General features: G+C 39.6%; 3 protein-coding genes across 6 annotated transcripts; 1 reads left to right on the top strand and 2 right to left on the bottom strand.

Moving 5' to 3' along the window:
- Positions 1-31748: 31748 nt before the first annotated feature.
- TENT4A (terminal nucleotidyltransferase 4A) lies at positions 31749-88805 on the bottom strand. Of its 4 annotated transcripts, none has more exons than XM_056485141.1 (12): positions 87667-88805; positions 74105-74228; positions 72646-72692; positions 71626-71746; positions 69990-70097; positions 69152-69280; positions 67886-68099; positions 61398-61524; positions 54013-54113; positions 53590-53762; positions 43196-43354; positions 31749-33976 (listed from the first exon to the last, which is right to left on the bottom strand). In XM_056485141.1, the coding sequence occupies exons 1-12, from the start codon at positions 88482-88484 to the stop codon at positions 33800-33802; spliced, it is 2298 nt and encodes a 765-aa protein (XP_056341116.1). In that variant the 5' UTR covers positions 88485-88805; the 3' UTR covers positions 31749-33799. The 4 variants fall into 4 exon arrangements, with proteins under 4 accessions (XP_056341116.1, XP_056341114.1, XP_056341118.1 ...); XM_056485139.1 differs by having other exon boundaries at positions 31749-33979; positions 87667-88803; XM_056485143.1 differs by lacking the exon at positions 43196-43354 and having other exon boundaries at positions 87667-88798.
- A 17783-nt stretch (positions 88806-106588) lies between these two features.
- On the bottom strand, positions 106589-118814 carry SRD5A1 (steroid 5 alpha-reductase 1). Its single transcript, XM_056484758.1, has 5 exons — positions 118449-118814; positions 116375-116541; positions 112429-112530; positions 110196-110346; positions 106589-108067 (listed from the first exon to the last, which is right to left on the bottom strand). Exons 1-5 carry the CDS (start codon positions 118772-118774, stop codon positions 108001-108003), a joined length of 813 nt encoding a protein of 270 aa, XP_056340733.1. The 5' UTR covers positions 118775-118814; the 3' UTR covers positions 106589-108000.
- Positions 118815-118950: 136 nt separating this feature from the next.
- Positions 118951-138904, top strand: NSUN2 (NOP2/Sun RNA methyltransferase 2). The gene is made up of 19 exons (XM_056484757.1): positions 118951-119228; positions 119310-119467; positions 119601-119705; positions 119814-119919; positions 120504-120575; positions 123154-123238; positions 124026-124218; positions 124595-124669; positions 125667-125797; positions 128798-128871; positions 131841-131971; positions 132562-132658; positions 133767-133942; positions 134462-134554; positions 134931-135066; positions 136285-136365; positions 136595-136733; positions 137648-137687; positions 138347-138904. The coding sequence occupies exons 1-19, from the start codon at positions 119139-119141 to the stop codon at positions 138750-138752; spliced, it is 2388 nt and encodes a 795-aa protein (XP_056340732.1). The 5' UTR covers positions 118951-119138; the 3' UTR covers positions 138753-138904.
- Positions 138905-144179: the final 5275 nt, after the last annotated feature.

Raw genomic sequence — 144179 nt, 5'->3', positions numbered from 1 at the left:
GATTTGCTAAAGTAAATGCAAATTTGAGACAAAAATGTAGAAGAAAATTTACTGGAAATCAGATATTAGCTTTCATTTGATTTTCTACATGCATAACTCGTGTAAATTCTCAAGATCCCAATGCTTCTCCTAGTAGACCCTCATCTTCACCAAATGAAGTTCCATGATCAAATAAAAAATCTTTCTAAAGATGCCAGTTAACTCACCCCTGCAGCAGTACTGGGCATAATAAAATGAATGTCAATTTTAAATGAATTTCAAAGAAACTAAACATTGTACCTGTAGTTTTTCTAGTGGTGTGACTGCATTGTGGAACCCATGTCAATTGAATGCTCTTGAAAGATCATGAAATTATCACAGACTGGCCCTTTGTATTTATTCACAGAACGGACAAAGTGTGTTGCTGAGAATCAATGCACATTTTCATTCTTTCACTACATAGTGAAATGGCTTAGACAAGCCATTCAAGGCACGAAAGTGAAGGTAACTAATATTCCATTTTTATATATTTATTGAGCCTTTGCTTGTGCAGTACACTGAAGTGTGGTCACTAAAAAGCAGATACAGAACTGTAGCAATGTTCTCTCACTCTTGACATTAACCAAGGTTAATATGGCAGCAGAGAGGTGAAAAAATATGAATCTCAGCTTTCATTTGAACAATCTGATTTGAAAGGCTGTTTTCACCATTCTTTAGTGAATGAGATTGTGTGAGATGGAAAACCTAAGAAAAAGGAATTAAACACTTTCCAATGTCACAGTAATGGGACATTAGACAAGTAGTATGTGATAGAAATTATTTCGCCTTGCTGATTGTGAAGTTTTAAAATTATTTGTAAAAATTGTCTTGATAAAAATAAGCATGGTCTAGATATCTGTTAGGGATCTAAATTAAAACCACATTCATTCATTACTAATCTGCTAAATGATCACTTTTAAAAGAAAAAAAATCCATATTAAAAATTAGCATGAAATTGATATTGAAATTAATACATCAAAACACAGAATTCAAACTTTTGTTTGGTTCCATCTCTTTGTGTTTTTCTGCTTTAAAACATTTGCTGAGCCAAATATAGGATTTACATATTTCATTATCCAAATCATTAGGATGCTAGCTTGGGAGAACAAATGGGATAACATAAGTATGATTACAGCTTATCAAATAACACAGCATCAAAAGAGAACAGAAAAAATCTATGCAGCATAATATGCACTCTTCTGCAAAACCAGTTGTGAAGCCTTCAGGTTGTTTGCATTGAAATCTGAAAACAAACAAGCTATTGGACTTCCAGGCATGTGTTCAACTTCCCTCCTGAGCACATCATTTTGGGACCATATTATCTGCTGTTGTTTGTAAGCTGGGAACACTTTACTGTTTGCTTCCCCCAAACAGAACAACTAATTTTTGTGTGAATCAAGTGTAGCTACCGAAATGCTGAATACAGACTCCACTGACTCTGTTGAAGGTAGCTAGATACAGAAGAAAAATATTCATCCCAATCAACAAAAGGAGAGAAGAAAAGCCCATCTTACTGCAGCTGCTTCTTTGCAATTCATCTTCAGGTAATGGGAAGACACTGGTGTCTTCTAGTCATACCCATTATAAACTGTGATGTAAACTATTTCAGGAAATGATGATGAGGAACACACAAGAAAGACTTCATCAGTGCTGGAGCTGCATTACTCCTCATATAAATAAAATTCCTCTGCATATGAGATTGCCCAAGAGTTTAATCTCTAAACATGTGTAGTAATGGTGTGTTGAGAGAAATGTCTATGCCACAGCTCTTGTTGGAAGACATTGCAGTCCTGGTAACATGGGAATCTCAGCAGGGATAAATCACTTGATTGGAGCAGCTAAAGTACTACGTGGCTTGCAAACCAAGAAGCTTAAAGCTTTAAGCTTTAAAGGTAAGGCAGCAAGTAAGAACTTTAAAATAAACAAGGTAAGTGTGGCAGATGTGGAGGTACAATGGCTGCCCTTGTGAAGGGTGCAACAATTTTCCAAATACAAGGCTGGTATTAAGTGCATCTTCAAGGTGACAGGTACATTGTGCAGGCCACTGCATAATAGCCAGGGACAACAATTTAGAACCATTTTTACAGCAGGCACACCACCTCAGAAGCTACAGACTGACTGGGAAAAGAGGTTTTAAGTTGTTCTTCAAAAAAGGCTTTTATAGCTGTATAACCTTTAACACTTGCTACTATTAGTGAAGTAAAAGCCTCCATCATAAAGCACTTTAACTGAGCACTCTAAAACAAATAGTGCACAACTCTTTTTGCTACAAAATACATTCTCAGGCTATATAAACACCTATGACCATAGCTCCACTGTCTGCCAGCTGCCTGCTGCTGTGTGTTGACACAGTCATGGTTAAAATAAAGAGAGTAACCACAACAAACACACTTTGTTTTAGGCAGTCGATTGTAAAGCAGAATCTGCAGCCCTGTAAGTCTCTGATATTTTAATAAACCACACCAACCAGATAGAAGCACATTGTCACAGGGATCCAGCCTTGTAAATGAGCTGTATTGGCCAGGCTGGTGTACCTGGTATTCCAAGCATTCCTGTTATGTATGCCACAAGCATGGGTGGTATGCTCTGCAGCCTGCCATGTGCTCTGTGTATGAAGGAGGTATATTCCATATACCATGTGGAATTCCACATACTTCAGCTGGAGAGAGGCCAGGCATTTTAAAAGGCTTCAGGAATTATAAAGTCAAATATCAAAAGTCTCACTAAAGGTACTGCAGTAAATGCATTTGAATGAATTTCCAAGCCTGTGTTGGGGAAGTTGGAAACAGCAGAAAACCAGGGAGGGCTTGTGGCTTATTTACATTCACAGGAAAACCTTAAAAGAAAGAAAGACTTGTTATGCCTTCTGCCATGGGGCAGCCTGTGTCTGTCCTTTAGAAAGATGAGGACAGGAGGCACCAGACAGCAGTCTGGCTGGGAAGAGAAAAAGAACAACCCAGGCCAAATGGTACAAAAGAAATTGAAAACATAAGGGAAACAAAAAAAAAAAAAAAAAAACTGTTCTAAGACTAGGGGATAGATTATTTTAAAAAGGATGAGTTACATTTAAGGCTCCTCAGGAACAGTAGTACAGCAAATCAAAGCTGGATTTCTTTGAAACATTGAGAAGACCTTCCACCATGGCACCTCTGGGCTTCTCCACAGCCAGGACTAAGGAAGCTTGGAGAGATCTGAACACATGTGACAATTCAGCTCATGCAGCAAGGACAACATTCATTTGATGTGCTCCTTGGCAACAGGGACCTGCAATCCAGTTATTATCCATGGCCTGCTGTGTGTGAAGGGAGTGTGGGAGGCACACAGGCTGTGTTTGGGACACACTGAGTCATTACACAGAGCCAGCACTAAATACCTGGTTGACCAGGTGGACAGGAAAGGATTCAGCAAAACAGACAGCCACCAGGAAACCAGGAAAATTTGTTTCTGAGACAGCTGCTTGAGTTTCATGTTATCATGATGACACATAACAAGGCTTTTGGCAATAATTATGCTTAGAACCCTTTCAGCTTCAAGTGGTAAGATATAAATTTTGTGGTTCTATATGTGGGTGATGCAGTGAAACCACTGCAGCTTGACTTTAGAAATGGCTGTGGTGTGAGAAAATACCTGCAGCTCACACAGAGGATTGGCAGCCATAGGAAAGACCACATATGTTCTCAGCCAATAGGGAATAGTTCACCCTGCCTGTAACCTGTTTACCTTCAGCCTATCTTCCCATATTCCTTGAATAAAAAAGAAAAAAATAGAGCTGAAATATGTTTTGCAAAGGCTTTGACCATCTCTGTTAATATGATCATGCACAGCAATATTTGGCAATGTGACAGAGACAAACCAGAGGAGATGCAAGCCTTTTGACTAAATGTGAAGACAGACACCAAAGAGCCCTCATTGTTATTTTTATTTTATTTTATTGTTTGTTTTCCAACAAACCCCTCTGCCAGAGAATCCTTTCTAGGCATGCACCCAAGATGGCACATCCCTGAGTGCACTAACAGGTCACTGCTCCAGAAGGTACAGGTCACTTGTCAGATGGTGGGTTATGCTTCTAAGCCTGCCCTTACAGAAAGGAAGGATGTTGGCCTTGGTCCTTCCTTCTTAGCACCAAATGCAAGTAGCTTTTTGCAGTATGCAAATATGTAGATTTACTGACAGAAAAAAATTTAGTTCTTATACTAAAACCCTTTTATTTCTGTATGTGACTATTGTCTCTTGTTCATCCATGATGTAACACCAAGAAAAATATGGCCCCATCATTCTTTACATTCTCTAAATTGGAGAATACTATTCCTAGAGCATAATAACTCATCTGGCTCTTTCCCCACTGGTAGCAATAGTGTTTGCTTCCACTGTCCCAAAAGGCCATCAGCATTAGAACTCTCAGAAATAACTTTGGGATGTGCAAAACAATATTGTTCTGTTAATGAAGTGATGATGATTAGTAAAATCTAAATAATGTATCTTCTCACCAGTCTGCTCCACCATGCAGAGAAAAGGTACAGGTCCCTCTGCCCAGCAGCACACCCCAGGGATCAGCAGCAGTGGCAACTCAGCTCTTTTTGAAGGCCAAAGATCCCCTCCTTTTATCTGTGTGACATGCCAAGAATTTTTCATAAAAAATATTAAGTCAAATTACCAACCAAAACCCATCTCTGTTTATTTCAGTGTCTACATATGGTGGTGGTTGTTTGGAGGTGGAGTTGTTTGGAGACAGTAGGCACCAAGTGCAGGGGAGTGCACCAGTATTTTTATCTGCTCTGAAATGAAACAGTTTGAGGTGCAAATGCAGTTTATGGATGTTGGAACATTGTGCTTGCAGAGGATTCCATTAAAATCAAAACAAGATGCTTCATACTGGCCAGCTGCAGAGAGATGGCTGATGCCCTGTAAAGAAACAGCCTTAGAGGCAAGTGTAGAAACTGTCATAATTTGCATTAAATGCATTTGGTATAGTAATTTAGGATAAGACTGGGAATATGGGAACCTATTAACTGATAAGATATAATTCATTTTGGGGGCAAACAGAGCCAATATGGTGCTCAAGGACTGTGTGAGACAAAGTTCATTCAGAGTTTTTGGTAAATATGTACACAAGCCACTTGAAATGAGGAATGCCACTGTAATCTCAGTGAACACCTTTCTACTCAAATTTTATTTTGAAATGTGCCTTTATACTTTTGCCTATTAGCACTACAGTCTTAGGCATGAGAAATACAAATAGGAACATTCACATACAACATTGCTTTCCATCCAGCATTCTGCTCACACCATCACCATCTCTCTCATAACATGGGAGATGATCCTCACCACTTTCTCACCCCTGTAGCCTCGCAAAAGTTTCATCTTTTGTAGAAGACAAGGCAGTGCTTGCACATCAAAAATTTTCTCCTTCATTGCTATGGACTGCTCCAAGAACTGTTTCATCCTGATTAGCCTCACAAAACCTGACCCTGACCTGCAGATTGGCTTCTTGTCTCCACCTGGACCTGACTCCTTTGACTTAACCCCTGGACCTGATTTACTGTATGATCTGGACTCACAGTTCTACCAGTTTTTCCCTCTGGGGCTGCCTTGCTCATCTTGCTGTGATGTGCAGGGCTGTGATCTGGACAGTGAGGCACCAGCCCTTCTGACTCCACTGTCTTGCTCAGCTCATCCTCCCTGAGAAAGAGCCTGTCATCACTGTTCCCTGACACACATAATATTATTCATGTTGAGGAATTGACTGTATAATTTTGGTTTTGAGCAGTGTTAAAAAAAGGGGAGGAGGAGGAGTGATGCTCACAGGTCAGTGCTTGGGAATGGCTGTTTAGTTTCATGAATTAAAAATATCTAAAGATTCTAGGAAATGGGTGCTGGGGCTGGGGGCTTCCATGCAAGTGGGTCAGGACACCTTGTTCTTGTGCCCATCTTATCCTTACGGCACTTGGCAGTAAGGATATTAATGATATTGACACTTAGACATGTTTGTACAATGAATGACAAGCCTCACAAAAATGTCTTGGCCCAAAATCCTTCCTGATGCCTTAGCCCTAATGATCACTGTGCAAAAGGAGGAAATCAGTCCAGGGACATTAGACATGAGGACAGCCATCACACAAGGTGATGACACACATTAACACACAGCAGATGCTCCAACAAGGGAATGCTACTCTGGGTGCCTTTCCAGTTCAGGGATCACCCCACCACTCATGTAGAACCTCTGCTGTGAGACTAGCAGCAAAACTGATTTTAGTGTTCCTGTTGCTTGTCAATAATCTTAGAACTGAGGACAGACTGCATACAGTATCTTGAATGCTTTTACAACAGCAGAAGTCAAACACAAAGTGGATAAAAAAACACCCTATCAATACACAGATTAGTGACCCTTTTAAAAAATGTCTCCACACACATAGTGCCTAGATTTATTAGGGGACACAATAAAAAATTGTGTGTGCTGACAACTTCAGAACTGATAGGAGAGTCCATGCTCAAAGGTTTGATGTATTCCCCCTACCCCAATCAATTTAGAAGCAGTGAAACCAAAATCCCAAAATCTATTCTCTTTTACCTGTTCTCATTGTTCCCTATCCTTAAAATTCTGAACTTCTAATTCCCACTGACACATATATTCCATGCCACCATGAGTTGTACTCCCTCCTTCTTCTCTCCTGCATTTTATGTGAGCAGTGAAGCTGGAGTTTATTTGATGGATCCTTAAGTAACCACTAGACAGGATCATAAGAAAAATTAGATCCAAAAGAGAAGTGTGGTGGGATATGGGAATCCATTAACCCTCTGGGCTCAAACTTCCACCCTGTTCTTTACCTTTGAGGACTGTGGGAGAGAGTGTTGAGAGCTTTCCTGAAGTTGAGAGAAATGATATTTGTTGGTTCCCCCACCCAATTCCACATATGCAGTCGTTCAATCACAGCAGGCAAGCTGTGGGTAAAGTGTAGCCTACCCTTGGAAACTAATTCCATCCTCACTGTTTCCACTGTCTCCATGTTTGGAGAAGTGCCAAGGTGACTCATTCCACGACTTTTACAGAACCAAAGTGAGGTTATGTTTCTCTGTGTTGACTTTTTGGGAATTTTTGGAGTTGGGTGCAACTTTTCTTCAGTTATATCAGGAATCTCCCCTGATCTCCCAAGCCTTCCAAACTATGGAGCATGTTCATGCAAAGACATTGGCCAGTTGTCTTGGTATCCTCAGACAGAGCCCTTTAGGGTCCCTTGGACTTGTGGCAGCTGAGTTCTCACATACAACCCCTGACTCAATCCTCACCTATTACTGGAAGTTCCTCTCCTCCTTGAACTCTTTCACAAAGAGCACAGAGGACTGGCAGACATTGCTGGTGAAGTGAGGCTTTGAATAGCTCAGCCTGGGTCTATTTTATTAAAACCATTGACCCATGTTTTGTTACTAAAGTAGGATTAGAAGTTCATGGTAGCCTTGATGTTCTTCACTAGTTTCAACTGCAACTGAGCTATGATTTTTCTAAACCATCCCTGCATTCCTGGGCACTATTTCAAAAGCCATCCTTTGCACCCTGTAGCTGCTTCTTCTTCTGTCTATAGGTATCTTTTTGCACTGAAGCCTCCAAGTAAGCCTGGTCCTTCTACTGGTGTCTAATGATTGTCAGATAGATGGGAAGGAAGAATTAAATGAAGAATTTTTAAATCCAGTGTAACCATTATTGTGATTGTAAGCAATATTATAGCCGGATTAATAATCACCAGTCTGTGGTATTTTCATTATATTTTTAATTAGTAACAAAAAAAAGTGAGCTTGTGTTTGTCTCTAACAACACCTTGAGTGGAACAACAGCTGGGAAGGAGCTGTGCTGATAAAGTGTCAGCATCAGAAGATGCTTCTCTGCCTCATCTATGGAAGTAGATCAAATCAAGCATCTGATTCGGGTCCTGCACCTCCCTTTGCCCTACCCTGCCTGAGGAACTGGGAGTGCCCATCTCACACTCTGACACAAACCTCCTCACAAAAAGGAGAGGCTGGCTGAAAGAAAGAGCAAGGGTCCTGGAGGGTAGCAGGGATTTGAAGGACCTGCATGAGGAAAGAGCAGACAAAACCAGCTGAGGATGCTGCCCAAGGCTGCCTTGGGACTGTGCCAAATGTGCAAGCTGGGTCCTCTCCAGGATGAGAAGAGGGACAGGGAGGGTGTTTGCCCTGGTAGCTCCTCCTCGGGGTGGAAACACCTCTTCAGATTAACCACAAAAGTTGCTTCCAGGAGTGCAAAGGTGAACTTTTGCTGTGGGGCCAAGACACAAAACACCAGTTTTGGTGGTTTAGCAGTGTCCTGTGTGCTCCAGCAGTGAAGGAGTTGGCTGGAGGGACAGCTATGTCAGTCTGGTTAGGAAAACGAGCATCCAAACATCTTTGCAGATGCTGCATTATCATTTCTCAGGAGGCAGTGCTCAGTTTATCCATAATCCCCAGCAGCTGCTGCTATGACTGCTGTGGTTGCCATGGGAGACTGTCATTTGAGGAGATGGGAGCTCTCCATCACCCACAAAAGTAGGAGCCAAATTTCTGCATGTGCTGTCCACTGTGACCAAGCATCTGATATTAGAAAGGCTCCATGTTCTACCCCAAAACCAAGTGTCAGAACCCCATTTAAGGCTCCCTGGAGCTCTCTTCTGGCCTGTAACCCAGTGAAGGTTGGGGATGCAATAGCAGGTGCAAAATCACTGACACTCTGTCTCTAGACTTCATACTGGCACTCCATATATACTTGGGAAGATTCATTTGATGCTACACACACCTTCACCCCCCATATACACACACTCCTGGTCCACCTTCCCACACAGGCTCCTCAAAATGAGGATCTTCACTTCTTCAGGATCCCACATAGCTCTAAGCTGTTTCTCTTGTCAAAGGCTTTAAAAACAGCCTCTGAGAACAGGGTTTTCACAGCACAATGCAGAGTGTTTTTTCATGACATGCAGATCTACATGGGAGCACAGGATCTAATGGGAAGGAGATGGATGACTGAAGCAGAGGGATTTTTGCCAAGATGGCATGATGTCATTAATCCTGGGAGCTAGGCACATTTCCTGGCCCAAACCGTGTCTGAGTATATTTTTAGTCACAGTTTAGTTCACTAGTATAGCTACAGTCTGAGTGCCTGTCATCCCAAAATTTTATTTATATTCCCCGCAGGAATCAGCAGAGTGAATTATCCTATTCAATATGTTTATAACCAATATAGAGAAAGAAATCCACAATGAAATCTCTGAGTTTTTGAATAATACTAAACTCTCCAGACGTTCAGAGACTGATCTAGGTCTTTGGGATCCTTGTGATTATCCCAAAATAGCCACCAGTGGTCATATCTTGAAGGGGGTTAACTTCACATCCCAAAGCCCTGCACTCACTGCTGTTCATCCCAAACTCACTGTCTTGTGCAGCTGTAGGGACTGGCTCACTTGGCACCAAGATTCATCCTCTGCAGATTCAGTGTCACCAGGGATAACCACAGACTGGTGCTCTTCATGGAATTTCTCATCACCTAGAGAGGTTTATCCATGTCCTCTTCACATTTCCCAGTTAAAATGGCATGGATATTCACTTACTCTGTTTTATGAAGTTGCCTTGGAGGTCCTTGCAATTTAAACAGTCTTTGAATACCAAAATACATCCCTTACAAACTTTCACTGTCACCTCCATTTCTAATTAAAGTGATGAAGATGATGGATAAACCTCAGATCTTGGTCTAGTAACAACCCCTGGGATGCCACTGCTAATACTTTTTTATCCTGGAAAATGACCATCAACCCTGTTTTTATCTTTCTTACTCTTTAGAAGAGGTTTCAAACCATAAGAGAACCTTCTTGGCAAACCTGTAGCATCATCACCTCTGTCTGTGTGGGGTATCTCTTACTCCATTTATCCCCTACAGAGTCACAAAGAAATAATCCTATAGCAAACCATCAGAGCAGTGTCAGGTTTTAGGCAGCATTCAGAGACAGTGAGGATGGAGTGCTGCATCCCTTTGCCCTCCAGAGCAGTCACTATCAATGGCAGAGCACCCAGTCCAAGGGCTTGCTTTGCCAAAGGTGCAAAGCAAAATGTGGTGTGTCACAGAGTGCCCTGCTAGTTCTGGCTCAGTGAAGAAGGCAGTGAGCAGGTCTCTGATATCTCATGGATATAGTGCATGTAAGGAGCAGTGCCCTGCTCTGTTCCAAATGGCATTTAAATGTAATAGCTTGCCCTCAGTGAGGGACAGAGAACAGAGTTCCATATAAATTAGCAATTAAATAAATACTTAATGAGGTACAGCAGGATTGACTGCTCTTTACACCTGTTACCACATTAGAGTCAGCACAATTAAATGTCTTTTAGAGAAAAAGCTCAAAACACTGCATCCCAGAGCATCCTATACCATCCATCATGCCATGAGTCAGTGAGACAGGAGCTTGTCCTGGAAAGCAAAAGGGCTTTCTGCAGGTCCATGTCTGAGACAGGCAAAGAATGATTGGTACTTTGGTAATCCCAAAGCAGTGTCAGGGAGCAGCAGCAGTGGGACTGCTCTGAGAGAGCAAAAAACCCAAAAGTGAGGGTGACCACAGCCCAGGCAGAGTCCTCAGCAGCAGGGCACAGTCCCACAGGAGCTGCACACAGAGGTCAGGGCAGGAGGCTGGGAATGGGCTCTGACAGCAGCCCAGGAAAAGGAGAACTGTCAGTCAGGTTTGGGGCAGGGCACAGGCAGGAGTGGAGATAATGTCACCTGATATGGCCAAGGTCTGTTCTGAGGGGAGCTGGAGATCATTATGGCCCTGACACAGCTCAGCAAGAACAGAGGACCCAAGCTCCAGCCCAATGAGGACCTGGGTGCCCTGGTCACAGAGGGGTGTGGAGTCCCTTGGGTGAGGCTGGCAGGGGCCATTAAACCTTCTGGTGCTCTCAGGGTCTTGAACATCCAAAATACCAGATCTTCCTGTAGCAAGGAGAGCAGTTTCCTCTTCAGGCTTAGGTAACATTTTCAGACAAAACTATTCTACACAAATTTTTGGCTATGTCGAGGTCTCTAACACATGCATATTTTAGCAAGTGAGCTATTTAAAATCATCTTCAAAACTACTCAGTTCTGCCCTAAATACAGACAGACAGCTTGGATGATGATAGGGTTACCATAAAATTAGCTTGTTTAAATTCAATGAATTTTGACCATGGCTCTTTAGACACTGAGAGCTGTTAGTGAGTGGCTCTGCTTCCCTCATACTTCAAGCCTGTTTCTTTTTAGAAAAGATCTTATCTACTAGTTTGTGAAATCTTTTCAATGAGATTCCAGATTGGAAGTTGGAGGTGGCTTTTGCAGCTCAGTCCCAAATATTTGAAAACTGAAGCATTAATTTTCCATTCTCTTGGGCTGTACAGACAGCAACTAGGTAATGAAAAAACAAGTATTGCTTCTGACTTAAATTTCCAGGCATACATATCATCCACAAGGAAGCCTGGGGCTAAGTGCAGTAAGGCAAAGTTATTTGTCTTACTTCAGGGACACAGAAACAAACCCACTGTGATTTATTACTACTGACAAATTAAATGAAATAGATAGGGAATATCCATTCAAGAGGTACTAACAAGTGCAGGAGCAATACACCAATGGGTGAATAATACAAATGGTCTATCAAAATTGACTGCATGATGTAAAGGTAATTTATTATTCAGTATGCTTTAAAAATCCAAGCATATTTTCCTTTTTTTCACAGAAAGTTTTTCAGAGTCAACTGTACAAAAATCAGCAAAGAAATAAGTTTTTGTCCTAATTATTACAATCTACATTTTCAATTAATTCTGTTCTGTTGGGCAGTTCCAATTTTAGCCAAAAAATGTTTACTTTTTCAAAACCAGAACACTGAACTCCATTGAGTTATTTCTCTACTAGTTCTTACTGGCAATACACTGCGAGTACTTCCTTTAGGTATTTCATGTCTGTTCACATTTTTCATCTTTATGATTCTAATTTCTTTCTTGTATAGATGTGTAATTTTAAAAATTCTGAAGGCCCAGGTGATGCTTGCACAACATATTTTTTATGGCTTATTTGGTTGTTCAACTTTCCATCTCCCTATGTCCAAAATCATCACAACATGATTGCCTTTAGAACACACTCTCTTTGGCCAGTAAATTTGGTGATTTTTATCCTTTTGAAATTCTATTTTTCCTTTTCTAGCACACTCTAGCTGACATGTTGATCAAATAAACTCTCTTCCCAATGTTTTTCCATGAGAAGGTGGTGACAGAGAAGCAAAGGCACCTAAGAATTTGGGCCTACAAAGTTAATTCTTGCCCCAAAGGCTGCTCCCAGTCAACCTAGCCATGCACAGATCCTCTAAGTGGCATCAAAGGCCACAAGCAGTAAGACTTTATGAAATGCTTTCACTACAGAAACTGGATGCAAAGAGCAACCTGAGCTTGGACAAGCCACTGATTTGTTGTGTTTGATCCCTTTTATTTCTTTTTCCACCTATATTACCTCTGCTCTCTAATACCAGACTCCACAATCCCAAATTCTATGGGCCTGCCTTGATGCTTAAGCCTTAGACCTGCTGCACTCTTTTTACACACAAGGGAAGATTTCCAAGTGATACCACTCAGACATCCAGAGGAGGAACAAGGAACTGCAGTATGAAGCTTGAAAACCAATACATTAATGCAAAATCTATGCATCAAATTACAAATATCTTAATAAATTTTTCTTCAATTTTAAGCCTACCTGTACCTAATGATGAGTTTTTTCCATGCAAAGCTCTGAATGCTACTTAGGCAACTAGAGAATTGAGATTCAAATTTACAGGTGTTTGGCTGGATTTTGGGAACCATTATGGCTCTCAGTCAACAGAGAAGAGATTTCTCCCTGCTTTCTGAGTTACTTCTCCCCAGTCATTGTTTACAATACCAGTGAATCCATTTTAATGGCTATCCACTGTAACCCACAGCAGACACAATCCTGATCCAAGCACTGGTTCTGCACAGCACCTGTGAAACTGTACAAGAGATGTCAGTCACAATGGGATTGTCGCCATGGGATTCAATTCCTCTGGTTTGCAGGTTTTATTGCTGGTTTTCTTAAGAAGAATAAGTCCTCAATAATTGAACTCAGCTTTTCTTGCTGCTACTTGTACCAGCTGGAAAGACCACTAGATATTCACCCCTTGTAAGCTCATTAGAGTTCATTTGCAGGTTTTCTTTCCCCCTCCTCAAAAACCTTCATAGGAGATGACTGCAATGTTAAAAATTTGTCACTTAGATTTGGACAACCCTTGACTTTTCTTATGTGCAATAAATCTGGAATTCAGCAGTGGAACACAATGAAACTCTCAAAAATGCCTCATTACTGAGTTCTGGTTTCTTGGAATAGATGTACTTCAGGATGTGCAACTAGAGAGGTTTTACAGGATGCTGTTTCAGTATATTCTCAATGTTTACAAAGCTTTATGTCAGAATATATACAGGGGAAAATACAGCAAGAAAGTAGACAAACTTTACTCTGGTTATTATTAACCTGCAGCTTATCATGACAAATGACCCCTGCAGCCATGGAAGCTGGAAAATTATTTGTGGATACACAGGTACCTGCAATGTATCCTGGTGAGTGACTGAAGAAAATCAGCAGCTAATTTCTGTTTCTCCCATCTTTTCTCACAGCAGAGCAAAACCAAAAGGTTGTTGTGGTCCTTAACAAGAAGCAGAACATTTCATTTTAAGATTGAATAGTACAGTTTTTCATTTCCTCACTATTTAGAATGTTTATTACTTTACAGTTTTTCATCTCCATCTGAATTTAAATGTACAATCTCTCAGCTGTCCATTAAAATCTTACTTTACTGCCAGCTTATTATATATAATCTCTGCCATTTATGTCATCTTCATAACTAATAGCACACATTTGGAATCCCTCAGGAAATTTACAGAGAGTGTCAGAGTAGACACTGTTAAACATTGTCCTCAAAATGAACCACAGCTCTTTCATGAGACCTAAGGAATAATTTGTCCCTTGTGGACAAATAATAAAGAAAGATGGGCAAAGTCTGGGCAAAGTCAACTGCTGTGCATTTTCTGTTTGTGAGCTGAACAGTTGGACCACACCAACTTAATAAAGTCACGGTTTAATAAAATCACACCACCTGTATCCTAAATTATTTGGGTGATACACAAAACAGAAAATTGAATAGTAAATGGAAACATCCTAAATTCAGACTCCTCAGGTGTGGTTTCTACTGAACTGTGATAAATGCACAAGCAGTTCATGTCTACTTTACATTCATATAAAACTTCAGGCTTAGTCTGAGGTCTGGTTCCAATTCAGTAAAGGTATTTTTACCATTTGCAGTCATTTGACATAAAATCCATAGAGATATATTCATGATATGGTAATTTCCTTTCTTATTTTCCTAAATATAACTGCAAATTCTCCATTTGCATTGAATTTCGAAAGAAAAAAATGTTGATTTCTATTTTGTTTTTTGATGGATAACCTTCATGATGGCAAATATGATTTGTGTCTATTTTAAGATACCTTCAGTCTTCATAGTTTCTAAAGCTACCTCCTCCTCGGGCTTCCTAAGGTCAGCAATTTGAGAGCCTTCATTTTATAACCACCATTTGTCAAACTGATCATTCCTAAATAGACAAACAGTTGGTAAAAGCTTGTTCCAGAAGCAGTTTGCCAAAAACCAAGGATGCACACAGAACCCATAGCTGGAGCCTCTCTGCTGCTGGAGTTTGCATTTCTGCATGTGGGTTTGTCACCCACAGCACATGGAGAGACCCCGTGTGACACCAGGGGTGGGGTAAGCAGGGATGTGGGAAGGAAATCCTCTGCTTCAGTCACAGAAACACTGAATCATTATGGATGGAAAAGACCTCTAACATAATAAAATCCAACCATTTACCCAGCATTGCCAAGCCCACCTGTAAAACATGTCCCTTAGTGCCGCACTGCTCGTCCTTTAATGCTTTCAGTGGTGGTGATTCCACCACATCCCTGGGCAGCCAGTTCCAGTGCCAGGCCACACTTTCAGTGGAGAAAAGGTCCAACCCAATGGTCTGCTCTGCCCAGGCATGGTCCAGGAATGGTCCCTCCCAAAACCCTTTCAACAGGCTTTTGTTGCTCTTGAACTGGTTTTCTGATAGATTTGGAAGTTTAAGCCTCTAGGTTTTGTATTGTAAAGCAGTGAACAGATTGCAGCTCCCTATTATATCCCCCATCTTTGCTAGGCTGTAAAGTTACATGGTAAGTGAATAGAATTATACAATGGAAGAATTGTTTCCCTAAAAATTCCCATTTGGTTTCTATTTGGACCATTACTGGGTTCTGAACCAAAGTCTTCATGGGATCATTCAGCACAACTCCACCATCTTGCCCCTGAGCTGTGCAGATCAGCTCTGAGCCTGCCACTTTACAACTGACACAACACCTATCCTTCCCCAAAGCCCATTGCTTCACACTTGCCTCTGTTGAATTACTTCTGGGTAAGCTCATTACAAGGCTGAGTGGTTTGGAAACGTCCTTCAACTCTTCACAGCCTGCTTTGAACCTTACTGCTAGGAGTAACTGCACACTACTTGCAATTTTCTTAACTAGTGGTGCATCTCCTCTCGTGGTGCACAGCCCTTGCAGGCAGGCTGGTGATCTCCCTCTCTTTAGCCAGACCTGTCAAGCACTCTGTTACCTCTGTTACCAGCCATGGACTGCTGAATGGACCTGCTGTCCTATGCCACAGCTACCTGGTGTCCTCTAAAGCTCTAGCAAGGGACTTTGTCCATGGATGCTGATCTGTTCTGATGGACTAGGCGCCCTGGGATGGATGATCCTGCTTGTGTCATGTAGGGATGCAGGGAGAAGCCTGCTCCAGCACAGGAGCAAACCCAGCAGTTAAGGAACAGCAGCAGCAGCAGCAAACAAACACAGATATCAGTGTTGAGCTGCCAGTGTTGAGCTGCCAGCTGCTGCAAAGTGAGGCACAGGAATGCTGAGCACAACAAGCACTGCAGACCAGTGGAAAATTTGTGTGCAAATTCCCCAGGGCACTCTGTGACTGCCACAAGGGCAGTCATTCACAGGGGAGATTCATTTGTGATAGATCCAAATAATTTTGACAAAAGCCAGCCTCTGACAAAGGATCACTGCAATGTGGTATGACAATAACTATGCATACAATGATGTAATGATGCAATTGTAACAGTGTGTTGATAAACATGATGTGCATTTTAAGAATCTTTTAATATTCTAGTATTGAATAATATGAAATTGTTTCTTAGTAATTAAATCAGTATTTATTGATTAACAAGAAATTGCTGTTAAGTATTTATGTATTTCTTTTAAATTATTAATTTTTAAAAGTAACTTCAAAGATTCTGTCTGGAGCTTCCATACTCTTTCATACCTAACTTTCACCCTTCACAGGCACTGTCAGGAATCCAAATATCACATGAATTTTACAGGTGACAATGCAGAATGAAAATCTACAACCAGACACCTGCTTTTCAGATATGATCGAAGAGATTAATTTCTGTTGTTACCCTTTGAAATCCATGTGCTTCCAAAGGTCATGGATTTTTGAATTCTGGGCAGCCACAGGTACTACTGTGGTGGATAATAATACACCCAGCAAAGAGACATTTGGTCAGGAACATCACCCAGATCCTTAAATATTTTATAATAATATCATATTTGTTGGAAAAAAAGCAGTGACTAGAAAAAAACTGATTTAACAGTGCAGCTCAAGTCAGATGATTATTTTCTCCTACATAAGAATTTCAAGGCAAATTTTATCCCAACTAGAATTTTGCAAACTCCATTTCAGATGTGCTATCCTAGAGTATAGCAATGCATATTGGCACAAGTAAATGCATAAAACTGAAAAACTGTACAGAATTTTTTCCACAAGGTTTAAAATAGAACTCTGAATATATGAACAAGGAAATATCATTATCATAAAGCATCCTCTGAGATGCAGAATCTCCTCTCTTGCAACATATTGTTGCAAAAGAGAAGAGCTTTTGCTAGCAAGATGCTTTATGTAAGACTTTTCATTTCACTTCCTCTCGCTTCTATGAAAGACAGGAGATGACTTTGGAAGAACTTTGTTGTCAGCACCATCACTGTGTAGAAGCAGTAGGTAAAGCCTGGCTTTGAAGATGATCAGTGCAAAGCTTTGCTTTGAGCATGGTCAGTGCATGTCAGGGAGGAGGCAGAGCTGCTCTGGTTTTATGAGCAGAGCTCCAGCCTCAAACTCACTTTTCCTTCTAGACACAGCACTGGGACACGTGGCTCAGCTGTGCCCATATAAATGGCTGCTGTAATACAGCTCTTAAAAAAGCTCAAAACAACCAAGAATAAAACCTTAAGGTCTGTCATCAGATGTATTCCCAGTAGATGGGAAATTGCTCTCTGTTGTGGAGCCAGGACTGATGACCTATGCTCAGCAAAGACAAATCTTAAAAGGCATGTGGAGAAGGCCTGCCTGAGAGATGAAAGGGGTGTGGGTTGTTTGAAGAGAAACTGGGAGAAAGCATTTGCTGTTGGGTTCCAAGCAATCTTCCTCTAAAAGGCAAGAAGGTATTCTGACATTTATACCTACACACACAATGGCAGATATTTCAGTTAACCTGGGGAAGGAAATGAACTGTTATGCATGAGAACAAATGAATCTTAATGAGCTGTGAATAAAAACCCATTCATAAGAAGAGTAGGATATCTACACCAAGGATGCAATCATGTTCTGAAAACAGATTCTTATAAGAGCAGGATAAAAACCTCAAACAGTTTAAAAACTGGCCTTAGTAAGTTCATGCTTGCAATATATCTGGATTGATCTGGCCACCCAGGGGCTGCTCACAAAGTTCCATTGAACAGGGGCAATCTCATTTTGGGTATGACCATAAGCACATTTCATGGATGTTTCCCTGTCTGTAAATTACTTTGAAGCTGAAAATGAAATAATTTAAGCTCATGAGAATGGACTTTGTGAAGCGGGAAATGAAAGAGCCAAGCTAAAGGAAACTCTCAGAAAATGGAGTCTTCTATTTGCATTTTAAAATGTGTTTAACTACCTTTATATTTAAAGTTTTATTCTATTTATAGACATCTGCATCTAAATTCATATTAAAACTGCATCTTAAACAATATCTAGAGATAATTTTCTATTCCTATCCAGCCTCATCCTTGCTCTTAAGTGACAGATTTCTATTCAAGTCCACAACCAGATGAAGCAGGCAGTACCAGACCTTTCCCAGCAGACTCTCCCAAGGGCTATGTCTTTAATGAATGTTAATTGACTGACAAGGTACTGAAACACTCAAAGCCTATCGGAGAACACCCGTGGGAATGGTCCTTCCACAAGAAAAGCCAAAGAGTAAATATGCAGTGACTAGAATGTACAGATAATCTGGAAATGCAAACACTAAGTAGCTCACCTGCACTCCTCTTAACCTGGTGTGCAACAAGGACAAAAAGACAAAAGGGAGAAAACACAGACAATTTTAATTCTGACACTAAGAGCACTATGAAACCTTGACCTCAAAACTAGTAATGCAACAAGCTTCTCTTGATATATAGAGGTGAGATGTTCTCCAGCCTATAGTAAAGAAGAGGCTCAATGAGAAGCACTCCAGGGTGTTTGTGCAGTCCAAGTACAGAAAGTACTGCTACAGCTCAAGAACTGTTATGCATGAGAACAAATGACTGACATAATTTGCATCTTAAATATCTAATGCTATATAACAGGCTTTTCCTGGGGGCTGACACAGTCATTAAACCAAACAGGCCAGTTCATTATGGCAGAAGTAGTGCAGCATCCAAATGTGATGATGTTAGAAGCCAGTGAGTTACTATACTTAGAAACTCTTGTTTCTTATGCATAATTCATGTGGGAGGAGCAACAGATCTGAAAACACTGAACCAAATCTCAACTTACTGATGCAAAGCTAGAAAATCTGGAATAAAATTATTAATAGTTTGACAATGTAACCTCTTATACAGTTTTGTCATGGTCACTGACAGGCCACAGGCTTTGTAATGAATTTAAAAGGCATTAGACCTTAAGTTTTTCAGATGTGTTCTGGCTCAGTTTTCCTGATTTGCCTGTAAATTTGCTTTACTTATTTGTTCTAAATTAGTTTACTTTGTTACCACATGTCCATGTCTAATCTGTTTTACTTTTATTTATCTTTGTATTGTACAGCAGCTTTAACCACATTATTGTACCAAGCTGTAACCACATGTTTATGTAGCTAGCAGTAGTAAGTTATTCTAAGCAGAATGTGATATTTATGCCTGTATTATAACAATGAAGTATAGAGAAATATGCACCTCATAAGACAGTAGAAAAATAATACATTTATTAAGAGCAATACATAGAAGACACAAGATATAGCAAAGTTGATGTAACACTTGAGCTGGGGAAAAACTAAGAAAGAGCAAAGGTGTAAAAGTGTGTTAGAGAGCAAACAGAAACTGCCCCAAGTAGTTCCTAGAAGGAGGAAGACAAAATTATCAATGTGAACGTCATATTACTCCTGGCAAAGGACATCAGGTGCTGACAACTCATCATAGCACCCAGCATATCCACCAGGATAAAAGCACAGACAGCAGGATCCAGAGTAGGGAGTGGGGATATGAAAAATGATATGAAAAAGAACAGCACTCTCCACACCTCAGGAATGCTCAAAACAGGTGTAGCAGGTTCATACAAAAAAAAAGATTACCTCAAAGAGAAAGCCATGGTCAGCCACTGAGGCTTGTTCCATGTTTAAATGAAGCAAATAGACAAGAAATATGGGGAATACTCCTAATTAGCTAAGCTGGCTCCTTTGTTTTATGATTTGGGACACACTTGCAAGAGTGGCTGTGGAAGTAAAAAGGCTCTGTTAAGGTGCCAGTCTAGAAAGCAGTAAATACTCCCACTAAGAGAAAGAATCATTATAAGAGGATTAAACTTTAGTTTCTTATTCCTGCTGTGGATAAAATAGTTATTGGTTTAAAGACAAATCATATAAATAAACATTTGAACTGTTAAGTATGTGGGAACAGAGATACTTACATCCATTGAAATTCCTTGGCAGAGAAACTGAAATACCAAAGCATAGAAAACAGCTTTCTTCAGTTCACCCTGCACGATCCTGTTTTAACAGGAAAGTTTTCCTTGCTTCCCTTGACCTGCTGAGGGTGTGGGTTGTGGTGAAGGAAGGCTTCCCCTCCAAATATTATGAGCTTGATGTGATGAAGAAAAACAAAATTTACATCTATTTTTATCACAAGAAAAATGAAGAGGTTCTTTTAAGAGGAAAAACCACTGTCCTATTTATGACATTCCCTATATATTCCATGCAGCTATCTCACAAAATCAAACAAATTGGACAGAAAAATAGGGTCATAGAATAACACAGACTGGGAGGGACCTCAGCCTCTGAAGGTCATCTTATACAACCTCTGATCAACACAGGATCAGCAAAACTATCCCCAAATATTCTCCAACCTGGTCTTGAGAACAGAAACAATACAGGCAGATTGGAATGGATTCATTCTGCTGCTCAGAAAACAACTTGTTTCTATCAGGCTTTGTTTTCTTCAGACACAAAATTAATTCAAACTCATTATGTAAGATTTGTATTCGCTGTTACCCTTTGAGCATGTTGCCCCTGCATAAATGTTCTATTTAATCACTGTTCACCTCTCTACAGTTAAAATAGAGCATGGAGCAGAGATCAGCTTGAACTTGAATTTTACTCTCCATTGTTCAACTCAATCAATATGTGACTTTCCCAGAATTATGATTGTTTTCCAGCTTTTGAGAATAAAAGTAACTTCTGCAAACTGAAAAGAATTTATAAGAAAATGAAAATAGCTCCAATTGTTTCCAGTGAAAGAATACACAGTAGTTATTCCTGGTAAATTGCAATCCTGTGTATGGACATTTTATTTTCTGAGACTCCCTGAGGTGAGCTATATTTTTTTAAAGAATATCATATCAAATAGAGAACAACTTAATTAGCAGCAGGATTTATATTCTAAGAATACACAGAATGTACCTGAGGCAACAAAGGAGACAAATTTAATCAAATTCTTCTCTGCATCCAAATCTGGGTATCTGCCACAAAAGAAAAACTGCAGTTCAGTGGGATGAAAGACACATGAACAGGTCTAAAAGGGCATATTTTTAGGGGAGATTCCTAAGAGAACAAAGCTTATTCAATTCCACTTTGTAGTTGTCCCATCTACATATCTTCTATTAGAAGCTTTGACTCTGTTGGCCAACTTCAGACAGGCTCAAAAGGGGTGAATATTAAGATGATTGTGTTACTCAAATTCACAGGAGTGTGAGCAGCCACACCTGATCACAGTAGGGAAGGGAAAGTGCAGAACCCAGCTGCCACACACACTCCATCTATCAAACACTGGTAAGATGCTGATTTAAATCCTACTATCACCTTTTCAGATTTTTATAAGGACTTCCTTATTATTTCAGTATTTTACACTTCTCAAGACATTTTACAAACATTATATTCTGCATTCAAATTTTTGAGAGCCCTTTCTTAGCTGCTGTAAATCAACTAATTCGTATGCACCAACAGAGGAAGAATTCCCACAAAAAATAAATGCTGCAGCTAGAAAAGAATTACCCAATGCATTAAACAATCTACCTGATATAAATCCTTCTATACAGGGGTATATTAAATGTTTTCATAATGAAGTAAGAAGTCATCTAGATTTCATCCCTGAAAGCCCATGTATAGACAGAGTATTTATAGAGTAAACTGGAGTAATTCCCTGCATGTGAAATCACTGGAAGGAAACTGGTTTAGTGTCAGACATTGTTAAGCACAAGGATTAAGATTATTGCTGCATATTTCTGGTAAACACTGTGTAGCATTCACTAAATGTATAGAAAGAGGGGACATATTTAGTCTTAAAATCAAAAAGCTCTTTAAAAGCATGACCAAGGGATTACTACAGAGATTGCAGTAGCTCTCAGGCTGCCCAAACCTGTACCAATCAAAACAGACAACAGCCCAAGCCAGAGAGCAGACCCAGTAAACAACACTTCAAAATTTGGTGCTATTAAAATAATTAGTGGTACATTGAAAGGATAAGCTACAGACTCATAACAAAGAGGCTTCCAGACACTAGAGAGAGCTTGTTTTCCTCTACATAAGTGCATTGGCCTCACTAATATTCACCCCAGACTGCTGGCATGAATCCCACAGGTGGCCAGGAGCAGAGCTGAAAATGCCTTGGCCACCCACAGAGTGGTGGCAGCAGAGACAAACCAGAGAGGAGATGGATGGCAGAAACAGCAGCTGTAGAACCACGTGGCATTTTGTGCTAGGTGGGCAATTGGGGCACAGTGGACAAACAAAGCATTTAAGCCCCATAAACAGCTGCCAATTTTCTCTCTTTTTATTCTGACACTTTTTCCTCACAAGGTCCACTCATCTCCCCCCACCCTCCACTTCCCCTCTCCAGCACCGCTGTGCAATCAGCTTATTCTTCATTTTTCTCTTCTCCCTAAAGCCCTGTACTGCTCTCCACTCTCCTACACAGTTGAAGAAGTCAGACTCCTTTAATGCTTTTTTCTTTAATTTAATCTTATTATGCTTTTTCCTGGATCCTTTTCATTGTAGAAACTCCTCTTCTGTCCCTTTCCTTCTCCACAGAAACTACTTTCAGTTTATCTGGAGACAGTTTACCTCAACCTGAAGCCAGCTACAGCTCTGAAACGGTTGCCTGCCTCTGAAGGGGGTGAAGAGAGATGCTTCCATCTGCACCACACAGCTCCTTTTCCAAACCAACTCCTCTGCAGCTCTGGTTGCTGCATCCAGAGGCGTTATCTCACATTTAATTGCCGTGAAGGGTTTCTTTTCCAGGGATTTGTCCAACTGATCTTCAAATTCAAGACATCACATACAAAAATCTTTCAGGAAAAACTTCTGCAATTAAACCAGGAGTTACAAATATTGTTCCCTTTGCTCTCTTTCAACCTGCAACAACATGATTTATTAGATGATGTTCAACTGATGTCAGAACAGAGTGGCAACTCTCACCTGATAGTTTAGACCTTTGTCAAATCCATCATTTATCTTTTGTCACAGGTGAGAAGTCCTGTGTATCCTATGTAGCCTTATGTGGAAACTATACAGTTTACACAGAAACTACACAAGGTATTAGTTTTGGTGTCTCCAAACCAGACCATATTTGAATAGACAGCTTAGATTCTTAAATTCATCTGAATTGAGGCATGCATGTAATGACTAAGAACTATGTAAAATTATGTGGGGGGGGGAAGACATCTGCTCTAGGCTGCACTGCTGAAAGCTTTTTTAAAATGTATGTTGGATTCAAATTAAGAAATACAGTAACCAAACCAGAAATCTAAAATATTTTATGAACATTGAGCATACAAAAGTTTGGTTAAACACAGAAGGTTTGATACATGGGACTGGCAAACCATGATTTTTTCCAAAGGACTACTCATTATACAACATATGAAGTAGCTGGAGAGTGAAACAGCCTCTAGGAAAGATCAAGTCCTTCTGGTATGGCAAAACAAATACTCCTGACAGTGAAAGCCAAGCTCTGTAATCCCCTCTCTCCCATTCCTGACAGTGTTAATATAAACACAAGGAAAGGAAAGTCTTAGATGCTCATTCTGAATGTGAGTTTAAATGGAAGCAACGTCCCAGCAAATGGTACAGGAGATAAACAGGCATCAGTACCCTTATCTCTAGTAACTTCCAGGGAGAAGTGGGGTGGAAGCTTTTGAGGTGGAGAGCCCCAAACATAAAACCAATACCCAAACCTTGATTAAAGTAATTCTGACTCTAATCTGCAAGAATGGACAACCTTGTGAACAAACACAGTTATGTTTAGAAGTCCTTCAACTGAACATAAGAGTTCTGTTTAAATGCAATGCCTACGGATGCAGCCTGTTTCACTTGCAATTCCAATTCTTCTGGAAAAGCACAAATTTCACTCTTAAACTGATGGTAACAGACTCCCTGCATTCAGCCTGAATGCACAGAAGAACCAAATAAAGTTCTGGGTCATGTCTTTGTTCTGTGTTAGGAGTCTTATACCTATTCATTCCTTCCCATGCAGTTAGTGAACACACACTTGTTTGCCAGGGTGATTGCTGATTCTATGTTACTGAATAAAGATTTTGCTCTACCAACTCTAGGGTTTAGAAAACATTATTAATTGTAAATTGACAGCTGAATCAAAGCTGGATAACACAAGGAATGGTGTTACCTGAACTCAAGTACTGGTTTGCACAAATCAAGGAACTCTCAAACTGGATGATGCCTGGAGCTATTTTCAAGTGTTTTTTATATCCATGCTGAGTATATTCTATTTTCAGCTGACATCTTAAAGTTGAAGGGAGGGGGGGAAAAAAGCCCAACCTGAAACAGCCATTTCAGGCTAGCTGGAGAAAACCTGTCAGTGTCCCAGTTCCATTTCCAAGAGCACTTAGGAAAAAAGAACCTCTTCTGCATGCTAAAACAATTAGGAGCTCATGCACCTGAGCTGGATATGCATAGAGTGAGAGAACTCTAAGAAGGAAACAACAATTTAACCTCTGGAAGGATTTAACATTTTTCTATTGGTACAGCACAAATCAAACGTGGGCTTCCCAAGCACAGTTTTGATAGTCAGAAAAACAACTACCTTGCTCAGACATCTAATACTGATTATAAGTAAAGTGTTCTGAGTCTTATCTGTATGAAACAAAACAAAATTACCTTTAAAGCTACTCTGTACCTCAGGAAAGGTTTTCCCCATCATGGTAGCACCACATCCAAACCAGAGACTGTCGAGCTGTTGCTGTTGCATTGGGAAATAAGAGTGATGCAAGAGCGCACCCTCCCTGTCACTGAAGCAAATTGAATTTACCAAATCGCATTTTCCTGATTAACAGCAGCAAAAACTTGTAATGCTCGTTAAGGAGATAAATTAAAAAACAAAAATAAATCCTATGCTTGAGTCAATTTAAATTCTCATTGCTAGATGAGCAACATTCAGTTCCAGGACTCCACAGGGACTTTTACTTAAACATAAAGTAATAATACTAAAAAAATCCAAACTCTCTGCAAAATGATCAGGAAAAAAAGCTTTTTTCCCTCCAGATTCAATACTCACCTAGAAAGACACAAGAACAAACTAATTGTGAAGTAACTACCGACAGCAATCTGCTCAAACAATGCTGGAAAATTAATTCATGTTCACCACAATCCTTTTCATAAAACATCTTTAGAAAGATCCTGCTGAGCCTCTTTTTACCTCCTGCATCAAAAGGGCCTCTGAAATTTAAATGCATAATGAATGAATAGTGCATTTTTGCCTTGGTAATTTAAATAGGATTCATGCTCAGAGTATTACAGTCCCCACAATCAGATGCCTCCCTGCCTCTCCTCCCCCACGGTCCTGTCTCCTCTCAGGAGTTCACCAGAGCCAGAAAGCACAGAAAGGTTTTTATCCCTACAGAACATAAAGGCTGTAGGGAAAAGAAAGAAGCTGTGAAGTAGATGAAGTCATTTTGAGAAGTCTTTATAAACCTTTTCTATCTTTAGTTTGACTGCCATGACTGTTTCCAGCCTCAGACAGTCCAGGCACCATCCTGAATCTTGGGGTCTGCCCAGGCATTTCCAAGTCTTCCAATTAAATAGCTATCTTAGCACTGTCCTGAAGAATGATGCCGTGCTCTTGCATGTCTCAGCATTTCCATCATAATTGATGAAGACACACTCTGATAATCCATCTGAGCCCACTGCTCTGAGCCCACTGGAGGTACAGACATTGGTGGTAAGAACCACCAAAAATTCTGCTTCATAAGGCTATAAGACCATGCTATAATCTAAGGGCACATTGATGACAGATTTTTCTTTAATATTCTTTCTTTTTAAAGCATCAAATTCAGAACTGCAGGGAATGTACAGAGGGGAAAAAAAACCCCTCAACCATATCCTACATAAATCTGAGAATGCTGAAGACTAAATAACAAGTAAAGTCAGCCCAGAGTTATTGTCCCCTTTGGGACAGTATAAACTATGTTAGGACTATAGATTCCAAGTGAAAGCAAATAGACTAAAACAGTGGAGATGAAAATTCTTTCACATCACTAAGACCAGACTGTACAAGTAGATGGGAGTGACAGCAACATTTATTCCATTTAGACACAGCAGTCCTGGGGTAGATTTCTTCCTCCCCATGGGAGGGCTTTTCTCACTGATGAAGAATTAGCCATATTCAAGCCATTGTAGACAGCCAGGTGCCACACTGAGAATTTAGTTTTCATGCCTACAGGATTACGCTCCTCAAAATGCCAGATGTCTCCCCCCTCCCCCCCACCTCTGCTCTCCCTTACTTTTGAGTTTGGGCTACCTGTGCCAGTAGGCCAATGATCAGGATGGGAAGCAAGAGCTGTAAGGGACCAAGCTAGGATGCCAAGCTAGGTAAAATTGTATCATGAAATTCACATCCAATTTTATCCACTAAAGTGGTCAGGGAGAGGTCTAAAATGTTGCATTCCTTTTTATTCCAGATACCACAAAAGCATCTAACAGGAAACCCAGAATAAAACCACACACGTTTCTCCACCAAAACTGAGAAAGGAAGGCTGACAACCTCAGTCATACCACAATCCCTAGACAGATTACATCCAGTCTGATCTCCTACTTGCCACCCAGAGATCTGAAGTGACAGCCAGCTAGCACATTCAGCTTCCCCAGGAGGTAAGTCACTCCTACACCAAAGCCAAAGATCAAAAGTTTGTCAATACAAGAACAGTGCAAACGGGTGCAAAAAGCTGGGTGATGGTATCTGTCATCCCTAGTACTTCACAGCATTTTAACATGGTATCATAAAAGCTAGCTTGTGCTTTGATGAATCTCCAGCTGAAGTAGATCCTCAGGTGCCAGAAAATTCTTTAAATCTGTGTCTGTAGCTGCTGCCATGACTGAACAAAGAAACAAGAGGATTATGCTTATTTTCTTTTTTGTCTTTTTTTCTCCCTGAAATGAGGAAAGCCACAGGCAATTTGACCAGTAAAACTCTGGACTTGCAATAAAAGGAAATCACTAATGCTAATGGAAACATTTCATCTGTTTGGTTCACTTATAAACTCCGTGAGACAAGCTGGTGAATTTAATCATACTGTTAACAAATATGCCCAGGTGTCTCTCCTCTTTGTAATTTCTAACCCATCAGCTTTCACTGTTTGAAAGTAGCTATAAATCCTCATTTTCCAGCCCTGTGCTTTATATTCCATCCCATGTCTATTTACTCAGTACTACAAAACTCCAACACTGTGTAGAGGCCACGTTTCCCATATTTGTCACATTAGGACACTCAGCCCACGCGTGGCAGCTCTTGTGCCACAATCATTAGCAAACACAGATAAAACAAATCTGTTTCCAAAGTTAATCTTCAACTAACTGCACCACCTTGGCCCAAAAATGTGCATTTAGCGCCATCTATTGATGCTATTTGGTTTCAGAGCATCCTGGCTCAGTCACCACACCACAGGCATTACCAAACAATTTAAATACATAGATACTAATAGCAGCAATACTGGGTTAGGCATTAAAAATATTTGATAAATCAATGTTCAAATTTTCCTCTGTTTCTAATTAGCCCTATTCTGTCATGTGACAGAAATAGAAATTGAATACTGGTATGGGTTTTCTAGATTAGACTTTTGGCATGTCTTGGCCTTATTAGTATCTTAGGCATCCTGGAGCTGTGCTCAATACATCATACTACTAGTAGTAGCAGTAACAATAGTAGGGAGTGATTAAGTCCTTTTAATAGATCTGCAGCTTGGCATGTCACAATTCTCATTCTGCTGGGATGGCTCCTTTATATTTCAAGTTAAGATCATTACAGTCTTGGATTCTGCTTCCTTATTCTTGGTGGAAATTTTCTACATATCCACTCTTGATAAACTTTGGTCACTGTCAGACTTCTGGTATGCATTGTAAGGAACAACTCTGATCTAGACAGACACAACCTATAGTTATTTAGGTAAAACTTAGGCTAATAGCAGCTTCCAAATCTTACCTCTAAAAAAGCCTTTTCATGATGCTTTCAGCTCCATCAGTACTGTTTTACAATTTTTCAGGGAGTGTAAGTGTAAGTAATCTACCTACTCCTGAATTGCAGAATAAAGACAAACAAATTTTAATTATCAAAAGTTTCCATGATGAAGCTATACAACTCTATACAACTGGAAAAAAAAGGTGAAGGACTTGGCAATTTGGAGTATTTTGCTTGTGTCCTACATGAACCACTACTCCCACACACCCTCATTGTGTTAACATTGCAAATGCAAGCTGATGGAACTCAGAAAAAATTGTTACCAACAGTAATCACCATCATACAGAGAAGATAAAAAAATTGAATTTCTTGATCAGTAATTTATGATTGGAGACTACTCATTTCAAGGGATTATCAACTTCACAAATCACTAGGTTTTTACCTGTTTCAGTCTATTGGTCTGATATATTTTCTCAAATGAAGGACAAAGCAAAAAACCAAACAATACCTACCTGACTTATGTCCCCATTAAAAACTTCATAAGCCCAGCAGAGATAAAGTAAAATTTAAAAAAAATAAAATAAAAATAAAAAAGGTGGTATCATAGAAAAACTTTAATAAGGAAAAGCCCTACAGAGGTGAAGTGGTCCAGCAGGATTGACTAAAATTAGAATGGGTTACCTGGGGCCTTGTCCAGCCATGGTTTTTTATACCTTCAAAAGGACAGAAATCTTACTACCAGATTAGAGCACTTGTATCCCAGTGGTTAACCACTCATAATTCCTAATGCTCACACCCACACAACACATTTTCCATAACTTTCCATTCCCTGATTCCTTTGTTTAAAGGAATGGAAGGAAAACAGCAAATCATTTTGTTCAACCACTGTATCAGGAACAGGTCAGAAAACTCTTGCACAAACCTGGTCTGCTTCCCCTTGATCTGAGGGGCAAACACATCTGCTGGGCTGCCTTGCCTCACTCCAGGGCCCTTGTGAGGACAGAACAAATCCTGCACTTGCAGCTGGGAACCTCAACACTGCTCTGCTCATCTACAGAAGACAGCACACACATGTATGAATGACTGATAGAATTATCTTATTTTCTGTTCCTAAGTCTGCTAAGAAATTTCCTCAAGAGAACAGAGATTGTTTATCTCACCCAGAATTACACAGTAAGTGATACCCAAGTAACTCTTATAACCTGGACATGCAAGCCTTAACAAGGGCTCCTGAAATTAGCCAGAAGTGCCTAGTGGCAATCCTGAAAGATGTAGCCCATCTGAAGATTCAGCTTTACTTCTCTGGAAAGGAGGAGCATGAAGCAAGGAATTTTCTTACAAAGATTTTCTCAACTGAACATCCATTGATGATCAGTGCCAAAGTTTTCACTAATAAAAAGTGGCAACTTTAGCAGAGGTTATGGACTTCCAGTTTAAACATTGCTTTCATTCTCTCACAGAGAAAACACTGTAATAGGAGCTCTTAAATCCTGTTTGGTTTAGGTCTGAATATGAGTCAGTGAAGCATTTATCTGGAAGTCATGTTTCAGCAAATCCATAAATCCACCTACTATTCAACTCTAAGTTACTGAAGCAGGAAGCAGCTTGCTGCTTCCTACGAATTCACATCAGAAGAACATCTCACAGTTTGGTGGATAAGGGGAAAAGTAGCTGGTGTTGGATGACATGCCCTTGGTCTTTCCTGACCTCACACACAGGCATGCATATCATCAGTATGCACTGCACACAGACCACTCATAATTTCTTTTTATACTCAGGCAACAATCTGTCAAATAGAAAAGGATTCTAAAAAAGGCAAATGCTTGGAGAATCTTTAACTGATTTGAAACCTAAAGGCTACTGTGCCATAGGCAGCTCTAAGACAAACTTTTGCAGTAACACAACACAGAACTGTGAGTAGAGCTTTAGACAGGCACTATCAATTAAGGTTTTCCAATATCCAAGATGTTTCTTTTCAGGCTTCTCTTCTAAGGCTACTTCCAAAATCCTTTTTTTGGAACATCTGCTTTCCACAACGCTTCAAGCCCCAGTTGAAACAGTGTAAGTGCACTAGTGCAGCCACCTAATCAATGGCTCTGTCACATCTTACAGTTGAAAAATTCAGGTCATAACTTTGGTTAAGTCTAGGTATTATTAAATTTATAACCAGACTATACTGGCAGTAGTCAGCAAGCAGGCAGCTTCTGGTCCTTGAGAGCACAGAAGCTGACACATCTACCTCCCTACACATATACACTGGGTGATCAGTTGCCTGTTAGCTCACAACTTAGGCTTTTCCTTTTACCCACAAATGATGAAGAGCTCACGTTGCTTGAAGGTGTGCTGTATTCTAATGCTACCCTATTGCTCTGCTCACTCTCAAGGGGCTATTCCCATGGAAAGAAACAATGCTGAACCAGGAGCACGGTACCAGCAGTCACATTTCTCTTCTTACCCTGCCTCAGTGCACAGGGATGGAGTTAGAGGGCAAGTCCAATGCAACACCAGCATTGATATCTCTTGTAAACAGAAATAGATCACAACTGAGTTCTTTCTGTGATGGACTCTCTGGGTCACATCCCTCCATTCAATTCCTCTTCATGCTTCTTCCTTCCACTCCTTAAGTCCATGACTAATTGTGCCTATGACCAGTGTACAAAACAGTCATTAGGGCTGGGATCAAGGGGATATCTCAGACTTTTTTCAGAGAACAAGGGTTCAAGGGAGAATCCTCATGCATTAAATGCAGACTACTAATAAGGATAGATAGTTGAGCAGAATCTGTGGGAAGAATAAAGCAAAACCATCATCTGGAACAGAAAGAGGGAAAAGGTGGAGTCTAGGACAACAGAAGTTACAAAACCAATGCTGCTGCACTTCATCTTTGTGCCTGCAGAGATTATAAATCCCTCTGTCAGCCATGTCCCACTGGCTAACTGACTTGACAGAAAAAATAATTATTATCCCTGCTACTACTCAGTGGTTATTATTTTCTCTTCCCATTACTTCTCTGCTTTTCTCCAGCAGATAGTCATTAAGATTGACCAAGTATCACAGACCTCTGATTGTCAATCCTTAGCCCTGCATGGCTGTCAATTAAAAACACTTCAGTTCCCTTTCTTGGCATTTACATATATATGTATGCATATACATATATACACTAGTTCCTTCTAAAGATAATAATTTTTAAAAATTTTTAATTAGAGTCAGCTGCTGACAACTTCAGAGTCCTTTCAGAGGGTCAACAGAACTCAACAAGAAGGACAATATACATCCCATCTCCGAGGAGGCTGAAACCTAGATGAAGATTTTGAAAGGAATTTAAAAACTACAGGGAGAGACTAGGAAAAAAAAAAAAAAAAGTTGATTAAAAGTTAAGACAACCCAAGGAATCAGTCATTTGATTTGCTCTTGAGAATACTGTGGGCGCTACCTCCAGCTCCTCTGAATTCTCATTGAGAGATCAAATCCACAACAGGAAAAGCAACACCCATGCTCATTACTCCCTTTAAAAAACATCACCACCATTTGAGAGCACCCATCCACCTTCCAAACTTATTCTGAAGGTGCTCACCTTGAACAATTTAAAGCAGATGTTCAAAGTGTACATCAAAGAATGGGACAAGGTCGAGTGTCACATCATCCTTTAAGTTTCCCATAAAAAAGTACAGAAGAGTGACTGGTCTCCAAAGTTTATTAAAAATCAAAGAATAGAAAACTTTACATAAAAATATGTCAATTTTAGCTTCCACATAGTTGTCCACACAAAAAAATTTAGACATTTTTTTAAACCTGTAGCACATAACCACAGTGATAGCCAGGCCAATTAATTTGGTTCACCATGACTGAAGTGTTACATGATACCACTTTTCAAATGAGTTTTGCTTTAAAATGGACACTAGTATCAGACACCAATTAAAGCCTCTGAAGGCTCTTTAATGTAGTTATGCTCAATATTGCTAGTGTGTGAAGACTAAGCAGTACAGGCTCATGTAACAGCCCTTAGATATTATTTATGAATCAGCTCACAATTTTTAGAACTTTTTTATTGTGATGAGTCTGGAGCATTAAGACAAACTTTCTGCAAACAGATATGCACTACTCTAGTTTGGAATGTTGCCCTCTCTCCCCTCAAGGACCTGTTTGTGTTTGACAGATTCAGTAATAACATGAACTACTTCTGCTTCAAAGGCATACAGCATATTAAAAAGCTTCATGCTTGATACCTCATTTCAATTTTCAGATACCAGTTTTAAAACCTTCTCTATCTGTACACAGTATAGATGTCCTGTTAACAGGATTCTTCAGCTTTCTCTGCTAGTGGACTTACATAACTCACCTGTAGTTTTCTGTATAGCTTAAGAACTCTCACTTAAAAAAGGGAAGTCAGAGGGCATGAGATGTGACCTACTCCCAGGACAACTGTGGTGCTTTAAAAACTCAGGGTTAGGCAGGATGTACATTTTTCAAAAAGTTAAAGACAGTGTTTGTCATGGCAATACACACTTGCATAGTATACCTGTATGCATCTGTAAATTAAGTGCCAGCCACTCATACTGTGTACAACACTGGGCTGTGCTCTCCTGCAACACATTAAAAGATACTTCTTGTAATGCTTAGAGCAGCTGAAGTACTTTTTATATATTTGCTCTTAACAGAACTAATGCATACTACTATACAGATTCCTCAATGGAATCAACATATTTCCTTTCTCCACATTCCTTAAGCCGGGTACCTCTGTTTAATAGTGTTGTTTCAACCCAAACATTAACAGGTTACGTTACTAAAATGCATCAAAGCATGTAGTTCACAGCTTTTTAATTTCACATCAGGACTTGAAGCAACCTTTTTCCCATTCCTCTCAAAAGTTTTACTTCTGGTACTACAAATGTTCGATTTGTTGTCTAGTTGAAGAAAATTAAAACTCATTGGTCAGAGCAAGACGACTGATAGAGGCCAGACAATGAGCTAAAAAACACAGGGTCAAAATGCTTTGGAGCTTAGTAAATTCTTAAAACTGTAAGCCAAATCGCTCTTTCATTGTGAATCAAGAAGCCTCAAATATTACCAAATGTCATGTTTATAACACTGCTCAGACAACCTGCCAAAACTATGACCCCAACTTAGATAATGCAACCTGGGAAAGGATCTGTAAATTAAAAAACCTCTTCCCCTTAAATATAACTTACGTGATAATATGAAATTAAATTAAAAATTCCAAGTTATTGCACAAATCATACTTCCAATATTTACAGAGAAAAAAAAATTGAGCTTTGAAAAAAAAAAAAAGTAACCAGGAGAGCAGCAAATTTACTATTATGAATTCCCAACTTGATTTGCTGCAAAGAAGAAAAAAAAATAATTCCAAGGGGCTGAAGTTTCCTTCACTTCTGAAATAAAAGAAAAGGAACAGATATAGCCACAGCAAAAAAGCTACAGCATTTGTAAATGTCCTTGCAGTTCTATTGTCAGAGCTGCTTCGGCACTGAATGAACCATTGTGGGAAGGCAGAAAACAAACTTCCACATTTAATAAGGCTTCACAGATAAGCACAACTACTTCTTGAAGATGGATTGAACCACCACACAAAGAAACATGCAAAGAAGTCAGCTGCAGATATTTGGCAACACCAATAAAACGATGTGCTGGACGCTGGTCTCCATCCCTCAAGTCGAGTGGCACTCGCTCAGTTTGTCTGAACAGGGAAGGTCATTTTGGCATCTGCCATTATCTGCTCAGACTAATAGGCAAGCTGTCTCTGTGTTTTTTCCTCCTCCATATATTACGATTGTACTGGTGGTGTCCCCGGTTACCAACTGGTTGCCTCATGCCTCCACTGTTGACAGGGCTGTAGCTGTTGCCTTGGTTATGAGTTCCTTTCATAGAAAACTTCATTCCATTGTGCTGCTAAAAAGAAATAAAATAAGATAAGTATTCATTTAGGCATAAAACCAGCAAACAAAACATGTATTACCAGTTGTATTTCCTCCACATGTAAGTCACTTGCACAAAATACTGCTTGAAGCAACTGGCCTTTTCATGCTTTTTTTATTTTTAACTGTGCAAGTTCCCAGGCACTAAGAGCTTACTAAATGTTTTCTGAAGAAAACGTCCTGCCAATGAAATGGTGTAGATTTCAAATTATCCTTAAAACCTGTGAATCTCAGTATGAAACTGTATAACTCCCTTATAAAACAAGAGAACTTCCACATTAAATACTAATTGTGACAGATGTGTCTATTTTGGAATATCTCAGCAAGAACATGACCAAGCAAAACACTTAAATCTTTCAGAAACATAATGGAGAAATGTAAGGGCATGATCACATGGGCTGATGCATGGGGAGTACAAGTCTGCTTTTCCCCATAATCTCAAGTCAGTGACAGGCAAACTAAGTATGGCTTGTGAGGAGTTTGTAAATCCTACTGGTCTAATCATCAGGTTACACAGCTCATAGACTGTACCTCATATGCAGTCCAAAGCAAAACAATTAAGTGATCAGAAATATAGCATAACACTTTCTTTTGGGGATCTCCAATAACTTGAGGCAAAAACTGGTTTAGCAGCAGCCTGAGCAAACCTACCCCACCATAAGGTACTACAGGCATCTCTATCACTTGACAGCATACAATAAATTGGCTTAATGCATACGTACTTAAATGAGGTACAAGAGTGTCAGAAGATGAAACAGAAAGACTTCCTAAATACTGGCAACATCAATGCAAGCAACCTTTCCTGAAGTCCAACAGCAATAACTCAACAGACAACTGACTGCCTGTAACAAGAGCTAATTCTAACCTTAAGTGGTTGAACAGGAACACAGAGCTAACATTTGGAACAATTGCTTAGAACACTGAATGAGCTGCAGATATTTCATATTCTGTATTTCCAAACAAGTGTGAAGTAGAAGGAAATAAATACACCAAGCCACCATTACAATTGTGTGCACAAAGCAAAAACAGTTATTTAAAACATAATTCCATAAGCAACATTTTACTGTCAAATTGTAACTAGAAAGGACACTGAGCATCCAGAAAGACAAACTGGTAAAGACCAGTGTTGAGGAACAACCACAGTTGACTGCAGGGTGGCAAAAAAACCTTAAAATTATTTTTGATTTGTACAATGTCCTACAGCATACAACTTGTGAACTCTCAAGACAGACATATCAAGTGTTATTCTCAGACTACCAGTGGCAAAATAATTCAAGAGCAAACAGAAAAAGGAAATGCAAACTGAGAATTTTTCATTCTTCAGAGATCCTATTTCCCAAACATAATTTATTGATGTATGCTTCATAAATAGCTTCTAGTAGATGTTTTAGCAAGTAAACAACATGAAACTAAAAAAAGCAGAATGTTTTATATTTTTAGTAAGAGGGCCTTCAAGCAAATACACCATGTCACATTCTCGTGCAAAGTTTTCTAGTTCAGTAAGTACATCTCTGACTCAATTGTATATAAACATTTACTTGAAATTACATCAAAATACTAAAAATTACCCTATAATAGTAAAACACTAAAAGTAGCCAGTCATCACAGTGACTCTCAACCATGTGCTAAAGAAAGACAGAGGAAAACTTCAGTATTGCTACTGAACAACCAGAACAAAACTGATCAAGGAGCATACAAACTTACAGGAAGCCAGTCCTGAAAATGTGAAAAATCTGGGAATTGCTTCCTCAATATGAATGAGTATTCACAAAAAAAAAAACACCCTAGTAGGAGCAGGGTGGCAGCTGATGCCAAGATCAGACAAGCAGAATGGAAAGTGTGACAAGTGCATCTACCTGTATCCTAAAAGATGTCATACTCCTTGTTTGCTCAAAAGGTAAACAAGCTTTCCAAGAACGATTAATAACCTAACCAGAATGTGAACTCAAGCTTGTGATGAAGCATTCTGCATTGTTTTTAGGCCATCAAGATGAGCATTGTCAATCTACTGGAGCAGGAACTGCTCCATCAGTCTTATGACTCATCAGCTGAGAGAGGTTCTTAAGGAAGTTGACTCAGGGAGCACTTCAGTCAGATTATACCCTTTATATTTACCAGTTCTCAAACACATTTTGTTCGCTCGTTTGTTCGTTTTTTTGAAACCATCAGCTTTTAGCATCCTGCATCCTGTGCTTTGGCATTTCACAGATTAAATGAGCATCACATTTAATTTGAGCCTACTATGGGATGATCTATCCGTTCTTGGAGTAAATAATTTCTTGTCATTATGTTCTCTTTTTGATATACTGCTGAAGGCAACACAGACCTAGATCATGTAGCTCATCTTGTTGAAGTTAAACAATCATTCTTTCTTCACAAAGAAGCAATCCCATGTGTTTGATCACTATTAACATCTTTCCCTATTCTGCTTCCATCTGTGTTTTGACTTTCCTCTGATGAGGAAAAAAATGGAAAAATTATGCTCTGTGTTCTACAAGAACACCATAATGTCATCTTTACAAGAAACTGTCTGCTCAGGGCCTACCACTCCCTACAAAGTTTAAATTATTTCTCTCCCTCCCTCCTGGCACATCACCTTGAAAGGTCTTCTGCATCTTCTCTCAGGTATTCTTTAAGGTGCTTCACATCACCAAACTTCACCAGGCTTCATCCACTGCCTTTCAAACATTAGGAAGCACAAATTCCTGCAGGGCTTTCCTGGTGAACTCCACCTTTTACAAAACCTGAATTTTTTGTTCCTCTTTTCCCAGTTAGTTAATTGTTTAAAAGGGGACATATCATTCACTTAGCTTCTTTCAGAACTTTTGATAAACGATATTTACTTCATGCTTTAGGAAATCTCAAGAGGCTGGATCAAACATCTTTCTCCTGTGCACAAACTTATGGACATTCCCATGCTCAGGACTCACACTATCACTGAGAGATGACATCTGTAAGCAGATGATGATCAGGTAAGCCTGTGATACGACATAGAAATCTTTGATATAGAAGTTTAACTTCTTTGCATCTATTTCTCTAGATAGAACAATCTCTCACATCTTAAGGTTATGGATTGAACAAATAAATGATAGAACTGCTTTGATTTTTAGCTGTGTTGAATAATCTGCTAGATGTGGAGGATAAACTAAAAAAATTCACATTTAAGACAAGGCTGGAGTTGGGGATAAGGTGAAATTCTGCATCACATACAGATGGTTAAAAAGGTTTCTAGAAAAAAAAAACAACAGAAAAAGAAAAACAAATAAACCAAACCCCCAGAACTTTAATTAGGAAGGAAGAAAAAAAAATTAAAAAAAAAAAAAAAAAAAAAAAAAAAAAAAAAAAAAAAAAAAAGAGGAAAAAAGCCTCAGAAAAAAACCAAATCTGGTTGCAATAGAAATACCAAGTAATTATTTGCTAAGGCAACCAAATTTCTATTCTTAAATAAGGGGAAATTTACTGTACAAAACTGCTGACATTTAAAGAGTGCCATTATTCAAAAAGCAAATTTATAGCCAAAAATCAATCCCCTACAATTTGAAATAACACAAGTAACACAACAGAGCTGAAGTCTAAACATAAACAGGCTTATGAATTATTTTAGTCTTTTGTTAGTTTGTTTTTTGTTTTTTATCTGAGAGCATTTCTAAAGTAAGAAAAAAAAAAAGGCAGACAAATGTTGGTAATAAAGTATCTGTGCTCAATTTAAAAAGAGATTATACATAGTGTGCTCCAAAATGATTGCTAAGTACTTACAGAGGTAAAGGAAACTTAGAAAAGGCATAAGGCAGTTTTGAAAGATCACATATTTAGTATTTTGTTGTTAAGAGTACAGGATCAAAGGCTGTGACTGCATCTAGTCTGCAGTTGATAGGACTTGGAACAAACTCACACCCCTCAAAACAGTTTCACGTGAAATACCAGAGTAGTATGCAGTGTACTATTTACTTTTAAATTTTAAATTTTAAAAGTACATTAGTACTTAATGTACTATTGACATTTTAAGCATCCCTTAAATAAACTACCATGCATTCCCAAAATATTTCACAAAGTTTACAATATTTCCAAATTGTCTCTTTTAAGCTTATAGCACTCAATTTCTGACTTTCTGAGCGTAACAACATCTGGAAATACACTAAAAAATTTAACTACTACTACTCCTTTATGAAATAGATTCATTGTTTTGCAGAGAAATAATGGACAATGACCTAACCAAAATTTTAGCCACAACTGCATAAGCAATAAGCCCATTATTAGACAACCTAGCCTCATTAGATTAGTAACAGGATTATGCAATTATTTGCACGTGGCACCTAGGTGCTCTTAACCTGGAAAGATTTCTATGTAGTTTAGAATTCTAAGATGAAGCAAAGACAAACCAAAATAAGTTCTTCCAAAAGTTGTTTAGCACTGACAATCTAGGGAAATAATGCTCAAAGCACAGCAGACTTCTCTTTTTGGGACCTACAGGCCACTTTCAGCTATAACACAAAAATCTTGAGTCCTGAATAGATTTTATAAATTGAGCCCCAACTCTTTTCTGCTGTTATTAAATGGGGAAATATATGGAGCCAGCCACCAGAACAGCAAAGAAAAGAAAAACTAACGTGGGGGCTAAAAAGAGCTCAAAAGTAAGAAAAATTTTAGATGTTTCTTACCTTCTAGCAGAAGAGAACATGGAAAAATAAAAGCTGCAATGGAGCAGATTATTTCAATATTTCATATCTTATTTCACTTCATTACAGACTACTGGCAGAGTTACCACACAAAGGTCAAGGTTCTCTTCACCTCACATCAGGTTGGGGTTGCTCATATTAGTTTGCCTAAGATAAATTAGTATTTTTTTATAAAGAACAGAGGGCTTAGCCCCCAAAATCAGGAACTGGCAGTAGACAGTACTGTCAGTATGGCAGCAAATACTGAACTACATTATGGTAAAGAAAGTAGAATGACACACAAAATAAATACCCTTTTTGATCTTGTCAGTACCTAAGTTTCAAAACTGAGGGGCAAGAGTCAAAACAATGCTACCAGAAGACAGAACTCATACTGCAACTTTGCTGCTATTGTGACATGGGCCATGAAATGTATCTGCATACTTGTCACTACACAGAACAAGACATAATAGCTTCTTTAGCACAAAGCTGACAGTTACAGACCTTAAAGAGAAATCTTACCTCACTGAGAATTCTCACTTTTGGTTTGGAACAGAAAAACTATTACTACAGTAAGAAAAACCTTTTCCAAATGACAAGGTGATATCAATATAGTACATGTGAAAAAGTCTGCAGAAAAAAGGCATATGTGATAATTCAAATCAATCTCAGTTTGTGAGCAAAGATCTGATTACAATGACACTGGAAGATAAAGGGCTACTATGCTAACAAAGGAAAGTATGATTTCTACATTTCTCTAAGTCTTTTATTTACAATGGGTTTACGTTTTCAAGAAACTATTATTTAGACTTTGGCTTTCAAAAAGCACTCAGGAAGCAACCATCAATGTGGCCACAGAATCTCATACAGTCCTATAAACATCTAGACTGGATGCTTATATAGAGACCTCTGGAGATCCCTCAATCCAACATTCTGTTCTAAGCAGTCAGATTAGGTTATCTAGAGTCTGGTCAGGCAAAGTCAGTTTCCACACACAGAAGGACAGCACCACACAAGTGTAAGTATAGGGCAACCTAGATGAAAAATCTCTAGTACTGTTTTCAGCTGAACAACCCCTGAAACTCAGATCCAGTTTTTCCTTCTCTTAGTTCCTTAGCAAAGGAAATAAAACATCATCTTCTTCTAAATTCTGCATGTGTTAAAAACCAAACAATGTTGTATCTCACACAGAAGATGGATTCTGACAAAGTAGATAACCCCAGCCTACTTCCTATGAAAATGTATGGACACTGAAAAATTAGTCCACCCTAAATGAGAGCATTCTAAAAAAAATAAAAAAAAAAAATAAAAAAAAAAAGTCATTTGGTTGAGTGAAAAAGCCTTCAGTACCTAAGCAGCTTAAAAATGCCATTGAACAAATCAGGTCATTTCTAAATTGAAGTTGACATATTGAAAACACTGAAGTATCTCAACATACAAAGGTAATTCAGCATACTTCTGCACTGACATGAATTAAAATGTGTCTTTACAAAGTCATCCTTCATCCAAATGAGCTACACTTAACTGTTTGCATTCATCTAAAAGAAATTTTGACTTAAGTCCCTGACCAATTATATTTGCAATGCTGCTAATCTTCCAGCAACCATCTCAGAGATACTAGCAGTATCAGCAGTACCAGTGAGACAAAGTGACACCATTAACAATTGCTCTGGATAAAAGCAAACTCTGAAACAAAGTATGCTAACGACAGAAGTGCCTGTAATGCAATATAAAAAAGCAGTTTAAGTTAAAATGCTCTGCCTTATTTGGCCAAACACAAAAGAATCTGACAAAAAAAGGTATCTACTCCTGGAAGTCCTTTTATAAGTTTTGGCTGTAGTATTTCAGCACTGACATTAAGGTTTCATTTCCTAGTTGTCTCCACAGCAACGAACATATTCCCAATCAGACACCACTAATCTCTCTCACCACACTAGAAGCCAGCCAGTGCAGCAGAGGAACTGGTGCTTACTGGCTTTGGATATTTTGGAATCCAAACATAACCCGTTGAGAGGAACAAGAAAGCATCTTAACATTTAAATAAAAGAGTTCTTCTGACCTAAGAAAACGGAAGTTTGTTCTATCTTCACTTTGGGTAACCTAGCAAACAGCAATCCAGAATTAAACTTATCACAAAGTAGCAACAGCAAATGTAGTCCCCTCCTCTCTTCGGGAAGTTACCAAGCAAATTTTCCCCCTCTACTCATCTGGACATGCATGACTACATCTGTTTTCCTGCTTATTTCCAATGGCCAGCACTGCTTCATAAACTGTTCTGCTCCCCCAAGAAAAATTTCAAACTGCTGTCAGCAGAGTAAAAGAATGATTACCTTGGAAAAATGATGGATGATAATGATCCTGAAAAGCACACGGACCCATGCCAGGAGCTTAATCAGTCCCTGAACTATTTGGAAATTCTCCAATTAATTATGCAGTACATAAATAGAATTGGTAATCAAATATGTTTCAAAAATGAAAATATCAGGAAGCTTTAACAGCAGCAAACTTGCCTAGAAGGCAGTCATTTGTTCAAAATACAGTTAAGTGCTCTTGGCACCTCCTGCTTTTGAGAGTTGTACTCAACACCTAGGTACAGGCTTCCAAGCTGAACTGAGGTGGAAAATGTTGCCAGGGAGAAAGCTGAAGACACCATGCAGACAAATTAGTCCCTTTCAAAAAAATTTTAATATGAAAGAAGATTTGCTTTTAAGAAAGTCTTACACATGCTCAAATCTATCATGGCAGGAGTCCTTTAGGATGATAGAAGAGTCATAAGCTAGATGAGTCTCATCAACTCAAAAGAAAAGCTGTAATCTACACAGCCATGTAAGTTGCAAGTAGAAAGGAGATATTTACAGTATTCTGGGTAAAATTATTTCATTTCCCACTTCTGACTCAATCATAAACTTTATCAAAAAAGCCCACTTCTGCTTCACAAAACATTAGCTTTTGTTAAATTCAATGCAAATAGCCTATTATCCCATTTCTAAACTATAGGTAGCAAGAAATTCTTCTGACTTAATGTGATTCTCGAAGGCACATCTTTGTTAAGCAAAGCCACAGAAAAATTGCTTTTAAACATATAAGTACTATAAAACTACTAACAGAACAGTTAACAATCACTTGAAAGGACAGCCAAGGAACAGAAAGCCACAAAAAGTGCTACAGAGCAGTTGTTTTCCAAGATTCAGGATTCTAGCAGAGATTCAAAATTCACACAACACATTGCCTCTTTACAACTGTGGCAAGCACTCTGAATGCCAACTTGTTTTGTACTAACTGCATGCCTCCTAACTAGCTCCAGGGTACTTCTTCAGAAAAGCAGAGCTGTAGGGGAAAGAAAAATCTACACTAAGTTTGTATATTAGATTAACTTAAAATAAGATTCCAGTTTTATTCTAAAAAACCTTCTAAAGTTTGAGACTGGACTGTATTCACTAGCCAGTGAATACTCAGTTGCAGACACTGTAATAGAAATATATTATTCTATTAGCTTCTCACTAATACATTTTCTGTGCAGGTAAGGTGGTATTACCTAGGTGGGACTGAGCAGTAGGGAAAGAAATGAGGGGAAGAATCTGTGTAATCAGTGAGAAGCTTAAAACCAAAGGCAAGTCAAGGGCAGTGATCATTTCCTCTCTGCTCAGCACAGGTGAGGTCATGTATGGAGTGCTGGGCTCAGATCTGGGCTTCCCAGGAACAGAGATATGGGCAAGTAAAAAAAAAGTGCTGAATCAAATAAAAAAAAGGCAAAGTCATTAATCTGAAAATCTCCCAGCCCTTGATTCCCATGAACTCTGATAGAAAGACTTGGAGAAGAAGGAAGAGAACCTGACCAAAACTAAATTTCAAAGAAACCAGCTCACTCTTTTGTTGCTACAATCCACAATTTGCAGTAAGCCTTGTGTGAGGCATGTTTGACTAATAGCTTTAATTATCAAGACTGAGGGAGTGTTTTCCTGCAGAAAGATGCACTGAGGTCGTACCAGAATGGATACATTAGTCAAAATACATTGAGATCCCTGCACATTTATGCACACATTTAATTTTTCGGTAAAAAATCTTGTGTGCATATTCATAACTAATTTTCTGTTCTCTACCTTTAAAATGTACTACAGAATATTACAAGTGTAACCAAATCTGTTGTAATAATTCAAAATCAAGACAACTAAATAAGCCTAGAAAGGTCAGTACTATTCCTGAAAATTAAAAAGTTATCTTACAGTTCCACTACCTATAAGGTGGTGGAAATTAAATAGCCTAGAGATCTACAAATATCCCACTAGTTGGGCACCAGGACTCTCAAATACAAGTCCAGGAGTCAGATACCTGACACTCCTTCTTTAACTTAGGTGTCTGTGCTGCAAAGGGGCTCTTCTAGTCCAAACCCCTTCCCACCCTTTGCTCTCCCCACACCTCTGACACAGCAGGAAAGTGCTTCTATGACCACAGGAAGCACACACTCTATGGAGGCTCTCCTCAGACTGGCACTTGCCATGTGCTGGCTTGCTCGTGACAGAGTTACTGGCTCATACCTGATTACTGGTGGCCATTATCAGGGCTCCCGGAGGCGCAGATTGGGGTTTACCACTTGGCAGGGGCAATGCGGGCGCTAAACTGGCCATAAGCTGAGTCGCTGCTTGAAGACTGAACTGGTAAACATTAGGAGCTGGGCAAGGTGGTGTATCTGATTCCTTTTGGCAGAGAAAAAGGGGAGAAGAAAAGCAACTTTACAGAAAGTACAGTATATACAGACTATGCACGTGAAAATGCACCCAAATATCAACTCAAGTGAATATATGTAAAATATGATTTTTTTCAATAGTAAAAGAAATAATAAAATAAAAGCCAGCACTATGGTTTTTTATACATCTAGAAAAGTTTAACCGAACCTCCATTAAGAAGACAATGTCAACAGGTCTATGGCAATCACAGGTCAGTTCCAGTCCACATAAACCTAAAGCCAAAGTTGTCTCTAGCAAATTCAAACTGGAAGATAAGAACTAAAGCTGGGAAAAAAACATAACAAGAACAGCAATACTTTGGGTGATAGAAGGGCAAGAATTTTAGTTGTCGTGATGAATTCAGTCCTCAGAACAGTGTTCTGAGTGTACTGATTTATACAGCAAAGTTACTCACTCTAATTAAAATCTTCTCCCACTCTACCTAACAGCAAAGTTAGGGCTCCACCCACCAAGGAACAAGTTGATGTTCTGCCAGTCAGGACCAGTACACACACACCAGTCACATACACCACTGCTCTCAGGGAGATCTGCTCCCCTCACTTTCCATCTGAAATCTGAGGGTAGCTCTTCAGGGAAAGCAAGAAGGATGCAGGATAACAGAAAAGATACTGCAATGGAACTGATATCACTGATTACTATTCTTCCTCCTTCCAGCCTGAATCTCAGATGCATCCTAAGCAGACACACTGGTGATGCTGAAGTACTGTGTGTCTGGAGCACCTAACAGCTATGAGGCAAGCACAGATCCAGGGGCTTACAGGAATTACTGCACTCTGAAAACACCTGACTACCTCAGTTCTTAAATGATCCATTATTTTCTAAGTTGAGAAAGGTGGAAAGAAAGCTACAGCCTTTTAAAACAACTTTGAAAACTCTTGTAAAACTTTTTTCAGCCATAACTTAATGGCAGAAGTAGCTTCCCCTATGTTTCACTGCTGGTTTTTTACCACATTCTTAACTCCAAAGCATTCTGAGCTTAAAAACAATGGAAAAACCTATTCTTTATCCCAAACCACTAGTGTTTTTTCCACTGCCAGCTCTTAGGCTCAAAATATAGCAAGAGATGGGGGTTGGCTAATTAGTAGTTTAGAAGTTACCACATTAAAAGGCATTATTGGCTCAGGTCATCACAGATCCTTACTGTTGAAGTAATTACTGAAGTATTCTATTGCTCTGTCTCTAAAGATTAATTGCCTGGAAGCAAAGACTCTTCACTTAAATCACGTAAACTTTAAATAGATCTCCAGCACTACTACTTGCCCTCAAATGGCCCTGTTTTCTAAATTAGATTCTTCAGTTAGAGAATAGGCTGCTCAAGAACAGAAACAAGAAAATGTTTAAAAGCTTTTCTTGGGGAAGAAGATTATATAAAGTGAGACTGACAACTGTGAATACTGAGCAGCCTAAGCAATGAGCTACTACAAAGCAAAACTTGCATCCCAGCTGAATTGAATACTCACAGCAGAAAGAGTCCTCAATAAAACCAATTTGTTAGAACAACCAGTCCTTTATTTGCCTGTATAAAGTTGTGCTTACCAAAAAATAAGCTCTAGAAAGAAAGAAACTGCTCTCCCATTAGTTCAACTAGTGATAAAAGTTACAGTATGCCTCTGAAGCAGATAACTGCATCATGAATTCACTAGACATACATCATATTCATAAAAAGAATGCAGAAAGTTCTTATTAATGAGATCAGGTATTCATTCTTTAATAAACATGTTCATCATAGAGGGAAGCTACATGCTGCAGCACTGACCAAATATTAAGCTTAGTTGATGCCTGGATAAGATGGCATTTTTCTCCTTTGCCCAATTCTACAGCATCAACACAAGAACAAGATAAGGTCTCCACAGAAATGAGTTTCCTTGGACACTTTTGGTCATGGAATTATGCAAGAGCTAATGAGAAGAGAGGGAAATGAACAGACAAGTTCTAAGCATGATCACAAGTACCCATGAGCTAGCAAATGGGATGTAAAAAGGTATCCTATTGTCTAGCCAAACAGATGTGCAGATATACTGCAATGCAGCCTTCACAAACCTGACCAAAGAACAGTTTTAGTGTCTCTATTCAAAGGATCTCCCCTTTCTCTTCCACTTAGATACAACTGGATCCCTAAAGGTTCACATACCTAACCCAGATGGGACACTTCTCATTAATGAGACTTCTAAGGGGCTTTAGAGCAACAAAAAGTTGCTTGAAAGACAAAGAATAGCAGATGGAAAAGAGCACCACATCATTTAACTGAGATTAGATTTCACCACAAATGAAGCTTGTGTTGCTTTATTTTAATTTTGTAACAGGTATGTTCTTCTGCCTCAAGTATTATTTACTGAAACACATCTCATATAGGCAGATTGTATCTTTTTCCTAAGGCCATCCTGGATTGCCAATGGCATTACTGTATGGAGTTGATATTGTGACTTCTCAAGAGCATCAAAACCCTGCCTAAAGAATAGCATTACCCCTCTTAAACTGAAAGATTAAACTCAGACCAGAAAATTGAGCCCAATGTGAACAAATTTTCCTTAAGCACGGCCTACACTGAAGGATTAATTCTTTCTTGGCCTTCTGGACCAGATTCTTAAGTGTAACATGCAAACTTGAACACTACAGAAGTTCAGATGATCTACAAGTAAATACATGGACAATATTTTTGACACATTAGGTACACATCTGGAAGACAAAAGCTCTGACCACTGCTAGGGTAAGGGCTACAGAAGACACATTAAAAAAAAAAATATTCACTAAAGTGGTAAGATCCTTCAACTGATTTTAGCAGATAATGTAGGGATAAAGCTACAAGACTGCACCTTGTGGCAGTACCTCATCCTGCAAAGAAAATATCTTCTAAAGATACGCTTCTGGAAACCAAGAAAGGCTAACAGATGCAGGTTTATCCTCCTGAGACATTTTTGTTTTAAAACATGCTCTTTAACGAGTTTCAATTTCCTGATTAAGAACTTAGTATGCAGAAGGAAGATTTCTACTACTCACAACTCTGATTACTGAGGACTTTAGGTTACTTTAATGCTAGAAAAAATAAGATACATAGAAACACAAGTGTTACTGGTGAACTTCTGCCTAGACAGAAACAGTGAAACACTGCAGTCATGTGAAAGATGAAGAACTGAAATCCAGACTTCTCTTCCTGACATAGAATGAAAACAAAGTAATTTACTCTTCTGCAAAATGCATCACCCATTATAAAAGACCCAGGACCCTATCACCAAGAGAATATTTACTTGCCAAAACTTCATTGCTAATTAGGTCTGGCCGTAAGAGTTTATTTCAATTCCATTAATAACTCAAGGCTTAAGATACCTAGTAACTTCTCAGTTAACAACACCTACCATTTCAGAGCTTTCCATTTCCAAGACGGTGTGCTTTCTTAAGAGCTGAAGTCGCCTACAATTAATTCACGACCCCAGTGTGTTTAAGTTTGGCTCAATGCTAAAGGAGTCTAACCATCCTAAAGTCAGTATTCAGAAATAAAAACTTAAAACAATACAATGCAAGTTACCTAATAATGTGATGGATTCGGGTTTTCACTCCCCTCTCCAGGAATGAACTACAAAAGTCTTGGCAAAAAGATCCTTATTGTTTCCACCCTCAAAATTTCTTCCACTAATTAAACTATTTTTTTCCTCTTTCCCACAACATTCAGGAGCTGGAAGCTATAAGAGAACAATGATCATTTCAGTAGAAACTCTGTTCCATCTTTGAAAGCAAAGAACTGAAAATTGTTGTTTATAGTTTACACTTTACGCTGTACATTTTCAAGTATTTCTCTCCTTTCTTACAATTACAGTGATTTTACAGATGATTGCTGCCAGTCTTACTCCTGCCTCTTTTCCCATTCCAGCCTTCTCCATTACACCTGCCTTAGCATCTAACACTATTATGTGCTAATTCACAGGGGTGAACTACAGAAACAGTAATACCCCTTCTTACTAGTTGCACTTTCTGAATCAGCTCACCACAGGATTAGGTGAACACCAGTGTAGAAAAGCAGGAGCAGCTAATGAAAGGAAATTTGGCTAGCAAATACATCCTGTTACTGAACTGGCATAATAGTAAAGTGCAAAACCACACTCTTTTGAACATAAAGCAACACCAGAGGACTTCAGACATTTCACAGTCTGGGGCCATGCACAGAAGATCTTCAATGCATGCTCTCACTTGAATGGCTTTAGCCCCAGTGTACTTAACTGTGCCTGACAAACCACCACACCTCCAAAGCATATGACCACCCCTGCCCTTATCCCATTTCTTCCACATTGTGGGCCATTTGCTTTCTTGGTAGGTGGAGCCATAACTTCAACTACACTGTAAATAAAGCAGAATTGAGATAAACAAAATTTCTACTTCTACAGAAGGTCACAAGAAAATTTGCATCAATATAGTTGCCCCATTTCTGCTAGTTAGCCTATAAACAATACAAGTCTTGTTTGAAATTGGTTGATTTTTCTGCCTTTCATTGCAGAGAGAAAATATCTTGGTCATTGTGATTACAGGAGAGAAATGAAAGAATATAGGATATAAACAAACTGAAAAATATGCATCCTCCAAAAGCATTAATGTTTGTTTTACAGAAAGACAACTGAAAATATTATTTAGCTAGTATCTACCAGATTAAATATAAACCCAGTAGCTCTTCAACCACAGCTCATTATACCCTGAGAGGCCTGACTGCGAGCTCATTCCATGTTTTATCAATACTTATTGTATTTCAGACAAGCCATCTTAAATAAAAAAGGTCCCAAAAGTACGTAATTTAAAACTTCCTTTGTTGCCCCAATGCTTTTATTCACAGGTTTGCAAAAATGGTCAGTATTGTTAACAATATAGAAATATTTCCACTTTGATTTTCAAGTTATGCATTAAATTACAAGACTCATTATGAAAGCTGAACATGCATACTAGAGTATAATACTGAATTTAGGTTTTCTTCCATCCTAATATGGCTTAGGTACCTCTGTGGAGATTTTTTTTCATGGGAGGAAATGTTAAGATATGGCAAAATTACAACTTAGACTTTGGCATCAGAAACTAGTCTGAAGTCGACTCTTAAAAAAATTATGTGCTTCTCTCCTTACTTCACTGACCTAACAGCAATAAAATTCCACTTTACTTGCTGAATTACAGATTTCCTCTGTATCCTCTGCTGCTTAGAATAACTTATTAAATAAAAATTACGTTAGAATTTTTTGTATTCTAAATTGTGCCTCCTGCAACTTTGCAGGAATTTACTCTTACTTTAAGTGGATATGGAGAAGAGACTGCTCAAGGAACTGATACAGAAGAGCATGAGACAGTATAAAACTCTACACTGTCAGACAAACAGTTAAAAAATCTCAAAAACAAACATACAGGGGCCATACAGTGAATGAGGAAAATAGGCAAAAGCAGCACTGGAAAAATTTGTTCCCCTCTAATCCACTGGAAGTGTTCATAATCTTCATAGCAAGAATAAGAAAAAAGATTTTAAAGTATTTGGGGGCTTAAACTCTTAAATGCCCCAAATCAATTGTCAATTAAATGCTTTTCCCCAGTAACAACCAGGTCGTCTGTGTCTCTGCAGCCAGCACTGCCCATTGCTTTATTTGGAGACAATCTGTCTGCAAGTCAGCACTTGCATCTCTCTGAAGGCTAAACACCAAGAGGCTTTTTAAAAGATCTTGCCTCTATTTGTTAAGGAAGGGGTGAAGCTTAAGACAAAACCTGCATTATTCTACACTAAGATGATCAACTATTCCTACATATTTGAACAGTTACTCTGGTTAGGACATGAGAATACTCAGGCACATAGAAAGAAGAGAAAAAATTTTATAGCTCCTGCTCTCAGGCAGAGAATTTTATTAGGCAACCTCCTTTTTCCCCCACTCCTTATACAGACAATTTCAACTGCAACTCTATAAATTAATCAGCCATTAAGATGGATTTAACAAGACTATAAGAAGAGCTGTTACGTATGCTGAAGTGTTTGTCCCTCTGCTGCAGATAAGCATGCTGCCAATTTCATGACTTTAAAAAAGCACAACATTTATCCAGACAAGATATGTCATACAGTCTATCATCTCTGTCTGGGAATATGGAAGCACAGTAGCTTGTTCTAATAAGCTGAAATTTAGTCTGGCTAATAGGAAGGAAGGTGAGCTGGTTGATAACTTCATTAAGCATGTTGAGTTCAAGTACTAAACCACCATTACTACAAAGCAAGTAACAGCTTCAAAAATCAGTGTGAATCTTATATGCATTCAGCAGAACTGAAAGAACAACGAGTCTTATTCTTATCAGTCATATTTACATATTAGTCTCAGAATGTAAGCATCCAATCAAGGTACTGAATACAAAATACTTCAAAGACAGATATACAAAAAACACTGAAGGTTTTGCTCAGCAGCATATTCTTTAGCTGAACTGTGGGCAGATCACACACTAACATACTGATGAAAGGGTTACAGTTAAAATTTCAAGAACCATCTGAAAGAAGATATTGTAAATGTTAAAAACTTAAAAAGAGGCAAGGATTGTGTCATCTATAAAGCTAGACTACAGGGGTACCTTGTTCACTGAAACCTTAACTAACTTGGCATGACTGCAGAACTCAGAGGTCTTCAAGAAATAATCACAGAAGCCCACACAACACTGATTGACAGAAACACTGAGATAAGGTATATGAAATTTGTTAGAAACAAACTTCTAACAGACAACTTGGAATTTCTGTGACGGACTGGATATGACATTGTATATCCATAAAGTAACAGAAAAGAGCTTTAAGAATTTCCTATGAGCCATTTATCTGCTACTCATATGCAGGCATCACTGTCACATAAAATGTTAAGCTTTATTTGGCATAACATCATCAGAACTGCAGAACATACTTAGAACCAGGAATGAAACCAGACCAAAATGAACTGCAAAAACATACCTAGGATTATTTCTTACTTGGCAGAGATTGCTGATCAGGCAGTAGATATTCTCTACCATTACTCTAGGACTTCCTGAGCTAATGAAAAGCATTTTTCCACAACGCTCAAGCAACAAGAAACCAGCTCTAGACTGCAGGTCCAGAAGGAAAGAAAAAAAAAAAGCACCCAGAAAAAAAAGCCCAACCAACCAACACAGCATTTTTCAAGAGGAATTTGGTCAGCTGCTTAGACTGTGAGACTGAAATCTGCAACTACCCAAAACAAGTAGAGAGCTGGGGGTGACCATAGCTCATTCCATCTGGTTTCAGATTCTCATAGCAATCACTTAACTCAGTATGAAGGTGAGATTTTTAATGCCAGAGGATTGCTTTCTGTTGTTGAACAGTTTGGCTTTCATAGAGTAAAAATTCACACACTTTGCAGTGTCCTTGACAGCAAAGACATTCATAAAGCATCTTCCATTATTCACTTCAACAGTTTTTGGATCATGTAGGAATGCATCGTATTGTACAACTTACCTGTTTGCAGGAGTGAGGAATATACCTGCTTTTTTCAGGACAGCATAAGGTATTTGAAATTAGCAGAAAGCTTCATTGAGAGAAGACTTACTACATAGATCAGTTTGATAATTAACATAACTGAGAAAAATATATGAACAGCCTAATGTGTTCTGATAACCAGATTCCTTGTAGCGTAAGGTTTTTTCAGTATGTGCTCTTTAGTTTGCTGCTGATCACTAACATTTACATTCTTCACAGAGCTGAGGTAACAGGACAGGAACTTTAATACTCAATATTTTGCACAGAACTATACTAGAAGTACTGCTGAGTGAGCCAGAGCTCTGTATCGACACGTACAGTAGGACAATCCCATAAACTGAGCAGCTCTCCCAGTAATAGTTACAGTGATACCCGAAGACAGGCTTCTCTTGCACAAGGTCTCTGATCCAAAATTTACTGGCCCTTTGAAATGCTGTCCTTTGTGATTAAGATCTTGCAGTTGGCTAGAACACCTACTAAAGACAGCATGGCTAGAGCTGCATTGGCCAGAGAGTGCTAGACTAAGGCATTTTGTAAATAGCTCTGCTACTTTGGGAAATCCATATAAGGATACGTTTAGCTCAAATTATGATCTGGTCTCATTAGATCCCATTCTTAATTTTGGGCTGTGTAGACACACAGTGGCCCAGAAGCATGTTCTCCTGCAAGCTAGTCCTAGATGTGCAAAGATGAAAGCAAACATTCTAGTAAGTTTCAGATGGTATGCTAAGAAAAAGCACATAAATCTAAAATATATGGGGTAAAAGAAACTGTCCTTTAGGAATTCAGTTCTCTTGTTCCTCAGTAGTACTTGAATTCCCCCATTTAAAAGGTGACATAGGGAATAATATCTTGCTATTAAAATAAAACCTTAATGATTGGGAAGAGATCAACAAGCTGTACCTCTAGGGTCACCTTGTCTCCTGCATTTTCTTTATAATTTATACCTTGCTTTCAGTCTTCCAGTACCAAAAAATTTCAGCTTATTTAACTTGAAATAAATACAGAATCCTTCCTGACGAACAAGCCTTCCACAAGATCAGAGGTAACATTTCACTTAAGTCTAAAGCAACAAGATGCATCGTACTCGTAATTACCTTCTTCTGAAGCTGACAGAAAAGCTCACCACATCATGCTTATTAATAATGCACCAGAAGTTCTGGCACAAGTTGTCACACATGCCAGGTGTTCCTCTGCTGCAACCTGGGCACAGCACTATGCCAGATCATGGCATGGATCACCTGACTATGGCAGAAGAGGCTTCTCTTCCAACATGAAGCAGCTCAGGACTGCTCAGTCAGAACTTCCTCCCTCTCACAAGCCCAAGTAAGAGTAGCATGAACCCATTAGTCATTGTCAAAAACCTGCCACTACATTCCAAATTAAGACAACATGCTATTAGTCTGCAACGGACATAATGCCAATATATGACCTGGCCTTTCTCACAAGGACATAGACATGGTTTTTTATTTTCTTAGAAAATGTAGCATTTCCTTTTACTTTGTGAATGCCAAGTTGATTCCAGTTCTATCTTGTTGAGAGCTTCCTTTTCACTTTTCATTAATTTCTCTGACATCAGGCAATGAAGTTTCACCTTCAACATCAGGTGTAACAGGACTAAGGGGAGTTCATAAAAACTCATCACCCAATACTGCGCACTCCCAGTGTAATAAGCAAATATTTGCATTTTTCATAAAATTTATTACAGCAAAATCTTTCCCAATTATATACTTAAACCAGGAGCATGGCTAATAGTATCACTGGCAAGTATCATGCTGTTCTTTGTTCATTAGCCAGACAGTACAACTTAAACATTTGTCCTGTTTACTGAAGGTGGCATAAAAAGGCAATTCAACACCAAAAAAACCAGTAGCTTTAAGTAATTACAGAAAAGTAACCAGAACATATATAGGCAGTGCTTGTGTGTCAAAAGTTACTAGATTTTTATTGAATACAATTCCCAAATTTTAATTCTGCATTTCACCAGTTTTTGAAAGCAGTCAAGAAACAGGTATTTGGCATCATCCAGTTATTCACTGCCATAACTGATTGCATATTAATCTTGTTCCATCAATGTCTCTACCTATGACAAAATGCTTCAGAAGAGCCACTCATGCCTTGCAGAGCTCTGCTTTATAATCTGCACTGATTTAACTTTATAACAAAACCACCTGGGAGAACCTTAAAGAGTCTGGGAACATACCCCAAGAGACTGCAGCCTCCTCTTCCAGGAAGTTATAAAGCCCAGCAATTACTTTGAAAAAAGGAAACTGACAAGACTTCAAGCAAGTGCCCTGTTACCATTAAAACTGACTGCTTGGCTGAAAATAATGAGTATTATTCACCTTCACAGCACAATATAATGTTCATGTTCAATTTCAGGAAACATGGATGAGAATTTGATAATGGAAGATTTTGCTTAATGGAAGGATATATGAAGGCATTTCTCCTCTTCTACTTAATTAGCTCCTGTTAGATTGGGTTGTTATATCTCATTACATCTAACTACAGCCACAAAGGGTACCAAAGATTTAGAATGGAATTTAATTTAAAAAAAAAATTTTATTTTACACATTTTTCTGAGCAGGGGACATTACTGATTTGCTGTAGCAGTTTAGGGATAGTATCACATTAACTGCTACTGTATCAATTGAGGTGTGAAGATAATCTCTGCTACTTACTAGTTTAACCATTAAAAGAAAAAGCTTACAATGTCACTGCTGGAGAGCGATGACACAGAAGAGGCAGATGAACCAGAGGATAACTGTTGTGTATTGGCCAATGACAATGCCAAGTGTTGATTGTAAGATGGTTCAGAGTCTCTGTTCTGTTGCTGTTCTCCATTGCAGAGAGCTATCGGGTCTCTTATTTTCAACCTATTATCTGTTAACAGAAAACATAAGTATCATTTAAGAGCACAGAATATAAAGACATGGGCCTTGAAGTCTAAGAAGAGCTGCAGTTTAACAAGCTAATTGAAAAACAGGCTCAGAGAAAACTAAACTTGGGTTAGAAAGTTACGAGTTCCCTTTTTTTTTTTCCTGTATAACTAAATGATTAATTTCAAGGCACAAGTAGTTTGAATTACATCAAATTCAAAAAAAATTTTAAGTTGGTTTCCTGCTATACCTACCAAGTTCAGGTGATAAATTAATTTTGCTCCCCCACTTCTTTTTAATCCAGGCCCTGTAGTCAATCACTTCTTGGGTCACTTTGATGATTCTACCTAATGTGCTAAAAAAATTTTTCAATTAAGTATTAAACAAAGACTGTTGGTTACATATTTGCAAGCATTATAACAAGCTACCAAATTACACTAAAAGTCAGTTTAAGATATCCCTAACCAAAGAATCTTTTTGAACCTTTTTTTTTCAGCACACCATTTAATCCACTGAAGCACCACTTATATTCATACTAACATGCAAGCAGTGACACATAGGTATGATTTTTACTCTCTATTTCCATATGGAGTGCATATTAACTACAAAGAATGCATATGCTGATAAAAGTATATTTGATAAGAGCAACTTATGGTTCTTGCATTTCTCCAAACAAAGTTTTTCCACAGAATCTGGATGATAAACAGGTATGGGATGCACAGAAGAAGAAAAACATCCCAGCACCACAACTGACTGTGTGGAGACAACGACCTTCACTATCCTTGCCTGTGGATTTACAAAGCAACTTAAAAGGTGTTAAAGCCCCCACAATTATAAAGGAAGTACCATGGATCATGAGGTAGTGAACAAGAAACAGACTGGCTTCAACACAAGGTAGAATCTCAATAAATTCATAATAATAAGAGGCTCAGAGAAAAAGCTTACCTGGTCCTGCTGAACAGTGACCAGTTATCAACAAAGTAGTGTTTTTCCAACACACTTTTCCAACATTCAGCTATTTGAATCATACTTCTTGAGTCTTCTTGTTTTGAGAGATAAATTTTCAAGCTTTCTTTCCAGACACTAGTCACTGAAACACTAACTATAAACTCCATGCTCAAGATACATGAAGAAATTACTACTGTACAAAAATGGGCTGTGCAAAGTTACCACTGTGGAGCAGGTAATGTTCCATTTTTAATCTTCAATGGTTACATTAAAATTTATTTTGTATTTCACATCATAAAGGTACCTGGAATTTTGTTTTGGTTTAGGTGTACAATGGGAAGGCAGGACATACAAAACCCTAATATATTTAGACTACTAGGTTTCATAGTAACACTTTAGGTAGCAATAATAGTGATTACTATCTCATGCAAGGCCAAATACCACATGTTCCATGTTAGTCTTCCAACTTTAAAGACATGTTACTGTTAGTACTGAAAAAGTCAGTCCAGCAAACATTGAACCAAATAATATGATCTAAATTACAAGCCAATAGCTGCAGATGGGCCACTAGGACAGAATGCATGTCATCCACCATTCTATTTATGTAACATGGATAAAATGATGCATCCTGGAAAATGGGAAAATGGAAAAATCTGGAATTTTACACACAGAATTAAAAGTGTGGTTGTCACCAATCAGAAATTAAAGATTTGGGTTATAACAGACCATACTTTGGGAACCACAGTTCAATAGCTAAGCAGATCACACTAAGAACAGAACAAATAAATCAGAGGATCACACTTTGTTAATGTATACTCCCATGATGTAACAGCATTTTAAATACTCAACGCAGTTCTGGTTTCTCAGTCTCAAAGAGTAAGTTGAGCAAGAGGAGACAGAATGAAAACAGGGATGATTAAAACTTCAGAGATTTAGCTGTGGCCCTAAAGCTGCTGTTTCCAAGACAGCAACACCAGGATGGGACTCCAAGCAGCTGGGTCTTGTCAGCAGCAGGACAGGGAAGGAAATCTTGCAGTTAAAAAGTTTCATCTGAGAATGTCTTCAGAAAGAGTTGAGCTTTTACTCTAGGACTATACATAAATTTCACAACTACCACCAGCTGTGGTCTTACAACAAAGTGAACATGGGCTGGCTAACACAAGCTTATTACATATAAGGAGTTTGTCAAGCCTGGTTTTTCCTAGAGCACCTTCCTGGAAGTAAAGCAAGAGTCACGATTTCATATAGTAGAGGTAAAATGAACAGAGGTTGGTATTTTTATGAGACTGGGTGACTGATATACAAAATGCCTGCTATCGAATAGGCAAAATGGGTGAAGCAATTGCTACACCAACAATAGTGGCAGAATTGCAGGCACAGAATGGGGCAATATGTTCTCTCACCACTTCCTTTCAAAGAGCATGAAGATCAAAGCACTAAGCTCTATTTTTTGGTATAAAGGTAGAAAAAAGGAAATTCACTAAGTTATAAGGTCAGGAATCCAAAGGCAGATCCATGCTACATTGCTTGTATAGCAAAATTAAAAACATTCATTATGAGACATCAGAAACTGATGGTGATTAAGGTTATACTGACATATACTCAATAAAGCAGCAAAGTAAAAGGAAGCAAGTGTGATCAAACCAGGTATTGATCTCAAAAGAACACCATTTACTATGTATGGGTTTCAAACATATCCATAGGTTGAAAGAACAATTTTTTTAAATAAGCATTTGAAAATTGTGCTTAAAATCTGTTTTCAACACTGAAAATGCATAGGAACAAAAAACCTATTAATCTACCCTGCCTTTATTGTGAGAAAATGTCATGCTTTTGGGGCTTTTATTTTGTCTGAGGCCAGAATTTCTACAGATGTCTGAGACAAACAATTCTTCAAAGATGCTTGTTGGGAAGACATGAAAAAATACTGTGAACTGGTTAGTAAAATCCGACAGGTCTCCTGAGAAAGATGCCTCTTTAAGTTTTTTCCTTTAATATTATTATATAGTAAGGGCAGGAGTAAGCTATTTACAGATCTAGTTTATTTTATTTATTTTATAGTAAGAACTCAGAAGCTTCTTCTTTTACATGCTGCAAGACTTTGATTAACAGGACACTTTCTGACTCTCATTACAGCACAACTACTAGGCAAATCAATCTTAAGATCACTTAAAAGGATCAGAGCGATGACACCACATTCAGCAAAATCAAATATGGAAAGCTCCAGCCTAACTCCACATGAACAAGTGAAAGAATGGTCAAAATAACTGAAATATCCCCCAGGTATTAAAAGTGCAATATCATCTAAGAGCACGCTAAGGTGTACCTGAGAATGATCTTCTTGAGCATGAGGATTAAAGAAAACCCCAAACCTAAAACCTTTACCCTTAAGAATACACTGTGTAGGAAAAGCTGGTATAACTGACACCTTTTAAGGGACAGAAGGCATTATAGTAACAGTTCCCAGAGCTCCCAGAACTATTTTGGCCAAACAGTGGCAACTCAAAGCTAACATGTGGACCTGTCAGCAGTTAGATCAGTTGAGACAAACATTAGAAAGAGACCAACAACTTTCCAAGCATAGAGATGGAAAAAATAATTTTCTATCTAGCTATGGTTGAAGACTATCACCTGGAAATGACAACTCCAGACATGCAGTAGGAAACTGCCTAGCCTTTCTCAAACTCTGTCATGCCAGCAGGTCAGTCTCTTTCCCTAATCCAGCTGCATCACATCTAGCACAATACAGAAGATTTCCAAAGTCTAATTTATACTGAAGAGCATGTGACAGCAAAACAGAGTCTTCCATTCCTCATTCCATACGACCTCCTCAGCTTCCCAGATGTGGCTACAGAGCTGTTTAGAGATGCAATCTGAGCACACATTCACAGCTGAACTGTGACAGACCAGCATGTAAGCCAACATCCCAATTTGCAAAACATAAATATTAACCTAAGGATGGATTTTTGTCACATCCAGAACAGCACAACTTAGTGCTGTAAAATGTTACAACACCACTCTCTCCCTCTTGCCCCAGATGTGAACTCCTGCTGCTTCTCTTGCTTCTGATCTGCCCATCATCAGCCACAAGCTGGATGTGACAGAAGAGTTGGGATATTTGTTTTCAGTCAGACCAGAAAGACCCCCTGACTCACCTTCTGACTAGCAGGATTGCTAGATCTCATACAAGGCAAGATTCAGACTGAGAAGGAACAGCACAGATGAAAGAAGACAGTACACAGGTACTTAGCCTGGGCAAGGTATAATATGAAATTGCACCTTAATATAAAGGCCATGGACAAGGTGGTAACAGATAATCCACTCTTTAAATCGTGAATCAATAAGTAAGAGCTTTTTGCCAAATATCTGCTAAGGTTTCTTGTGGTTCATCAAGAAACAAAACTGGAATAATGGTCACTGATTCAAAACCAAGTCCAAAGAAGGGCAATGAAGCTGGGGAAGGGTCTGGAGCACAAGTCCTGTGAGGATCCAGGTTGTTTAGCCTGAGAAAAAAAAGAAGCTCAGGGTGGACCTCCTCATTCTCTACAACTACCTGAAAGGAGGTTGTACCAGGTGGATATTGTTCTCTTTCCCCAGATAAGCAAAAGCATAAGAGGAAATCACCTGGTTGCACCACAGAAGGTTCAGACTAGATATTAGGAGGAATTTCATCAACAAACAGGTTGTCAAGCACTGGAACAGGGTGTCCAGGGAAGCAATGAAGTTACTGCCCCTGGGTGTACTTCAAAGCCATGTAAACGTGGCACTGAGGGACATGGTTTAGTGGTGAACACAGTAGTGGCTGGGTTAACAGCTGAACCAAATGATCTTAGGGGTCTTCTCCAACCTAGATGATTCTATAAAAGTATCATTCCTCACAGATTAAAGAAGCGACCTCACTTGAGATGGCACACACTTTCCCAGAGACAAGCTAGGAGCAAAGATCATATGAAAGCTGTTCAAAGCACACACTGAGACCAATCCTTAAGCAGGAGATACCCTGTCCATAACTGTATTTCACAGTTAGACTCATGTCTCTGTGGCCCTAAATATTAAGAAATCAATCACTATTTTCAGTCAGCTTGGCTGAAGACACAACACCAAACTTTACCTTGCATACAAGCTGTACAAGTTCAAAATGGATCACTCTTTTATTTTCCTAAGAGAAAACTCCTTTTTCCAAGATGACAGGAAGCTGTTTGCCATAATAAAATCAACCAAACTGCCAGTCAAGCTCTCCTAAGCTGTTCTTGGAAGTGGATAGGTGACATTGACTGGGAAGAATTACCTTCAGGATTCATCTGATTACTGTTTCCACAGAGAAGAAAGCTTTTCCACGACAGGAGATAGAACACCTGAGGTGCAGTGGGAATTAAAAGCTATTTGGAAGCCTGAATGTCAATAGTGGTAAGAATGATGTGAATCTATCCTTTATTATTCTGTGGGACTTGCTACTACAGAATATGAAGAACAAAAAGGCCTATGCTGCTGAAGGACTACAATCTTTTTTTTTTTTTCTCCCATTGGGACTATCAGAAGCAGCAGCTCTCTAGAAAGCCTTAAATTAATATAGGCATATTCTTTTGTTGGACTGACTCTGAAAAAGAACAACAAGAATCACCAAAAAATATGTGAAATCTACTAACTACCATTCTACAAAACAGAACTCTGTAGACAGAAACCTTCCCTGGCAAGAGGAAATATGAATTCAAACACATCAGACAGTTCAAGAACCATCCACTTAGGAAAAAGCCAGTACCTGGTCTTCAAGGGAGCTCACTGTTTCTAGTTACAGTTATGCTGTAGTTTAACCTACCTAATAACAAGTCTAGAAAAGGGAAAAAATGGATCAGGACAAAGGGCTCCCAGATGGCTAGGGTTTAGGTCAGGCCACCAGAAAGGTCTTTATACAGAGCATGGACCACTCTGCCTTTTAGCAGGAAGAGGGGGATCCACAAACATACCTGGATTATCCAAGCATATCAGGTTTAACTGAGACCAAACATGGACTGTTGATTTCTGTAACAAACTTGTTAGCAAACAGCTCATTATCCATTTACAAGTCCTTTGGCACTGACAAGACTGGTGCTAGGGGAAATATTTGCACACAGAACTTTGTTGAATGCTGTTCCTCTTGCAAGCCAGTGGCATGATGGATTCTCAGATTCAGGTGTCACTGGCACAGACAGCCAAGAACCCATAGACAGGTCAAACATGACACCTGAACACTGCTGTTGAGACTGCTCCATGATTTGCAGTTGTGAACAAAATTCAAACATTTCCCAGACCCAGTAACAAATACAAATTCATGCAAAGTGCACACACTGATGACACCTGAGGCTCCCATTAGATGCTGTACAAATATACTTTTTAATGCCTGTAGTATATACAGACACCTCATAAGAGAATGACTATACCCTTCAGAGAAAAACTGAGAAGTTAATGGAGGCTAGGACCCAAGACAAGCAAAACTTCAGGAATCCCTAGGTTACTCTACCTGTACTTAGGTAAGAACAAAATTTCATTCAGTACCAAGAATTGTCAGCCAATACACATTTAACAGTGACCTTTAATATCATAAAACAGCAGTCTCAAATGTCAGTGGGCAACACTCTGTACCACTCCTTCTGTACCTCCATCACAGTGCAGTCTCAACCTTTGTGAATTTAACACCACTGAAAACCTAAAGGATTTACAGACACTTAAAGTACTGTCAATTTTAAATTCACAAGTGAAAGACTGCATCCACTTTGATGTAAACTTACTAGAGGAAACTAGTTCACCTTCTAGTGACATTAATGCCAGAAGCTTATATCATGACTAGAGTTTGCAGTTGTATTGAGATGTTTATGTGACATCTTTCAGCCATCCTTCCCTGTGATTAGTTGGGGAGCTCAAAGCCATTGGGATTTTAGGGAAGTCTCAGGGAAAAGATATCCTCTGATCTAGCCCAAATTCACCCTGAGGGTTAGAACAAAAGGTGCTAGAGCACATACATGAATGGAAATACCACATGGCTACCATGCCTTCATTGTCTTTCTCCTCTCTCTTTCAAAAAGCAGAAATTGCAAAGGTGAGAGCTCAAAGAAAGACACTAAGAACTGCATTAAAAATGGCATGTCTAGAAGCATGCTGCTTTTAATGGCAGTTCTGGCATTATGATCAAACAGGACTGATTCTATTAATTTTTTTTATATAGTATTTTAAATTCTTTTTTTAATTCTTAAATTCAGATCAAGTCTTCTAAAATAGCTTATGGGGGCATGTATTAAAGAACAAGGAAAATTCTTGGCCTTGTTGTCTAGCTTTCTAATTGTCTAAACAAGTAATTTGACCACACATTTCTTTCTGCCACAATACAGATAGGCATCATACTAAACATTAAACCAGCAAACCCTCCCTTGGAATACTCAAGCAGAATGTTTGAGGAGACACCAATTATGTTCTGGCTCCCTTCCACACTATCAGAATCTCACATTGGACTCATCCTGGGTTTTATCATACTCTCCATTTCAAAGCTGCACATTGAGGCATTGCACTTTCATATCCCTGGGCAGCTCAAATTTCTGTGCAGATTTCAATACAATCACAGTTAAACACCAAAATAACAACATTCCTTCTATGAATCTAGACCCAAACATTCCTAACTGATTACACAGAGAAACAGATATTGAAAAAGTGAACTAATTACCTCTCAGAATCTCTATTTGGATATGATCTTGCAAGTGGTGATACTGCATGGCTAAGAACAATGTAGGCATAATCAAAAACTTGTTTCACTTGCATGGCACCATAAGAACTTCTGCCAACGTCGTTTCCTGAAATAATGTGACAGTCATCAGATCATCTTTTTTTAATATCAGTTACCAAAACATTATTCATTCTTAAAGCTCAGAAGCCTTAACAACACAGCTTACTCTGTTTAAACTGGTTATCCCATCCTAGCCACATCAGGAACACCCAAGTGTGCCTATTTCAACAAAAGAAGTTGACCTTGGGAATGACACTTAACATTATGCATTCAATTTACCACTTTTAAAACACTCACATATAGTGTTTGAATGAAACAGAGCATAGAGATCAGCTTAAATCTCTTAGGGCTGTCTTCAAGAACAAACCTACCAAGCTTAAAGCATCATATCTCACTTACCAGTAGAGTTCCTGCAGGCCAAATTCAGTTTAAAATTACATTTGTGTAACCACATTACCTTCATTAGATCAGACAGATTCAAATCAAACCCCATTTAACCTTATCAAAACTACAGATTAATAAACCAGCACATACAGATAATCATCTCCACAGAATAAGCCAGTTTTTCAAAACTCTGTCATAGAAAATTCCATAACCTTTTATAGTACTGTTTTTTGATCAAGTTTGTGGCACTCTCAACTGCCCTACTTTTGGCATGAGTGATATTTTAACTGGAACTCTTTCCAAATCTGTTGCCATGTGAGGAACTGCAGAAGTTCAGAACATTGTACACCTTCTGCATCAGTGACAATGCACAAGAACAGATCTATCTGATACCTAGAACAATCTTGCTGCTGTTAGCAGAAAGCATTTGGGGGATTTTTGCGGATGTATTTAGCATCAGACATCAAAATTCACTGTCATAACTGAATTTAAGAAACATAAATAAAACTGCTTTCAAATTGCATAAAATACAGACTAGGTCTTGAGTGGGTAGAAAACTGCTTACAGTGAAAGGTTCCCTCCTTCAGAATGATGTGTGAAATGCTGTGAGAACACTAGAAAGGGATGAACCACCAAATATGAAAATCAGGTCAGGGCCCAAGAATAAAACAAACCAATGAAAAATCTACTTTGAAAAATTGATGGCTAAAGGACAGAATCCATCCTTTGGAGGACTGAATCCAGCAAGGCTGAATTGGACTTTAGAGGAATGCTTCACTCCCCTGAGTGTTTTGTCCAGCAAGCCCTACAGATAAACATGTTGAGATCTGCCATCCAGGGGAAAAAAGCAGATTCCTTCCAAAATCTTCCAACCATAATGCAACTCTAACAGAAAAGCATAATCAATAAAAATTAATTTAAAACATAAAAAGCAGTTTGGGAAAATAGAGTTTTTCCAGTAATTCACATGGCCACATAAAAACTGATCAAGAAATACTTCCTGTTTACTGTTATAAGTGAGTATCTTGCTCTGAATGCACCACTATCCAGCAGCCACTAGACTCAGAGTTATAGAAGCTTCTCCAAATAGTTTATTTACTATTGGACTCTACCCTGAAGTAAAAGCAGAAATCAGTGTGGGCCTAGAACAGTGAACCTAGGAGGAAACACATGGTAATGTTCTTCACAGAGGACTTCATAAAAGACTTAGTCCAAAGGTAGCTGAAAAGCGACCAAAATATTTTAGTGGTCATGAAATCACAACACAATGTTAATTCTTCTAGAAAACTTATGATTAATTCAGTATGGGTGTTTCACAGGCAGGACACTTGTGTCCAGCCACATAATGGTATTCTAAACATAGATATTTAAGAGAATTAAATTGAGAAGCAATGCACAAATGGAATACATACAAGTGCCTAAACACACGTAATCTTTCCTACCACTAAATTCAAGTCCATCTATGGTTGGACTTGATGTTAGGGCTCTTTTCCAACCTAAATGATTCTATAAATTCACATAACATGAATTAAGAATACACACTCAATGCTCACTCAAAGAATCTGTATTAGTTTAGTCTAACCTAATGCTAGGCAGGTATATTTGACATGTATCCTGCATAAAGTTATACCAAAATGAAGACAGGGTTGCTACAAAATATTGGCTATTCCTTTAATCAGTTGTCACTATGTCCTCTGTTGTGTCAGCAAAAGAAATCATAAGCCTTCCCTGAACTACTTACATACAGTAAATTTGGGCAGTTTAGTTTAAATCAATGAAGTTGTGTTTGAGTCTTCATTGAAGCAGATTTGAGAGCAGAGGCAGAATAGCTTATGCCATATCATGCTTAGGTTCCTGGATTGCCTCATTCTGCGTCTGTAACTGGTTCATAAAAATGTCCAAACTAACAGATCATAATCAATTATACAGTCTGTAGAGCTTTTTACTTGGGCTGCAGCTGGAGCTAGTGTGAAGACCTGTCAAGTCTGTGTAAAGATGACCCTAGCCAATCCAGAAAGCAACATATAGAAGAAGCCAGAAGATCACACATTTGCATGTGCTGCTCTGAATAGATTTTCTTCTGAGAGATCCCTCTCATTAGACAGCCATGTCTCACATAACCAAGCATCCTTCTCTTGTTGCAATCTAGACTGATCAGTTCAAGCACGCCACCCAAATGCTGTCACTCTTTAAAAAAGTCATACATACTTCAATCCTCAGATGTACATTAGCAGATAACAATGGTGTGTGATTTCATGTATAATTCAATCCTTATTCTTTCTTACAAAGCCTTCATCCCTAAAGGAGCATGTCCAAAACTTCCATCACTTGCTATGAGTATTATAACTCCATCAGGTAGCCTTCCTTTACCTGAAGCAGTTTTAAGAACACGGCCTGAAAAGGTAAAGGTAAGACCATGAGCTAGGACTGAAGCAGACCCATTTATGTTAAGCTATAAGCTAGTAAACAGCTTTTTGCAACATTCAGCATTAAAGAGGTTCTTGCAAATGCTAACTGCAATGAACCCGTGTATTTTTATAAGCATTTATGTTTTACACACACAAACATATATATTTGCAGGTTCTAATGACAAAGAGCTGATATTGAAAAGCTGCAATGAATAATTTTGGGCAGCCACTAAGGCTAGAAGAGAATCTCATAGATGTTGCCAATCTCTAATCTATTTACTTCCTGTGCTCGTGACCTATCAAGGTGTGAAAGCAAGCAATATGAAGCATAATAAACCCTGAAAGTTAAAGATATCCTTTTCAAAGAAAAAACATTGAATTTAAGGTTTAGAACTTGCTTTGCTGCCCACAGCAGTTAAAAACAAAGAACAAACTTTCTTATGAATGCAGTGGAATGGGTGGTACTCCAAGTTTTAAACTTGGTGTTAAGGAGTAGCAATTTATCTACTCCAGCCACTGCCAGTCTGAAACTAGATCAAAATTAATCCAGTTCTGAGCATCAGAAATGACTGGAGGACTTGATAATCACCTGATTCACAAAGGTATACAATAACAAGACCCCTAATAGTCTGCTGGATAAGTGCCAAGCTTGTTTTACAACCACAGATTAAAAGATCTGTCAACTGCAAACAGTTATGTCTTCCAAGAATACTGCTAGACCAACTCCAGACAAACCTCTTCCAAGATGACATCAACTACCCTGCTCCAACATATTCCTGCAAACCAACTTCTGAGTGCCTGGCTTTGCAGTTCTACTTAATAAATACTTTTACTATTCAAATATTTTACAAAAAGGACAAGTGTGAAACGGTGCAACTACAAGATGCTTATGGAAATTCCCTCCTCTACAATGCTAAGGGAATGATTTTCATCTCATCACCCTGTCCTAGGACACTAACTCAAGATGAAAGATCTTGGACTATGTACAAAGATCAAGTATAAAAGATTACTTCAAAATGCATCACCGCTATATTAGTCTGATAACTCAAATCCGGACCTCAACAAGCTTCCCTTTTGAAGTGTCGAATTCTGACATCTTTGTTGGAATCCTGGTTCTTAAATCATAGAAATTATCACCTTCTGGCACACAATGATCAGTCTGAGAATCTCCGAAGAAACCCTGCAGTACTGAACAGAATCTAAGAAAATCCACTACATTCAAAATAACACCACCACCATTTCATGCCTGCTCCTCCCAAACCCAGGAACTAACAGAACACAACGAGCAGGTAGTATGATGCATCACATCCTTCTAATGACACCTTTATCTCTTAGCCAGACATCATTCACCATTTCACGCTGAACAATACCTCCAATTTAAAGAAACTAATCCCACTAAACACATTCCTGTTCCCTACAAGACCATTTTAAAGCCATTCTTTTGAGTTATACCCTTCAGTATCCCATTGCTGAACTAGAGCTTACACTCATAGGAGTGACTTTCACACTACTTTGATAATCTTTGAGAAACTGAAAGGGAGCAGTTTCTTTATCCCTGTATTTTTTTGTCTTATTTTGGGATTAAGAAGCCATCTTTTCGAGTGTCCTTCCAAGGCTTAACAGGAACTTTAGAGACAGCTGTGATCAGGCTAAAAAAAAAAAAAAGATTGAAAAACAAAATTAAAAACTTGTGCATACAGTGCAAACAGCTGTTTGCAGGTGTAAAACTCTGCAGCAGCTTATGCTAATTTAAGTCGAGACTCTTTATGAAAATAACTTACTCCCATCTCCTTCACAGTATTGCCACCAACCCTGAGCATCAGACACTGAGTGGATCTGAACACAAACTAATCAGAGATGACTTATAAACTGGGCAGGGACCTGAACCCTCAGAAAAGATTTTTGTACTGGAAGAGAAGGAATAGCAGAACTAAACTAAGTAACAGAATTCTAGACGTTACTAACATACACTCAACAGGCAATTTTAGATACTGTAGGAACATGTGATTAAGTCTGGATCTAAGGAGGCTGTACTTATCAGATTTGATTCAAAGAGCCATCCTATATGTTCTATGTAATTTTCCTCCTAGCTTTATCTGTCAAGTTCTGTGGTAGCTGCTAGAAAATATCCCTATGAGACACAGTGGTCAGACAACTTAAAAATATTGTCAGCTTTCATTTCAATTGCCAAAACACTATCTGACACCACACTAACTCTTCTAGAACTTAATTCTTATCAACTCTTTGACAGCATACAGCTATTCTTTCTTCTAAACTACAGTTCTTTGTTTCTGCAAGACTAACGCTAAGAACAGCTCAGAGCCCCTATTAGACTTGAAAGGTATATTTTCTTCTCCACTATTAGCAGTGATCAAAACATTGCATAGAGCAATTTGTTCTCCTTCAGTCCCCAGCAGATAGAAAGGAACAGAACTGGAGGGCAGTAAAGGCTTTGACTCTGAACAATTGTGGCTCATGCTGCTATTCAAATGGATCTTCAGGCAGGTAAGCACACAGCTCCTAAAGGACATCTCAGTGACAATAATAGTGCTGCACAATCACACCCTAACCTATGCCTGGCCAAGAGTCATGATGGACACAAAGTCAGAGTTACAAACTTATCAGAGACATGGTTAGACAAATCAGTATCATAGGCTGCAACCTATTCTAGGGAACTATGAACATTCAGCATATTTAGAAAAGTGCCAGACTTCGGCTCCTGATCCATGGTATTTGCTTTAAAAGTGCTGTAAATAAGCAGTCTACACACAAGATGTGAGAGTATGGACTTTGACTGCCAATTACATTCTAGAAATACTTGTGCTGAAGTCCAAATTAACTGCAAATTGACTTTGTTAAAAAGCTGGTTTGAAATTTCAGCTACTCATGATGGTCTAAACAGAATACAAACTGAGTACTATAAAGCTGGAAATTAGCCTAAGGCACTTAGCCAAAATTAAGCCCAATTATTTTGAGGGTTACTGAATCAAAACCAAATAAAATAAAATTTAAAAAAATACGTTAAGCACTTTCAAAAGAACATGCAACTCTAAAATGCTATTCCCTAAAGATCCCTGTGCAGCGCAGAAGCAAGTTATGCAAAGTGCTCTCCACGCCACCACCACCACAATGCAGCTGGTTTTTACAGATACCCACCCTTGCTCCTGTGCAGTCTGTGGCACTGCCCTGCAGAACAGGTTCTGCATCTGGGGCATTTCCTTCCCATGTGGTGTGATTTATCTGAAGCATGACACCACAGACTGTGGCAGGAAAAGTTACACCTTACAATCTCCTTCTCACATCAAATAATGGAGAACTGTTTTGATAACAACTCCCTCTTCCAGGATTTCCTGGAATTCATTCTTTCACTACCTCTCAGCACTGTCAGAATCTTATTATGTACTCAACACAGTTCTGGATCTCCAAAGCAACTGCACTTCTGTATGTAATCCAATTTACTCAAGCTAAGAATCTTGGGAGACCTCAGGTCCACATCCCTCAGCCCTCCTGACCTCTGCACCAGCAACAGCCTCTTCCCAGTGCAGCTTCTTAACTCATTTGACAGACTGATAATGCAAGCTGAGAGCACAAGCTGAGCTGGAGCTCTGGAATATTTCAAGAGGTGCACAGTCTTACCAGGCAGGAGAGGATCTTCAATACACAGCATGGATGGTCTATATCCATTAGTCATGACTTTCATGATTTCTTCTTTGGCAATATAGGCACCTCCATTTTTTATTCTAATACCAGTTTTCAAGTAGTTAAAATTCCTTCCATAGAGTTCAAAAAATTCTATTAGAAGCATTCCAAGGTTTTCATCAGCTCTTCTGGCATCAATTCTTGGATGTAGCTGTAACAGAAACCAGTTTTAAAAATTAGTAGTTTTCAGACCGTAACACAGGGCAACAAAAAGCTCTCCTTTAAACAGCTGAGTATTTCTTCCTATAATTCTCAACTGAGTCACCCTTCATGTACTCAAACCACTCTCACATAACCGAGAGGGGGCAGCACTTCAGCAGTATTTGGAAGCCAAAAATTCCTTCATCTTTCCTCATGCAGCTTTTTGAGGATTAGGGAATTCTTTTCCCTAAATCAAAAGAAGAAAGAAGTAATGCATACTAAATTACAGCCTAGTTAGTAACAAAGTAGTACCCGATTTTCCACAGCAAATCCATTCCTCAATGTTTTCAGAAAGTGGGCGGCAATCTAGTTGCCCCAACTGAAATATAGTTTGTGTCTGTACCTCCACTTATCGTATTGGGTATACAAAATCTATAGCAATATTTCAGTCAACACCACCAGCAGCAAAATATACAAGTTTTCCATTACCACAGCTGCTGAGAGATGCTAACTCTGCACCTCATCATACCTGTACAAGGCTCACTGTCACAAAGATGTACTAACAAGTTCTAACTTGTGTCTAACATTGTAACTTGGCTTTTTTATCAGTCAAGTACAGCATCTCCCAGTCTTAAGCATGTCAAAACCTAACCAACATATAAGTCAACAAACAACTTGACTGTTGGATTTCATCATTTTAACAAACACTGACATCAATTTCTCTGCACATTCAGTAGCAGTAGTCCGGGAAGCAAAAGAAAATGCATCCTGCAGGTTTATGAAGCACCATTAAGGTGATTCAGGTACAGGCCCTGGTGTAGAGAGCAATGCACAGCCTCTATGCCTTTCACAAGGCTCCTGCTGCTGTTCCATTTCACACAGGAGAGATCCTGGATGTTTGAGAGGTAGTGCACAGGACCTTTCAAGAGTCAAACACCCAGAGCCCTAACAGTAACGCTGTGCATTGCAAGGGGCATCTGAAGAAACACTACAATAAAAGAGCATGGGTACAGAAGCCAAAATATTTTAAAGAACATAGAAACAAATAAGGAATAGACTTACCTGCAGGAAACTAATTGCCATTAAAATTAGGCTGTAAGAGCTAATTCCACCAGTAAAAACTTCATTCAAATCCCTCTGAAGGAGGAACTGTTTTAATACTAAAATCAAGTAAGGTAGCAAAGAATATTTCTGCAAAGCAAAGTAAGTCTTATCAGTGACAATGTCAACATTCCAAAACAAATAAAGAAGTACACAATCTCACCACACAAAGATTCATCTAATACAAAAATATTTGCAGTGGTGTGCTATACAGCGGTTCCATGAAAAGAATTGAAACATGCTTTTTTTGTTCTAGAAATGGATTAACAGAATTCAACTCTTACTTGATCAAAGACCTTACATATCAAATTTATTTCTCACCTAAATATTAAGATTTTTATATCCTTCTTTGAATACCAGTGTCACTACAGTCAAAGCTTTCACTCTAAATAGTTGTTTTACTACAGACCATAAAAGGAAACCTTTAAGTGTAACTACACAAGAATTGTTTTTTGACAGTTTAGCAAGACAGTATTCATAATGCAGCATCACTTAAATTCAAGGTAAGCAAAACTTGAAGAAAGGCACTGAACTTTGCTTCTGAAGCAAGTCTATCTGCAAATCCAGACATGACTGTAGAAGTCCTTTCATATTATATAGGTTTATCCACTCAAAACACCTAGCACTCAAAGGGAGAACTAAATGAACATCAATAGATAATAAATTAAAATATCCATGTTTAATTAATATTAATGAGAATAGTCTCCAGCAATAAATTATCAAGCTATACCAAAAAAAGTTAGCTAAGCATCTACCACCTCCTTGGTAAGTAGCATAACATTCAAAACATGGCTGATACCTTCATGTATTCTTTGATAAATCGAGCTGCCTTCACACCAGTTTCTACATTAAAACTGATGTCAACTTTGACTTCTGTCTCCTGGTCAGTGAGTTTTATTATTGGTACCTGAAAAGATTAAGACAAGAATGTGAATCCCCAGAAATACAACACTGGTGCTGTTCCCTAGCTTACTCAAGACACATGGATACTAGCAGCCCAAATGAACACAACTATCAAGTCTGTGAGGAAGTAACAATCCTAACTTGAATGACAAATGAATACTTTCTAGGGAGGTGATTAATGTACAACCACATTAACTTACCACCACTCTGGTACTCTACCATAACCATTAGCTATCTGCCTTCATAGCTGCAAGAGTAGTGTTTCATATGACAACTTAATTTACTTAATTTAATGACTCATTCCAGTTAATAGGAGATCTTCTAATCTTATAACCTGTGGGAACTGCATTCCTCTGACCCAGCATTGCACCATTCACTCACTGAACTGAAAGAAAACCAGCCTAGCAGAAAGTAATGCCTGTTGGATTATCAAGACGAACTGGTTCAATGCAGAGCCAAGTGAAAGCCAGAAGAGATAAAGCAAAGCAGCCATAGCAATATGGCAGGAAAATGTTAACATAAAATGACTCAATATGTAGTTTAGCTTCACACCACCACCTGGAAGGAAGTGCCCTACAAAATCATCTTACAATCATAACCTAAACTTCAATTGATAACATTTATTTTTAATTGAACTCCTAATATTTTTAAGCTGAAATAGAAAACAAAAAAGAGCAGAAGTATAGCATCATTTTATACGAATATCAGAAGAAAAAAAATAAGAAGGAACAGTAGAATCGCAAGCCTAGCCTAGCGCCATTTTCCATCATTAACTTGTACTACAGATTCTGAACATCACATTAGCTCTCAGGTAAACCAAAGACTACCAAAGCTACTGTTATGCTCTGCTACTCTAATGAAAGCCACAGGAATATTATGAACCTAAAAGAGGAAGACTGTTTTAGAGAACACAAAACAGAAGCTTGCTAATGGAAGTTTCGAATACTCACCTTAGTCCCCTGAAGAAAACATCATTTGCTTAGTAACAAAATTCTCATGCATTAAGTTTTTAACATATTCAACATGATTCAGGCTTACAAGAAAGATGCAAGAGATAGCACACATCAGTCTCATAAATGACACATAACTCTCAAATAGTATATTTTGGACAGGAAAACCCAGTGCTAGGTTTGGAACACTTCATTATGCCATCAGAAACAAGACAACCTGAAAACCACGTTGAAAGCTAGACAGTTCTAGTCATTGGCTTAACAAGTTCCCCTCAAAGAACAGTGGAAAAACATTATGCAAATAGTTAACTTCTTTTACGGGACATTTTGCTAATACTAACTTTCAGATCTTTATTACAACATAAGTATAAAGTATGGCCTTCAGCAAACCCAGTACACAGAGCTACCAACATCCATATAAAAGACTCCATGCTATTGCTAAGCACATACAGATTCTACTGAAATCTTGCAGAGAGCTTAAGACAATATAATTTGCTTCAGGAATTAAGAATACTATTTATCACCAACATCTGGAGGGGTCTGAAAGTTTTTTCAGTTCAGTATTCCAAAGCTATTACTTACCGTAGCTTTGTCAAGTACTTTAATGGAATATGGCTCAGCCACATTGTGTTTTCTCAGTGCTTGCTCCAACAACTGTAAAGGGGGTCGTTCCCATTTCCCAAAAACAACTAGATCAATATCACTAGACAAAAAGAACACAGCATGAAATCCATTAAGTCTAAAGCACAATACACTGCCAAAAAATATGGTAAGATTGGTATTCTGTATATTACAACTCATACAAGCTGATCATTTAGCAATTTACAATGTAGGCTCCCAATAGGCTTCTTCTAGGAATGCTAAGCAAGAGAGTCCATGGTGTTTTAGGACTCAATGCAGTATTCTAGTTTCTTGCTTCCATTACTCTGAAGAGTTGCTCTTTGAGGTCCTTTCACCCTTACCTTTCAAGCTCTCTCCCCTCTGACTTCCACAGTTCCCTCATCTATCTACTCATGTTGACAGGCATTTTAATAAACCGAAGAATTTTATCAGTAATTGGTATTCATAGAAACAAGATTTCCAGTGCCTTCCTTCTGGAAATTTAATTGAGGTAATGACAACATAATGTTTAAGGCAGAGCTACACAGGTTTCCGTATCCAACTGAACCATTAAGTGACATAAAATGCTAAATTGAGAAAGACATTTTGCTCTCCAAAAAGATGGGAATACAGCACTGTGATGGCTCTTTTGACTTTACACAGTAACTCTGTGATAAGTGATACATTCTCAGTAATTCATCTTATTTAACAAAACACGATCCTTACAAGGGAAATGCTAAACATTCAGTTTCACTGGCTGTTTAAAGAAAAAGCCAAAGACTAACCCCAGACACAAGGAAGAAAAGGTCTATAAGCAGAGCAGAAAGACATTGCATCAAATACTTATCGCAAATCTTGAAGTTCAAAAGCTCTTCCCTTTGTCACATGAAATATTAAATATAAGTTTTACTGAAAGTTTGATACATTTGCACATTCCATTCTCAACTCCTCTTTGAAATTTACCATTTCTCTAAAAGAAGACAAGAGTAAACTATTACTTACCTAGTTGGAAGATAAAGCCCTGTACTAAAGCTGCCAAATATCTGGACCTGAAAAGAACACAGCAGGAAAATATCTTGCAATTATGAATGCTCACTTCCTTTTACTTTCACAAAACTTCACACTTTTCTCCAGTTGTTAAGGATATAGCCAAGTAAAAAAGATACTTTACTATATTCTCTGTATAAACACACTGTCTTACACATGGAATTTTAGAGGAAACTGTGCTTATTTAACATGCAGTAGCTATCAATCTAGCTAGCAGAGAATTTAAGCAAGTTCTTTTTATTATTCATTTCCAGTTTGACAAATTCCTTCCTTCCTGCTCCTTCTTTCCTTACAATACAGCTTCACTGATATTAGAAGAGTTTAAGGGAAAATTTTTCCAAATTTTTAGGTTTAAAAACCAGTAATTACATCTAAACACATCATTCAGATAAACATAAACACTCCAGATTTTACTGCTAAGAATAACTATGAAGTATCAGCAGGTGTTTTTGTGTGGAAAAGCAGGCACAATAAAGATACATCCACAGACCACACCAGATACTTTCAGCGAGCTTCCCATCTAAAGAATAGAGATGTTCTTCCCTCTCCAACACAGCAGAGCCCAATTTACAAGCTCGCTTAGTTTTTTCCTGGGCAACACAGCCCCTTTTCAGCCTTTATACCAATTTCCAAAAGGTAGAAAAATCTCAGTGTGAAGTAAAAACATGGGTGAGGATGAAGCAGATGTTTACAGTGTTTTTAGCTCAGTGCTCTGGCCTGAGCCCTCACTGTCCACTATGGAAGGCTATGAAATCACCCTGGTCTGAAACATTTTTCTGGTTGTTAATAACAATGCTACAATCTGGCAATCACAAAGGTGATGCTAGAAACACAGTTTAGAGTACATTCTTTTTGAATAAGCAGACTTATTCACTAGGTAACAAAGTGTTCAAAAAGATTACACTAGCTTAAATTGCAACATCTCAGGGAGTGCAATTTTCCCACTACAGAAGGGCTAAAGTAATTCCTTGATTGTCAAATTCATGAAGAGTATAAAAAAATCTGCATTTAATTGGTCTTTTGTGAAATATTTTGATTTTAAAATATTCACACATTAAGGGCTCCTTGCAGAAATTGATACATAGGTAGTCAGTCTCACTTTAATATTCAATCAATTTAATAAGCTTTTACTTTAAGAAATGCACTACAAAAAGCTGACAATTCTTCACATTCCCAGCTCTCAAAATGAAAAAAAACATTCAGTAGAATTCATTAACTGAAAATCTAAGTTTGAAATTTCCCCACTTTATAAAATAAATTTCCAAGTACTGCAAAAACTGTGATATTAAGTCAATTGCCTTAAACTTGAAGAGCTACTTGTTCAGTTCTAAAAGAAAGAAACATAATAGCAAGGTTAAGTGAACAAGCTCTACTATTTACTAGAGAAGCAAATCACAACTGAAGCTACACTCACATCAGCGGTAGGCCAAAGATCTTTGATGACTGTTTCTATCCTTTTTACCACTTCTCTTCTCATAGCTGCTTCTTCAGGACGAGGGGACATGAAGTCATAGAAGTCAATGATTTCTTCATGTAGTCTAATGGAGAAAGTAGGATCAGTTAAAGTGACAATTGAACTATTTAACTACTACAATAAATTTTACAAGAAACAGGCCATAGGCTTTATTTAATATTATCCTTTAACCAAAGAGCTCAGAACACTAACTCTAGCAGACATTTACTAAATTTCTTACTGGCTCAACAGTGAAGTCCAAATTCAATTCCTGATTCTTAATGATTATTTTCTTTAAAAAACAAAGTCTTAGAAACTACATAATTATGCAAATGGGAAGCAGCACAAGACCAACCAAAGTCTTCAAGCAGGTTTATTCTTCCAGCAGTTCTTACTTCTGTGCATGTGGCAGTCTACACAGACTGCAAACAGGCCACTGGCACTAGTGGGTTTTTGCAGAGGACAATAAAAAGGACATTTGAATATTTCTCGACGTAAAAACATCCACTTTGACACTCAAGCCTTCATTAGGCATTCATTCATAATATAGAAAGTGACCTTCTGACTGAACTCAAAGTGAGAAATGTTAAATATATTCTCAAGTGTATAGTATTTTTATACCAATGTTACATGAGGAGTCCTGACACTGGAACCTTATACACCTATAAAGCCCTTTTGTTTCACATCTACCAGTGCTATAGATCTCTTGCTGCCAAATCTGAGTTTTCAGGTGAATGTCACGTTTGCCTTCAATGGAAAAGCATCAAGCCATGCCAAACAAAAATGCAAATATAACTACTGCTGTGACATTTTTCCAAAGTATCTTTTTGATGTTGACATATTTCTAAGATTTCTGTCTAACTCATGAAATATATCTAGTCAACACTGAATCCAAATGCTGTCCTGAACTGAAAAAAAGCCATCTATAGTTTATATACTTAGCCTTCCAAAAGGAAAATTTAATACCTCTCTAGTAGAACTCAACTCTTCATCTGAGACTTGCAATTCATTTCACTAGGTAACTCCCCTGCCAAAAGGTTACTGCCAAGAGACCACATGCCTAATTTTTAAGTGACAGTACTCCTTTCCATACACGTAGATTTTCGTAGCAAAGCTCAAACATACTTCCAAAAAGAATAAATATTTTGAATCACTGTTTGGCCTTTCTCTTGTCTTAAACTGAGCCTGGACCCACAACTGAACATTCAACTACACAGCAGATTAAATATTTCAATTTGCTGATTAATCTGCTTGATTCCAAAATTTTAGAACAAGACAGAAAATACAAACTAACATGCTCTTATTTTGTTTTGTTTGTAGAAAATATGCTTCATTCCAACCTTTCCAAGACAAAAAGACCAATTAATAAAATACTTGAATAAACCTAACAGCAATAGGGACAACCTAAAGACTTCCTATTCTCTTGCCTATAATAAGCTGCAGTAGGCAGATACAGGGTGAAAGCAAGAAAAGGGGCAGCCATCCTTCCAAGCCTCCAGTAATTTCATCTGGCATACTTTCAATCCCAACCACAATATGTAATAGCTCAAAGAACTTAATTCCATAGATTTTTCCAGGTCTTTTAGTCCATTTCTGCTTTGTTATTCATGGCATTTCATGAGAATTTAAGTATGCATCAGAATAAAGACTGCTTTATTTTAAACTGATGCCTGGTAATGATTTTATCAGATGTTTTTTTCCTGGGGCAAAAAAAAAGTTTTTACTGGCAGTTCATCTCAAAATACAAAACTTCTCAGGCTCTCAATCCATTTATCTCTATCCACCAGCAGTTTTCCAAGCTGCTAATCCTTCATGGGTCTCCTTCCACAAGAACATGTCCAAAGTTTGAGCACTGCTAACCTTCTTCAGCTTGTTTTCAATTTGCACCATGTTTTCTGACAGGTGGGCAGAAACACACAGAGTGAACACTTAATTCTGCCAGACCTGTTTCATTTTATTGTCCCTACAGCTGAGAATATTGTTGCTGCTTGAGGGTACCTGAGAACACAACTGCTCTTTAAAAGAGACCATAATGAATGAGTTTCAAGGTGTTTTCTCAACAAAACCATCTAAAAAGCCCACTCGGTGCATTCAGCCTGAATTATTTTTCTTCAGTCATGATTCTATATTTACTAGAATTTAGTTTTACCAGCTACTTTATAATCTAATGAACTAATGAACTCCCACTGTGTCTGTCTGCAGTCAGCTCTAGCTTTCTATTTCTAGCTATTATCCTTTCTATCCTTTTCTCACTCATTTCTTCTCTCCAGGTATTTATGAACATATTGAGCAACAGTCTTGAGTAATTCTATTTGTAACTCTCCCTTACTATACGGGAAATAATTTATTCTTTCCTTTGGTTACTTCCAAGCAGCTAACCTAGCAAACCTGTAAATGTTTGGTTCTTACAAAGCCTTCAAAAAGAATCTCAAATATTCTTCTGGAAAAAAAAAATCAGAAGTTGTGTTACCAAACTGAACACAGGAATATGGATTAACAATGAATCCTTCAAGAAAATGAGACCTGTGTGATACACTTTATTAAAACATGCACTAGACCCTTTCTTTATGTTTGGTCATGAAAGAAGTTCTGTTTTTTTCATAGTATCAGCCCCATCCAACCACTCCAGGAGATCTAGACATTTCTGGGAAACAATGGATTTACAGTAGCCATCCTGCATTGGGAAACAGAATAAAAGGGATCTCCATTCCCATCACAACCTCTAACACACACAGCACAACCTTTCAAAAGCAGCCCCAGTGCATCAATGAGCCCAGAAAAAGAGCCAACACACAAGTTCTCTCCCTCTGATGCACCACTGAGCCTTTCTTCCAATGATTAACACTGTCACAGCTGTTAACCACAATATGAAAGACTCAGAAGAGTATAACTCATCACTAGGATACATTTCATATTAAAAAGCAGATGAGGGAAGGAAGCCAGGTTCATATTTTCTACTTTGCACTAGCAAGGCAGTACTTGGTCTAATGCTTCAATCTGCACAGAAGAACAGCAAAAGTCTATATATTAAAGCTCATTTAGAGTTCAAGCCATACTCATGGCTAATTCTTCCAAAATTCTTTGGCCTATACCACAAGACATGGATGTACAACAGGTACCATTCTGCTGACTGGATTTAAACTCTTATTGAAATTTAAAATTGCAGCTGCCTAGAGTCAAAGAAAGCTCTGCTGAGAAGTCTCTTAAGTCTCTCTAACAGAAAGCAATTAGTTCACTTAGTTGCTCTGACTACATGATCTGTGTTCCCCCTGGTGCCTTTTCACGTCCCTCTTTCAGTCCTACTCCTACTTCAGTTTGACTCCTTTCTGAGTCCTCTAGCAAGTTTCTGGCTTTCAATGTGCCAAGACTTTCAGGTCTTAATACATTTGGCAAACCAGTTCTCAATCTTCTGTCTTAACAGACTTCTATTTTGTTTGCTCTTTCCAGTTTTCCTTAATTCAACAGTTCCTACTTCTTAGAGATCATCTTCTTGCTCTATGTCCTTCCAGATAAGAATCAATGCTATACTCACAGTCAGCATATGGCAGCACAACCACTGTAGCATTTTACCTTCTGGTTTACACCTGAAGAAGCTTCTCAAAACAGAGATTTTTTTTTTTTAATGTAATGTTACAGTAGTTTGCATTTTTTTAAACATCTTTGCTCAGATAAGGTTACTGGAACACTGTCACACAAAAAAACCCAGCTCTCATGCATATAAAACAAGATCCTGTATGCTGCTCAGGACATATCCCAGCATAACTTCTTACTAGCTGAAAGAATAATGCAGTGTCTGAAAAAAACCACATAACAGTGGAATATTCAGCCAGCAAATACAGGGAGAGATTTTACTTAAGTATTTTGTCCACGTAGCCTCTATGATTTTCATAAGCACTTCTTAAGTCAGGACTGTGACAGTACTTTAACCATTAAGAACACAATTTCCATCTGCAGCACATGAGTACATGCAGATACAAGTAACATCCTAACTCATTTATTTTACTAGAACTTCCTTTAACATACAGGCAAATCAGTCTGCTCCATTTCCTTCTGGCTTCTTAAAGAATTTGGATTCCCAACAGCATCACAGCACCTAGCAATCTCCTGTAACATTTTAAGATGCCTTTTAATCAACTTTTTCACAAGACAATTTTACTGTATTTATAGAAATGCTGGGAAAGAAACTTGTTGGTAAGCTATAACTGTACTCTTACCTAATATAAGATGGCAAAGATTAGAACACAGGAATGCAGAAGAGAGGCTACTTGTACTTGCTATACTATCCAGGTTGCTAATTTTAACAGCCTGGAGGACCTACCATTTATTGATGTTATTACTGCTAAGCACAGCAAGCATCTGCTGCTTAGAGGCTGAACTACTGCAACAGAACATCATTAACATCTTCTGTTTATCAAAAAATTGTCCCTTCTACTGTTTTAGGAAAGGCAGCCACTCTTCCAGTCTCTAGGTTAAAATAACACTTAGGTGACATTCTCAGACTTTTGCAAAATTTTTCTTCAAAGGCAGGTTTCTAAGAAAGGAGATCATTCATTTTACTCATTTTCTGCAAACATTATTATACGTAAGACTGACATTACTTCAAGGGCCAACTTCAATGCAGTGAAACAAAATTTTTAAATATCATCAACAAACTAGAAGGTAAATGAAAACCTACAGAGACTTTGTTCCCTCAAGTAAGCATCTGGTTCCTTTTCAACATGACTATGCGCTATAAGAACATTAATTTATTCTAAAGGAACAGACAGGAACATGACTGCATCTTTTATGTGGAACAACTAATGCTTTTTAAAAACATTCTCTTCTTACTAGAGTGAGTATTTTACTAGCTGAAGGCTAACACATCATCCAAGAATCCTTATAAAAGGAAAGAATAGATGGCACAGTTAAAGCATGAGGGTCTAACACTAGGAGTGTGTAGAAAACAGAGGTAAAGAAATGGGGAGGTATAGGCAGCATCTCAAAAGAATCTCTCTTGAAATAAAGGTTACAAGCCATAGAATACATTCCTTCAATGAAGCATGAATTCCAAAACACATGCGACTTCACTGTATCGAGCCTAAATGATGAAATGCACATCAGTCACTGCAAGTATTTTGGAAATCTGTTGAACTGTACCTTCACCTAGACTAGGCCAAAGCACGATTGCATTATCATGGAAATGCAAGTGAAATCACACTACAACAATCAAATGCTTTCAATAGTTGAAATCAGTCAGTCTTACAGTCTAACTAAGGAACACAGTTCAGTGAAATAAAGGAGGAGATATATATAGATATAAATATACACAGAGAGAGACAGGGAGAGTGTGTGAAAGCAATAATGCATTCTGAGAAAGACTTCTTCCAGTGTGATCTAAGATTAACACATCTGCAAAAGGGGCTAAAATACAACTATGATGAAGAAGAGATGAACAATTCTTTGCAGTCCCACTCACAACACCCATCAGATGCTTTTACCTTTGTATACTAGTTCTCCTCAACACCAGTAAGGCTCAGGCAGTACCTCTCTATGTCCTATGCAATGCTCTCCCATCTTACAGAGGAGAGAAACTATGAAAACAGTGCTACATTCACAGACTGTACCACTGCACCAAATTAGTCTCATACTACTACATTATTCAGACAGCAATTATCTTTGTCACTGTAATTGTATGGAAGGCAGCAAACTACAATGACTGGCAGAATAAAAAAAAAAAATCTCAACTATATAGAACTTATGAATCAGAGCTGTGAAATGTTTTACAGACAGGTACCCTAAATACCAAACTCAAATAAGAATTGAGCTTACTTTGCAAGTTAGCTATGAAGGAGAGATTGGAAGAAGGAAATACTTTGTTCTCATCCACAAAACAGAGTAGTTTAAAAAATATATTGTACCTTTCCCACAAGAGATCATATTCTTATTTCCCCTCTAAGCTTTCTCTTTGCCCCACTGCCATGCAAGTCAGAGCCCATCCTAACTTTTGACCAAGTTTCTTGACAATTAGATTTTACCTCTTAGGAACACTTTCACAGTTGATGCACTCAAGAACTTAGTTTGTTGGATTGATTTACACTGCAAATTTCCAGACCTAAGTAACAGAATTTTTCTGCATTTTGAAGAAAATCAGAAACTAATCTATTTTTGCAAACTATGTCACTCCAATAAAACTCAACCAATTACCTTATTAATGTCTGGATGGACTTGGAAAAAGGCTGCACCTTAAAAAATTTTAAATAAGCAAATGTGTATCTCCAATTTAATACATGGCAATGTAGATCCACTTTGTAAGGTTCTAAAGTTCATCACTCTTAACTTGGACTGATGGACTTCCCTACAAGAAAACATCAACATTTGTTGCACCAGTGAAGGAGAATGCCATATGTTAAACCTCAGGACTGCATCAACAAGCTTGCTATGCCAATAAATAGAACCACTAAACCCCCAAATTCCTGTCTTAATACCATTCTTTTCCAAATGCTCAAAGATAGCAAGCGATTAACATCCCAGACAAGCCAGACTGCAACAGCAGAAACATATTAGTGATGACAGACTAATTATGCCCATGTAGATCAGGTATTCATGACATCAGGTTAGCCACTGAAACATTAAAGAGCAGCAACTCTTGACATAATTCTGAGCAGCAGACTAACTCAAAAATGCACCCATCGTAGCACTACTGGCAACAAACCCTTCACATTCAAAGTCAGCATCTCTGCAAGGTCCTTTTCTGGATTTAAGTACTGCTGCAGTTTGCCATATAATAAAGGGAGCTCCTTTAAAATCATAACCAAAAGAACAATGTGTTTCAGAGACTTCTAAAGATACCACACTGATTGTTTAGTGTGCATCACAAATCAGGTTTTGGGGGAAAAAAAAAAAAAGAGCTCTTAGTACTTCGTCATAGGATTCCACCAGAAGATGTCTTCAGAAACCCTGAAGTCACGTACAAAGCAGGAAAAGCGGATTGGAAGATTAAGGATATCAAAAACGATTACAAGGAACAACTTAACGAGATGCAAAGCTATGACTGAGAAAGGCTAAACTAGTTCAAGAGCTCAAAAACCTGCTTCTATTAAGTGAATTAAGTGATCAGTACAGAGAAAGTTAAGTGATCCCAATGTATGATATGTAGAGAAGCTAGTATTCAATTTTTTTAAATTCCTCAACGACTTCCCTGATCCACAACTATTAAGGGAGAACTTGTCCCAAACTTTTTAACAGAAAATACTTCACAGCAAAACCTATTCCTGGTAATTCAGTATTCACCAAAAGTCACACTCACTCAATACTGCATTTGTAGCAGAACAATAAGTACTTATCTTTCTTTTTTTAATTTAAAAGGATTAGCTTTGACATACAAAATAGTCAAAGTAGTCTAAAGTAGAATCAATGCAATAAATGAATAGGTATGACTATATCAAGATGCTAACATAACTATCATAAATGGAAATAGCATCTTAAGGAAAAAAAAAAATCCAGAGCTACTTGGAAGAATCAGAAAACCACATAGGAAAATCTACTATTTTCTTGGATTCCCAAATGGCATTTGACAACAGCCCCATACACCCTTATGCAGGCTTATGAAGAGACTAAGCTGATATGGGATGAGGGAGAAGGACCCTTCATATAGATAAAGAATTGTTTTAAACAGGAAACAAGAAGCTGTAACTCTTTGTTTCTATATTAAAGGTAGATAACAGGTGAAGCCCCAAAGCACAAAAATATCAAGTAAGTCCCATGTTAGCAATCAGGAGACAAAGTACAAGATAGAACAAGATAGCCCAAACTGCAGGAATATTGTGAGACTATCACCTACAGGTGTGGTTCATGTTAGTCCCAGACAGAGACTGCAAAACATAAAGAGAAGATAAACATCTAGAGGCAGGAAACAGTTTCAATACAATAAACGATTTAACAGAGTAGAAAACAAAGAACTATCAGGTGATACAACCTGCCCCCTCCTCCTTTTTCAAGTCCTCTGCAAAAAGCACTCATGGTCTGCCTCTGTAATGCACAGACCTGCAACTACTACAACCCTAGTGACAGCCTCAGGATTAAAAAAAAAAAAAAAAAAAAAAATCATTACAACATGCATAGCTTTATTGAGGAACATCTTCCCACAGATCATTGCTAATCCCAGATCATAAAAGACCAAGGCAAGACACAATCATACACAAAATCTCCAATAAGTGTAACAATGCACTGCCTATAGCCCAGGTAGTCCAAGAACCAGATAATTTAAAGCTGGGCGATGCTTCCAGGAAATGTCACCACAAGCTCATGTTGATATATTCTTTTCCCAATATCTGGCATTGGCCTCTAAGGGTCTCACCCAGTACAGCTGTTGATGTTCTTAGTGCCAGCTGTCTCTACTGCCAAAGCCCAACAACTGGCAAAATCACCATGAAGCTGATGCCAGGATTAAACTGCTCCAAACATGTCCCATTCTCCTTTACGCGCAGATGTGAGCACCTGTCATGCAAGGCCTTCTCATGTTCTACTACTGCAGTTCTGCCTTTCTGACCCCTAGTACCTCTGGTGACTCTGGAGCCTACTTTTGCCAAAACATTCCTTTCATTCCACTCCCCAAAGCATCAGTCTCTAATTCTACATTAGGTATCCACTTCATGTGGAAACTTTGCATTCTACCAAGGCAACTTACTTGACCACAGAAAAAGAGATGTTCTGTTCTTCTGACAATTCAGCCAGTAGCTACCCTGGAACTTGCCTTCATACCAACCTTTAGGCACGAAAGCAATCCATTTAACTACATCCTGATGTTCTGTCTACGATTTACTACGATTAACAGGCAACTACTTCCACACTTCTCCTTGCATACACTCCAGCATGTACTGCCTAGTTCTACCATGACCCTATAGTCAAGTAAAACAAGAATTGACTGTATCAGGCCAGCACAACCTGCCTCTTACATTAACACCTTCACTACAGGGGTCCACCTAGCACCACAGATAGCACACACCAAGGACTGGACAGCAGTATGGGTGAAACATAGCCCACTATGTTGATTCTTTACTAGAAGGTGCTGGGGCAAGACAGCACTGTTAAGCACAGGGAGAAGTTAAGAATAACCATCCTTGGGAGGCCCCTAAAGCCCTTACAAGAGCTGGATATCTCACTGCAGACAGTAAAGGCTTCAGAGCATTTCCGAAGTCTACATTCTTTCAGCTCAAAGTACCACAAAATCTGCAGAAGGGGCTGACAATGTGGCATGCCCACACATTAATTTGTATCTGACAGCTCTAACAGCAAGATAGTAAGAAGCAAGGGCTGACAAATGTGCAACTGGAGCTATGCACAGTCTTGAATGCAACGGATTTTTAACAGTGCACTGCACTAAACTGTAATTAAATTTATCTTAGTTAAAGTTCTGAAATATATCAAAAATGCACTAACCCCCTGTAAGACTGGAGTTAGAAACACTACATACAGGTGAACAAAGATGACCTAATATAATCTTAGCTGTAGGTGCACCACCATATCTCTGGACATTGCTTTTTGTGCACAGTATCATTCAGCTGCAAACTGGTAAACACTGAAGCAAGTCTTCAGTGGAAGCACAGTCATAAGCTCACCTTGCTTATGAGAACTCTCCCCAAGTACCTGCTGTAGTCATCAGAGAATGCTGCCCTGAATCCTCCTTCAGCAGAGGTCTTGGTGCTCTTGTACTCTGTGGCAGAACTTGTGTGTCTTTATCAAGAAAGAATTAAAGATAACAGCTATATAGGGGGAAAAATGAATGCAGGAAGTCATCAGACACCATGCAACACTAATTAGTCCAGGCAGAACACCATTCCAATGTATTATAACAGTTCTGGTATCCAAATTAATCCTCAACAAGCCAGTTCTGTTGTTTCTGCACAGCACTGTAATGTGCCAAGCAGATATGCCAGGTATTTCAGCACTAATCTCATTCAACATCTACAATTAGACTGAAAACTTAGCTGAAAGTATTAGGCAGAACAGACTCATACTGTTAAAAATGCTTTAATTCTTTACTTACTTCGTTAAATTCATATCAAGAAGCAAAATAATTAAATCTGATGTGATTTTATACTATTTACAAGCTATTAGCTACATCTTCAGAGAAAGGCTGTGCATCCAAACAACAGCAATAGAGACCTTACCAAAAAATTTAGAATAGTTTGATGCCATCTTCTGAATATTCGAGCACTTTTAGTGTCTCTGGATGCTTAAATTACTCAGATATATTTAAGATACTGAGTTTACAGAAACAGAAGGTATTTGCTGAACAAAGAATGCACACCCTAAGAGACTAGATGTAGTTTTAAACCACACGAGAGGATACTTTACAGTATCAAGAAATAAGACATGGTTCTGAACATCAGTCACAACAGTTTGAATTAACCTCATAATATTAAAGGACACTTCTCTGCCTTGCATCTGAAATCAATCATTTTGTCATCTGTAGTCCTAAACTAAACCCAGGCACATAGGAATTTACACTGTTGCTATATTAATGACTCTGTTGAAGCACTGGAATAAATATGGCTTCAATCTCATCACTCCTTACCTTCCAAAATTCTGTAAAAGCATAACATGGGATAATCTAGTGCATTCAAAAGCATGGCTTTAGGATGAAATCTAATCACACACAGCTTTTCACACTTGTGTTTTATGGGAAAAATGTCCTTTACAAAGACTGCCATGCTGCTATCAAAGTGGTAAAGCATGGGGCCACTGGAGAAAAAAAAAAAAAGAATGCTGTATATAAAACAGAGGAAAACACAGCAGTTATACAGTATTCCTGAACACCACCACACCTAGCATCACAAAGCACCTGATTACGAGCAGTGCTACAGACCACCCTCAGCTCTGGATGAGAAAGAAGGAGAGCACAGTACTGCTTCAAAGCATGCAGGCAATTCATCAGAAGTACAGCTGCAGCCTGAGAGAGGGTTAACGGAGATTACCCTGCTTACTCTGTTACCAAAAGACAATACAGTAACACTGTGAGCCACTGCGTATCACTTGGAAATTGCAGCAGGGTGTAGAAAAGCATTCTTTTACGAACAATATTCACAGCAGAGTAAGCTCTACCATTCATGTACAGGGTAAGCATAAGAGCCCCTACGATCAAGTCCTTCTCCCTATAATCAATGCCCAAACTAGACTGCAGATAAAAATTTTCAGGATCATTTTCAACAGTTGCATATACCAGTACAGCAACACTGAAGATGCTGTGTCAACAGATGATGCCTTATATCAAAGTGATACTTCCAGGTCCTGGCTGACAGTTCCAGGGAACAGCAGGCAACTAGAGGAACATAAGGGATCCCAAGAAACTCCTGTAGGGCTCTGTCCCCAACCCAGCCTTTGCAATGCATTTTTATTTGAATTGCCAAATAACACAATAACACAGCCAGGCCTCAGGAAAAAGTTAAGCTCACCACCAAACAGGAATTACTGCAGAAGACAGATACCTAAATCCACTCCATCAGTTACAGTATTCTTATTTCAATCATGCCAGCCCTAACACTAAACAGAAAATTGTTTAAGAATATACACTTGTCCAAGATTCACCATGGGTAACAGAACTCAAACTTTAAGGCAGAAACTGCTTGTCATGTTTAGGTCTATGGTTTCAAGACCATAGGTTTCACGCTCTCCTTCAGCACTAGTTAGTTCCCTGCTACTTTAAGGAATGCTCTGGAACTACAGGACCACACATGCTGCAGCTACTGGTATCCCACTGCCAGAATCAGGTCCCACTTTTGTAACAGAGATCCTTGACAGATCAGGAAACACAACGTCCACTTTCAAAGATAATTAGCAAAAAACTTGTCATTAACACATCAGCAAAAGAACATTACAGAACTGAATAGTGCAACTGAATCTCAGCTAACCATTTTCTGGTGTATGGATTCTCTATAAACTCATACTTGAAGAGTGGCATAGCCACTATTACAGGAAAGAGAAAACAGAAGGAAAAATGAAGATATGTGAATGGTATAGGTGGTGCTGCCTAACAGCTATAGGACACAACTTGCAATGCTTGGATTTGATCACAGCTTTGCCATTTGCCATTGACCTGCTGGGTGAACTCAGGCTGCTCCTTTCTCATCTGCCTGGAGATCTGCCTCACTTACACTGAGTTGACTTAAATTAAAAAGTTAACTCAGCGCTCTACCGCATCTCTACAAAAATAAAAACCTCACGCTATTTCAAAGATACTATTGGAACTTGAGACATACAAACTTCTTCATATAGGACTCAAAGTTCCTAGCCCAAGACACCTCTTAAAGATTCAAATTCTAGCTTCATATAAGAAATTTGTATTTTCAGTGCCAGTCCAGAATTAAAAAAGCAGTAGGCACAAGTTTTGTCCTCTCTCTCTTGGGGTTACAGTTTGCAAAAATAGAACCTTAAAAATGTATTTTAATGCTTCATAACTTTTAACATACTCAGCACCTGACAGCACTACACAAAAGAGTAGACACTGTCCTTAAGTTAAATCTCTCACTTAAAAATCCCCAGCTCATACCCCGTTATCTTTAGCTATTTCCCCTCTACAAATATGCAGTGCCTTTATTCAAAAGGCATCCAAGGGTCTTGATAATAGGATGTTCCAAGTAACTATTTTTGAAGTGACATCAGAAATCTGCTACAGTCAGTCAATGTAACTAGCACTTTTTCCAAGAATAAAATAACCTTAACTTTAGAAAGTAACATTTCCCCTTGATTGAAATTTGACAGGTGAAATGCAGCAATCTCACAGAGCATCCCAGATACGCTTTGTTCAGTTTTAGTCCCTTCTCCATGCCAATCAGATCAAACTGAATACTCAGCCTTACTAATCACCCATTATATATAAGCTATGGCTTACAAGATAGGATAAGCTTCATAAAAGTGTTCTCTTCAAAAAGACATGATTTCTATACAGGTATTAGCTGGCTCAACCTACCCTGGAGCTAAAACACACTTGAGAGAAATGTTCTAAGACCACACTGACTTTTATGCCTATCTCAGGTAGAAACAAGAACTTCCCTTCCAAGTGATGCCGCTAACACTCCCCAAGCTAACCAGCTTGCTGCACGCTAAGCAGAGGCATTTAAAAATTAACACAAGGGTTTTGAGCTCCTCTGAACCGAAACCTTCCACTTCCCCCTTGCAATCTGAATTGACACCTGGTAGCTCTGACAAGCATCCTGCACACATCCTTGCTTCAATTATTGTAGGTGACCTCTGATAGTGGCCTGACAACTTCACCTCTCAACCTATTACAAGGTAAGGCCTAACTCCCTTACGGGTTCCCTGGCACTGCGTGAATCGCTGCTTCGGCCAAGAGCCACCCAGCCGGCACAGACCAAGGTGATTTATAGAAGGGCACGGGTTTGTGCCCCGCCATCCCCTACCATCGACTCCAGAGGAGTTCGTGTGACCCCAACCCGCCGCCGCCCTTCCCGGAGGGACCGCAGGAGGCGGCCGAGGCCCCCCTTCCCTCCGGGGCTGCAGCAGCCCCCGGGGCCCCGGCTGCTCACCCCTGCACGCCCGGGCTGTATTTCCTGCTCTTCCAGGGGGTGCCGGGGCTCTGCAGCGCTGGCTGGGGCGGCTGCCGCTGCTGGTGGGGGGAGTTGCTGCCGGCGACGCCGCGGCTGCCGGAGAGCAGGTAATTCATCCCATAGGTGCTGGCTTTATTCTCCCGTTTCCTGCGGCCCGGGTGGTACTGGTGCTGCTGGGGAGAGGCCGGGGGCGGGTGCGGGCTGCGCGCCGGGTGCGGCGGCTGGTGGTGCCCATTCACAGCGTTCACTTTGTTCTCGTGGAAGTTAAAAAACTCGCCGGGTCCGGCCCCGCTGCCCAGCAGCCCGGGAGGAGCCACCGCCACCGCCCGGGGGCCGCCGGAGGAAGAGGAGGAGCCGCCGCCTCCGCCACCGCTGCACGATCCCGAGGAGGAGAAGCCGGGGCTCTCGGTGCCGGACTCCACCGACGAGCAGGAGGACGAGGAAGACACGGAAGGCGACTTCTGCAGCCGCCGCCCTCCCTCGCCGCCGCCGCTCACCGCCGCGGGGCCGCCGGGGACGGCGGGCACCAGTCCGGTCAGCAGGGCCGGCGGGGAAGGCGAGGGCGAAGGCGGCGAGGAGGAGGAGCAGCAGGCGCCGGGCGCCCCGAGCCGCACGCAGCCGTGCCCGCGGGGCGGAGAGGCGGCGGAGTCCAGCGCCGGGGAGTTGAGGCAGAGGTAGTGCGGGAAGCTGGCGCCGCCCCGGCCCCCCACGCCCTGCGAGGTCTCCCAGATCTGCATCCACAGCGCATTCGCGGGTCCTTTCTGCTCGGGCTGGATCCAGGCCACGCGGGGATCCATCCACACCCGCCCGCCGCCGTCCCTCACCGCCCGGCCAGAGCTCCGCGCCGCCGCCCGCTCACCGCCCGCTCCCTGTCGCTCGGCCCGGCAGCGGCGCTAGGAGCGGCCCGGCAGCAGCGGCATGTGTCGCGGCGAGGAGGGAGCGAGGGAGGGCGGCGGGGCGGCCGGAGGCACAGCCGGGCCAGGCGAGCGCGGCTCGGGAGGAAGCGAAGGCGGCGCAAACTGTACCCGGCGCTGCCCGGAGCGCTCCGCTCGCCGTTCCAATGTGGCGTGTCCCCCTCGCCAGGGCCAGAACAGGCACTGCGCATGTCCCGCAGATTTTAAACCTTCACCGGAGACGGCCGCCCTGGCAACCGCACATGCGCGGGAAGCGGGAGGCGGACGGGAGCCGGGAATGCTCCCCGCGCCGGCGCGCCGCGGGCCGCCCGTGCCTCAGCCGGCCGTGCCTCGCCTCAGGGCGGCCGTGCCTTCGTGTCTCGGGCGCGCCGGCGGCTGCGGGACTCCCAGGGGCTCGGAACGGGGCGGCCCGGGAGGCACCGCCGCCGTCCAGCCTCCCTGATGCATCCCAGAGCGCGTGGCACGCGATTGCGTCCGGACAGCTCCTGAGTATCGCCCGTGAGGGAGACTCCGCGACCTCTCTGGGCAGCCTGTTGCAGTGTGTAGTCACTCGCACAGCAAAGATGCTCTTCCTCATGTTTGGGTAGAACTCTTTGCAGCAGTTGCTGCCCGTTGCTTCTTGTCCTATTGCTTGGCATTGCCAAGAGGAGCTTGGCTCCATCCTCTTGACGCCTTTCCTTCAGACACTTCCAGACATCCTTGAGGTTCCCGCTCACTTGTCTTCCCTTCATCTCCGTGAGTGGCTGGAGCAGCCGCAGCCCTGCCTCTGTGTTGGTTTCTCTCAAATACTGCGTTGTCTCACCCCTCCATGCCACAGCTCCTCCCTATGGAGAAGTGTGGCCCAGTTCCCACTAAAATAAAAGGGCGGATTTTGGGCACTAATTCAGAGGAGAAGCAAGTGCAGGCAAACCTGCTTGGGAGAGGGTGAGCAGTGGAGGGTGTGGGGCTGAGCAGGGCCAGTCCAGCCCGGGGGGAAAGGGGAGACCTGGGTGGTGTGTCCAGCAGCACCAGGCAGTTCATGACCAAGGGAGGGCTTTCCTTGGATCAAGGCAGCACCACAAAGCACCCAATTTCCAGTGGATACTTCAGTTCTTGTTGGGCTGGAGTCCAGGACTGTGCACAGGACAGGGAGACAGTGCCTATTCCAGGGGGTGTCTCTATAGATGAGTTTTGTGTGCAGTGATCACTTACTAAAACACATACTGCTATTGGAATGGGATCAGACACAGACACGCCATGGTCTGAAGGTGGCTTTAACAGCCAGCCTTCCAGAATTATGTCCATAATGGGTCTTTCTAATCCAGTGATTTGCCTATTTCCTTGAGCGGTTTCAGCATGCATATGGATAAAGTGTCCTTTCCTGAGGTACCCCCAGAAACTCCTGCAGTCTGGGACTCTCCAGACTGTTCAGCAGAGCCCTTAACCTGACTGCAGAACAACACAGATAAGAGTTGTAAGTTCATAAATCCAAATACTATCAGGGAATCCTAGTTAGAACAGCCCTCCAATGCAGTTGCATAGTTCTTGAATGAGCTAGCTGCAGCATAAGGTGAGAAAAGGAGAGGTCCTGCTCTCCATAATCCTGCTAATTCCTTTCTGTGCTGCTTTGCACAATCCCTGATATTGATCAGTGAGCCAATTTAACTTCTTAATTCAGAGAAGACTGCACTTGGAAGAAAAGTAATAGTTCTCAGCAGTTCATTTTGAATTAGCTTACTTTGTGATCAGAACTGGCACTAAGGAGGGGATGGAGAGAGGATGAGGGAACACGATTCATTTGTTAGGAGAGGATAGCTGTGCTTGATCTAGTTGTGTTCTTGAACTGTACCCTTAGACTTCAGAGCAAGGGAAACTGGTATGAGGGTGACAGCCTAATGTTTATTACAGGAAGTCATTTAGAAAAAGCAGGTCATTAGCTTGTTATTGTTAAGAAATAGGCCTGTTTTCAGGACTAACAGCCAAAGTACACATAAAAGTACACAATAAACTAACCAAACCCAAACCACATGAAAGAGCTATTAATTATGTCTCATGTGGGAGTATGTTCACCACAATTTCTTGCATGGTCAGTGAAGTGTTCAGATCTTCAGCAGAGATTCCAGCTTCACTTACTGATAGCAGTCCTTGGTTTTATGGTTCATTTTCCAAAGGATTTTGGATTGTTTTGTTTTTTTAATTGAACATGAAAGAAGACAAATAAACAAGCCCTTCCACTCTGTTCTTTTTATATAAATGCTGTAGGAAATAGACCAGAGAATTGCACTGTCTCTTCTTTTAGCCCTGAATACTTTGCATTGTTGCCTCTATGATGGCCTGGGTACAGCAAGGAGAAGTGACGATCTGCAGTATTTCCCCGAGCTTAGCTGCTCTGGTATGCTAATAATTGGAAGAGTTACTTTGTAGATCTACTGTGAAATACTGAGAAGGCTAAGGCAGCTACAAGAGCCCACATCTCAGCCTTCTTATTTCTGTGTTTTGACTTTTCATACATCCAGTAAAGATCACATCTTCAACCTGCTGAGTTACAACTCTTAAAATAAATGAGTACTGATCAGTGTTTTCATAGGCTCATAGAATCACAGAAGGAACTTTAAAGATCATCTGGTTCCAACCCTCCTGCCATAGGAAGGGACACCTTCCACAACACCAGGTTTCTCGAAGAGATAGAGGGAGAAACCAAAAAGACACAATGGCCAATCTTATGGGCACCTTTCCAAGCTCAGAAATTTCATGACCTGTTTTATTTATTTCCTTCCCTGCCCTGCTGCCTTCTTTTAAAAGTTGTCACTTTCAAGAGGGCCTGATTTTCCTCTTCGCTAGAATTATCTCCAGCTTCATTTTCAGGTCTAAGTGGTAGAAACCACTGCTTTGTTAGAGGCAGTAACTCAGAAACAGCTTTTGAATGAGGAGAGATCTCACCAATCCCAACACTGTCTTGGAAGAGGCTAGGCTGTTTCCTGAAGTAGCCACAGAGAGAGTTGTCTCTCACTGGCTTAAGCTGTGTTAGACAGAATTTCTGAAGCTGAAGTAGGGCCTTGTCAGTTCTTTGTATGGGTTCAAGATAGCAGATACCATGCAAGAGTAATAGAGAGCATGGGATGGATAGGTAGGCATAATGTGCTTGAAGGTCCACATTTTAAGTACTTGGAGAAGAAGTAAATCTCTGAGAAATCTGTAAGCAATGGTTTGATAATACACCAATTCATTTATCTATCTCATGATGATTTGTCAAACTTGTGGCACATCACTGAAATATCTCTGCAAAAAAGGTGTTACATGTTTCCTACATAAATGTGTACAATATGGAGAAATAATTCCTGGTGGTCTGTTGTGGCACAACAACAAGAAAAATTGTCATCTTCTAACATCAGCTTTTTCTCTCATCTGTTTCTAGCCTCTCCAGTGAGAAATCTAAATAAAGCATGTTTCTAATCTTGTCTTCTTAAAGTGAGAATTTCCCTCTAAAAGTAGCAAGTGAGAACTTCCTCTGCAAGGATTATTTTTTTTTAAAGTTTGGTTGATTTTAATTCAGCTGTCCTTTACTGGGTGAAACTTCACACTGAAGGTAAGATTCTCAGAATGTTTGAAAGTCAAATATAGTTTGGATCATAAGAAAAATATCCTTTCTTTTCAATAAAGCTTCCTTCCCACTGTTGAATTTGTGAGGATGCAGGTAATGAAAAGTCTCCCTCTCCACTTGGCACTGGTGAGGCTGCACCTTGAATCCTGTGTCAATTTCTGAGCCCCTCAAATCAGGAAGGACATTGAGGTGCTGGAGTGAGTCCAGAGAAGGGCAGCAAAACTGGTGAAGGGTCTAGAGCATGAATTTCATAAGAACTGGCTGAGGGAGCTCAGCTTATTTAGCCTGGAGAAAAGGAGGCTCAGGGGTGACGTTATCACTCTCTACAACTTCCTGAAAGGAGGGTGCAGCCAGGTAAGGGTCTGTGTCTTCTCCCAGCCAACCAGTGGCAGAATGAGAGGACACAGCCTCAAGCTGTGCCAGAGGAGGTTTAGTTTGGACATTAGGAGGAATTACTTCACAGAAGGGGGGTTAGACATTGGAATGGGCTATCTAGGGAAGTGGTGGTGTCGCCATCCCTAGAGGTGTATAAAGGAAGACTGGACATGAAATTTAGATTTTGGACCATATGACCTTGATTCTGGCCACCTACAATCACACTGCAAGCCTCTAATGCATCATCTCCTTCATTCTCACCAGCTCTGATCTCCTTTGTGGCCTTTGTGGCCCATAGCCATTCACTTAAGAGCTGGACACAATGACCATTGAGGGTCCCTTCCAACTCAGAATACCCTATGGTTCTGTGGTGGGATGGATGGAGAAGGCACAGAGACTAGGGCTCAGCAGTATATCTGACCACACTTGTACCTGATGAAGGCAGGAAGAGGAAAGAACTGAACAAATCAAGGCCTCAAGCTGGATGGGGTGTGAGAGAAAGGCTGTCTCACCGAAGGAGGTGCATCTCTAGCAAGTGACCTTCAGAGTGTGCTAGTCACCAGGAGATAGTGTTGGGGAGGAGGCAACAGGGGAACAGTTTCCTTAGCTGCAATGGAGAGACAATTAGAAATCCAGAACACCAGTTTCTGGTTCTTACAAGGTATGATTTGGGGCAATCTTTTTATCTGTTGTCTGGAAATATGGGGTTTTACCTTCTTCAAAATGACTTGTGTCTCCCATTAAAGAAGGCCAGGTATGAGTAACCCTGAACGGGCTTAAATGATGTTATTTTTTCTCCCTTAAATCTTCTACTTGGCTCAGTCCTTTCTCTCTCCAAGGCTCTATGTCCTCTTCTGATGAACAGTAAGCATCAGCCAAATTTAGGTTGTTGAACCTCATATTCAGAGCCAATGGAAGTACACAGCCTGGAACAGCTGTCAACCACCATCCATCTCCTCTTCCCGCCCTGTCTTCCTGGCTCTTACAAGGATTGCCAGCCCCGTGTCAGAGCAGCTGAACACATGATAAATCAGCAGCTGAACAGCTGCAGCTTCCAGCCAGGCATGCTCCTGCACATGAAAATCCCTTTCTAGCTGCCTGCATAGAATAGCTGTGTGGTAAATGGAGAAAGCGTGGGAGGCGGTTCACAGGCCATTCTGTCCTCCTGGCGTTCGGGGTGGCATCACAGTGGGAGAGGGTGCACGGAGAGCCGGGTGTGACTCTTGCCTCGCGCTGCCAGATGTGTGTCAACGCTCCCGCCGGGAGCTGTGCCTCGGAGACCTTTCGTCACCCTGTGCGTGCTATGGATGTGCAATACTCCAACAGGAGCGAGGTAAAGGCGCCGCCCTGGCATTCCCACAGTCTATTTCCATTGCTATATTTGGGACTCTGATAGGGATTACTTTCAAAAATCTGCTTTATTATGAATGTTTATATTAGCTTGTTATACAGTAATTAAATACTTAACACAGAGTATTTTTACAGTATGCAGTGGCGTATTTAATTCTTCTGTATCAAGGATGTTCTATGAAAGTTTCAAAGTTGTTCTTGTGTTCTGTTTTGTTTCTTTTAATCATTAGAGAAGGTTTGGGAGCATACAGGTTTTGGAAGTTTTTTTTTTTAACTCAGAGGTTAGGAATTCTGCCTTTTAGACTTCTCACTTTTCATGAGAGAGGATGTTTTGCCATCAGTAACACTTAATTGAAGACAAATTTCACAGACTTACTTTTTTCAAAGCTTTATTTAGACATAAAATTAAATTGTGATAAGCACAAAGTAGGTTTTAAGAATAATTTTATCTGTAGAAAGTACTCTATAGAGAGATCATAAACAAATGAAGTTCATGCTAAATATCTATAAAGCTTTTGAAAGTACTGTTCTAAGTAGGATCTGAAGAGCAGTATGAAATCAGATGCTCTGTCTTCCTGTCCTGGTTAACACAGAGTCCTGCAAAGAGTTGCTTTTGTCAGAGGAGTTGCTTGCCTGTGAATGACATGCTGAGAGAATATATTAAGGAGACTGTCATGAAAGTTCATAGGAATAAACTGGATTTCTCCCTTACTTGTGTTTGCAATCTAGGTGATCCCAGGATCATCTTTAAGTCATCACTCTCCAGGCTGCTGTGGGAGGACAGGTGCATGGGCATGCAGAACATGTTGTGTGAATTGTGGCAGAGGGGAGGGATCCCAACTCACAGTGTGGTTGTATATGCACTAATGTGGAGGGAAAAAGTAGATCTGACCTATAAGTAATGCATTTTTCCTCCTAGGAGCAATATTAGAAAAAAATTCTTTCTTCATATCTGCTGGATGTAGGCTTTCTGCTGGGGAGAGCACAAGGGGACAAGCTGTGAGAAAGTTGATGTAAAAGTCACTTAGTGAGAATGTGGCCTAGAACCCTGATTGTCCATGTTAACATGGCAATCAGACAGGGCACCAGCTGCTTCTCTACTAGACCTGGAAGGATCATTTATGCATAGCAGAATGGCTATGGTTACATCAGGTGTCAGCAAAAACTATCATTGTGAAAGATGTAGCCCACTTTTATTAGATTCTGTGATAGATCAAAGCCGTATTTGATCTTGTACAGATTTCAAGAAGATAATTTCTCTTGCATGGTCAACTGCCTAAGTATTTATCATTGGTTCATCCTGCCCCTGGGTCCTCACCTATCAGCAGCACAGGCACATACCTACACGCATTCGCTCTTGAAATAGAAACTGCTCTATTGCAGTGCACCTCCCTCTCCTTAAGTATATCTATGTCCTGCATCTCCACCTTCAAAGCTATTATTTTTACCTGTTCTTGGGCCACAACTAAATCACTTGGATGTCTCAGGAAGGAGATTTCCAGAAGAGAAACAGCTTTTTCCTGATATAAAAGTGCTGACCTGAGCTGTATTTGTATTGGGCCATGGATAAGTTAGCAGAGAAATACAGAAGATCAAAGGAGAGCAAGATTTTTTGGCAGGGTTTTTAGCTGAAGTTGATGTGCAGCAGCTGTAGGATAGATTAGATAGGGACTGATAAGAAAGCATAATATGTTTTAGCTGGTCCTTTAGAATGAGGATAGGAACAAAGATAGGAAAAGCATGCATCGGTAAGAGAACATGGCTGGCAATTTTATTTGATGGAGAGAAATATCTCGACTAGAAATAAGAGGAGCAAAAAAGGTGGAATGTGCAGATGCAGGTGTTGGCCAGAGGGCCAGGAAAACTATCAGAGTGAAGGCTCATCAGTCAGCACACACATGTCCATTTGCATTTTGAAGGACCTAAAATCAAGGCCAGGAGCCAGAAGAGTATTCAGGCACCTCTCTCTCTCCTCTAACTTTCTTGCACCAAATCCTCCTATGGATCCCATCCTGTGGTTCAATACTGGAATCGTATAGCACTTTACAACTTCCTCTGCCTTTCTTGAGACATAAAAACCAGCTTCATCATCAGTTCTTTCCAGTGCATGGACAGACTGTGGACAGACATCAGCTGGGACTTCTCAGGACTTCTTCAGCTCATCAGTACCATTTCACCTTGGGACCTTACACACATGCAGTCTGACAGACATGCCTTTGGGATCTTGAAGGCTGAAGACAAACAGAACATGCCTGGGCATTCCAAACCCCTCTTGTGATGGCAGTGCCAGTATCTCCTGTCTGTAGGTATCAGCAGTGAATCACAGAATTGTTTAGATTGGAAAAGACCTGCTAGAACATCGAGTCTGACCTTTAACCCAGCATTGCCAGGTCCACCACTAAATTGTGTCCCTGAGTGCCGCATCTACATGTTTTAAATATTTCCAGAATCCCTTCAGGGAGTGAGCCCTTGGTGAATCTACCAGTTCCCCAGGCTCTCTGTGCCAATGCTTGACAACCCTTTCAGTGAAGAAATTTATCCTAATAGCCAATCTGAACCTCACGTGGTGCAGATCGAGGCCTTGATGTCCTGTAACTTATTACCTGGGAGGAGAGAGCAACTCCCACCTGGCTACACACTCCTTCCTTTCAGGCAGTTGTAGAGAGTGATAAGGTTACCCCTGAGCCTTCTTTTCTCCAGGCTAAATAATTCCAGCTTCCTCAGATGCTCCTTATCAAAATTGTGGTCCAGACCCTTCCCCAGTCCATTGCCTTCTCTGGAATTGCTCCAGCACCAATGTCCTTCTTGTAGTGAGGAGCCCAGAACTAAACAAAGGATTGAATTCTTACCAGTGCCTGGCAGATGGGGAGGATCACTGCCCTGATGCTGCTGGCTACACTATTTCTGATATAGGCCAGGATGCCTTTGGCTTTCTTGGCCACCTGGTCACACTTTGGCTCATGTTCACCTGACTGTTAACGAGCATCTCCAGGGCCTTTTCCAATGGACAGCTTTCCAGCCACTCTTCCCCCAGCCTCTGGTGCTGCAGGGGGTTGTCATGATTCAAGGGCAGAACCATCATAGAGAACATGATTGTTACCTGCAATGGCAGTTTCCATTCCACAACCATGCAAACTGAGTTAAGGAGTCTGTGCATAGTATCAGTCTCTAATATCAGCAAACATGGGCTTCACAGTAAGTCTATGCCTCTGAGCTCCTGGGCTCATGGGGACGTGCAGGTAACATTGAAGAAACAACATTCATTTATTGTAGTGAGAGCAGAAAAGACATGAGGAAGGAAGAGTGAAATGTCGGCATTGAAACAGATAAGGATTTCTGATTGCCTGAGGTTACTGTGCTTAGTTTAGGATAGCAGAATATCTGTTGCTGCCTCCCGGCAGGTCATGGGCCGGAACAAGGAGAGGTTGCCACTCTTGCTGCCATGTGCCAAGATGAAGCTACCATGTAACTTTGTGATGGGGCAGCTTTGCTTTTACCCATGCTTCAAATTCACCACTGGCTCAAAGCATCCAGAAGCATGGAAACAGCTCCAGATTCCTGCAGTGAGGCTTCACTGGCTGTGCTCCACTGCATCCTGGTGTCCAGGCAGTTCATTGAGGATTCTAGTGCTTCTCAGCTGAGTGAGAGGTCTGACAGCCCAGCAGCCAGGAGTCTGCCTTGGCTGACCTGACCTCCATACCGTACTACAACTCAAATTGAAGATCTTTGCCATAGCTGCTGACAGATGGCACTTGCTATGGGATTGGCTTTCCTTGCAGAGCCTCCTGCAGACCTCATGGTGTTGTATTGACTGATGCCATCAAGCAGATAGGTAGAGTATTCATTCTGCTCACAGAAACATAAAAGTTCAGTTTTTTTCTTTTGATATGGTAGCACAGATGCATGGACCTCCTTCTCATGAAAAACAAGTTAATTTGGACACAAGGCAGATGTGCTGTGGTTCCACTCCTGCCTGGTGGGACCTGGAAGGGCTCTTTTCATCACCAGGCTGTAGCTGTTTTTTGATTCAGGGTTGCCTGGTGATAGCTGCAAAATTTATCCTAGCTGGTTCCTCATGGGGCGTGACAGACATGGTCCATGAGACCTATTTTTGTTGGATGGAAATAATCTCTTGATCATGTACTCAGAAGGTGACAGTAATTAACACAATGTAAACACCAGTCTTTTTAGGATTATCTCAGAACCCGGTGAAAGCATGTGGCCCCCAGTGCAGGAAGCTAAGATCGGTGCTGCCGACAAGTCTTCCATGATGGAAGAAACAAAATGCATGAAATGAATCTCTTTTGCAACTTCTTCATTTAATTTGCTCAGTTTACATACCACTAGTTAATTAGACTAGCCATATAGACAACTCCATAGCAGTGATTCTGAGCATAAATCCATGCTACTTCCCTTTCCAACTGCACACTATGTCACTTAGTGGTTGAAAAGTGCTTCTCTGACAACTTTGTTGCCATTCTATTCTAAATGCTTCTGTTGATTCCTTCCCTTGTTGATGGTGTAGGTCATACTGTGTAGAGGTGATCCTTTCTGAGAGCAGGGTGCTGTATCAGGGACTCAGCCAATTCTTACGTGATACAGTCATCTTCCTTCAGCTCCTTGTTTGTTAGACTGATCAGTCCCTCTGCCCTCTAGTGGGGACCCTCTCGTGGTCCTGCTCCTCCATAACTTACCTTTTAGAGCCATACACAATATCAGTCTGTACCCCACATCACCCGGTGAGATGCTTCAGGAGTTCCTTGCATAAATCTATGTTTGACTCTTGGCTGTGAAGTGCACACCCCTTCAGAGTCTTCCCTTTAACTGGATCTGTTATGGGGAGACAGGAGAACATACAAGGATCAGCCTGAAGATGTGGAAGCTGCATTTTTCACCTTTTGCCCTGTATTTCTTCTGCTTTTTTTCTGTTTTCAGTATCCTTGTGACAAGTGAAATCCTTTCCCTGCCCTGAGTGTGGTATGTTTCTAGTTGAGGACATGTTACAGTTAACCATGCACTACTTGGTTTTGCAATGAGATTCTATTGCCTGGTTCTGGCCTGGAAACCATCTGTTACTACTAGCAATGGCTCTGGCATAGGGCTAGGAGACAGGGTGGAAGTGGTTTCACCTTGATTATACCATTTATAGGACAGACAGCTCTGCCTCAGCTTTCTGCACAGCTGCAATGAACAGTTTCTTGACATTTTTACTGCATGGCATAATTCTTTGCTGGGCCTGATTCAAACTCTCACGTTTAGTTTGAACTCTCTCATTTGGGCCACATGGAAGCCAGCAAGAACTATAGACAAAATGTTTTGATCTCACAGGAACTACATCTGCAGTTACCCACAAGGAAAAAGAAATGGTCTGTGATGTCTCAGGGCAGATTTCATCTATCATCCTGGTAAGTTTCAAATTGGATCTGCTAGAACAAAATATTTACAGAATACATTAGGGAAGATAAAACCTTTTCTAGATCAAGTAGAGCTCTGGCTGAATGCCCAGCCTTGCTGCCAAACAACAGCTGGCCTTGCTGTTGGACAAAGAGTAGGAAAAGGCAGTATGTTTCTCTGGAAGAATCTGTACAGAGACTAACAAAAGTAAGGGGCCTTGTGCCTGGTGAAAAAGATTACCTGTAGTCTTCATGAGTATCCATTTGAAATCCTTACTGGAGAGCCTTTCAGGAAACTGATTTACTTAAAATGAAAGCCCATTCAAAGACTGTTGTTTAAAATGCATTTTGAGATATATGTTTCTAAACTGAAAAAATATGGTCTTATGGAAAGCAATCTCTATAAACAATAGAGCTCTGCTTTGTAATTTGTATTTTCCTCTACATCTTATGCTGCAGTCATCTACTTTAGAATATGTTTAAGTTGCAAATAACTAATAAATGTAGAACCAAACTTTTCTGGTCAGTACCAGCATTTCCCTTCTGCTCCTCCTGTAAACAGTTCTTTGCAAAAATTCACCAGCACAAACACAAACAATTCTATGATGAAGAGTTTCAATATTATTAAAAGAAAAACCAAAAAGCCCAAACAAAAACTCAAACAAACAAACAAAAAACCCCAAAAAGTACAAAACACAAAAAAACACACCCCAAAATAAAGCTTTGCTCTGAGTAAGCAATCTTTTCTCCACAGGAAGCTCTCTAGGATCCTGTTATTACCAGCTCATGAGAAAGCCCATAAATTCACTGTGTGTAAAACAATGTTACATTAATAAATCATTGAATGGATTCTTTTTTTCCTGGGTGTTGTTTTTTGTTTGTTTGTTTTAACTGAAGATGTTTAGTGAAAATCTGAGACAAGAACAGACTAAATATGCCAGAAGCCGGGATGGAGCTGCGGCGTCTCAGAATTTTGCATTTCCAAGTGCTGTGGAGATTGAGGACCCAGGACCTTTTGCTGGATGCCCTCCATGTCTGAGCAGAGAAAATGGTGGGTTCAAACTGTGTCTCCATGCATATTCAGCCTGATGCATCCAAGTGCAGTGACTTGGGATTCAGATCCAGGGGCAGCTAGTGGGCAGACTGGATGCCTGAGCCCAGCTGCTGGAGGCATCCACTTTGTACATTTGTATTGACATACTTCCCAGAAATGGACAAAAAAATTCCAAGCCCAAACAAAAATTGTAAGCCTCTGAAAGGCTGAATTAAAAAATTCTCTCTGTGGGTTTCTGTCTTTCCTGGCCTGCTTGGCTGAGTGCTGTGACACCAAACAAGGTCAGGTGCTGGCAAGGAGCTGGTCCAGCTATCAGTAACTTTGTAGAGGATGGTGCATCTTTCATCTTTCTGAGGGCCACTGTGCTGGGGGCTGGAGGGGAAAGAGGATCATGAGCAGGAAGGTTAGCACTCCTTCTTGTTCTTCATGTTGTACAACACAGACACAGATGGCTGGTGCAGATGCAGACCTCTGCTGGTAATTTATTCATGCTTGTTTGGGGGTGCATTCTTTTCTGCTTCCAGGGTCCCTGAGCTAGAGGAGAGGACTGTCTTTGAATTTGCTGCTGTGAATAACAATTTCTGCTCTAGGCAGTGCTTAGAGGGGACTGGAAACTATGATGCAATAGGTACCCAGTAAGCCCACATCTGTGCAGTGCCACAATAAGACAATTCAGAACAGTGTTAGACTGGATTTTATATGTAAGAAAATGTTAGATAATCATTTCATGATTCTGATTAGCCTAGTGTTAATGAAGAGACAAAGTGGCAGAAGATGACACTATTACTTGATGAAAAATAAGGCATGGTTTGTCATCTGCTGTGTTACTTGCAATTTATCTCTTTTTGATCTGAAAGAGAAACAAGAACATCCAAGAAGATCTCTGAGGTTTAGCCACAGTAGCAGATGGGGTTGCATCTGCAAAGGAGATTGTTTTGTCTGCTTTGAATTGAAATTAGAAGCTGTTGCAATGACAATTCATTTAATATGAAGAATTAGGAAACAAAGTACAATTACTTTGTGGTTTTTTACTTTTAATAGTAACCATTTAAAGAGTAGTAATTATAGCATATTATTCATTGAAGTCTGGAATGTCTACATTGCATGGCAATTTCAGTTTAGGAGAACCACATAAAGCAACTGACAAATTGTCAAGTTTTTCTTGAGTGCCTTGTTAGTGTTTTATTTTGAACTTCTATAAATTCAATCATTTTATTGGGCTTGCATGGCAAGGTTTTGGTAATAGGGGGGCTATAGAGGTAGATTTTGTGAGAAACTGCCAGAAGCTTCTCCCAGGTGCCACAGAACCAATGCCAGCCAGCTCCAATACAGACCTACCACTGGCCAAGGCTGAGCCCAGCAGTGATGGTGGTGGCATTGCTGGGATAACAGTTAAAAAAGGGGCAAAAACCCCTGCAACTGCAAGTGGAGAGGGGAGTGAGAATATGTGAGAGGAGCAGCTATGCAGACACCAAATTGCACGAGGAAGGAGGTGTGAGGAGGTGCTCCAGGTGCCAGAGCTGAGATTCCCTTGCAGTCTGTGATGAAGGCCATGGTGAGGCATCTGTGCCCCTGCAGCCCATGGAAGTCTGTAATGGAGCAGAGATCCACCTGCAGCCCAAGGAGGGCTCCACACTAGAGTAGTGTTCTCTTTTTGCTTATGAAAACAGCTCATTTTTTTCTTGGTCATTTAGCTTTCTATTCTAAGACTATACTGCTGTATGCTGTCTGCATAGCTACTCATTTTCTAAGCTAGTCTTCCTAGTATTACTTTATCATTAATTATCATATACTGCACTGTTTCAGAATAAATATTATGCTTAATCTAATACTCTTTATTTCTGAGGCCTAGTAAAATCTGCAAGGATTATTTGAAGTGTAAAAAGAACTATTTTAATCTTTGGTTACTGATTTTAGTGTATCCCCATGACTGTCCTTTAACACTTGAACAGTTTACAGTACTATTTGGGATTTTCAAGTCAGTTCTCCTGTTCTGATACCATCACCATATTCCAAAGAGACAGGCAGAGAATGAAAGAGGAAACATACTTGCCTTTGCAAAGCATTAAAATCCTACAAATCTGCACTATTGCACTGGGCTGCTTTGTCACAGGGTTTCCTTGCACATTAGCAGGACCCTGGCTCTGCACAGCATGTGTCTCTTGGTCTTCTGCAGCAAAAACATGTGGAGTGGTGGCATAACTGGCAACATAACTTGGACTGTTTACCAACACACTGATTTGGGTTTAAAAGATTAAACTCCAGCTCCATGAGGCAGCCAGAAGGACACAAAGATAGCAGGTACCTGAAGTAGGTTTGGCTAGCTTTTATTGGACTGGCCTTTAGTGCTGCTCGATGCCTGAGCTCCCATTCACAGATGATACAGCTTCTTCTTTTCTGGCAGAAGTTTATTACTAAGTTTGTGGTGGTTTTCCCTTTCAGTAGCTCAAGAGAAATTGAGTGCCCCCTCAGAGCAGCTGGAACATGTGGCTTTGTGAGTGTTATCTCTTTGGATCCAGCCACCCATGTCCTCTCAGGAACAGGAGAGGTTTTTCCAAAACAAGAGGGAGTAGGGACAGCAACACCACTGAGACACTCCTGCCTGCACATTGGTAAGGCATCATCTTCAGGGAAGCATTACACCAAAGGTTGTATCAAGTGTTAGGCTTTATTTCATCTCTGAGCAAATAACCTATTGCCTTCCACTACCCACCTGTAAACATCATTTATTTGCTTTGATTTTTAACCAGACTTGGCAAATCAAGCAAGGGATGCAAAAAACATATTGCTTTAAGAAGTTCAAGAGCAATCTTCAGTTGTGCAATTCTTTCAGATACAAACCTTGATTAAGCGTTGCCCTTCAGTTGTCCTGCAATAGAAATTTTATTGCTTGCTTACACATGTTTTTGTGTGGGCACATGAGCACATTGATGGTGATAGATACATTGCATCACTGCAAAAAGTGGTGAAATTTTACCCTGAGGTCTGCTTTCCTCACAAAATAGATGAGTGTATGAAAGGCTGCCCTGACAACTGCAACTGTTATTGGTGAAACTGAGGAGCACAGAACAGACTGGGCCAGTCTGACACTAAAGTTATTAATATATTTCAATCACAAACAGGATATAAAAACTGTGGTAGGTGCTCCGGATTTCCTGCCTGCTGGAAGAATTCAAGTTTATACAAGTCATTTGTATACTACCTTCACTCCCCCAGAAGATAGTATAGTGCTGATGCTCAACTATAATAGTTGAAACAGCAGGTGCTACAGTTTTTTCGACTGAACAGTGACCTAGTAGCAGTAGAGGAACCCAAAGGAGCAGCCACTGCTTCTGTTTATCTTTGCTCTATCTGCAAGTGTAGAACATTGTGGCTACATACTTTGTTTTACGTAACTAAGAATGTATCACTAGACAAATTTACCTTGTGACTTTTAATAACTGCTTGGAGCGCATCTCATCCAGTTCACACATGCATCTAGGTCATTCTAATACAATCTTGTTTTTATACTACCCACGATCTCAGCTGGGATAATGAAATTGCTGGTACAAAAGCCTTGGTCAATCTCCACAAGTTAGAGCAGGGATTACTGACAGAAAAAAAAAAAAAATAGTATTCAAACAAGATACCACAAATCATATTTTATTAGTAGGAGATTTGGGGGGAAAGATGTATCAATCTGACTAGAAGTATCTCTATTAAAAATAGCTACAGATATTATACCAAATAGCAAGTATGCATGTTTTGTCCCTCTGGAATGGGCAGAACAGTGTTCATTTTTGCATTACATATTTGCAAGAAAAATGTTTCAGTATTAGATATTTTCCAACAGAAAAATCTGTCAGAGCTGCTGAAAAGGGAAGGATCACAAGTGAAGTATGACAATAAGTGGAATATTGTTTAAACAAAAGTCAATTCTAGCATTTGACCAAATGGATCATTTGTTGCCACCAATGTACCTGGGTCTTGAAATGTAGGAATCATAGAATCATTTAGGTTAGAAAAGACCTCCAAGTTCATTGAGTCCAACCTTTAACCCAGCACTACCAAGTCTGCCACTAAACCATTTCCCTCCATGCCGCAACTACATGTTTTTTAAATACCTCCAAGGATGATGACTCCACCACTTCCCCAGGCAGCCTGTTCCAGGGCTTGACAGCCCTTTCAGTGAAGAAATTTTCCATAATAGCCAATCTGAACCTCCCCTGGCCCAGCATAAGGCCATTTCCTCTCATTCTATCACTTGTCACCTGGGAGAAGAGATGAAGTCCCACAAACCTTCTGGCTTGGGTTTGGTTTTTTTTGTTTGTTTGTTTGTTTGTTTGGTTGGTTGGTTGGTTGGTTTTTGTTAATCCAATTAACTAAAATTGCTAAACATGCTGACATTCACAGCCCTCAAAACTTAGCTTTTCCTTTTCTGTAACAAGAGAACATGGATAAGCTGTCAGACCATTACACTTCAGATCCCATCCCCCTGTAGGCAAACCATAAATTAACATTATGTGGGCAAACCAACTGAACTTTTAGGCAAGATAAATATTTATTAGTATAGTAGCAGAGAAAAATCAAGGCATCTGTTCAAGTTTTCTGGAAACTATGATAAAAGACTACTGGCTAGAGAGCTACAGCTCTTGAATAGAGAGATGTAATAAACACTGATCTTTCTTTCACTGTTTAGTATTAAAAGAACATTTGCCTTTTCACAGGAGGCAAAGCAAAAAGAAGAAGTGTTAAATTAGAGTCTAAACTGCTGCAGAAAGATGATTTTTACTGGCAGGTTGTCTCACTAGTAATTTTTAAACAAATATCCCTGAAGATATAAAATATTTTGGTGGGTTAACTCTGACCAAATGCCAGGTGTCCACCAAAGCCACTTTGTTATTCCTCTCCACAATTGGACAGGGGGAAGAAAACAAAGCCTAAGCTTCATGGGTTGAGATAAGGACCAGAAGAGATCACTCATCAAATAAGGCCACAGACAAACCAGACTCAAATTGAGGATATTAACTGAATTTATTACTAACAAAATCAGAGCAGGATAATGAAAAGTAAAATGCATCTTAAAATCATCTCCCCTCTACCTTTCTCTTCTTCCCAAGTTCTACCTCCTCCCCCAGGGAGGTGCAGAGACAGGGAATGGGGGCTGTGGTCAGTTCATCACTGGTGGTTTCTCCTGCTGTTGAAGGAAAAGAGGCCTTCCCCTGCTCCAACGTGGGGTCCTTCCCATGGAAGACAGTTCTCCATGAACTGCTCTAATGTGGATTGCTCTTCCACAGGGTGCAGCTGTTCAGGCACAGCCTGCTCCAGTATGGGTCCACCACAGGGCCACATGTCCCACCATGAAACCTGCCTGGTCTGGTTTGAAGGACAGGTGTTTACAATTAAGGCAGAGGCTTCTTTTTGAAATGGAGAATGTAAACCCCCTTTCTCCAAATTATTATTATAATTTTGAAATTAAGGGGCTTTCAGGCAAAGATATGGGAATTAGGAATAACAGTTCTTTACCAGGAAAATTAAAATAGAATTGCAGTATTACAAAGAACAATCCCAACCCTGAGACAGTCAGAATACAGCCTGACACCCTGTCAGTCAGGGTGTTGGTAGCAGTCCCATTAAATGGTGGCTAGTCCTCCTGCAGTGGCAGATGTGGTTCAGCTGAAGCAGTGCTCCTGTAGAAGGTGCAGTTTTCCTTTGTAGGGCCAGAGATGATGTGGAAAAAGGTTCAGTTTTCCTCTGGAATCCAGTGGAAAGACAGGATCTTGTTGTCTAAAATCTCAGCTTTTATCTAGGTAGGAAAGGCTTGGCTCCTCCCCCTGTCTGGAGCATCTCCCAATGGGATGATGTGATTTTATCAGTCATACAGTGGGACTGAATGGGCTATCAGTAAATGATATCTTCCTGGATGGCCCATTAGCAGATGGGTATGTGCCACAAAGATAAGGGTCACTGCCCCACCCGGTTTTAACAGAAGGTGATAGAATACACATTTCTAACCACATCAACCCAACACAGTGATCCTATTGAACTTTTATTGTCCAATAACAATTTAGCATTTTAGCATTGAGGAGTAAATCAAACTCTTCACCATCCTCTCTCTCCAGTGAGCATCATGACTGTTCATCAAAACAAATCTTACTGCAATATCCTACTGGAAAACTCAGCATCTGGCAAAATTGTGTTACTAATTTGTTTTGAAGAACATAACCCAACACAAAAGTGCAAACAGAGCAAATGACACTTGACAAAAGTTTGAATTCCATTTATTTTCAAATTATAGCAGTAGTGGAGTTTTGAGGAAAGTTCTTTTAGTTAGTATTCATTTGTTTTTGTTTTTTTAAATTAAATTATTGGTATTTGGTTGTTCACTTCTGGGTGTTTTTTGGAGTTTTAGGGTGTGGGGGTTTTTTTGGTGTTTTTTTTTGTTTGTTTGTTTTGTTTTTGTTTTTTTTGGGGGGTTTTTTTGTGGGTTTTTTTTTTTTGTTTGTTTGTTTTTTTGTTTTTTTGTTTTTTTGTTTTTTTTTTTTTGTTTTTTTTTTTTTGTTTTAAGATTTCCCTTGAGTTATTTTGGGTTTTTTAGTGTCAGCAATTGTAAAGGATTCTTTATCATTACAATCATGCAGAAGACACAGATAACTTGAAAACCTGTATGCTTGGGATCCCATCATGTTCTTGAAACCAATCTGGAGTCCTTCATGAGCAAGAGGTTGGGCTATGAGAACTGACACAAGGCTGCAGAATTTTAGAATACAAAATCATCTACAACATTAGCAAAAGAAGAAGGAAGACACTTGGTTTTTTTAAAAGCAGCATAGGAAAAAAAAAATTTTTACATCAAGGTTTTTTTATAAATTAAGTTAGAAAACATTACACAATTGTTAACAATGCTAGATTGGCCTAAGCATCCTAGGTAGATTTTCCAAACCAGTTTAGAGTGAGAAGACACCTATTGCATATTGAGATAGCTATCAATTTTAAGAGGTAGATGACATTATTAATCTATTAGCTGTACAACTTTATGTAAATATAATTAAATATTTTTCTATGCAGTGTCCCTATATTTGTAAGGGTGCAAAGAGAAGGAAAAACACTGCCTCTCATCTAAGAGCAACTGTATTCATCTAATTCCTTGGTCTACACCACCAGCTCTTGACAATAGGGGGAATTGAAAGGAGTAGCAAGGAAAGGAAGAAAAAAAAAAAAAAAAAAAAAAAAAAAAAAAAAAAAAAAAAAATCAACCCTATTTGTGTATGTAGGCAGAACACCCCACCCAGACTGCAGTGAGGCTGGCTGAGCTCACAGCACAATCCTCAGGACAGCTTGGCTGCATTGAGTGGAAACAGCAGAAGCCCTCACAGGCAGAAAAAGTAGTATCAGAAGTCGTGCACAGTACTTCCCATGATGCCAATTCAGACTCATTGCCTAATGTATTTATGAAGGTGCTTCACTGCTGGAAAAGCATTTCTGTTCCTATTCACCCTGTCCATCAGATTCCTGGGTTACCATTAAGAGGAAAAAGCAGTAAGTAATAGCAGCACTGATGGAAAGGCTTTGTTACAGTGATGATCTGAGTCTGTTGCTAACCTGCCAGCATCTGCAAAATGTTGGCTGTTAGTAAAAGCATCCATCTCAAAGTGTTAAAAGCACAGCTCAGTACAAAAATGGGATGACAATTTTTCTGTCCTTTGGATAGTCTTCAAATTTCTCAAGGTACCATCTGAAAAACAAAGAAAAATCTGATGAGTATTGAGTCTTCAAAACACTATTGAGGAAATGGAGTAATTGTGCAATGTGTTTAACTTAATCCATACACATTGTCTAAAAAAAAAATGCATTTAGAACCTACTCTGGATAGAAAAATGGCATTTACTGTGATCACCCTAATGACATCTGATCATCAAATGAAACAAAACTAAGTTATAGCTGCCATCAATGGGAAATCAAACCAACAGATGTGATGAGATGTCAGGGAGGGAATAACCCATTCTTGAATTTTAGAATTGCAGGGAGAAAAAAAAAAAATCAAGAACATGTAATCGCATAATGATTTGACATGGAGGCAAGGGATACTTCACATATGGGAATGACAGTCCCCTTCTGCACAGAAACATCTTTGGCTGCAGTTAGAGTTTGGGTAATCAAACTAAACATGACAAATGTTGCACTTGCCTTATTGTTAACACCCCTTAAAGACCATCACTATTTACAAATCCAGACAATTAAAAAAAGTTTAAAAAGCAGAACACTATCAGGTATTATTTTGTTTTCACCTTCCATAACAGCCATGTTTACTCCCATTTTTGAATATTTATTCTTCTGCTTCTCTGAAACAAAAGAGCTAAGTTCACCTGGGGTCCTTGAAGGTACAGATATTCATAATATCAATAGCTAACTGCAAGATCAAAACTGCAATAAAGAGAACAAAACATGCAATGCATAATAACCTGCATCCAGGAAATACAATTATTACCCTATTTATCCATTTCAGTAACTTATTCAAATAAACAAAGTTTTTCAAATAAACAAACTACACTGACATTTTTCTTCACTTACATGGATTTGCTATTTTTAGTTTCTTAGGTTTTTCCCTGTACCGCTCTTCCATTTTCATGCATTTTTCCTTTAGTGTGAAAAACTTCCTTAAATAGCATTTAGCTTTTCTTGATGTTCTGAGAGCGCCGTCAAGGCTTAAGATTGATGGAAACCAACCATGGAATTTGAGCCTGAAGAATGTAATATACAAGGAGAGGCAGGAGAACTTGTCCTTGCTTCATATGGCAAGGAGGAGACACTCAGAACTCAATTGGATGAGCCCTGGGCAACTGAGCAGAGCCCTGTGGTTTGCCCTGGCTGGAGCAGCCACACCAGTTGACTGGACAACCTTCAAATGCTCCTCCCAACTCAAGACACTTTGCAACTCTGCTCACTAATAGCAGCTGATAAAACAGGAAGAGATAGTCATAGGTAACAGGTTTGGAAGGCTCAGGTTGGGGAGTGGAAGAAACTTGTTCACTGGGAAGGTAATATGGACCCGGAACATGCTACAAACATGGGGCAGGAAAACCTCTATTTCTGGAGGTTTTCAGGACTCCACTAGACATAGACATAGCAGCCCTCATAGATGGTCAGTATTTCTTTTTCAACCCGTTTCCTCCTTAAATTCCTGTTTATTTCCTCTTATGACACTACGTTTCAACATGAGAACCAAAGAAGAAAGCTGAAAATAACCAAAATAAAATTAACGTGTTCAAATTCTTTTAAACATGCTATTCCTTAATGAGAATCCTTTCAGGAAACAAGTCTCTTCAAACTATGGTCCTTGTTCACAAGAAAGTCACATTATAAATACAGTACATGAGCAGTCAGAATGCTTAGATCAGAGTCTTAAACATTATTTACCAGAACTGTTTTCATAATGTCCATATAATTGATTATAGATAATATGATACATACACAACTATAAAATGTGTCTGTTAAAGACAACTTGAGTGATTTTCAAAATTTTAATATTACAGAAACAAGTGAGAAGGGAAAGTACAGTATTTGATTAATTAAGACAATATTGCGAAACTTGTCTATAATCTTTACAGATCCAGGATGAACTACCTTCATTTAAACATTATTTGAACCACCTTATTGTACTGTGTTTATGCTCTGTACTATTCTGCTGAAATCCTCCAGTACTTAATCTTCTCAGAGAATTCTCTATCATATTCTGCCCTACAGCAGCAGTCTCTTTCACAAGACTTGCTCTGCAACATCCCTATAGCATGAGGCATAATCTATGAAATGGAAATGCAGTGTGGCATAGAGACAACAGAAATGACAAGGCAGAAAACACTTACTTGTGGTGTTGTCTTGCCCTTGAACCCAGGATGAAGAGACTACACAACGCAAATGCAAGGCTTTCAATGGTGCAGCAGGCAAGAGCAAACCCAAACCATTCCAGGATCTCTCCAAAAAAGTTGGCTCCACTGACATACTCAAACATTCCTCCTGAAAGCAGGACAGAGTTACTTCAAAATACCTTAATCAAGATGTACCACATTACCTTTTCTGTACAGAAATAGCAGCTATATGACCAATGTCTCTATTCAGTCTTTAAGGGCAGTGGAGACAACGTTTTTCACTGTACTTTGAAGGATCACTTCAGACCTCATTCTAAGACATTATTCTAAGCTTTTCTAGCTCCACTTTTCCTCTTTAAATAAAGAAAAGCAGATTCACCAGCATCAGAAGCAAGTGCATGTCTTTGCAAATAATTACCTAATGGCATGATCTTTGATCGTACACTAAACCTTTTTTAAAATATGTAGAAATGGAAGACATACTCCCGTTGAGTCCCAGAGAATACTCATAGGTTTAGTTAGCCTACAATTTTTCATTTATTTAAGTAGTTTAGAAATTAAGTTAATTATGAACAATACTGTTATTAGGAAGTTCCAAATTTATTCTCTAGCTTACAAAGTTGTTGCACTTTTGTTCCCATTCCTCATCAGATCTGCTGTTTCAACCCTTAAACTCAGTGAAAATTTGGCAGTCTGTGTTAAATCTATTGTATCGACAATTATGCATAAATTGGTACTCAGTGGCTGGGAATTTTATAAATGGAATTATGGTGAAATTCTTAAAAGTGGGTCCAGAAATTGATAACATCTCAGTATATGCTTTACCAGTGGGATTAAACAAACAAGTATATGGCAAATGTAATAAAGGACGTTTTGACCTTGCTCCAATTGCACAACTTTTGTGAGAAGTTAAATTCTAGCACTTAAACTGGATGAACAACATCAAAAAGTCCAGCTCTTCCTGATCTTACAGCAAATAACATATTTCCTTTTGAACCTTTTTGTACACTGAACAGAGTACAGTATGTTCATATGAACTTTTCATGTGAGCACTTCACTTTACATCTATTAAAATTATAATTATTTTCACCTTCTTGGTGAAAAATAACAGTCTACCTTACATATCTTCATTATTACAGTTTTATTTAAAAAATTAACAATCAAGAAAAAGCAACAACTAAGAGAAAAAATGTCATGAGACAACAGAATTCAGAAGTAGTATTATCTTTCTGCTCTCAGTGAGTGTAATGCACCTGGAAGTTTCCAAAAGTGCCAATAAACCTTAACCCTTCAATATAAGAAAGCCTTTCATATTCTCCATTTTCCCATGAAGGCCAGAATTTATAATGCCAAACTCATTTGGATTTCTGTCCTCTTTGCCCTGGGTCTCCCTTTCCAAAAGTGTTGCTGCTCTCTGATTACTCTAGGTACCTTTCTCTTCATATATGGGACATGAGATGGGTCACATGCTGAGTACTTTCTTCATTCCCCTCCTGCCCCCACACTTGAGTTGATAATTTAGGTCTTCTCCACCCACCTGCTGATTCTCTGAAGAGTTGGGCAATGCTGTTACACTTTTACCCCTAATTAAAAATATAGCAAATGTTGGTCAAGAAACCTAAAGATTTGCACAAGCCAAGTGATAAGAAACAGATTCCTTACAATACTTGGCTTAGGAAAAAAATGTTTCTTAAACTATAAAATCACTTTCTGTGGTAGAAAACAAAGTGCTATTTCCAGTTGCCTCATATCATAAATTACTATCTCCTCAAAAATACACCAATAGAAGGTCATTTTCACACAGAACCATTTAAGGTTGGAAGGGATCTCTTGAGATAATCAACCACCACTGTTGAAGCAGGATCAGCTAGAACTGACTGCCTAGGACTATGCCCAGTCTGGTTTTGAGTCTCCCTATGATGTCTGAGCAACCTGTTCTACAACTATGTGTTTGATCACCCTCAGAGGAGAAAAAAAAATTTAAAAAAATGATCAGATATAATTTTATGTGCTTGAATTTTGTGTCCACTGACTCTGGTCCTGTCACTAGGTACCACTATGGAAAGTCTGGTTCTTTCTTCTTCGTTCTCTCCCATCATGTAGATATAAACTTTGATAAGGTCTCCCTGAGCCTTCTCTTCTCCAGTTTGAACAGTCAAGCTCTCTCCACCTCTTCTTATATGAGAGATACTTGTTTTTGTTGTATTAATTTCTGCACCATTTTACTTACCTCTTGGTATCTTGTAACCAGTTTCTCCTGGTTTTCTCAGATTTCTGAGAATATGATCAGAATGAATGTTGATGGCCATGCCAATCAACCAGCCTAAAAAACCTGAAAAGAAATATTGAAAATACCATATTTAGTGCACTGTGTTTGTTCAGAAAACAACAGTCAGATATCACATTAGGCATATTGTCTCAACGCAGAAGTAATGCAAGCAGCATAAACAGTTCTGGTGGCATCCTGCACAGTCCCAGTCCCACACTGTGCTCTTCAGTCAGTGGTGCTCACAGTATCAACAGCTTCCTAGATGGGAAACAACACTATAAATATGAAGTTATAATATAATGTGTATATTTCTCTATACATCCACATAGATAAACAAATATGCCAAAATTTTACACACTGAAAGAAACAGCCATTTTTAATCGTCTCAGAGGGATACATCCTAGGCTCCACTCTTTTTTTACTATTTTACTGATAGCATATCAGAATTTCTCCAACGGATTTCTGTGCAATAAAAGGAATACAACTGTGAAGAAAATAACATACCATTTACTTGTGCCATTCAGCAAAATGGTTTAGCCATTTATTACAGCTCTTCACAGAAACTCAGATTCTTGTCACATTCTGCATCCTTATGTTGCCATGAGGATGGGATAAATCAAAAGGAACTTAGGATTGAAATTCATTTATCCCTTGGAAACATGTTACCTATGCTATCTTCCCTTGAAGGCAGTAGTCCCTGGTGATAAGGAACAGATAAGGTCTGTGTTTTGAGGTTAGCCAGTGTCTTATCAGATTCTGTGATTAGTTTTCCCAACAAGACACAATCATCTGGAGCATCTAGACCTATTAATATTAGGAGAGATACTGGTAACCCACATCCCTTGCCTACAAGATTACATCCAGAGATGGACAATGCTCTTCAGGTCTGATGTGTGAAGAGAGCAGAGGTTACACGTGTGCTTAACTGCCTGATTGCCAGATAAAAAGCTTCATGCAACAGTTGAGGTGCTGATGTTCTGTAACCTGCACCTTGTGAGCTACAGGTGCTGTTCTGCTTTGCAGAGCTGCTACTAAAACAGTTTAGATTCCCAAAAAAATTAGCCATCAACATTCGAAGGAAGTAGTTGAATAGGGTCTCAAAGGAGTAAGAAGAGACATGGCATACTGCAAGGAGTTTGGAGAAGCTAAAGCAAGCAAAGGAAGAAAGGAGTTTACAACTAAAAGTGCAGATAGATTAGGAAAGGACACAAGGGTGAAAAACAGAGGTGTTGGTGTCCTGTTTGTAGCAGTCACCACTTCAGGGTATCACCAGCTTTCTTGGTAAATTCACAAGCTCTTTATTGGCATATAGGTGTTAAGGCTCATACTGAAAGTTTATGACCTTGCTCTTGATCTGCAAGTTCATGATTCTGCATTTGAAGCAGAACATTGCCATTTCCTCTGAAAACAGACAGGTTCACTGCTCTGAACTAAACCAACACACAGTCTAGAGAAACCATGAGGAAATATTCCTGCTCCAAATCAATTGCTGGTGTAAATATAAATTACTGTGCTCCTCAAGACAGACAAACTAAATAAGAGTCCACAGTCAGAGAACACATCAGTTGTTTGAAACTTCTCACCACAATAATTAATCAGTCTGACTTCCCCAGTTTTTGTTTTCACTGCAAGTTTATTTCATTTCAGCTTCCAGATATTGAACTTTGGTTTGCTGCTACTTGTAGACACTCTCTCATTTATTTTCCACATGTGACTTCATCCAGCTTAAGAAATACCATATTAACTACCAGGAAATATGCTTTCATGCTATTGTTATTTTCTAATATTCAAGTAATTTTTTTTCTAGTAATTCTAAACAGAAGCTTAAAGACACTATCAGATATTTCTGAAGTACTACTACATAATAGTCAGGGAGTACCCAGTGCACAACACTTCATTTTGGCATTTGCTTTGGCCAAAGCCATAAGCATAAACTGCAGGTATTTGGAGGTGCCCAGCTGGGATGAATACCAAATAGCAATTATAAATTGCTAAGATCCAATTATGTTGATATGCATTACCAAAAAAAAAAAAAAAAATCCAAAAAAATATTCTAATTACAGGAATTTAAAGAAAAAACCACAGTCTTCAGTTTAGCTGTTTAACAGGCATGCCAAACTTTATCTCAAGATTCGTTGGAATTACAGTCTCAAAAAATCAGAAATGGTCACACTATTAAAGTGGTTGATACATATACCAGGAATCATCACTTTCTTTGTTTTCAGGATAACTTTTTAAAGCACTATACTAACTAACAATAGTCACCAGAGCAGCACTTCATTTATGTTTAATGGTACTAGAAATATATATATAAGCATATATTTCAAACTGGTATTTTTGGGGAAAAAAAGCAAGCAAACAAAACCACAAATACAAAGCCAACTAATTCATACACAGAAGCATTCATAACTGAAGACAGATGAACCTAATTATTGGCATTCATAACTCAAGGCAGATGAACCTAACTATTGGCATTCATGCTTTTGCATCTTTCAGAAATCTTTGAAACTTAAAAAAAAAAAAAGAGAAAAAAAAAAAAAGCACCCAAAAGAACCCAAGGAAACTTGAACAACAAGTCTTATTAACTTGATTTTTTTAAAAGATACTTGAGTAAGAAGGAACTGATTTATGACTCCTTAATCATGATTCATTCACAGCACTGTATTGAGACATCTTTCAACTAATGTACTGAAAACAAAAGCCTGCCTAGCTTCAGTCTTCAACAGTTTTGATCAACAAATCTTTTAATCTTTTTTTTTCTGGATTCTGACTTAAGGAGAGTGGAAATTTGAAATGGTCATGAAAATTTCAAATATATTCTAGTGCCCTCTGAAGTCATTCCCTTGTACCTCAGTTTCTCTATTTTTAGTGCACAAACAGAACTGCCTCCTAATCTTGGCAAGAAAATCTACTTAGATTGAAATTGCTTCAACCTTGTATTCATGACAGCATTTAGCACAGTTGTCCTCTATTATCATCCACAATAACACTGGAATAAAGACAAAAAATTGGTTTTCTTCATTGTTAAAGGCTTGAGAAATATAGGAGAAACACTAACTTTCTCTGGCTACAGAGTAACAAAGAAAAAAAGAGTACTGACTCAGATCAAGGATCTGCACAGTCCAGTACTCTGCCTTTGACTGATGAGGCAAAATATTCTGGTTTATCTTCAGATGAAAATGATCTTTCTGTAAAGATTTCTTTAGGTAATTATTCTATCATTTTGACAGTAGGCTAAATTAGATCCCTAGGAAACAAAAAAAAAAAAACAAAATACTTCCTTGCTAAATACCTTAGTCTTTAAATCATATCCATGGCTTCAGGTATAAATGTAACCTCACTTCCCAACTGGGAGTGAATGATCAAACCCTCCACCCCTTCCTTGTGGGGCCAGTTTTGTCATTTGACAATTACAGGGGCAGCTGGATTGGTGCCTGTGTGTGTATTCAGCATAGATACCCCGACTCCAAGGACTTGTAGTATTTGCCATGGTATGTCGGTAGTTAGCAGCTATCCTTGCTAGATTTTTTACTTCATGGATTTGTTTACTTTAGTTTAATCCACATGTTACACAGAAAATCTTTGCTTCTTCTAAACCTGCATGCTGCTGGTGCCATGCAGGGCTTAAAGTTTCTATGTGAAAAAAAAAAAAAAAAAATATACATGACCTGGATTTGCTCAGCTGTTAAAGAGTAAAGATGACAACCAGATCATCTAGCACTGCAGAAAGAAGTGTCAGTTCACAAACCTAAAGTAAAAAAGGTTAAAAGGCCTTCAGCTACACCAATGAGAAAATTATGAGAAGACTTATGGTACTGAAGACACTATAAAATCACAATAAAAAATTAAGAGCTATGAAGAGAGAGGAAAATTACACCTGATGTTCTCATAACGTGATTTAACTCACCTGTAATGAAGCGTAAATCACCCAGCCAGCCTGGAGGGTAAGCTGCATAGGCGGTTAAGCTTCGGCCCTGCAAGTATCCATTGAAAACACAGAACAGAAGTGCTAACACAAAAGTGAAAAACGGTGTTGGTTTTCCTGCACGGATCAGAAGAGGAAAGATGAGTGCCCTATAGCAAACAAAGAAAAGAAAATTTATTGTATTAGGCACAAAAAAATATAGTTTTGAAGTCCAAACACTGTCCACACTACCGTACTTTTCAAATTCTCAGCACTAGCCCTTGTTCCTGCACTAGTTTTAGTTTTAAAACTTTTTTTTTTTTCCTAATTGGAATTACAAGATCAGTCCTCTCTCCCATATGGCAGAAATTTTGAACTATTTATCTAAAGCATTTACTTTGGTGACAGGAGTAAAGACAACTGATATTTAGCATAGTCCATTTTTGTTCTTAAATCCTCAGTTGTACCATCAAGCTTTCTGAGATGAGCTAGGACTCAAGATCCCTCCACCAAATTCTCCCAGCACTTCCAGGGGGAAAGTCAATCCCCCTGAAATTAACTTCATTGACCTCAGTTTCCTCCCTACCCTGCAAGCCAAAACAATAATTGCTTCACCTCGACAATTTTGGTCTACTCTATGACACCTCTAAAGATCTGACAAACCCACAATTGCCATCCCATTTGGGAAAGGAATCTTGATTGCTTTTCCTGGGGGATTATGCAAGTAAACAAACTAGCTCCAAACAAGAACAGCAGGTGAATGTTCTTGTGCTCTTTCTTGTGGAACTAGCCAACTCCCAATTGTCTATTGATTTAACTATGATCTATAATGATACAGAAGCAGGATCACTGATGCCTGAGCATTCTTCACGTGTTTTCCATCTACCCAAGGATGACTGCTTCAAAAGAACCTTTCCAAAGGTTATTTTCAACCACCGTAACAGCTTTCAAGAAAGAGCAATAAATTCATTACAGGATTATTTAAGGCATGCCACGCTACAACAAACAGAATTAGATAACAGAAGTCTCTTCCAGTCTACGTTCACCTACAGAAGAGTCCCTCAGGTTTGGCAATAGCAACTGGTAACTGGAAGAAATTGCAGCGCAGCTCAGCTTTTTGTACAAACCATTGCCTCTCATTCCTAGCTATTCCCAGACATCAAGGACGAGTTAAGATCCCATGTAAAAGCTAATACCTTTACACTTAATAGAAAAAGGGGGAGCAAAGACACAATTGCAGGTTTTCAAAGGCAGCCTCCAGGCCAGCTATATGTCATATACCTCCCAACCACAAGGCTGCAGAACATACTTGGTCAAAAGCAAGAGCTTTTCTCAATAAGCACCAGAAAATAACATAATAGCAACACAAGTGGCTTAAAATACCCCTGACAAATCTATCTCTCCTGTCCTAGTGGCAAATTTCCTTGTGGAGCATGACCAGTAGCTACTATCCATAAGTTGAAGATTGCTCCTGGGCTTTGGCTAAGCAGCTTTTTCCAAGTATTTTTACAAAGTGCCTGAATACTGTTGACTACCTGGCAATAAAGGGCACTCAGCTTCAGCTTGCCAGTATTTAATGAACCATTGAATATGCTGAGCAGAAGGAAACACACAAGGCTCATCCAGTCCAACTCCTGCAATGTTGAAAGACAATGTTGAACAATATAATTGGAAAATAGCTATTGTTTCACAACATCAAGATCGCATCAGTACGCGGTGCTGAACTTTCCTTATACCACTGTGACCTTAAGACAGCCTAGTCAACCCGTTTCTGGAGCGGGCACAGCACGAGGCACAGCAGCAGCGCAGGGCTCCGTCTGCACGGCGGAGCATCGCAGCGCGCACACGGCTATTTACCGCAACAACACACAACACAGCTCGACGCGGCGAAGCAGAGACGGCAGCGACCGCCGCATTAAGTAGCAAACGCGAACTAGCAGAACCTCAAGCCCTCCGGTCGGGAAGCAGCCGCGGGAATGCCTGCGCACTCCGGTCCCTCCTCCTGCCCGCAGCACGGCGGGGAGCCCCGCCATCCGCCCCAGCCCCGCCGGGCAGCGCCGCCCGCCCGACCCCGCACCTGTGCGCGTAGTGCAGCACGAAGCAACCCAGCAGGACGCGGTTGGGCCGGGCGGCCGCCACCGCCCCGCCACAGGCGGCCAGCCCGAGCGGGACGAGGAGGGAGGGCAGCTCCTGCAGCGCCCAGGCGGGCCGGGCGGGCAGCAGCCAGCCGAAGCGCCGCGAGGAGTACCGGCCGTAGGGCATGGGGATAAAGCGCAGCAGCAGGGCGGAGACGGCGCCCAGCGCCATCAGCCCGTAGGAGAGCAGCTCCAGCAGCCGCCGCTCCTCGGGGCCTTCGGCCCGGCGCCACAGCGCGCACACGCCACCATCGCCGGCGAACCCCATCGCGCTCCGCCGCCTCGGTTCATCTGGCAGCGCCAGTGGCGGCCGGGGGCGTGCCCGCCGCCGCCCCGCCCGTGCCCGCCCCGGCCCGCCCGTTGTGGGTGGGGCCGCGCCGGGCCGGGCCGGGCGCTCGGGAAGTTCCGCCGGGAAGCGGCGGGAGAGGCGGGCCCGCGCGTGCGCGCCGGGAGCACGCGGCGGCCGCGCGGTCCCTCCGGCCGAGCGGGATCGGGAGCGGGATCGGGATCGGGATCGGGATCGGGATCGGGACCGGGACCGGGACCGGGACCGGGACCGGGACCGGGATCGGGAGCGGCCGGTCTCCCTCACGGCGGGGCTGGTGGCGCGGCTCGGCCGCCGCCTGGCCGCCATGGGCCGCAGGGCGCGGGACCGCCGGCGGCAGCAGCAGCAGCAGCGGCAGGAGAGGCCGGAGCGGAGCGGCGGCGGCGGGGACCAGGCGGTGAGAGCCGGGCCGGGGGAGGTGAAGCGGGGCGGGGAGCGCCGGGGCCGCCGGGCTGACGGCGGCGGCGCTTCTCTTCAGGGCTGGGCCGGCGGCTACCCCGAGATCGTGAAGGAGAACGAGCTGTTCGAGCGGTACTACCGGGAGCTGGGCATCGTGCCCGCCGGAGAGTGGGACGCGTTCATGGCGGCGCTGCGGGAGCCGCTGCCCGCCACGCTGCGCATCACCGGCTACCGCAGGTACGGGCCGGGCTCCCGCGGGGAGCGCCCCGGCACAGGGGAACTGCGCGGGCTGTAAGGCTCCTTCCAGCCTGAGCTAGCCCGCGATTCTGTGTCTCCATCCCGTGTCCCTCCGCGTGTCTCTCGCATGCAGCCACGCCAAAGAGATCCTCCACTGCTTGAAGGAAAAGTACTTCCGAGAGCTGCAGGACCTGGAGGTGGATGGCCAGAAAGTCGAGATGCCGCAGTCGCTGAGCTGGTGAGTGATCTGGAGGTGAGATAAGGCGTTCTGCATGTTCCCGGCAACCAGCCTGGCTCATCGGTCTCTTTCTTCTGCCTGTTCTTTTCCCGTCTCTTTTCCCACCAGGTACCCTGAAGAGTTAGCCTGGCACACTAACTTGAGTAGAAAAATCTTACGCAAGTCCCCACAGCTGGAAAAGTTTCATCAGTTTCTGGTTAGCGAGACAGAATGTGTAAGTTTTGGATAGATCTTGATTTTTTTCCTGGCATATCCTGTGCAATGAAAGATGGAGGCTTTATCTCTTCTCTCAGAAGTTGAGCAGCTCAGAAGAATCTGGATTTTGTTTTGTAGCTGGCTGTGATGCATCCAATGATAATAGTGCATAACTGCAGCTACAAATTTTACCTAAAATAATTGCAATTTTTTTTTTATGTTTGGGGATGTTAAAATTAGTGAAGTAATCAGTTGCTGTTAGAAACCAAATGTGTAAATGTGGTAAAAAATGTGTGCTTGTGCATGACAGCACTTAAGTGGTAGATGTTTGTCACTTGATACAAGCCAGTTTCTCCTCTCTTTTGAGCAGAAACTACAGAATTAATACAATTGGAATAAATACTCAATTAATAGAAATTACATTTGGGTGAAATACCGTGATTTTTTCTTGTTAAATTCGAACAGAATTTAATCCTAAGTTTATAATAGTGTATTTCTGACTGCTTTTTCATCTTACTACACAGCAATTTGAAAGTTTTATTGCAAAAGAAATGCATTCCTTCATGGAATAAAAGCAAACTTAATTTCTTTTTTCCTTTCAAGGGAAATATCAGCCGTCAGGAAGCTGTTAGTATGATCCCACCTCTGCTGCTTAATGTTAGCCCTCATCATAAGGTAAGTCCAGAATATAATGTGTACTGAAGTTTGTTCCCTGAAATTAGGTTAATTGAACTACAAATCACAAGAGTTCTGTCAAGGCTGATACATGGTTTTGTTTCGTGTTGGTACATTTAATGCTTTCTGCACATCAGCACTCAACTAATGTTCAGGTTACAAACACACTATCAGAGGAGCATCTGCTTTTTCAGCTGCATGTAATACTCTGCAAAAAACACTTCAATTTTAGGCAGTTGCATAGTCTTATTTTCAAAGTGTAAATATGTTTAGCTGCATCTCAGTTATGTATTCTTGTTACAGCCTGCTTTTCAAGTGACTTTTTAGCTTCCTCTCTCCATCACTCTGTGAACAGATGTAGTCTTCAAGATAATATTCCTACCTTTTAGATTTCACTCCACTAAGCCTTTTGAAGAAGCTGAGAAGTTCTACTCTATAAATAATCTGTTAGATGAAATATTTTGAGTGAGCTGAAACATGCTGTTGGTGGTTGCTAAACATTATAGGGTGCTAATTTTAACTGAAGGGTATGAGGAGTGCCCATGGTATTTTCTTATGGCACACCACAGGAATGAGGATATCTGGTAGCAAACAGCAAACTGTTCTAACTTTGTGATGTTTTCATACTCTGTGCTTATTTGCAGACCAAATCTGTCTGGTGGCTTTATGCTCTTAATCTGTTAAATTGATGAGCTACTTGCCTCGCTATCTCAAGCAGCCATGTTGTGTACTTCTGTCTTAAATTTTCAAGCTGTATCTTAAAATTTTATGTTTATCAGAATTATGACATGTGTTTTAAAAAGTAGTTTGCACACAGTTGTTTTTATATTAACATTACTTAGCATATATAACTTTTCACTTTTTTTTCTCCTACTTTCACCCCAACTCATTGTACGACAGCTGTGGCTATTTTATGTAGGCAAGGTCTTCTCATCTCTTAAGTAAATTTTAAGTAAATTTTTAATTAAATTTTATAGTACATTGAAAGTTTTAGTCCTGATGTGTGACAGGTGTATTTTGATTTTTGTCTGGAATTGAACAGGTGGTGAACACATTCATCTTAATGTAAAACACAGATTGTGGGGATATTTTTGCACACACCTTACTTTGTGTATGCTAAGCTAGCAGTGTAAAAGCTTTACATTGAATTTTTAATTTGGGTGAGTATTGCAGCATTTTCCAGAAATGCGTGTAAGATTTCATGATATTGACTAAGAATAGGTTCTTTATCCTCTCTTGTGCCAAAACAGCACATGTTTAATGATCTAATCATGCCCTGACCTGTCATTTTAGGACCTTTTATAGTCCTTATTGTCTTAGCTCAGGAGGTGCTTGTTAGGACCAGAATTTCAGGTTACTTTTTTTAACCAGCACGTTCTGTATGTCACATCTAACATGCTGATTCCATCTTCCACAAGGATAAAATTAATGATTATCAGACCTCCCTGTAGCTGTGTTCATTTTACCCATTTAGTTTTCCCCTCACCATCAGTTTGCTGGACAGTTTTAGAGTGTATTTAGCCTTGTATATCCTTCATTATCTTTTGCATTATCTGCAAAAGTAGAAAACAGTAGCATTGAATCTTTTAATTTAAACAGCAGTTCTGATGCTGTCTTGCAGGGTGTGTTTCATGATGTGTTAGTGCTGCTGCATGACAGGATTTATCACACATTCTCTGGAGCTCTCTTTGTGTTTCTCTGGGGGCTGTCTTCTGGTTTAGTCTTGTTAGTGCCAGGGGCTTATATGAGGATCTGACCAGATTGTTCTTGTCCTTTATCCTCTTGCACGATCTCAGCTGATTTTTACTGGAGCCAAAGGTCCAGGAGATAGACATATGTTTCTGAAAATCTGTAACTAGGCAAGAGGAAAGACTCTAAGCTTCTTTGCTTAAGAGAACGGTGTGAGATTCCAGTTGGTTTGCTGTGAAAGTGACTACCAATGACTCTATCACAAGCAGAATTAGTGATTAATTAGGAGGGAGAAATACACTGGAATTTAGGTATTGGTGTCTCTGCTGTTAGGTTCAGCTGCCTCAGGGCAGTTCAAACACTTCCCAAGTGCTTCTTCCAAAATAAAGAAGCAGGAGGCATATACTGTCCTGATTTTGTGCATTGAAATGTAAATGTGTGGGAAGGGAAAACAATTTTTATAAAGTCAATATGAACTACTGACTGATTAATTTACTAATAATTTAAAGAAAAGTACTACTTGCTTTTCATTGTAACTTTGTCTTTAATATGTGTGTATATATGTACAGTTGCAGATAAATTCAGCTGGAATTGTTTGTGAACTGATAAAAGGATCATATCCCCAAATCTGTATTCAGGTTCCTCTTTCAAATTTTATTTCAGCTGAAGTTTTTGTTCCCTACAAACTAAAGTCCTTTTTATATTTTCAACCTTCAAAGCTAAAGCATACAAAGAACGGGATTGTACTTTGTTTTTTTCAAGCTGGTGTTACAGAACAATCATAATTCTGCATATTCAAAAATACTTAATTTAAACAAGAGCCTAGTAAATTTCTCAAGTACTGAAAAAGTACAAGGCAGGACTTTTCAAAACTTTCTTATATTTGTAGATCCTAGATATGTGTGCTGCTCCTGGATCTAAGACTGCACAGCTCATTGAAATGTTGCATGCAGACATGAATGTTCCTTTTCCCAGTAAGTCTGGAAAACTAAAAACCTGTGGCTTGGAATTTCTGTTTTTTTTTTTTCTAATAGATCGTTCTTAATGTCACAGATGAGTAACTGCATTGAACTACGAGGGGTTGTTATGAGATTAAAAGTACCCACCTTTGATTTGAAACTGCATGGGCTTCCTTTGCTTGATAAAAACCCCAGACATGAATTATATGTATCATTACAGTGCAGAATACAGTACATGTGATTAGATCTTTATTTATCTATATAAATCAGGTTTACTTAGTACATGGTGGCCCATGTGCCTCTGTGCTTTTGTGGTATCCTACAAACACTGGATTAAGCTGCTTTAAATTTGAAGCAATTGATGATATTTATTATTTTTGTAAGCTTCAGTATCTTCATATTTTGTTAGATGCTAGCAGAAAATACTGCCCATTGACACTGTAGAGTTGTAGAGAGTGTGGATTCTTTCTGCGTTGTACTGAAAATTTGCTGAAGGGATTGTCATTGCTGACAGGGTTTTTTTCTGTTTTTGAGGTTTTCATTTGATAAGTTGAAGGGTCCTTGGCTGTGTCTTACTGCCACAGGATGGTAGCTGAAACTCTTGAGACTATGACACATCAGTTAACCTTCAACATACTTTAGGTTATTTTATGCTCAGTAAGGGCTCCCCTATTCATGAGCAGTCTTTTAAGTAAAAATCTAGTGAAAAATTTACAGAACTTTAGAAGATAAGGGAATAAACTTTGTAAAATTATTTATCTGTTGAATAGTAAAGCATTTTCCCGCTATTTTATGTTCCCAGATGGTTTTGTAATTGCCAATGATGTTGACAACAAGCGCTGCTATTTACTGGTTCATCAGGCTAAGAGATTAAACAGTCCATGCATCATGGTGGTAAATCACGATGCCTCCAGCATTCCTAATCTGCAGATAGATGTTGATGGAAGAAAAGAGGTCCTCTTCTATGACAGAATTTTATGTGATGTCCCCTGCAGGTACCTTGCATGTAAACTTGGATTTTACTGCTTTAAATGCAGTACTGAATTTTTTGTGTCACTGAATTGTGCCTTTTGAGTAGGTTAGTGAGTTAGGATTTATAGTAAATTGTGAATGCCTTTTAAGTGTGGGGGTACAGAATCAAGTTGAATTTTTTCATTCCAAGTGGTCCTTAAATTTGATCAGTTGAAGGGCTTCAAATTTTGACCTTGTGTTCAGGACTCTGAAACACAGACACAGTGAGGAAGCAAAACAGAACAGTGTGGGAGAACTAGTTACAAGGGAGAGGGGCTGGTGTTTTTGTGCTGCTATAAATGACTTGGACATGGAATGAGTTTTACACACAAATAATACAAATCTGTTTTACCTCTGCAGTGGAGATGGAACCATGAGGAAAAACATCGATGTGTGGAAGAAGTGGACAACACAAAACAGTTTGCAGCTCCATGGGTAAAAATGTTTATTGCACATCTGCAATTCTTTCATTTTTCTCTTCTTTTTCTGTATTTTTAACAACTGCGTGCATTTGCATGTTAATATATGACAAAGCAGAGACTAAGAAGAGTAATTTTTCTCTCAAATCAAGAGCTTAATGCTACTGAGAGGAAGTGTAGGGTTTCAGATGTGAGGAAGGAAACATGAATCTAAATTACCTGTATTGTTACAAATAGCCATGGAAATATTAATTGAATTGATTTAGACAGGCTAGCTAATAAAATGGAACAAATCACTTGGTTGGGGTTCTTAACATTTAGGCAGGTAAAATACTGTTGGAAAATACAGTAAGTTGTAAAATTATAGCCTAGTGCAGGCACATGGTAAAATGTAGTGATTGAAACAGATGAAAATACTCAGAACATTTTACTGTGTATTTTTAAAAAGCTGGGGATGAATTGGTTAGTGTGACTCAGCTGACCTATGACTTCTTGGCAACTCATTCATTATTACTGGTTTCATTTTAGTTGGAAGTATACAGGTAGGGCCTAAATTCATGGTCCAGCTCAGTGATACCTTTCTCAGAAGGCCGCTGCTAGTTAAGCTGTGTTGTCCATAATATTTTTAATAGTCAAATTACCCCTCAATTTAAGTGAATTTCTGGGAAGAGTCATGTTTTCAGGTGTTATTTCTCTAGTGTTGAGTACTTGATAATAAAACTGATGGGGCACTAGAAAGAACAAAATAGAGAATGTTATGTTCAAAGTTATGCTGTGTTAGTGTTAATGTTTGACCTAATTGCTGCTTTTATTTAATAGGTGTCATTGTGAGTGTGCCTGCAGTATAGACTGCACTAAGCTGATTTAGTGTAACACTGACTATAATTTGTGTACTGCTGACAGCTGTAGAACTCCCTGAGTGCTGGCTTAGTCCGTGGAGAGTTGTGTGTCTGCAGTAAAGCTTTTTCTGGGTTCCTGAATGATAGCTGACTAGACCAAGAGTGTTCTGTTAGATTGCAGTTGAGAATTGCAACCCGTGGTGTTGAACAGCTGGCAGAAGGCGGGAGAATGGTGTATTCCACATGTTCCTTGAATCCCATCGAAAATGAAGCTGTGATCGCATCTCTGCTGGAAAAGAGTCAAGGTGAGAATGTCAGCTTGAACAGGGTGGGGAACTCTTGTTTTTTTTTTTTTTTCCTCAGGCCAAAAAAGGATGTGTGTATGTTGGTATTAGTGATAAGCTTAATGTGGGTAATGCGCTGCTAGTTTGCAAAACTCTGGAATTTTTTTAACACTAGTAGGATTTCATTGATATTACTATTACTGTTAAATGGGTGTGAATCAGCTGCAAATACAAAACCTGAAGAGTTGTGTTAGTGATACAGAAGACACTTGTACAGATCAGTGGCATTCAGTCTCTGTTATCTGGCTTCCACTAACTACTTCCACTGGTTGGAGTCCATGTCTGATATCTGTAATTCCTTTGGAAAACTCCATGTGGAGCACTGCTGCTGTGCAGTATAGGAGTAAAAAGCCCAGTGTAGTTAAGCAGTTAGAGCAAAGTAATTGTACACCAGTAGGTGGGAGTCTGATACCTTTAGCATCCTTTGCCCCACATTTTGATGTGCTTGGAATTTTAATGTGTTTAAACTCATGGTGTTTTTTGTATTTTTGACTTGCATGTGAAGGCTGAGGTTACAAAAGGTAGAAAAATTGAGATAAGCTGGGAAGCTGCTCTGCATTACTTTGTGATAGTAGGGTTCAGTAGCTCATTAGTAGCTGGTGTATACTGTTTTTTCTAAATCAATGACCTGAAATTTGGAAACATTGAATTGGATTTGGCAGGAAAGTTCCACGGACTTTTCAAAGTTGAGGCTTTTGCATAGCAGAAACAGCTCTATTGCTCCTGGACCTGCACTTACTTTGGAATTTGGTAGCCTGTTTTGTGTAATGTTTACTTTGTGCTGGTAACTATTCTGGCCCCAAATTATGCATGAAATTTCACTGTCTTAGAAACAGCACTTTAGCTAAAGTGCTTGCAGGTTAATTAGGAATTGATTATGTAATTTCTACTCCCACTCTTCTGTGCACTGGGGCAGCTTCATCTTACATCCTGTGTGAAGTTTTGATCACTGCAATATAAGAAAGTCATTAAACTATTAGAGAGCATGCAAAGGAGGGCAACAGAGATAATAAAGGGTCTACAGGAAAAGCCTGATGATGAGTGGCTGAGGTAACTTGTTCTGTTCAGTCTGGAGGAGATGAGGGGAGACGTCATTGCAGTCTGAAACTTCCTTGTGAAGGGAAGAAGGGCGGGTGACCAGTGACAGGACCCAAGGGAATGGCCTGAAGTTGTGTCAGGGGAGGTTTAGGTTGGATATCAGCAAAGGTTCTTCACCCAGAGGGTGGCTGGGCACTGGAACAGGCTCCCCAGGGGAAGTGGTCACAGCACCAGCGTGAGACACTTCAGGAAGCTTCTGGACAATGCTCTCAGGGACATGGTGTGATTCCTGGGGTGTCCTGCACAGGGCCAGAGCTGGACCCGATCTTGGTGGGTCTCTTCCAACTCAGCTTATTCTGTGATTCTGAAAGGACATTTTTATTTAGAAGTAGTTTCTTTGGTAATCATAGATACATTTCCAGTAAATTAGTGTGCTTGGCTTATTGAAGGCCATAGTAAGACAGCACTAATTTTAACAGTGACAAGAGTGGAAGGCATTAAGAACTGGTTGGGATAAGAACACAAAAGCAGGAGGATGTGGAGGTCAGCAATTTCAGCACCTGGGGGAAATTCAATGCTTTGAAGGATGTACTGGCTTATGACATTTGGATCTAATCTCTGCCCAGTGGAGGTGTTTTAAGGCATAATTTGAGGCTGTGATGTGTCCCAACAGGTGCATGTTATTCTTTGAGCTTGAACACAGATGTAGCTTAAGAAGGTAGTAGTAAAGAGGTAGTGCAGTGGTCTGCAAGGAGCATTTTAGTTCAGGACAGTTTGGAAGGCTTGTTGGTAGTTTCTAGCACAGTGTTACCTTGCTGCTTGTGAAGCAGATGAGGCTGCTTTCCCCTTAGGGATGAAGGAGTAGGGAGAAGGCCTTTTGTACCATGTAGCAGCTATTGGAAATTGTAGTGCTTCTGACAGACTCTGACAGTGCCTGATCAGTCTGATGTGGTCTTGACATATCAGCTGAAGTTGTGCTGTAAGGAGGCAGGAGTATTCAAAGGATGAATGCAAAATATCAAGTGTAATCACATTTGAGATGTCATTTTTAAATTTTTCAATGAATTCATGTATCTCCTTTTCATTTATTTAAAAGACTTGCTTAAGCTGTCACTGTAAGAGTAGATGGTTATAGTCATGTAGAGCAGGTTGATAATTTGTGTACAACAAGCGGAAAAACCTACCTAACTGGTAAATAACTGATGTATTCAGAATCAGAGAAAAGCAAGGTTAAAAGTTATTATTTTCTAGGGAGGTCACTTATTTAAACCGTAAATTTTTCTATCATTCCTTCTGGACTTTGGGCAGCTTGAAGCTTTTATTCAGTAGATTAAGCTAGACCCTGTTGATGTTTCTTGTAGTAATTTGGCATATTTCAGGCACATAGTCTTCTGTCATGTTAGGATACAGTTTGGAATTTTCCTTTCCATTTTAAAAATAACAAATCTTCTTTCCTCTCCCACTGGAATATATTGAGATTGTAAGTCCTTGAAATTAGAATATCATAGGCATTTCAGAAGGCTTAGTTATACCAAAAGTTATTCCCTGAAAAATACTTAATCAGCGTAGCAAATCCAAATACTGAGTAAATGAGAATAAGAACTTAAATGATTCTTTTGCTTAGAACACTGAAGTTTAATGTTACAGGTTGTAGAGTATTACTCTACAGCTGCTACAAATATATCTAACCATTATGTTTTGGGTAATTTATAGGTTGCATCTTATGTAGTTATTATTAACAGTTCTTATCACCTTCTTTGTTAAAGTGGTAGAAGTTGTATAGCATTTTATTTCTTGAAAGTTTTATAAAATACTATTCCTAAAGTAGCTTAAAATTTTAAGGAAAACTATTTTTGTAAAAGTTAATTGGCAATGTAACTCTTAAATTCTGTTTTCAAAATGTTTATATTCTCTGGATTTCAGGTGCCTTAGAACTTGCTGATGTCTCTTCTGAGTTACCAGGTTTGAAGAGGATGCCAGGAATTACAAAATGGAAGGTACTTAACCTGATATTTTTGTGAAGTTCTTGGTCTGTGGTAGAGTGTTAAATTAGGAAAATTCTGAAGTGTAGTATTTCACAATATTAGATTGAGCTGCATTAATGGCAGTGCTTTGATGTTTAGGGGAGAGAGCTAAGCTGAAAGTCTTTGTGAGGGTAGGTTCTTTTCTCCTCATCTGCTCTCCCCTTACCTCTAGGCTTCTTTCCTCTGTGTCCTATACTTTCTTGATACAAGTCCCTATTCTGGTGTGTGTATATGGCCTGTAGATGGCAACATAATTCCAGTCACTTTTAATGTTAGCCATCCATCTCTGTCTTCAGGGTCTGTGAATGTTGGATTCTGCAGTTCTTCAGCTGATCCCTTTTACTTCATTTGGAAGTAAAAGCTGTAAAACTGTTTCTGCAAATAAGCTATAAAGCCTGCAGTGATGTGACTAATCCTAGAATATTAATAGAATCCTGTATTTTGTTCCAGGCCTTAAATGATTTCAATTCTGGAAACAAACTAATTGGGAGGGGCAAAAAACCCAAAGCTGCTTCAGCTTCTTGTCAAGAGTATAGTCAGGAAAAATAGAAGGCCATCCTGGTAAAGTAGGGAAAGAAACTGATTAAATCTTAATTATGAGCGTGTGCCTTTGCAATGCCATTGGGTTTTCTGTCTTACCATCTCACTAGTCTCTTGCAATGGCAGACAGATTTATGCCTGTGTACAGGCTAAATGAATAAGATGCAGGGAATAAAGATTTGTTTTATGTTCTGCCACTGGAAATCCAGCTTAGCTGATTTCTTCCTTCTTAAAATTCCTGAAGTTTACGCTGTATGCTTGTACCTGAAGAATAAATGTAAAATAACTGTGGCTTTGTGATCTTAATTTTACCTTTTTTGGTACTCCATAAAGCTACTATATATATTTATATAGTGGTCACTAAGGGTGTATTCTGTTCCTTGTAGTATCTATTTCTCTGTTTGCACTTGAAATACAAATCTCCCTAACAGGTTTTAAAAACTAGTCTGATAAAATGTGTTGCAAGTTTGCCAGATTTTCTTCAGACCTGATTTGCTGCTGTATATTTTCATGCCTCACTGGCTAGCATGTCACTGTGGATGTATTTTCTTAATTTGGTGCTGTTTTTACTTGGGGTAGTCTTTTGTTCCCTGGTGCAGCATTTGTTTTCTGGGAGCTCTGTGACTGATTACATTGAGTATTACTGAACATCAGTTGACTGAAAATCTCTGGAAACAGCAAAAACAGAAATAAGGTTTTGTTCAAGGGACATTTGGATGCTTAGAAATAGCATTCAGTACTCCTTCCTTAAGCCAGACAATGAGTGAACTCCAGTGAATTATTTTGGGCTTGAAGACACCTTTTTAACTCCAGGTTTGGTCATCTGTTCCTGCAGCACTTTTACTCTTCCTTCTGCTCTAACAGGTGGTCAGTAAAATGTGCAGTAGAGAAGAGTTCAGTGTGTTCTTTGATGCTTTGTCGTTGTACCAGTCCCACCAACTTACCAGTTAGGCTAGTAAACCAAAACTGAACAGCACAGGACTGCTAGGCAATTTTTCTGGTAAAACCAAAGTAGTTCTATATTTTTTTTAGATTTTGGTTATTTTTCACTCCCGTTGTTAGTTTTCGTAAGCTTGGAGTCGTGACTTGCAAAGAAGAGCAGTTCAGAAGTACAGTCTGTCTTGTCTCCATCTAGCACTATGAAATGTAGCATATTTTGACTTGAAATACTAATTCTGTAAGTACAGTAATTTCTATTTTGGAAAATGTGGAAAGGCACAAGGTGTGATCTGATCAGTGGTTGAGAAGTGCCAGACTTCATGATGCTGAAATCTGCGTTCCAAAGTTCTTAGTAGTCTAGATAAATGTTACATTTCAGTTTCCACTACAGCACTTGATTAAACTTTCAAGACAACCACAGTGAGATGCTTAAAACCACTTCATCATACTTGCCAGTCCTGAAGTTCCCATCACTGCAACTGCTTTACTTTGTTGTCTTAACAACAAAAATGGGCCTTCATTTCAGTGATTAATTTTTATGCTTTTGCCCTGTGCATCCCCAGTTGGGACTCTTCCTACAGCTTTAGCATCCAGTACAAAACCAGGCGTCTAAAGCTCTGAGGTCAAATTTTGCTTTTCACTTTAGTATCCTTGCTTGAGGAGCTTTCAGAATGCCTTCCTGTAAGATTTGTGGCTCTAACCTTCTGCTTATATCTTAAGAGTCCATCAAAAGCTTTGACCCTTAGCCAGACTGAGGTGATGTTGTGTCTACACAGTGTCTTAGAGCAGATCTGTAGATATGTTCTGAGTTCTAGGAAAAGGTACAGATACTAGAAAATTTATGGGGACGTGGTTCTTCAGCAACTCTCCACAAAAGCATCTCTGTCAGTGACCTGTACATGCCCGTGTCATGCAACTTTCTGCCTACCAAGCTGTTGTATTGAACTCTTGCATATTTCTTATATAATGAAATGGGGATTCTTCAGTTCTGATCTTGACTAGACTGCAGTAGCTCTTTTCCTTTGTATACTGCTTGGAAACTGCCTATAACACAGTGTTTCACTGCCAGTCTCATGGAAAAAAAGTAGTAGTGTATGTTAAATCTCACGGCTCACTGATCTTCCATAATTTGCCACTGTCCTTTCACTGGATTTTGGTGGTTCACATGTTTTAGCAGGTTAACAGAGATCTTTTTAGTTGATTCAGCACCAATCTGCACTTCGACAGTATGCTGGTTTTTTTTGAAGCATGTGAAGTGGAGCAAAGACCTGACAAGAATCTCCTACTCTGAAGTGCACACGTACAATGCACAAAGAAACAATGCACTTTAAAGAACTTAATTTTCTATACCAGAAAATAACTTCTCTATTTGGCATCTGAACCTTGGTTTGCAGGTGTTTTAATTAAAACTTGTAAAAGGGTGACCTATGTTCGTCACTGAATTTGTATTTACCCCTTTGAAGGTGATGCTGAAGGATGGACAGTGGTTTGAGGAGTGGAAAGATGTGCCTTCAAACAGACAAACACAAATACGTCCTACTATGTTTCCACTGAAAGATGAAGAGAAGCTAAAGGCAATGAATCTGGAGCGCTGGTAAGTTTTCCCAGAGTAGATCTTATGAGGATTTGATGTAACATGTATGTTTGTGGGCAAATTATAATTAGGCCAGATTAGGAATGTGTAGATCTGAGTATATTTTGATTGCTTCATATGTAATGCACAATATTGCTTCATATGCCATGCACAATATTTAAACTCCAGTGAATCAGGAGAAATTACTGCAAGTTGCGTAAGAGGAATAAGTACTCTCATGAAAAGGTCACATTCTTTGCATCCAATAGAGATAAACAGTCAAAATTACTGAAAAAGTGTGTAAAAGATTGCCATATTAACAGTGTGACTTACTTGCTTTTAAAGGCTTTCCATAGCTATTCTAAAAATATTGTTTAGAAATGAGTCATTAAAGCTCAAATGTGAACGGTGAATGAACGTGTGGCGTTGATGCAAGTAATTTTGCCAGAATGCTCTATTTAGATCATGTTTGTAGGTTGATAAATTAAATCTGCACAGTCCTACTAGGAGCACTTACCTGAAAGTAAATATAAATCTGGGCCTTCTAGTATTTTGTGGTTCTGAACATAGCTATGAATGTGCTGCAGCATTTTTTTTTCTTTCCTCTCTAGTCTTAGGATATTGCCACATCACCAGAACACAGGTGGCTTCTTTGTGGCTGTCTTAATAAAAAAGTCTCCAATGCCGTGGAATAAACGTCAGCCTAAGGTAACTTCTTTTAAATTATCTAAAATATTAATTACTTAAAATATTCCAGGATTTTTTTTTTAAGTTTGCACATACTATAAGACATACTATAACTGTTCTGTATCTGCCCTTCAGTTATAGTTCAGTATCAAATAAAAATAAATTACTAAATCCATGAAGTACTTAAGAAAAAACATGACAACTTTTAAAATAGAAAAAAAAAAAAAGGGGATTTTGAAATGGTAGTAAAATAACAAGATAAATCTTGACCCTAAAATTAAGGCTTTGAAAGAATTACAGAAGCAGATTATATTGGATGGCTAAAGCTGTCACTTCCTTCAGCTGTGTGTGGTCCCCTGCTAAAAGGCTTTTTTCTGCTGTGTTGTAAGCTAATTCTGATGTCAGTTTATCTTACTCTGTGGCTGGTTGCTCAGGAGTGATTCACTAGCAGATTAGCAGATCAGCAGCACTGGCAATGGATGTAAAACTGTTAGGAGCAGCAGCTTCAGCCATCTGACTTTAATCCATTTGTTGTCAATTGTCTTTAAAATCCTGTCAACAGGATTTTAAGTTGATGTGATTTATTTGATCTCTTAGATTGTCATGTCTGTGAGAAGAACTTCTTGTGTGAATCCCTTTTAGGTGTTTATTTGATTTGCTTAATTAGAAAAACTTATGAGTAAAATGTATGTAGCAATAGGGAAGAAGCATTTATTCAGAAGCAAGCACCCTCCAAATAGATGGTGCTGTTCTAAGTTAAATGTCATAGCACTCTTACAGAAGGGTTGCAGCAGCAGGATGCAGGTGTCAGTTTGAGTGTTAGGAGGAAAACAGCAGATCCTCTTTTAAAATAGTCGTGAACATGACTGTAGAACATGATTTTGTAGATGGTACAAAAATAGCTTTCTTGGACAGTTGGTATGAAACTGTCCAGATCAGTACTAGAGGTAAATGCAATTTATAGTGGTATCTTAATCTAGTAATCAGATTAACTCCCTGAATAGATCTGTTTAAGCACTTGCATACAAATTGACAAGAATTAAACGCATACAAAGAGAGAACATAGGTGCCTTCTGTTACAAGTTGGATACTATTTGTGCTTTTTTGAAAATACTGTAATTTGAAATAGGTTCATCAGAAATTACCACAAAGAACAGGAGATACTGAAGTGACAGCAGCTAATTCAGGTAATGGTTCTGACTGTATTATTGAAGAACCAAAACTTGCTGAAAATGAAGAATCTAAGAAAATGCAAGAGTTGCAGAATTTGGACACTGAGCAGAGTAAAAAGGAAGGAGTATGCGGGTAAGGACCACATTGAAGTACTTGTCCTGTGACAGCTCTGCAATTGCTGAGTATTCTGTAGTTGTTTTGTAACTTAGAAGTTGATCAAGAAAAATTAATGTATTCATTCAGTTGTCCTGTATTTCCATGTTTTCTGTCTTGTCTGTATTTCATTCAGCAAGTTTGGAAAATAACCAGTTTTCTTATTAGCATTTGTTAAGTCTGTTTCATACTTACTTTCTTCTCTGTTAAAGAAAAAAAATACATTCAGAAGTTGGAAGATCTGTACTGTCTTCACAATCATTTCATCAGAAATCTGTTTACTTGTTTTTGTGAACTCTGGTTCAAAGAACTGCTTCACTTCCTTATTGTAACAAGTTAAATTGTGTGTAGCATTACTGAAGCACAAGAAAATGCCAATACTGTTTTTGGCCTACTGTTGTTACAATAAACCAAGTGTTGACTAAATGAACTGAATATACTGATTTTAAAGCAAGTACTTTTAGTGAAATTACCAGTGCAATGTTATTTTCCTTTTAGACCACCACCATCTAAAAAAATGAAGCTGTTTGGTTTTAAAGAAGACCCTTTTGTGTTTCTCCCTGAAGATGATCCATTGTTCCATCCTATCCAGTAAGAAAAAATATGTTTCTGTTTTGGCAGTAAGATTTCTATTAGTTCAGGGATGTTAGTAGTTCAGTTCATTACAAAAGATTGGTCTTGTTGGTCTTGCATAATGGCTTTTGCCTGACTTTGCACCAGGGCCCCCTCTCCTCAACTTAAATGAAAATAGCCAACTAGAGTTTGCACTGGAAATTTTCCAGTGTGTCTCAGTGTCTATAACAGCTTGTCTTTTCTGATGCCATGCAGCTTAGAAAATCTAATCTTTGTATTCTGAAGCCAAAGTGCTACGTGTTTGCAGAGATAGCTGGAGGAAATGGGCTAAACCATGCATTTTGAGTATGTGATTTTATTGCTCAGTTAATCAAAACAAGTATTATGGCCACAGGAAGTTTTACGCATTGGACCCATCATTTCCCAAGATGAATTTACTGACTCGAACTCAAGAAGGAAAAAAGAGGCAGCTGTACATGGTTTCTAAGGAGCTAAGGAATGTGCTCCTGAACAATAGTGAGAAGATGAAGGTATGGTTCATAAGCATCAGTGTATATCTCCTTGAACTTGCCAAGTGTACTGTTTACGTAGAGGATTAGCCCTCTGACAGGCTATTTTTTTTTTTAAAGTCTGGATTAATGTTTTCCTCTCTGTCCCTTCTGTGTTAGAGATGAAAAATTGACTTGGAGAGGTAAATAACAATCTCTGAGATGAAAATCAGTACATTTTTGGTGGATGAAAGAGAACTTAAAAGTAGAGAGAGGGAATATATAACTGCTGTGTGTGTGCCAGCATTTCTATGTAGTCTTCAGATAACTTCACAAGTTTACATTGATGATGTATTTATCATCCCCTTAATTATAAAAGTATTAATAGCTTTGAAAGCCAACCAGAAATAAAGTTCATCTGAATTATTGAATGGCTGTGTTACATAGGGACATTGTTTCAAAGTAATTTTAAGAAGTAAACATTTTAAAAGTTCATTAAGATGAGTGATAATGGGATAATAAGTAGTTGTTGTGAATTAGAGGAATTCCTTTTTTTTATGATTCCCTGTGGAAAATGACTTGCAAATGCTAAAGATTTGTCTCAAAAGTCATTGTGTAATTTAGGTTGCAATGAGGTCATCTAGTCCAGCTTCCTTCCTACATCAAACAGAGCTGACTTCAAAGCTAGATCACATACATTCTGGTGCCTTGTCCAGTCAAATCTTGAAAATTTTTGAGGATATTCAGTGCATCTTTGCAACAGATCTTTGAGATGGATAAACAATTAATCTTTTATCCCCTGTAGCCCAGAAAATGGCTACATAATTGACAACATTTTAAGAAACTGATGCATTATATTAGGTAGTGAGGTTTTGAGTACCACAAGGGAGAGATAGTATCCAAACAGTAATCACTTGTACATTTTTGAAATTCTGTCCTTGATCAACTTTCTCAGAATCACACAGAAAATTCTTTACTCAAAAATTAAAATTAGATATTAGTTTGTTGCCCTCTTTTTAAAACTGCCACTTCCTCAGACTGTTCAGTTTTAAAGATGGAAAGGAGTAAAAGGCATTTTATGGTGAGGGAGCACCACATTTTTATAGCAGGAGTTCCTTTTTCCCTTGAATGAATATTCACATTAATTCAGTGTCCAGTGCGAATTAACTTTTAGTCAAAGAGTTGAGGGACAAACAAGTTCTGAGTGGTAATTCAGAATTTATACTCCCTACTGATGCTTATTGGCTTTGCTGTTTGCAGGTTATCAACACAGGGATAAAAGTCTGGTCTCGCAACAGTGATGGTGAACAGTTTGGATGTGCATTCAGATTAGCACAAGAGGTAATTACATAGCATTGTGTTTTCAAAGGAGATGCTTTGGTTTCCTCAGGAGAGCCTGTAAGACAGCTGGCATTAACTTTGTTAGATTAATGGTAATTTACATTTTCAGTATGGTTTAAAATGTGAAAATTATTCTCTGATATTAGGTAAAGTGCATACTGTTTTTAACACTTCTCGTTCAGAAATCAATCATTAAATTTTGAAATAATTGTCTTTATTTATTAAACAGGGAATTTATACTCTGTACCCATTCATTCATGCAAGGATTATAAATGTCTGCATAGAAGATGTCAAAATTCTGCTAACCCAGGAAAATCCATTCTTAAGTAAATTTAGCAGTGAAACACAGAAGAAAGTCAAAGATATGGGTAAGCCTGCTAATTTTGCTGTCACAAAATTATTTTTTATATTTTGCACAGAAGGCTATGAAAATCCTATAACATAAACTGTATTTGCTAAAAATTTTTACTAAATTTATCTTAAATATATACTTGTTAGGTAAGTAAGCATTACTGAAAGCCAGTATGCTTCTAGAAACTTGCAGCCTCTAAGTTTTTTGAGCTTTAGAGAACAGAAGAGTTGCCAAACTTAGGACTTCTGCAAAGCAGTGCTGTGAGACAGCATTTAAAATATCTGATGAACAAAGATTTTTGTATACACTTCTGGTTTTTCTTCCTGTTAGTGCTTGAACTGAAACTGTTTGTCATCTGCAATTGCTTATCATGACCTTATGTATCAAATATAGTTACTCAGATTTGATTTTCTTAAATATAGGGAGTGATGTCTACTCGTATTAAACTGTTATTTCCTCTGCACTGGATGAAAATTAATTTTCAGCCTTTTGTTATTGTTTTATTTCCAATTCATTGCTGATTCATGTACTTCTGTGTTTGATTTGACAAAATGGGAAGAAAAAAATGTTCTGAAGTTTGGTCTGGCATACTCTTACAGTCATTTTAATTAAGTAAAAGTTCCATGCTAGATTCACTGAGTAAATTAATCCACTGTGTGGATTTTGTAGTTTAATTTGTTTGTTTGGGATTTTGGAGAAGGCAATGTTGGCAATTACTTCTGTAGCTATAAAAGTACTTTGGTTTGAAAAAAAGAGGGAATAAAATCTGATATTGTCTCTAGTCCAGTGTACTGATGTAGATAACTGCTAACCATGTCATACTCTGTGTTTGTCGAAAAACTTGTTTTCTTGAGCATTTTCAGATTACAGTCACTGTATCACTGTACCAAGTAACACATCTGTTTTGTTTTTGTTCCCCCTTCCCTGTAGCAATGGGAAGTATAGTTCTGAAGTACGACCCAGACCCTGAGTAAGTAGATGCGTTGCTTTCCATTTATGCACTTCTAAGACCTGGACAAGAATTTCTTTTGACTCAGCAAAAACAGAAGTTGAGGCATAGAGATGCAGTGGGGGAAACAGTAAAGCCACATAGGATACAGAGAATAAGACAGGGAAAGAAGCTGTCTTGTCTGTGAATTCCTAAAACAAGTGTAGCATTTAGCTTCATAAAGGAGAGCTGGTAGTTGTGCCAGAGATCAACAGATCATTGCATGTGATTTATTTGTTTGTTTCCCTGTAAAGTCCAGCATTTGGAATGGAGAAATTTACTTTTCATTGTTCCTTTTTTGTGGACAAAGTAACTTTTGTGGACAAAACTCTTGAGAATTTTCTAAATGTAAACTTTGATTTTGCTGTTCCTTGTTTTAGTTTTGAAACCAGAGCCAGAAAATTATTCTGCTTGTTGCAGAAACTTATTAGCATTAAGTTTTTGGGTTTTTGGCTTGCTTGCTTGCTTTTAGACAAGCAGGTGCCTGTGTAGGTGTTGAAGTTAAGAACAATGTACTTTCATCTTCTGTGAGTAGTTACAAAATGCATTCAGTGTTAGGACTGAATTGGCGTATGGCTGTAAAATGAAGTTTTGAAGATGAACTTTCTCATAAATGACTGAACTTAACTGTTTGTTCATAGAAAACCTCATGATCTTCAGTGTCCAATAGTGCTGTGTGGCTGGCAAGGGAAGACCTCACTGCGTGCCTTTGTGCCCAAGAATGAGAGACTTCATTACCTGAGGATGATGGGAGTTGAAGTGTTTAAAGCAAAGAGGAAAGAGGAGGAATTGGAAACCAAAACAGAGGAAGAAGTTCAACACAGACTGGTGCAAACAGAGGAAGGAATGGATGTGGAAGATAAAGAACATGATTTAGTCACAAAAATGGAAGCAGAAATAGGTGAAGAGTCTTCTCAGAGTCCTGTGGAAAGCAGTGCTATGGAAATAGAAAATAAAATTGAGGATTTAGATCAATCTAATAAAAATGCCAACACTCATGTAAGCCAGGAAGGCAAAGACACGGATGCAAGTAATGTGAAAGATTAGGTTTCTTTCTGTATTACTTGGCAGCTTCCATGAGGCTCACATCCAGACTTTTGCTTTTAGCATGAGACTGTATTTTAAAATTTGGTCAGAACGGGATGTTCCTCTTTTAAAGTTTCACCTATTTTATATTTTAAATGAAAGCTATAAAGAGATTTCTCTTCAAGTGTGTCTTCTTTTCACCATTTTAAACTCCTTTTTATTGGTGGGTTTATGTGTCTGTTGCTGGCAACAGACCAGGCACCAGTAAAATCTAAAGCCTGTATTTTTAATGGAACAATGGTATACACAAATGCACTGCATGTGTGTAACTGGTCAAAAATTCCTTCAGAAGAAAAACCTGGGGTTCCATTCAAAGCACATAGATTGCAGAAACATTTCTTCTCCTATGATTGTTTACGCCACCTACCACCCAGTCTGGTTACTATTGGTAACTGCAGGTTCTTTAAAGGCTAAGAGAATCAGTGTGAGTATCCATAGAAATGTACATACACGATATCTGACTGACAACCTGGTGAATGGTCATTCAAAAGAAAACCATGTCCAGCATCCTGGGAAAAAAAGTGCACTTTACTGGAGACTGCTGTCTGAGGTGCTTCTTCAGAGTGATTAATTGCTTTACAGACCAAGCTAGTAAATATTGTTAACTAGATCTTCAGGTGTCCTGAGTGTGCCTCAGACTCCTGTCTTTAAATGTGCTTGGGAAGAGTCTGTGACCCTCACTCAAATCTTCTGTGGTCATCTGTTTCTCTGTCAGTTCTTCAGGTGGGAGTAAGATAACTTGTTTATGGCTGAAATAATAGTTTTTAAAAATGCATGGTGGTATATATATGTTGTTGTATAGTAGATGTTTAAAAGGTTATTTAGGTCTAGAAGAGTAATTTATTTAATCTGACTTTTAAAAAAGTCGGCTACCTCAGAAATTTGGAATGTAAATCCTGTCCTTTGTGGCTTAGTTTCAGCAGTACTGTGTATTTTGTCAGTTTGGTCTGAAAGGAAAGTGACCAGCAGTACAAGGTATTGTCCTCTTCCAGGACCATAGTGATGCAAATATTTGTTATGCTTGTCAAGCGGAATTTTACCATGTCTGTTTTTATTGATGAAGTCTTATGTGGCTTGGATCCATTTGCTGTACCTTGCTACAACAGACTTTTTGATGTCTGCCCTTGAACTGTTTCATCAAAGGGAGAATTCTTGAGGGACAGACATAAAAGTGAAATAATGCCATGTCCTCTGATGAGATATTAGTCTCATTCAGTGAGGAACCATTGACAGGACTCATTTTCCTCTTGAGAGTCCATAAAATAGGTTAATAAAAAATCTGTTCATGCCCTTGTATTTTGCTAAGGTTTGAGTTTGTTGAGTCGAGAGCTATGATGGGACAGCTTCTGTTCTGGCAGCTCCTTAGGTTAAAGAGCAGCACAGCAGAATTGTCTTTCAAGCAGAGATGTGTGCAAAGTATAATTTTTAATTCTTAAAGTATATGAGGAAAAAGACTTTGCAGCTTGAAACTATATGCATGTTTTCCTATCTTTGCATTTATTCTGGTGTATTGGGCATTTGAAATGGGAGAAGGGTGGAAAGACCAGTGTCAGTTACAAGTCATCGTTGTAGTCTGCAGTAGTCAGCCCTGAGGGTGATTTGAATCCATCTAATCTTTATGGTCTGATCATCTCCATAAATTATAAAAAGGTCATTTGTTAAAACCTAGGTGAAGAAATGAAAATTTGTTTTTAATTATGCCTGCTGTTACTATATCTACTGATGTTCCTGAGCAGCAGCTTCAGCTTCTCTTCAGTCAGTGACCCTGCTAAGCATACAAGTTTGACAGGTTAAGCTGAGAAGAATACTTGTTGGTATAGACAATCCAGCAGAAAGCAAACCATAGAAAATGAACTGTCCTGATTAGGTTTTTTTGACTGAGCTTATGACTGGCAGACTAAAATGAGAGTAGGAAGCTTTTATCTGGGAGCTAAAGAGAATTGGGTTCTTGGATCATAAACTGACAGAAATTGGGTACAACTTAGACTTGTAATAGAATAAGAGACTGTAATTTTAAATCCTCTCAGTAGTCCCATTTTCCTGTGTTATCTATGAAATTTTGCTACACTTCTGGCTTTTTGGAGGTGTATTTTTTTGCTGTCAAGTGCAAGTGGGAGATTTCAGCTAAGAAACTAGGAGTCTAATTTTCTTGTGCTGTTCAGCAGTTTCACTCTGTATCTCCAAGCAAATCCAGAGACTGCAGATTTGTTGTATTTTTTTTTTTTTTTTAATACTGCGAGTTTCCTTACACCAATTGCTCTGTCCCAGTTGATCTTGCCTTGAAAGGAAGATGCACAAAATTGTGTAGGTAGTGGCTGAAAGCACCAGTTTCCCAGGCTGGGAGCTCGATGAAATGGGTGTGTTCTGTTTGCCTGTCTTTGGTGAGCTCTCTGCTACTGCAGCTCTGATGCTCAGGTGGCCAAACCTTGCCTGGGGGGTCGCTGCAAATAATTTGAAAGGAACACAAAAGAAAAGTGATAAGCAATCACATTAAGCTTGAACACAAATGAAGTCTGTCGTCATAAGTAGTTCCCATTAAATTTTGTGAGATTTCTCTAGTTAGCATTGCTGGTTTTTAGAAATACGGGACTGTAAATGTTTGCACTGATGGCAGGGGGGCTTATATGTGATTGAGGGGAAAACAGAAAAAAAAACGATGTTTCTAAATGAATAGTCTGATGTGCTGCTCAGAGAAGTCCTCAGTAATAACTGCTGGATCCTTAAGAAACTCTGTTGACTGAAAAGCCTAGAAAGGTAAGGAGAGAACAAAGGGAACTCACCACATAGGATGCTTTTCTTCAGCATTTACCTGATGTTAGTCTTTGATACTTTCGGAAGTTTTTTAGAATTTTCTTAGTTCAGTTTGCTGAAAAATTAATGTACCATAGCCTAGTGCCATTGAGGTGATTTTTGTCCTAAAAGGTCTGAATCCTATCAAAAGTCAATGAGGCTTCTCAAAGTATATAGATCTCTTTAAAAACCCCGCCCATGAATTTCAAATTTCGATTAAACAGCAAAAGAAAGCAGTTTAAGTCGTGTAACAACCCCTTTTTGAAGCTGCGGCAAAGGAAAACCAGAGCGTTCCTTTCTCCCGGTGGGAAAACTCCGTCCCGGAGAACAATCAGTGCTCACGCTGCGCCGCTGCCGGAGCCGGACTCGGCACTCTCTGTGTGCCCTGTAAACAACCCCCAGCAAAGCGGGGCAGGCACAACAGCGGCTCTGTTATTGCCAACAAACGTCCCCGTGGAGCTGGCCGGCGTGCCCGCACCCATGCCCGCCTCTGCCGCCGGGCTGTGCAGCTGGAGCCGCTCCGCACGTGTGCCCGGGCAGCGCAGAGCCCGCAGCATCGCTGCATCGCGCCCCGGGTACCTGCCCTGCCCTGCCCTGCCCGCACCTTCCTCCCTGCGCGGCATCTCCCACACCTCTGGCTCACCCTCTGCCAAATACACGTTGTATTTCATTGGCATGTCGTTTGTTGCTCCGTGTTTCTTAAACCTGAGCGATGGCTTTTGGCTAAAAGCTGGTTTTCTTCTAGCGTGTGGTTGCTTGTCTTACAAATTTAAGTTTCTTTGGCATTCGGTATTTCTATTCAGTTAACATTTAAGCAAGCCCAGGTAGCCAAATTTTTTCTTTAGAAGATATATCCATGCATGGTTTTGATGAGTAACTCCAACCCATCACTTGGGAACATGCCTGAAAACCTCCTTTATTTGTGATGTTTTGCCTCTCTCTTCCCATTTTCTGTTTGTCATCCCATGAAATTACAGACTTCTCTCTAGTTTCTCTTTTTTGTGTCGCTCAAATGCTTTCAGGTCTGTTAATAATGGACTTTTGCATGTTCTCAAAGGGAAAACCAATATGACTGGTGGCCAAAACAGTTCTTACAATTTATGTAAGAATGGGGTAAATATACAATGATCCTTGCCCAGAATATTCTTCCAGATTCCAGGAGTTTCTTGGACCAGGGATTGTCTTTGGGTTTAATGGTCCTTTATGTATTACTCCTCCCTAAATTTGCTCCCTGAGACCATGTGGATTTTAGCTCTCATGACATCCTGTGGCAGAGAGCCCCAAAACTTCCCTCCTGTTGTGTGAAGTACTATTTTAGCACCTAACAGTTTTGTTCAATGATCCCCAGTTCTTGCATTGAAAGCCACAACAAGCAACTGATTGCTGAGGAGCTTGTTCAGGTCACTTGTGATTTTATTGTCTTCTGTCATATCCCATATCAGTCATCCTTTTTTCCAAGCTGAAAGGTCCTAGCTAACTTATTTATTCCCTCTATGGAGACTACTCCAGATCTTTTGCCATCTTTATAAAATTTATAAAATCTGAACTTTTCTCAGTTTTTATGTCCTTTTTCAAGAGGAATAACCACATGGTGCTTAGGATGTGGCGTTTGTGGAAGCGTGTGCTCCCTGTTCTGTCCTCCAGTACACTTCTTGGTTATTCTTCATGCTATTGAATATCAAGCTGAGTTTTCACTGGAATTGTTTGTCATAACCTCATTATTATGATCTACGTGGCAATTGAGAGCCTGGGTTTTTTTTACATGTGCTGATAGCATTATTTTTCCCCACATAAATCACTTTTGTCTGTATTGAGATTTGTTTGCTGTTTCATCACTCCATTGCCTTGGTCTTGTAAGGTCCTTCTACAATTCTTTGAAGCTGGACCTAAACCAGTAGTTGCTGAGTGAATTGTATCTGTCCCAGAAGAGTTTTCTGGGAGTCTGCAGATCCTTAGTAGCTCTGAAGGGATCCTAAGCTGGTTGTTTATTATGACTAGGTCACTGCAGAGGAATTTCCTATCAAAATGCAGATGAGCAGGATGACCAAGCCTGAAGAGACTATGGTATTTTTCATTCTAATATTTAAGTAATTAAATATGCATCAAAAATACTCTTACCAGGATGCCTGCTGTCCGGAAAATAGCAGCTTCTTGGAGGGAAGAAAGAGTCCTCTAGGAGCACAGCAAAACTTTTAACAGTTTCCTCTGAATCTTTTCCAGGGCTCATCAACCTAGAAAACTACCAAGGAGAGCCTTGAGTACCACCCCTAAACTCCTCTATGGCTTCTCAGGCTTCAAATTCGCCAACTAACTTGTGCAGCAAGGTGATATCCCGGACATTGTGTTACCAGGATTTCTTGCCCTTTTAGGTCTGGATGTTTCCCAGACCAGCTGTTAGTCTGGTACACTGTTCAACTGTGTGTCCATATTTTCAGCTGATAATTCAGGGAAGCAAAGGAAGAGTGGGAAACAGCCTCAAATACTAAAAATGTCTGTGTCATTTGTCCCAAGTGACTTTTAAAGCCATTTTATGCCATAGAAAACTTTGCATTTTCTCTATCATATCATTTCTTAACTTTGAATGTGAATATAGAGAGA

The sequence above is a fragment of the Oenanthe melanoleuca genome, chromosome 2 (assembly GCF_029582105.1).
Source record: "Oenanthe melanoleuca isolate GR-GAL-2019-014 chromosome 2, OMel1.0, whole genome shotgun sequence".
Classification (NCBI taxonomy): domain Eukaryota; kingdom Metazoa; phylum Chordata; class Aves; order Passeriformes; family Muscicapidae; genus Oenanthe; species Oenanthe melanoleuca.
Note: the sequence above shows the minus strand (reverse complement) of the source record. Positions and strands in the feature narration are given on the sequence as shown.

What these genes read in the sequence shown, in the direction of transcription:
- TENT4A (XM_056485139.1), bottom strand. Translation starts at nt 88,484, where the DNA reads ATGGATCCCCGCGTGGCCTGGATCCAGCCCGAGCAGAAAGGACCCGCG. An exon ending in ATCTTTGGCCTACCGCTGAT is followed by an intron (nt 72,693 to 74,104) that starts GTGAGTGTAGCT and finishes TGTTCTTTTCAG; the next exon opens with GTCCAGATATTTGGCAGCTT. An exon ending in AAGTACTTGACAAAGCTACG is followed by an intron (nt 70,098 to 71,625) that starts GTAAGTAATAGC and finishes TAATCTTTTCAG; the next exon opens with GTACCAATAATAAAACTCAC.
- SRD5A1 (XM_056484758.1), bottom strand. Translation starts at nt 118,774, where the DNA reads ATGGGGTTCGCCGGCGATGGTGGCGTGTGCGCGCTGTGGCGCCGGGCC. An exon ending in GTGCTGCACTACGCGCACAG is followed by an intron (nt 116,542 to 118,448) that starts GTGCGGGGTCGG and finishes TGTTTGCTATAG; the next exon opens with GGCACTCATCTTTCCTCTTC. An exon ending in AGGGCAAGACAACACCACAA is followed by an intron (nt 108,068 to 110,195) that starts GTAAGTGTTTTC and finishes TTTGTTTTTCAG; the next exon opens with ATGGTACCTTGAGAAATTTG.
- NSUN2 (XM_056484757.1), top strand. Translation starts at nt 119,139, where the DNA reads ATGGGCCGCAGGGCGCGGGACCGCCGGCGGCAGCAGCAGCAGCAGCGG. An exon ending in TCTGCTGGAAAAGAGTCAAG is followed by an intron (nt 125,798 to 128,797) that starts GTGAGAATGTCA and finishes TCTGGATTTCAG; the next exon opens with GTGCCTTAGAACTTGCTGAT. An exon ending in GCAATGAATCTGGAGCGCTG is followed by an intron (nt 131,972 to 132,561) that starts GTAAGTTTTCCC and finishes TTTCCTCTCTAG; the next exon opens with TCTTAGGATATTGCCACATC.